The sequence below is a fragment of the Artemia sp. Qi Xiang Cuo genome, chromosome 7 (assembly GCF_049724085.1).
Source record: "Artemia sp. Qi Xiang Cuo chromosome 7, ASM4972408v1, whole genome shotgun sequence".
NCBI lineage: Eukaryota > Metazoa > Arthropoda > Branchiopoda > Anostraca > Artemiidae > Artemia > Artemia sp. Qi Xiang Cuo.
The window spans coordinates 34,648,608-34,792,786 of NC_142800.1; the positions used below are offsets into that span (position 1 = coordinate 34,648,608).

Consider the following 144,179-nt stretch of genomic DNA (forward strand, 5'->3'; position numbering starts at 1 on the left):
GACTTAGCTTCTCTAACTATTAAAGAAAACAATTTAACATTTAAAGTTTTTTACTAGCATTGACAAAAATCCATCACAATTGCTAACGGTCACTTCCTTGACAAATCCGTCATTTCATCAACAAAAACCGTCATTTTATCGACTAAAAGTGTCATTCCATTGAAAAAATCCGTCACAATTGCTAACCGCCACTTCATCAACAAAAAAGCGTCATCTCATCGACGAAATCAGTCATTTCATCGACACAAATTAGTCACAACGTCGACAGTCATAACATCGACACGTCAACTCATCGACAGTCACAATCAATACGCGTCATATTGTCAACAGCCACAACATCGACACGTCGTTTCATCTAAAAAAAAATGTCAATGAAATGACGTGTCAATATTATGGCTGTCGACGTTGAGACGGTTAGCGATTGTGACTGACGATAAATTGATGTGTCGATGTTAAGGCTGTCAAAGAGTTGACGTGTCAACGAAATGACGGATTTTTATTGTCGACGAAATGACGTTTAGTGATTGTGACTGTTATACGAAATGGTAACACCCCCCTTGGATTCAAGGAAAAAACCCTAGTAGTAAATTTCTTTGATAGGCTATGTCATTCTTGCTTAAAAAAGGGAGGTTTTCAGGTCTTATCGAACTAAAATTCAAACAAAATTCAACAAAAATTACGAAGTTGACATTATAATTAAACAAATTAGAATAAAAATTAAGCGAATTGAAATTCGAATTAAAACATTTCAGATAAACTTAAAATAAACGCAGCTAAATATGGTATTTTTAATTTTGAATCGATGCGACCCAAAATTACCCGTAAAAAATGGAATTAAAATTAATCCACAGTTAGGTTTCAAAAACCCAGGAAAAAGTTTCACCACCAAAAACTTTGACATGAAGACGAAGAATCAAACCATTATTAATATGGCCTCCAGTCATTTCTAAGGCCGCATTTTCCCACATGGTCTTCAAGGAAAATCCTATCCGTCGTAACTTAAGGTGCAATTACGCGATGTGGAAAACCGTGCGGAGGTGATCACACGTTTTTCCATGTGGATTGAACAATATTATTTTCAACTTTAAAACGATGTAGTTCAACGTAGGTCAAAATAGACATTTCGTTACTACAGACCTTCGGACCTTGTCGAACCAAAAGATCCTTAATAGCTACTTTACATCAACGACTCCCATCTTTTTCGCATAACTAATGCAATTGTCGAAGCAAAAATGACTCTCGATGATTGGTTCTTTACTTTTCGACTAAGATAGGTAGCGGTATCGATATAAAATTTCACTCTGTTGACCTTCTCGATAACGATATCTTTCTCCCATCTGTTTAAATTGAACAAGCAATACCTTTAATTTATCGGCAGCGTTAATGTCAAAGCTGGAAATACCTGCAGAAGTCATGCAGAGAACAGACCACTAGGTAGCATGCCTCTTGATTTTCCATGACGTGTATTCGGGACAGAGGAAGATCTTTCCAGGTTTAAATATCTTTGCTAGTAAGTTTCTAGCGTTGCTACTTCGGAGTGCCAAGAGTAAACTGCAGTATGAAGGCCAGAACACGCTCTGAAAATGGTCACAGGTTATTTGACAAATTTCACAGGTTTTTGGGCTCTTTTTTCACAGGTTTTGAAAATTCGAAGTGGCAGCACTGGTGGCAGCCCTTTAGAGCTGGGATGCCAAATGGACACTTTTAGTGCCTTTTGGACACTTTTTCACTCTGAAGGACACCGGGACATTATTGGATCAAAAAAGGCAGCTTTTTGAAATAAAGGACACTTTTTGGACATTTTTCCAAATCAAAAATCAAATGTCTTTATTTTCTTCTTTTTTTTTACTTTTTTTTAACTTGTACTTTACTTTTAAGCTTTGGTAACGGCTTGGGGATTTTTCTTAGATGTTTTTGTGCCCTGCGCAAGCACCATTTATCAAGCAAATAGGACCTAAAGTCTTAACCAATGTGGTATGCTAGAACTATCAAATCCATCTTTTTCTTCTATCCTACGGTTGACGTTTGTCATCAAGTCGATCAACTTCAAGGACCTACCTACTGCTGGTGGCAAAGTCACCAAGGCCACTGAGAAGGCATGAAAGAGGAAGTGAATGGCCATTCCCTGCAGGCACGTTCCGCGTAAATCTCTTTGGCCTGTAGCCGTTTGCATATGGCTGACATTATAAGCCTTCTGAAGCCTATTACTGATTCTAAGTGGGAGCAAAGGGGTAGTTAAGCCTGGAAATTTCCACGGCGGTGGTGAGCATCCAGACAATAAGACTTTACTCTCCATTCAAAACCTGAATAGGATGTCCACTAGTGCACCTCAAGGTGACGAAGAGGTGTCAATATTACCGAGCTCCACGCCGAGCAAGGTGATCGCCAACGCGATTTGGGTAACTACAGGACAGGGGACTTTGTGATGTACCTTATCCCTAAGAAACGCTCAATAATGATGACAAATATGATGATTAAAAGTTTGGCTACGGCATCCCCGGTATTATGCAATGCGACGAGAATGGCGTTCTCGTCAAAAAGTATGCTAGCTACCGTCCTATCAAGAAGACGAGGCCTGAATATCGGCTGCTGTAACCTGTGCTCGATTAAATGTGTATTGACACAATCTTTTGTAGCTGATGAATATTATCTTTATAACTTTGATAATCTGTGTGTTTCTGACACAAGACTAAATGGACATAACATCTTGACCCTTGAATTCTCGGCTGGTATGGCGGTCTCTTTTTTAACTCGGGACCATTAGATGGATCTGGCCGGGCAGGAGTAGGTATCCTGTTGTCCCCCAAAGCAGTCACTGGGCTCATCAAATATGAGCCTGTGCCTGAGAGAATCGTACGGGCAAGAATTAAGGGCTGTACGAACAATCTGACTATCCTTAGCATTTATGCTCCAATAAGAGATGCAACTGAACAGCGAAAAAATAAGTTTTACGGTGACCTGCAGAAAGTTCTTGATAAGAGTTCCTGGAAAGATATCCTCCTAATTGGAGGCAACCTCAATGCCAGAATCGGCAGAAAGCTGAATAACTTGGAACAGGCGATCGGCAAGCACGGCCTCGAAGACCGGTGCAGAAATGGAAACGGGCTTTTGCTGTTTGCAATGCAGAACAATCTCGTTGTGGCTAACACCTGGTTTAGCCACAAGTCGTGTCTTACGTATGCACGGAAATTTCGTGATGGAAGAGTAAAGGCCCAAATAGATTATCTCCTTGTATCCTGATGATAGAAATCCATGGTGTTGGACTCGAGAGGGCGCAGAGGTGCTGACACGGAATCACAAAATGGATCTGACCGCTTCTTGCTGAAGACAAGGCTAAAGTACAGACTTAGCTCAAGGAAGACTACTATGCCGAACCAGAAAATAGACGTGTTGAGGGTGAAAGTAGATGAGTACCGAGTAGTGTTTGTCCTTGAACTCTCAAACCGATTCGTTGTCCTTCAAGATGACACCGAGGAGGCAACCCCGACTTATCAGTGCCCCAACTGCCCCAAGATAAAGACTGAGAAAAAATAGAGCAAACTCAAGGACCACATCAATGAAGCTGCCTCAAACATACTTGGGTTTGTCAAGCGTAAAACCAAGGAATGGATCTCAGAAAAGACACTCAAACTCTTCCAAGAAAAAAGAAATGACCAACAAGAAATCTCCCACATACAAAGTGCTACGACAAGAATGTCACAAATCGGGAAAAGCTGACAAAAAAGCCTACTGGTCTAATGCTCCCAGTGATATGGAAAGAGCCGCATAACGGAACGATGCACGAAAACTCTATCAGATACTTGGAGAATGCACCAGGAAGAAGAAGCAAAGTACCATCCTCTCGCTTAAGGTGAAAGATGGTAAAATACTCACAAGCAGCGAGGAGCATATTGAAAGATGGCGTACTCACTTCCAAGAGCTATCGAGACCAGAGCACAATTGTAATCGAAAGCAACCACTTACTGCACTGCAGAACCTCCCACACAACCAGGCTTATGAAATGTATGTACGGACCCACCCTCCAGGGATGAAGTAATTAAGGCGATCCAAGTTTTGAGAAACCATAAAAGCTCAGGAATAGTTGGAATTCCTGCCGAGCTACTGAAAGCTCTGTCGGTGGTGATGGATAATCTTCATAGCGTGATAACTGAAGGCTTGGACAATGAATAAAAGGAGACCTAATGGACTGCAAAAACTACCAAGGTATATCCCCTATCCCCATTGCTGCCAAGCTGTTCGCAATCATACCTTTAAATAGATTCAGAGACACCCGAAACAAACGAGCGGGACTTAACCAAGCAGGATTCAGGCCGGGCATGGGTTGCTGTGACCAGATTTTTAGCCTGTGACAACTCCTTGAACACCGGTTTAAACACCAGCAGGAAACAATCCACATCTTCATAGACTTCATTACTGCGTTTGATTCGCTCCATCGTGATGCAATATGGGAAGCAATGAGAGAGGACGGTGTGCCTGAGAAGATAATCAATCTGCTCAAGGCATACTTTGCTGGAACAAAGGCCCGGTTAAGAGTCGATGGCGATCTTTCAGATCTGATCCTGATCAAGGAAGGTGTACGTCAAGGCTGTGTCCTTTCACCATCTTTGTTCAACTTCGTCATCGATTGGATCCTCAGGGTCATGGACAAGTATAAAGGCGTTGCAGTGAGCCCGTGCTTCTCCGTCACAGATCTTGACTATGCCAACGATATGGAAATGCTTGCTGAATCTGTTGCAGAAGCCCAAGCTATGATAAATGACATGGCAGTCAAGGAACTCTCGACTGGTCTCCAAATAAGCCTACCAAAAACAAAATACATGCAAACAGATGGGATGGATGAAACCCCTGTTGCCCTAAATGGTAATCAGATAGAGGACGTCCAGTCGTTCAAATACCTCGGATTGATAGTAAACCTTGCCGGCAAATCTTCAGAAGAAATCCAGAGCCGCATATCGTCAGACTGGAGTGTCTTCCTTCCACTACGGAAGCATGGAAGCAGACCGAAATATCGCCACGCACAAAGCTCCGAGTGTATGAAGCTATAGTTCTCTCTGTCCTCCTCTATGGATGTGAAACATGGTCACTTAAAGTAGCCGAAGCGTTGAGCTTGAATATATTCAACCACAAATGCCTGCGCTATGTCCTGGGTATCCGCCTCTCAGATAGAATGTCGAAAGAAGAAGTAAGGAGAAGATGTGGGGATTGCCCACTTGTCTCTGACATTGTTAAGCACAGGAGACTACTAAGGTTTGGCTACACAATGGGCAGACTGGATGACCATATAAGCAAAAAATGTCTCAAATGTCTACCACTTCCGGAAGGGAAGAAGAGGGTAAGAGGCTTAAAGAAGACCTGGCTAGCAACAGTTAAGTCGGATGTGGAGCCAATCGGAGGATTCCGAAAATACGGCCGTCGCTGGGATCGCCAGTGGCTTGAAATGGTGGAGCATGCCACTCTCGAGCAAAACCTATGGAAGGAGACAAGTCGTCATCTGCTGGGCGCCACGATGAGTCTGGTTACGGCTTGAACGTGCAACAAGTACAAGTAAGCACAGCAACCTTATAAGAAAATCGAAATATATTTTCTTGTGATTATTATCGCTTCTAATCAGCAGTTGTACCAAACCTATCCTGCTCAAGTTATCCTCAGGGCTATACTGTGGTGTTTATCCTCCCCATAGTATAGTGCAGATGTTTTGATATCATCTATTTTCCCTTCTTGTTTTAGTTTTATATTTGTGTTTAAAGCTTTTTCCAATAGGCAATGTTAAGAAGTCCTCCAAAAAAAAAACGTCCCCCCAAATTCCAAATCAAATTCCATAGTGAATGATACCCATCCTGGCTGATCAAGCACATTATCTGAAAGTTCTATTGATAGCTCTAATTCGGAGAATAGGACAATGATAACTGTAGGTCCTAATGGAACCATAAATGATGATAATGGGTTTCAAGAGGTCCTCTCTAGAAGCTCTAAAAAAAGGAAAAAAATCTCCTCAATTAAAAGTATTTCCCCTCTCCCTGCCCAAGATCCTCCCTCCAAAAACTTAAGAATTTAACTTAAAATTACTCCCACTACCCCCTTTGAAATAAAAATGATAAATGCAATAAGAGTTTCAATTTTTAAACTTCTAAAATCAATGTTCTCTCTTAACATTAACCGTGATGGATCTCTGCTAAGAGCTGTAGAAGATCAGAAATCAGTGGATAAAATAATTAACCTTAAATCCCTTCTAATTATTCCCATTAGGGCATCTAATTGAAACCCAAAAAAATGACACACAAAAATTGAAGTTTATAATGTTCCCCCAAAAATCTCGACTCAGGAGTTAAAAGAAGACTTATCCGATTGGTCTAGAAAAAAAATCCCAGTCGAGGGTGTTACCCAACTTCGAAAACCTAACTCTACTCGCCTAAAAACTAGTAGATCCTTCTTATTCACACTAAAGGATAAAATTGATATCCCAGAAAAATTATTCCTATTTGGGCAAATCAAACCACACAAGGAATACAAACCTAAGCCTATTCAGTGTCAGAAGTGTTTCAAACTGGGACACACGACAAACAAATGCAATGAAATTCTCCAAGAGTGTAGTAATTGTAAATCTTTCCATCCTAAAGAGCTGACAACCTGCAAAAACACCCAGCCTACATGCATCAATTGCAAAGGCCCACATGAATCTACAAATAAATCATTATGCCCTGCATACAAGAAAAGAGCTCTAACACTCCAAATATCAACAGAAAAGGCCATCCCATACCTCTTCGCAGCGATGGAAGCAAATGCTATCAAGAACCAGAAGAAAAACCCTGTAACAACACGACTTAACACCTATATGTTAACTATTGCACATGCAACTAGCGCGCCTTACGAAATAAGCTATTCAAGGCTCCTCTGCTTAAAACATACACAGACAGACCCACTCCTTCAGCCAATCTTGTTTTCTCGGGAGATGAGGCCAGCCTGGCCCTCCCTCCCAAGAAGAAACAAAGCAGAAACACTACCAGGAATCAATCCCTTACCAACAAACAGGATGCACTACCTAAAATACAATCCCCAAATATATGCTTATTCATTCTAAACTGTAATGCAGTTCAGGCCATGAACATACATCAACTACAGAAAACAAAAATTATTGCAGAATTGGCAAAAATCTACATCCCAGATGATATGCTCATTCAAGCAAAAAGATCTTGCTTTACTGTTAACAAAGCTGAACATTGATACACAGTCATATGAAGAATAAATCAACAACACAACATTTATCAATACTCCAATGGAATGTAAGATCACTCACAGAAAATAAGCTAAATGAACTAATATCATTTATGAATAATAATTCCATTAATATTGCTTGCCTCCAGGAAACTCATTTAACCCAAAAATCAACAAATTAAGTCTCTGGGATATACTATCCTGAGAAAGGATAGATCTTCAGAGAGAAAAGGAGGTGGTGTAGCTTTATTAGTTAATAATAATATAAAATTTTGTGGCATCAATTTTCCAGATTTTGAAAATGATGTTGATGTAATTGGTATAAGCGTTTGGCTAAATAATTTAAAAACCTACATAATAAGCTTTTATAACCCTAATGGCCAAACTACAGATGCCAAGGATTTCTTTAATTATATAAATATTTCTAATATGTTAAAAAATATCATTATTTGTGGTGATTTCAATGCCCACAGCCTTTTGTGGGGGAATAAACCAGCAAATAAAGCTGGTAAATTTATTGAGGATATGACTTCAAATAATAATGAATTAGCTGTTGCTACCCCTCCAAACCTGAATACATATTTTAACCCCAAAAGTGGCAAATTCTCCACAATTGACATACAAATTGTGTCTTTATATTTTTTGAACAAAATTTACATAAATAAAATAGATAGTCTATGTACAGACCACTTTGCTATAGTTTGCTCCCTAAATGAACCTGCTGAAGCTTCATCTCATACCACCAAATATATCAACGCTAAAGCAAATTGGTCTATGTTCCAAAATAAGATAAATGATGAAATTACAAGTTTCACCCAAAGTTCATGCATTTCTAACACAACAGTTGACACACATGCTGAAGCCTTGACATCTTTACTAATAAATACAGTTAATCATGTTATCCCCAGGACAACACCTAAGAAAACATTCCCTAAACAAATTCCTAAAGCATGGTGGACAAATGAGTGCCTAAATAAATGGAGGATAAAAAAGGCAGCTAGGACAGAATTCATAAAAAAACCAACACCCACTACATATTTAAAAAAATTACAAGCAGAATCTAATCTAAAAAGGACTATAATAGATGCTAAATATAAATACTGGAATAATTTTGCAAATAATCTCCAGAGAAACGCATGATCCAATTATACATAAAGTCATAAGCCACATATGTGGGAAAAAGACTTCTCCCAACCCACTCCTGTATGAGCTTATACATAATAATACCCATTATGATAATGATATTGAAAAGGCTAACCTATTTGCAACTCTTTTTGTTAATAAGCTAACATCAAATAATCAAAGCAAACTGTCCACAATTCCTATGAACCCTAGTTACCAACCACGCCCAGGATCCGAGTACATAACTAATCCATTTTCAATCCAGGAATTGAATAATGCAATACATCATATTAAGTCCAAAACTAGCAGTAGCTATGACAATATACACCCTACATGGATAAAGAATCTCACACCTTCATACAAACAAGAACTGCTAAATTGTTATAATCACGCTTGGGCATCTTCTAGGTTCCCCAATATATGGAAATGTTCGTCCCTCCTACCAATCCTAAAGAAAAATAAACCAAAAGATAACCCTGTGTCTTATAGGCCCATAATGATTACACCTGTGATGGGGAAAATAATGGAGAAAATGATTTATCACAGACTCCTCTGGTTTGTTGAGAAAAATAACATGATCCCACACACTCAAACTGGATTCAGGAAATACCACTCCTCAACAGATGCTTTCATTTTGCTAACAAATGCAATAAATGAATCTTTCTCAAAAAATAATATCCTAGTGGCAGCTTTCCTAGATTTTGAAGGAGCTTATGACAATATGAACCACCAAATCCTTTTAAATAAACTTGCGAACCTTGGAGTACCTCCTAAGCTAGTATCCTTTATTCAATCCTTCATAGAAGTGCGAAGTTTCATTGTTTGTGTTGGTTCAGCCTCTTCACCCCAAAAGACAATTTCCAAAGGCCTACCTCAGGGAGCAGTCCTCAGTTGCCTCCTTTTTGGCCTATATCTGTGGGACATGAACCTACCCCACACGAATCTACAATATGCTGATGATCTGGTGCTATGGTCATCTGTCAACACCTTTCAGATAGCACAGTCAAATCTGCAAAAGTCACTTTTCCAGTTTGAAAAATTCTCTCAATATTCAGATTTACCCATTACACCCACCAAGTCAAAAATAATCCAATTTCACCGGAAGCGAAACCATGTTAATGCAAAACTAACTCTAAATAAAACAACTATTCCAGAAGATAATAATATTAATTACCTAGGTCTCATGCTTGACCAAAAACTTAATTTCCACCTCCACATTTCAAACACAATAAAAAAATGTTATAGAAAAGCAAATATACTAAACAGACTTCTTTCCACGCCCTGGGGTTGTAAGGAGAAAACCTTACTCCAGTTTTATAAATCACATATAAGACCCCATATTGACTATGGGCTAATTGTCTATGGTGAATGTGCAAAGACCCAGATGCAAAAAATTGAAACAACACAAAATGATATAATACGTCTCATATTTGGTCTTAGGAAACCCACAAGCACCAAGTTTCTGCTTATGGAGAGTGGATTAACAACAATAAGGGAGAGACGTAGCTTACTCTTGACAAAACATCTTACAAAAATTGAATCAAATAGCTCACTCACATTACATAATTGGTTAAGAAATCCAGCCATGTATAGAGGTATTGCAAATGAGTATGCCAATATTCAAAAGAAGTTCCCTGTACCAGCAAAGTCTATTGCACCTACTTTCCCCTAATCCCCTCCATGGAATTGGTCATTTCCCATAATAAATACTGAATTTTCAAAATGGAATAAAGATTTAACCCCCATTGCTTTTGTCCAGAAAAAATTTGCAGAACTTAATACAATTACCTATAAAAATCACTTCCAAATATTTGTTGATGGGTCAAAAATGGATGAGAAGGTTGCAAGTGGTGTTTACCTTCCTCACCTGAAAATTGCAATGGGAGAGAGATTATTTAATAATTTATCTATAATGTCTGCTGAGTTAAATGCCATAATCATGGCATTAGAACACCTTAAGCAAAACCAACCTTTGATTGAAAATTCGAATAATATTATCATCTATTCCGACTCTTTATCAAGCTTTGAGTTGCTGGCCTCAGTTCCTCAATATAAGTTGGACATTGACACTTATCATTGTCTCAGTATTATTGATAATCTTGCTTCAAGTGGCATAAAAACTTACTTTCAGTACATTCCTAGCCACTCTGGCATAAGTGGTAATCATCAGGTTGATGAAATAGCAAAAAATGCTATAAATATTGACCAGCCAAGTGGGAGACCAATCCCAATTAGAGATATTTACCGATGGAGGCTATCAGATATTAATTTTAATAAGATTAATCCTATCCTTTCCCCCTTTCCCAATAAGTATCTTTCTAAAATTTATCATAGAATTCGTTCTGGAACAAATGGACTAAATTTCCTTGCATTCTCATATAAGCTTTCTAATTCAAGTGGTTCAATTCCCCTGTCCCCTCTTTGCAGGCATTGTAATATGAATAATGAAACAATTGACCATTGCCTATTTGAATGTAATATGCTGACGTCTGCACAACATACCTTGCTTTGTAAACTGTTAAAATACTTCAAACACCACAAAATCCCACTATCAGCCAAGAGCCTAGCCAACTGTACCTGCACACAGAGCATAGAAATCGACATCTATCATCTTATATTTGAACTCCTAGAGTCGAAAGATCTGCTGAAAGATATCTGAATATATCTAATAAATATGAGGCAATCAAGCCAGTAGCTCTGTAGCCCACAGAGTGAAGCAAAAGGAAAAGGGCTAAATAGTTATACTGAAAAGCCCGCCTGCTGTTAAATAGAAGAAGAAGAAGTCAAAGAAAGAAAGGAGTTTTGCAGAAAAGCTGTGTTGTGGCTCAATTTTAGTTATAGCCGCTAGCAAATGTTTCTGTTTTATATTCTATACTTTTAGCTGTGATTTTTTGTCTAACGCTTGTCGCCAGTTTCTACCGAGTATAACTCAAGCGAATTTATTTCAATCGGCCTTGTCTTCTCACTTTTTTTGTTCTCGAAAACGTCATTTTTTCTCCGGGCTAATTCTAAATGTTCAGAAAACGACAAGATAGAGAAGTTGTTAAATGATTTTAACCCCTTGACCAACCAGTTGACTGAGTGTTTAAGGAGATTGACGTCTTTTGTTTAACTTTAAAACCACTATAGGTCAAAATAGACATTTCGTTGCTACAGCCGTTCTGACTTTGTTGCACCCAAAGATCCTTAATTGCTAACAAAGATAAACGACTCGCATCTTTTTAGCATAACTTATGAAAATGCCGAAGTGAAAATGAATCTCTATGATTGGTTCTTTACTTTTCGAATAAGATAGGTAGCGGTATTGATAATCGATATAAAATTTCGCTCTGTTGACATTCTAATGACGATTTTTTTATGCTATATCTTAAAATTGAACTAGTACTAAATTTAATTTATTGGTAGCGTTAATTACAAATATGGAAATACTTGCAGAACTCATGCAGGTAACAGACCGCGAGGTAGCAGAACAAAGAAGGACGAATTTCACAGATTTCTTGGCACTTTTTTCACAGGCTTTGAAAATTCATAGCGGCAACCCTGTATATTGGCTAGTTTTCAAGAGGGACACTAATGGTCTGTTTACACATTGCGGAAATCCATGCGGAAATCCGTCCGTATCTGTTCGAACTGTGGCTAAAATAACGCTGCGTTTTAAGGCAAAGATTTCAAATTATTGCAACAGCACGACCTTTGTTCTTACCCTCTTCTGAAAGTTGTTGAACAATAGAGAGCCAAATGATACCGTTTTTCTTAGTTTTCTTATAGCCTGGGTACACAGGATAGTAGAAGCTGGGTGTAGCCTTGAATCAAGGTTATAAGATCGTGTAGTTTTTGATAATCCATACTCATGATTTTATTCATTTAAAAATCTTGCCAAGATTCCGTCCTGATTTGACCAAAACGTTGCGGAAAGCTAAAGATTTTTTCTAGCACAAAAACGGACGGAATTTCCGCACGGATTGCTAAATCCGCATGAATTTCCGCAATGTGTAAACGAACCATAAAAGTTTCCATTTTTGACTGATTTGGACACTTTTGTCCTTAAAAGTTTTGGTAACCCTGCTTTAGAGGAAACAGAAACAGAAGAAAAGCACCTGAGAAAGGGACCAAAAAATTTACTAAACAAAACAATGTGGGCTGAAGCTCGTAAGCATGAGAAAAAAATTAGAGGAATGATGGTAGATCACAGAAAAAGAGCAGAAAGAAGAAGAGAGTATTATGAAAAAATTGTAAGTAGGCCCTTGTGAAGCATGGACCAAGCCTTGGCCAATTTAGTAGCCTACTTGTCTCTTCCCTTAAACTAAGCTTAACATATCCTAGTAGGCCTGGTAAATATTTACCAAATCATATTATTGAGTTAAAAATAAATTGAATATACCACTCAATGCCTTTTTTATGCTCTTTATGAATATAGGCTAATAGGCCTAATTATTTTTGTTGGAAATGAATTTTAGCCCCCATCCCTAAAGGCCTATATACCAACTCAGGGTATATATTTGCACATTAGGGGTGGGGGAAAGTTTAAACTGGTCAATATCTACCAAATCATTATTGAGTTAGGAATAAAGTGAATACACCATTTGATGCCTTTTTTATGCTGATTACAAATATAATAAGCATTTCTGGTAAAATTCTACTTTAGCTACTTTTGACTATCTTGGAAAGGGGTTAGGTTAAGAAAATGAAACTTTCAGGGATAGGTCTACAGGCTAAAGTATGTCCTGGGAAGATATTTTGAAGTACCCACCTGCACTCCTTCTCCCTCTAGACGGTCCTGACCTTTGATGACCTTTAAAAATATGTGAGTTATATAAGTGAAACCTTGCAAAATAGATCTTCTGCTTAAATGAAGTACAACAAAATTATTTTCAGCTTCACAACTTTGCTAATCCCAGTTTATAAGGTTTTAAAGATATGCAAATAAATTTCCTTAATTTTGAAAATAAACTATTTATATATCTTAAAATTATTATCAAATATTTGAAATTGCATTTTCAGAGCTAAAGCCAGAGAAAAAGAAACTGATAACTGAAAATTAAGGTAAAATGTTGTTCTGTCAAAATTTCAATGGGCATAGACCTGTCATGTAGGCAAATTTCAGGACCCTTGAGAGAGAGAAGGAGTGGAGGTAGGTACTTCAAAATACCTTCCCGGGACATACTTTAGCCTGTAGACCCATCCCTGAAAGTCTCATTTTCTTAACCTAACCCCTTCCCAAGATAGCCAAAAGTAGCTAAAGTAGAATTTTACCGCATTTCTATCAGAAATGAATTTCAGCCCCCCCCCTATATAGGCTATAACCTAACCCTGACTGGACATCTATCGGGGGGGGGGCAGAAATCCATTTTCAATAGAAATGCTTAATATATTTGAAATCAGCATAAAAAAAGGCATCAAATGGTGTATTCACTTTAGTCCTAACTCAATAATATGATTTGGTAGATATTGACCTTTAAACTTACCTCTCTTTTACATCAGAAATAAAATTACCCCCACTCCACTAATGTGCAAATAGGGTAAGACACCCAGTAGTCGGCCACCTGCCTATTCTCGGACAGAATCTTTTATACTATTTTAATAACCAATTTACAATGAGCCGTTTGTATGTCCGCGTTTAGGCAGAATTGTCACTTGTTAGTAAATTCAAAAATAGGAGGCACTGTACAAGTGAAACTATTTGAATTAGTAACCTACTTGTTCAGAAATTCTTCAGAAATTTTTTGATACAAAAATTAAGTTTCTAGGTGGTATAATACAGTAATTAGAGTAGTTTAAATGTCAAAAAGTTTTCAAAGTGATTAAAGTGTCCAACTACTGGGTGTCTTACCCTATATACCCTGAATTGGTATATATAGCCTAGGGGTGGGGGTTAAAATTTGTTTCCAACAAAAATGATTATTATATTTGCAAAGAGCATAAAAAAGGGCATTGAGTGGTGTATTCACTTTAGGCTTAGTTGTAACTCAATAGGCCTAATATGATTTGATAAATATTTACAGTAGGCCTAAGCATAGTTAAATCTAATTAAGAGTGGCTGCCTTATAATTGATAAAACTCTAGTTCAGGGCCTTGTGATAGCTTAGCAGCCTGAGTAGCTGAATGGGTAGGCCTAGGCTAGTAAAAGGCTGCATAGAGCTTTTTGATACCTCTAGGGTGGCAACTCATCACTGAAAACTTGATTAGACTGAATAACTTATTTGCTTTAGTAGCTTACTTCCAACAGTGATTCTGAAATTTGAGCTTGTCATCAATGATTGTGCCAAAATCACCCAACAATATCATAGCTGTTGTGGGGTTTATTTTGACCATGATGTAGAGCTTTGAATTTGTTCAGGCTAAATTCAAATTCTATATTGATGCTCATACAAAGAGGCTTATAAGCTCTTCTTTTAGAGAAGAGCAATTTTTGTTAGAAGTTGCTAATCCTAAGAGTTTATCTTTAGGACCCCATAAAGGGCTCAAAACAGAATTTATCCCAGAAAATATTACTGAATTTGGAAAGCTTATAGCCTAAAAAAAAAATCATTAAATGATTGTCTCACCTTAATTTGCAATGCTAAGGATGGTGAAGTTTTGGGTGAATTTGTAGTTGGCTATATAATTTAGCTAGAATAAAAGGGAAAATGTCATTTGATGCCTTTTTAATGCTCATTCATAATTTAGTAATCACTTCTGGGGCTAATTGCATCTTGAGCCCTTAAAGGAACCCAAAGGTATTTCAGTAATCACTTCTGTGGCTAATTGCATCTTGATCCCTTAAAGGGACCCAAAGGTATTTCATTTTTGTAACCACACAAAGAAGTTATCACCATTAGTAAAGGTATTGAAAAATGGTTAAAAACATACCACTAGTTTATAAATAAGTTGTTCAAGAGTATTATATTCCAAAAATACTTGGTTATAACAATTCAAACCTCATTGATTAGGCAACTCAAATATAAGCTGTTTTCCTACTGTTTCAATTTAACTGTGTGATTCTCAAATGCCATTGACAAAAATAACACTGAATTTTGTGATTCAAAACTTTGCTGTCAACAATTCAGGGTATATTCCAATTCAGGGTATATATGTACACATTAGGGGGGGACTGGGAGTGGGGGTAACATCATTTGGTAATTTTTTTATGTGCTTTTGTAATTTATATAAAATACCTTCAGGGCTCAAGATGCAGTTAGCCCCAGAAGTGATTACTGAATTATGAATGAGCATAACAAAGGCATCAAATGAAGTATTTTCACTTTTATCCTAGTTAAATTATATAACCAACTATAAATTTACCAAATTTTGTCATTATATTAGGGCCCAGTGACATGCTGTAAGAGAAGTCTGCTGGAGAGATGCAATTTAAGCCCACAAGGTAACAATGACCATAAGATATGTATGACTTGTAATGAGCCTATATGGAAGGTATAAAATACCTTTAAGGGCTAAAGATGCAGTTAGTCCCAGAAGCTATTATTGAATTATGAAAGAGCCTAAAAAAGGCATCAAATGGCATTTTCACTTTTATCCTAGCTAAATTATATAGGCAACTACAAATTTATCAAAAATTTCACCATCCTTAGCATTGCAAATTAAGGTGAGATAATCATTTAATATTTTTTTTTTGCTATAATCTGAAAGTGAAAGTTGTTTTCACTTTCATCCTAGCTAAATTATATAACCAACTACAAATTTACCAAATTTTGTCATTTTATTAGTGCCCAGTGACATGCTGTAAGAGAAGTCTGCTGGAGAGATGCAATTTAAGCACACCAGGTAGCAATGCCCCATAAGATATGTATGGCTTGTAATGAGCATATATGGAAGGTATAAATGCCTTTAAGGGCTCAAGATGCAGTTTGCCCCAGAAGCAATTATTGAATTGTGAAAGAGCATAAAAAAGGCATCAAATGGTGTTTTCACTTTCATCCTAGCTAAATTATATAACCAACTACAAATTTACCAAATTTTGTCATTGTATTAGGGCCCAGTGACATGCTGTAAGAGAAGTTTGCTGGAGAGATGCAATTTAAGCCCACCAGGTAACAATGACCATAAGATAGGTATGGCATGTTATGAGCATTAATCAGTGGATTAAAGCTGACACCACTGCACAACAGCAACTTCAGATAGAGTATTTGAGATGGTTGAATATGACAAGTAGCACCAGCCTCCCAGCAAAACACTCTTACAATGAAGTGGGCATCAATGGTTAATTAAATGGGATAGGTAGTCTCACTCATATTTCCATTACTTGCAATCCTATTCCCAGCCAAGTTTCAACTTAAAAGATAGCTCAATTTTCAGATTGAAAACTATTCTAGTCATTGACAGCATACTCAGAGAACAAATGTGCCACATTTGTGTATTAACCATATGTTTTGATCAGCTTAATGTGAGTGGCCTCTTGTATGTGTAGCATCCTGCTGAGCTTGCTTGCTTAATAATTGCTTGGGTGTTTTAGTGTTGCTTTGCATTTCTTGTGTGCTTATATTGTTTTGTTTATAGGTGCTTGGGTCTTATTAAAGAATTAAATGGGCTTGAGTGCTACAAATTCTGCATTGTGTTGGAAGTTGGCAATTGAACAAATCCCCCCAGCGATCAATTGGGAATCAGAAAATCTTGATGAAGAATGATTGAAGTTTATGGAACACACAAGACTTATTTTTTTTTGGCCCCATCTCTGGTAAATCAGAAAAGATTCAATGTGCCTATTTACTCATATGGATAGGTGAAAAAGGAAGAGACATTTTCAAAACCTTCAAAATCAAAGTGGAGAATAAAAATAAAATCTGGCCTTGCCTTTTGAAATTTTGTGAATATGCTGCTCCAAAGAAGAACAAAGTGTTTGCTAGATATATCTTTTAGAAATGTAACTAACATGAAGGAAAGTCACTTGAAAAATGCATCACAGAACTGAAGTTGTTAGTCAAGCCATGCAAATACCATGATCCAAAAGAGATGACCAGAGATAAAATTGTCTGTGGCATCAGAAACCCAAGAATACAAGAGAGACTTTTAGCTGAAGGCAACAGCTTAACACTGGAGAGAGCAGTGGAAGTTTGTAGGATCTATGAAATTGTAATATTCTTACCTTTCTGTTCTAGGTTACCTGGGTTTCTCTTTAAAATAAATAAACATAGAGACTTTCTACATGGTGTCAGATCCTCTAAAAAAACAACATGGAAACAAACGTCCCCTACCCTGCAATGGATTGGACAAGTGATAACCTTAAACAGGCGTGGACAAGATTTAACAACCATGCAAAGCTGATGTTCCAAGGACCCCTTAGCGGAAAGACAGAAAAAGTGCAATGCGCCTTCCTGCTGATCTGGCTTGGAAATAAAGGGCGAGACATTTTTAATACCTTTACAATTGCAGCTGATGAACAGGACAAAATTCTACCGTACATGGACAAGTTCAGTGAAAATTTCCTCCCTCAGTGCAATCCAGTGTTTCAAAGATATCTCTTTCATAAACGTGATCAACGAGATGGTGAACCAGTGGATACTGATCTGAATCTTTTGGCTCGTGAATGTGCATATTCCACAACAGCCATGAGAGATGAAATGGTAAGAGACCGACTTGTATGAGGCATCTCTTCAGCAAAAGTCAGAGAGAAACTCCTCCAAGCAGGTTCCAATCTAACTCTGTCACAAGCAATTACTATAGTGCGAACACATATAGAAACCCAGGTGCAGCTCAGGACAATGTCACAGCCTGATATTTGTGGCAGCCAAGCTTATCAAGAAACATGCATAAAGCATGAAGTGGATTTTTTCAGGAGGGCAAAGAAATCAAACCATGCCCCATCTGTAAGACAATGCTATTTCTGTAGAGGGGATTATTCACCTTCCCACAAATGCCCTGCGAAAGGAAAAATATGCAGTAACTGTGAAAAACCAAACCATTTTGCAAGGATTTGCAAAAGCAGCAAAAAGGTGGTGAACGTAATAAATCAACGACATCAAACAAACAAGAATCAACCAGACAGCAATGATGAGCTCTTCATTGACACCATAAACATGAACAAAGGGGATGATCAACCATATGTGAAGCTCATAATCAACGAACACATCAGTATTACTTTCAAAATTGACACGGGTGCACAGGCCAACATCATACCTGAAACATTTTTTAATACCCTTAAACCAAGGCCCAAAGTCAATAAGACACTACAAATTCTTACTAATTTCGGAGGACAGAACATCCCAACGCTTGGAGTTTGCAGCCTTAACTGCGCAGGAGATGCCCTAACCCTTGAAACAACTATAGAGAAATGTTGCATGTTTGAAACAACCCAGGCAAAGCTAACAACGTTTGATGAAGGTAGCATAAAAAAAGATGTTGATTCCATTCATAAAATCAATTGCCGCCCAAGCAGAAAAAACGACAAGTTCAAGACCACTAGCCCAAGATCTAGAGAATGCTACGTCTGTGGTGGCAGCTACAGCCCAAATCATGCATGTCCTGCAAAAGGAAAAACATGTACAAAGTGCCGCGAGCCTAACCATTTTGCATGCGTCTGCAGAAGCAACAAGGTCGTAAATGTAGTTTCAGGCACCAACAACACACTTGAAAACTCTGATGATGAGGACGAGATATTTCTGCATGAATTCTTGGAAACAAATAACAAGGAGGAAGTCATAGTTTCCCTCAAAATTAACGCCCAGTTGCCAGTGAGCTTCAAAGTTGACACAGGAGCGCAAGCAAATATCCTTCCTATCAAGTATTTTGACATGCTCTTGCCAAAGCCAGAAATAACTAAGGCTAAGCAGAAGCTCACCAGTTACTGTGGTGGCAGGATTCCAGTTCAAGGAACATGTACTTTGAGCTGAACCTATGAACAATCAAGGCCTTCCAACCAGCAGTTCTACATTGTAGGAGCAGACTCTGTTCCCATAATCGGTTTCAGATCAAGCTTGGATCTGAATCTTATTAAACTGATCATGAATGTCAACTCTGCTGCAAGCACTGAAGTACCAATCTGCAACTTTGTTTCAGAGGTTATTAAAGAATTTAATGATGTCTTTGAAGGGCTAGGAAATCTGGATGGCAAGTGCCATATTTATTTGAAGGATGGAGCCATCCCTAAGGTTCATGCTGTAAGGAAAATTCCATCAGCTCTTTGCAACAAGCTTAAAGCAGAGCTTGATAAAATGGAGAAAGACGGTATCATTGAGAAGGTGACTCTCCCTACTGAATGGGTCAACTCCATGGTGGCCATTCAAAAGAAAGATAGCACTCTCCATCTCTGTATTGACCCTGTGGATCTCAACAAATCTATCAGAAGACCCCACTACCCTATTCCAATACTAGAAGACTCTACATCCAACTTGCATGGAGCAAAGTAGTTCACAAAGCTAGACGCACGTTCAGGATACTGGTCATTGTCACTAGATAAGGAATCCTCAGACCTAACTACATTCAACACTATCTTTGGAAGATACTGTTTCAAACGTATGCTGTTTGGCATTACATCAGCGCAGGACAAATTCCAGAGGCGCATTGAGCAAGTGTTTGAAGGTCTCACTGGCTTTATAGTCATCATAGACGATCTGCTAGTTTTCGGTTCAACCCTGGAAGAGCATAATCAGCATCTTGTTGCTGTCTTAAAGAGGGCTCGAGCAAAAGGGGTACGGTTCAACCACAGTAAATGTAAATTTGGGGTACAAGAGGTAGCATACTTTGGCCAAATGATTGGCGAAAAAGGAATGCGCCCTGATCCAGAGAAGCTACATGCAATTAATGCAATGCTGAAGCCAGCAAACAAAGAAGAGCTGACCACCCTCTTAGGAATGCTAAATTAATTTGACAGATACATCCCTAATCTATCAACAAAATGCAAGGACCTTCGTGAAATCTGCAAAGAAAAAGACTTTGTTTGGGAAACAAAGCACGATTTTGCCTTAAAGGAAATAAAGGGCTCAATTGTGTTGCACCTTCACTTCTTTGATCACTGAAGTACCTCAATCGACCTGACAGTCGATGCCTCACCACATGGACTAGGAGCATACATCTCAACAAATGGACAGGCAATAGCATATGCTTCACAAGCCCTTACGTCTACCGAGCAAAGATACTCACAGCTAGAAAAAGAACTATGCAATTGTATTTGGCTGCCAATACTTCCATAGCATATGCTTCACAAGCCCTTACGTCTACCGAGCAAAGATACTCACAGCTAGAAAAAGAACTATGCAATTGTATTTGGCTGCCAATACTTCCATCATTACATTTATGGAAGGCAAGTCAATGTTTTCACTGATCATTGCCCTCTTGAAACCATCTTACAACAGCCTTTGCACAAGGCTCTAGCAAGACTACAAAGGATGATGCTCCAGATTCAGCCATACAACTTGAGTTTCACTTACCAACCTGGCGCTGAAATACCAGTTGCTGATGCTTTATCAAGGCTCCACCTGTCAGAAATTGACAAGGCAAGCCAGAGAGAACTCGAAGCGTATCTACACCAAGTTGTCAAGTTACTTCCGGTGAGTGATTCAAAACTGCAAAAAAACCGCAAACAGTCTAAAGAAGACCCCCAGCTAGCTGCACTCAGAGAAATTATAGAAACTGGCTGGCCAGTTTGCCGCAAGCTATGTCCTAGTCACGTACTGCCATTTTGGGGAGTCCGACACGAAATAAGCATCAATGACGAAATCATATTCAAGAGACAGGATAGTGATACCAGCATGTCTGAGAATCAACATGTTATAACAGCTACATGCATCACATCTAGGAGTGGAGAAAAATAAACAGAGAGCTAGGATGCTCATCTACTGGCCTCGACTGAACACAGACATAGAAAATATGATTGTCAGCTGCTACACATGCCAAAAAAACAGCAGGAGTCTGCAAAAAGAGCCACTTATCTGCTCACCAGTTTCAGTTCTCCCCTGGTAACAAGTTGCCTGTGACATATTCACCTGGCATGGAGCCAGCTACATCCTAGTGGTGGACTACCATGGCCGCTTCTTTGAAACTGATCTGTTGTGTGAATTAACATCTGCAGAAGTCATTTTGAAACTGAAGTCGCATTTTGCCCGTCATGGTATACCCCAGGTCATGATGTCCGATAATGGTAGACAATTTGTGTCCCAAGAATTCAAGAGGTTTGCCAGAGACTGGGGATTTGAGTTAAAAAACTTCAAGTCCAATATACCCCCAGTCAAATGGATTAGTGGAAAAGACTATCCAGACTTGCAAGAGCATCATGACCAAGGCAAGTGAAAATGGATCGGACCCATACCTCGGAATTCTGGAATACCGTAACACCCCAATAGACGGTTTAGCTGCCCCCTCACAAATGCTCATGAGCCGCCAGCTCTACTCAAAACTGCCATGCACAGAAAAGCACTTAGAAAAGAGAGTGATACAGACTTCTGAATTCTTGGCAAGCAGAGAGATGGCTCAACACAGACAGAAATCCTACTATGACCGGCAATCCTAGCGCCTCCATGCCTAGAGGTAGAAGGAGCTCATCCCTTGGAAACAGCTGAAGGGGGATGTAGCATTATGTGATACCTTGCTTATGCTTGCTTGCTTTGCTTATAGTGTTCTTTATTATAGGTGCCTGGGTTTTAAATAAAGATTTATCTACCAAACACTACAGGTCTTATTAAGGAATTAAATTGGCTTGAGTGCTATAAATTCTACAGTATGCTGCTGTCTTTAATGTCTTGTAAAGAATGGGTTATTTTGTGGAGTATTATGCTTAAAGGCCAGCATGACATCAATATGGTGGCCTCTGAAAACAAGTATAGGTAGCTGTAGGTACTCCATCCAGTCTCTTGTAAAGAAGATCATGCATGCAAGCTATGCACTTTGTGGCTTGTCTCTGAACTCCCTCAATTAGGCTAGTATTGTTCCTATAGGAAGGGGAGACAAGACATGCACTGAAATTTAATACAGGCCTGACTATAGCCTTAGGAAGACTTTTCAGAAGTGGCTAGTTATAGTCTGTTTAAGTAAACCAGGGCTTGAATTTGCTCTTGAGACTGCTTGTTGCCAGAGGCCTTGGAACTTTAGTAGTTCATCTATTAGCACTCCTAGATCTCTTTGATTAGGACTTGCCTTGATTAGGAGTTTGACATTGAATTGGTATAAGACATTTTGTACTGGCAACAAGGGCTGTGACTACCAAAGTGAAGTATACTACACTTGAGTATGTTGAACTCAAGGTGCCAATCTTGTGCCCATGTTTGGATTTCAAGAAGGGCACACTGCAGGCTTTGTTGATTAGCAGCTCCAAACAGCTTGGAGCCATCATCATAGGAATTGATACTCTACATTGACATATATTAAGTAGAAAAAAAAAACTTTCCACAAAATAAGTTTTTCAAGGAAAAGTAAAGACCTCCATTAAATAAAAAATGAGCGAAAATAGAATCAAATAATCTACCAAGCATAAAACTACCACACATCAGCATCAATAACTAAATGAAACCCAAAACAAACATAAATTACAATAAATAACTGAGTCAAACTAAAAAAAAGCAGAAATTAACATGATTAGGGCTCACAACCTCTTTGTCTTCTCAAAGCCAAAACATAATTTGTACTTTGCTGGAAAAAAAAAACAAATGCATGTGCCTTGTCAGTTTAATATGCATATGCTCATATCTATTCTTTAAAATCTTAATAATTTTGATTTATTAAAGTTATAAAAGTGAAAACATTTAATCTCTTTTTAGTAAAGTGCAAATTATGTTTGACCTTGAGAAGACATAGGGGTTGTGAGCCCTAACCATGTTAATTAATGCTCATTTTGAGAATTTTTGATCGTTTCCTTTTCTTATAATAAGAAAACGTTTTTATATATAGCCTACAATGGTATTGGATCCTATTTAAGGGTGACTAGGATGTAGTGGCAAAAACAGCCACTATTATATTGGAAGGAGTATTGAATGGGGAATTTATTTATTTATTTATTAATACCAAAATACAGTAAGCTTTAACAAGCTTGTTGCACTAAACTTTTTCTATATAAATTTGCTCTATAAGTAGCCTTTGCCATTAAGACTTTGTGATTGATAGGCCTCCTTCTTCTCTGCAAAGTGAGCAACTGCATTTTAACCCTTTGGCAAAGTGATCCCTTTTGGCTCCTGGAATACTAAGTAAAATAAAAACTATTTTTTGCCAGTATTTTTTTTTCAGCTACTACAATTGGATATAAACACAATTTAAGGTGGGACTGCATTGTCCCCTGTCTGCCTGTAATTCACTTAAAGGTGATAAGATGGCTGATTAGCAACAGGCATAATTATACTGAGCCCACTAATTTATTAGCCCCAATAGAATAGATAAAATAAAAGAACAATCATACAATCAAAAAAAATATCACAAACACTAGAAAAGCCAAAACTAATGTATTTCTTCCTTCTAGTCAAACTCTGGCAGGGCTCATACACACTAAAAAATCACAAATACTATTTTATTAGCATTTTATCCAGGAAGTCAATTATCTCCCCAGCAATGGACCTTCTGTTATTTGTGGAAAGACCTGATTAAAGTACCTTTAAGTTTTGAGTGCTTTCTTTAATACCTTTTGGATGTGGAAATCCAGTCTTATGAATTTGAAGACAATATGTTGTTCATGATTGCAGACTACGATTTGCAGTATTTGATTTCCTCCAAGCAAATTTATTTTTCAGGATGAAGATCTACATTTTAACTGGTAACACATAACTATATCAGCATAACTATAACTAACTATATGCATATAGTTATGCATAAGCATAACTATATGCTTTTTTAAAGGGTATTTCAAATAATGGTTTCTTTAATTCCACTCTACAAGTTGTTTTTTGGTTCCAAAGAGATGCTAGACCTTTTGCTGCTGATTGTTGTAATTCTATTGACTGAGATGCCAGCATATTGATAATCTCGTTTTTTTTTATCCTTATATGGATTGGAATGTGTTAAAACTTGATTTCTGTGCTTGTGTTTGTATTTCTAAAATTAGCTACCTTATTATCCAAAAAACATTTAACAGAATCAATAACAATGTAAATATGTTTTGTTATTTCAGTCCTTGAAAATTCCTTGTGAGGAGGCCAAAGCAAAAGCTTTGCAAAGCATAAAATAAACCAGGAGTGTCTTTTGAAGCATCAGCCTCAAGCATCTTAATGCTTGAACTATCTTAAATATGCTACTGAAATACAGCAGTAGTATATTTTATTATCCAAAGTTATTGTGGGCAGCTTTCTTGTGTTTTTTTCTATTACTATTATTATATTTTTTTTACAATCTCGAAAGTTGATTTGGAGTCACTGAAGAGAATCACCTATTTTTTTTTGTTTTTTTTTTCAAGGCCATTAAAATTACTCCTTTCAGCTTACTTTCAAAATGTATTCTTAGACTTATTTTGTAAGGCTGAAATCAGAGGGAAATAGAGAAGCAGCAATGAATTTTCATTCAATGTTCTTTCCATATATAATAATTGCTACTATCAAATCCTCCCCTCATCTCTCCTAGTTTGGCCAGATATAGCTCCAAGCTATATGCAAAATTTTGCTAGTTTTGCGGGTTTGCTTTTCTTAGTGGTAATTTCTCATCAATGCTTGGCTCATAATTAAATAATAAAAAAAACAACAAGTCATTTCAACTGAAAGTAAGGAGCAACATTAAAACTTAAAATAAACAGAATTATCCTGTATATGAGGGTGGCTGCCCCTTCCTCAACCCTTGTTCTTTTTCCTAAAGTCTTAAACAAATAAATTTCATTCAAACTCGATGGCCCTTGTGTTTGAGCAGTCTTTATTAAAGAATTGTGGCAAAAAGTCAAACTTTAGCTTAAAGAGGGTTGAGGAAGGGGTAGTCTCCCTTACATACTGAATAATTTCTGTTTGTTTTAAGTTTTAATGTTGCGTCTTACTTTCAGTTGAAAAAAAAACTATTTTATTTAATGTCTTGCCATTTTTCATATTGTGCCAAGAAATCCCCTTCCCTCCTCCCCTGTGTAAAATTTATCCTGGAAAATTTTCCCCCTTGAAAATTATCCTCCCCATGGAAAATATCCCCCCCTAAAAAAAATATTATGTGTATTTCCTGATAACAAATTTTATTTGTGAACAATGAGTAAATTGCACAACTTACAGCCCTTTCCCCAGGGACTAGGGGGTTATGTCATCCCCAAAGGCATAGTTATTGGACCTTTCAAATATGCGGAATCAAATGGCCATCTCAGAATTTTGATCAGCTGACTTTGGGGGGAAAGGGGGTGCAAGAGAGGGGCTTGTTGCCCTTCAATCTTTTTAGCCACTACCAGTTCCACTTAAAAACGCCACTAGAACTTTTGATTTCTGATCAAATGAGTATTCTTTCGATCTTTTAGGATCACTCGTTCAATGCAGCCACCCCTGAAAAAACATTTGGGATCTATCTTTTGGCCAAAAAAGTGCAAAATTCCATATTTTAGTAGATAGGAGCTTGAAACCTCTGCAGTAGGATTCTCTGATATGCTGAATCTGATTGTTTTATTTTGACTCTTTAAGATCGCTTGACTTTTTGTGGGTGTTTCCCCCTCTTTTTGAAAGTCAGTCAAACTTTAACAGGCAAATTTTATAACTTTGAATGAGTCACATAAAACTTAATAAACTTATAGATCAGCATAAAAAGCCAATTCTTTTGATGTACCAATGGTCATCAAAATTCGGTTTTTCAGAGTTTTGGTCACTATTGAGCCGAGTTGTTCCTTACTTACAGTTTATTACCATGAACTGTTTGATGTTACGTAAAGCCAGTTTGAAAAACAATCCAACACGTTTTTAGCTCCTCTAAATCAACAATGTTTGACATCAACATGGTTCCATGGATTCTTTTATTTTCTTAAGATAATTGACATTAAAGGGCTGGGCGCACGTAGCTGATTTCGGGAACCGATTTCGGAAGCTCAGTGGACAAACGATAGCGGTAAGAAAAATTTGTTGAAAGAAAAATTTATTGCAAGAGATTTTCAAAACAAAAAATCATGGACACAAATAGTCAACTGGAGTTAATTAACAGTTGCATGATTGATCTCAGCTTAGTTCTAAGTTTAGTTCTCAGCTCAGTAGCGAGGTCTTTCACCATAGACATCTCGTGGTTGACTATTTATTTGTATCCCTATTTTTTTGTGATGATCATGATGAAAATCGGCGCTGATTTTGTAAATCGGCGCCGAAAACTAGAAAATTTTTCAAACTCAAATCGATGCTGATTTCTTTTAAAATCGGCGGTGATTTGGAAATCAGTTCCCGAAATTAGCTACTTGTGCCCAGCCCTTAAGTCTGGAATCAAATTTGTATTTTATTTTGCCTATAAGTTTCTGCTAATGAAGACAGCCACTTGCATTGATTTCAGTGCTGGAAGTACAAACTTATTTTTGTCTCCTGATGGGATTGTTGCATTATATATAATGAAGTTTCTAGCATAGGATATTGTAAAGCTCAATTATTTGTTATTCAGTTCAAGTCCTGCATCTAAATGCTCTTAGAGAACTTGTGTCTCAGAGCTGTATCTCTGATGCCATTGATTAAGAGTATAGATTAATAAGTTGTTTAAAATTTTCTAGAAGATATTTTGTTTTCTCAGTAAAAGAGAAAGAAGACTTATTCATATTTTTTATCTTTCCAATTCTAATTTTAGAAAGCAGATCCAACACAATTTCTCCAAGTCCACGGAAGAAAATGTAAAATACATATTGATCCCACAATAGCAGCTGCTGCTGATAGTCCTGCAACTATGTAAGTATTGGAATTAAAATCTAATCTTCACAATTTCTAAAATTTTAATTTTATCAAAGATATCTAAAAGATTCATTGATTGACAGATTAAGATGTTTTGTTAGGTAGGGGTTTTATGTAAGTTTAATTTAAGAAGAGCTAGTAAACCATGAGTTTGTGCAAGTTTAAACATCAAAATGAGTATCTAAAATAATATGCCCCAGGTTGAAATTAAAGTAATGAAATAGATAAAGAGTGTTAGCAATTCAAAAATAGCTATAGGCGTTATCCTTGTTGTTGTGGGCTTTTTTTTATCTGCAGTACAAATATTTACTTGTGAATTAGACAAACAAATGTGTTTAGTGTTTTTACATACATGTTCAACCTTTTAAAGCTAGACTCATTGGACAAATCAGCATGTAATTGAAAATTTTTTGGCCAAATTGGCAGCACAAAGTGAAAAATAAATAGTTTGAAAGGCTATTCTAGACCCTTTTGGGGTTCACCAATTTTCTTTTCACAATTTAAACATGTCAGAAAAATCATTTAACTTCTATGTTTTTTTTTGCCAAAGATAGGGATATTCAATTTTAATGAAACTTGTATCATTAGAAATTGTGAATTTTGTTTTTTCAGTTAAACGTAAATCATTTCTTAAACCACACTGCTTTCCCATTGATAAATTAAACAAATGACAATATAGAAAAAATGGTTATGATATTTTGAATAAGACAGTGAAAAAAAAAGCAACAGACAAAACTTTTAATAATAAGAAAGGTCAGAATATTTCGACTTCGGAAAATAAAATTTTATATAAAAAACCTAGCTTAATCAAACAGAACATGTAAATAACAGGAAAAAAAAACAACACACACACACAAAAACCAAAAACAAAAAACTCGTATATGAATAATATCCAACGTGCTAATTGTTCCTCAGCGTATTGCAATGATTAACAACATTAAAACTAGCATATTTTGCATGTTTAAAATCAGCATGAGTTATAGATTTTGTTGTTGCATCAATTGTCTATTGACAAGGATTGCTCTTTACTTCAGTTAGTTACAAAAACCTAGGCCCTGTTAAATATGGAGGAGACTACTACTCCTTCATTCATTCCTTTTTTACATTTAAGTTTAATATTCGTATAACAATGCTTTGAGTTCAGATTTCAGAGTTTTTATTCCACAATACATACACAATCACAACACTCCTAATCCCCCTCGAAAGGCTCCATGGCCAGGGATACAAGGGGGAATGAGAAAAAAAAAATACAATATATCTAAACAACCATAAAAAAGAAATCAATCGCCAAACAACATATAAAATTAAAAAGAGACCATAACTGAGGTCTGTGAGTCATAGCTCAGAGAAGACCACCATATAAAAAAACTAAACATTCAGGGGACATCAACTCAAAAAAAAAAAAAAAAAAAAAAAAAAAAAAAAAAAAAAACTATTCTGTTTGATTCTTAACTAAATGTTCCTTAAGAATCCTCTTGAAAGTGCCAAACGAGTGGCATTTCTGTACTGAAGAAGGCAGGGAGTTCCAAACCTGATGACAAGCGATGAGGGGATTGAAATCTGACCGCACAGTGGGAGTAGGAGGAATGCAGATATTATGTGACGAACGAAGGTTATATGGAGCTGAATCAGAAATAAACTGAGGAGTTTTTTGAAGAGATTTTGGAAGATTGCCATGAAGCTGAGGAAAAACAGAAGACTCACAAGAAAGAATGTAGATAGACTGTATATATAAAAGGGGTGTTGGGTAAGAAGTGTTGTTATCAATACCCTGACGCCATGTTTTTTTATAAATGGCATAAAACTACCGCAGTGTACACGGAAAAGTAGAAATCCATACTATGGGACAATAAGAGAAATATGACTGGACAAGGCAGAAAAAAAGAAGCTTCAGAATAGATCCAGGAAATGTGTGTTTGAGTTTTCGAATGATACCCAAACTCCGTGAGATCTTAACCCTAATCATGGCTTTATGGTGTCTAAACGAAAGGTTCTCCATCAAGCAGGATACCAAGAAACCGGACCAACCGATTCTTTGGTCTACACAAGGAGCCTTGTAACGCCTGAAGCTGTGTTAGTTGAGGGAAAGCTATACCAATTCGAGAAAAAATAAGAAAATGTGACTTGGCAACATTCAAGGCCAAGTAATTTGCATCAAACCATGAAACTACTCTCTCGATTATTGCCACCAGGTTAGACCTGATATCACATTCCATCATCCCTAAAGTCCTAAAAATACTTTCGTTAGCAAAAACAATGAGGCAATCTTCATTAGAAGTAGCATTGGGACACGAAGGAACATCCGGATGGCACAGATTGCAGCATACCAGAGGAATGGTATTCTTGACTGCTGAAATCAGATCATTGACGTAAATCAGAAATAAAACGGGGCCAAGAACAGATCCCTGGGGGACGCCATAATCTACTTCAGAAGGGCTCTGGAAAAGCTGATCAATTGAAATAAGTCTACCAGAAAGATATGATTCAAACCAAGAGAAAACATTTGATCTTATACCAATATGCGATAATTTCCAAAGAAGAATCTGATGAGTCAAAGAATCAAAAGCTTTACGAACATCCACAAATAAAGCTGCCGGGATAAGACCAAAATCTATTGCCGAATGAATGAAATTCAAGAGAGATGCGCAAGCATGCTCTGTAGAGTGATTCGCTCGGAATCTGAACTGGAAATCATGGAAAAATTTTTTGACATCCAGAAAACTAAGAAGCCTGGATAGCATAGCCTTCTCAAAAATTTTGCTGAAAACAGATAGAAGAAAAATTGGCTCATAATTAACACAACCACTCTGGGAGCAAGCATTATACAGCACTATTACCTTGGCTTGCATGAGCGATTCAACGAATATTCCTTTCTTGAAAGACAGATTGACAAGCTCAGTCAAAGGTGACAGAATAGGAGGCACAACGGCAAGGATAACCCTTATAGTAATTCCATCTGGCCCTGAAGACGATGAACCTTTAAGTGCATTTACGATCCGAGCCACCTCAAACTCAGAAACAGGGTTCAAGACCATTGACTTTAAACATGGGGGTCCAAGATGGGCTCTGAAATCGCAACGAGGGGTTGTAGAGTTCACAGAGGAAGCAGTCGTCTTTCCTATATTATGGTAGCAAAATAAGACGTAAGCTCTAGCTGAACATTTTCTTCTCCTTGGACAATTTTACCATCGACTATCAGCGTTGTTGGAACTGAGGCTGGAGGTGGATTAGGTCTAAGTAAAGGATGAATAACTTTCCATGTCTTCCCAACATCCTTTCCACTCTCAGAAAATTTCCATTGATAATACTTAGACTTGGCTTTCTAACAGAGAGGATGAAATATACTCCTTTAAGCATTGAACTGCTAATGATAAGAAGCAGATGACGAATCCTTGTATAGCTTCCACAGATAATTTTTCCTTTTCCAGCTTTTATGGAGACCTGGAGTCATCCACGGATTCAGCAGTACTATCTTTTTCGAGGTAAGAGGCGCTGGATTGTGGTGGCAAACTTGTAGTATACCTTCTTTTACTAAATCATAAGAGAAATCAAAAGAGCGGTTAAAATCCGATTCCGAATCCAAACTATCCAATGGCTGATCACTCACATGAGATTTAAGTAGACTGATTTCACTGACACCAAAACGGTAAAATGGGAGATTAGATGGCGAAGCTTTACGCTGCGATTGATCAGTAGTCCTATATCGTGAAATAGCAGGGAAATGATCAGAAATATCACTAACCATCACCAAATTATCTAAGACATCTAGTGACGAAAAAATATTATCATTAAGTGATGCATGCATCTCAGTAACTCGGGTTGGTATAAAACTGAAGGTAGAGTTCCCGCAGAAAGCATCATTGACAAAAAATCTGCAGCCGAAGCAGAATTTTGATCCAGCAGGTTAAGGTTGAAATCCCCCATAAGGATTAGTTCGCAAGGATGCTTTTGGACTAAGTCCAAAACCTCTTCCAGAATTTTCATAAACGAAGGAGTAGATCCACTAGGGGATCTGTAAACCAAACCGACAACTAAATCCTTACAACCTGACTTAATCTCAATAAAAAGGGATTCAAAGATTCCTTCCTCATTTCTACTCAAATCACTTCGGAAATTATATAAAAGATGATCGGCAATATGCAGGACAAGGTCACCTTTCGCTATCTGCTTCTGGTTCATCCTATCCATCCTACGTCATTGGGTGTCTAGATGCATATCCTTTTTTAAATCCAGGAAAGTTTTACATAATCCAACAACATCCGGAGTTCCACCACTGACGATTTGTTTCAACTCATCAAAAGAGGAGCAAAGTCCCTGAATGTTTAGGTGAAGTACAGAGAAAATACCATCTTTTTTAGAAGAGGCAGAACCATTTAACAGCGAAACATAATTACTTTCAATAACCGATTTAGGATCATTATAATTCCTATTTCTACTTCCAACTGAATTATTATTTATACTTTCTATATCTAAAGGATTATTTTGTAACTCAACAAAACGTTCCCCCAAAGAGTTGACATCACCCTGGTCACCAAAAGAATTAATCATTTTACTTACGGTGGATGGTAGATCCGCTCCGCGACCAAAATCACCATACCAAAGGTTAACGACATCACAGCAGAGCTATGGCATCTATGCAGAAGTAACACTGAACTCATTTTTGTGCACACATGAAACTGAAAAACAAAAGTAAAGCCAAAACAACTGAATCCAAAGTAATGAGCAATGGAGAGACAAAAAAAAGAAATAAAAGAAGAACACAAAAAGATTAAAAGGAATAATATATGATATCATCAGTTATATCAACACAAACACAGGAAAAAAAAAATTTTATAAAATATATTACAATTAGAATATAATTATATATAAAAAAAAAAAAAAAAAAAAACAACGGAATGAAGCACCCTTATTAAATAAAAAAATGAAATATAGTAGCGAAAATCATTCCTTATTCACACGTGAAGGGATGACCGCGTTAGACGCAATAACAAAGATCATAAACGGATCAAAACAAGTATCCTCTACACGCGTCCAGTTCTTAACTTTCGAATTTTTCTTAGCTTTAAGCCAAATGTTAGTCCCTTTTGACATAAATCTGGTTTCGGCCACCTTCACTGACGGAATAGCAGAAGTGCGTAGACTATATCTGTACACTAAAAATTCTTTACGGTGACGTGCTAGGTCTCGAGGTAAATCGCAACTGATACTCTTACGAGATCCTTTGAGCTTTCCACAGTTCTGCATAATATCATCCTTGTCAATAATGCTAGTCAGCGTGCCTATAATAGGCTCAATCTTATTCCTAGCGGAATACCTAATTGAAGCCTCTTTCTGTCTATTATTATTCAAGCGATAGCACTTCACAAATGGAATAGCGTCAGCATTTGCTAACCCAATATCATTCAAAAGCTCGCGGACAGCAGTTTCTTCACTTTGCCCGGACACAACGGGAATACCGTGAATAAGAAGATTCTGTCTCTTAGATGCAAGCTCTGATTGCAGGCACGACATTCTTTTTTTGATTAACTGATATCAAAAGGCAATTTTCTTTTTATAGTCGGGAATTTTTCTGGTGGAGAGCATCAATTCATTGTTCCAGATTAGCCATCAACTGCATAAGGTCTTGATGTTTCTGATCGAAATAATCCTTTGTAAGAGACATCATATTCAAATTCTTTATTACTAACAATAAATTCAGGCATATGTGTTTAATCTCCTCTAAAAATCCATAGAACGAAAAACTTACTCGCAAGGGCCCCTTTCTTCAGAGAATAAAAAACCAGAGGGGCCTACTTTTAAACAATACCAAGATAAACAATATCCAGCCAGCGCCTTGAAATGATACAGCAATCACCTCTTCCGCACACAAAGCTCCGCACCGAATGAATGCTGGCGAGCGACTGAATGATAATAATCCTTCTTAATGATAATAATGATAGCGACATAATAATGAAGCGACTTAATGATAATAATCCATGAGAATGATAATAATCCTTCAGAATAATATATCAGAAAGGGAATCTGAAGTATCAAATTAATTATAGAGTTATCATTTCCACGGTTTGCATGGCGAGTTATTTCTACAAATCTTTTTATAGGGATGTTCCCCATTGACTCTGGCAGGAGTGCCAGGGTGCAACACCCCACAGGAAACAATAAGACATAAAACAATTTATATCAACAGGAAACTCGAATCTCCTCGGAAAATTTCTTGGCAGTGCTCGTGATGCCTCTTTCCCTCCTCCTTCCTTTTTTTGTGTGTGATTGTCTGTGATAAAAAGGTTGCTGTATCTCTGCAGCAGGGCTGTATCCAGGATTTTTGTTCAGGGGGGTTTTACTAATTTTTGACTTTTTTGGGGGGGGTTTTACTAATTTTTGACTCAGTTTTCGACTAATTTTACTGATTTTTACCTAGGTTTTACTAATTTTCGACTTATTTTCGAGTCGGTCAAAAATTTAGGGGGGGGGGGGGGTCAAACCGGGAAACCCCCCCCCCCCCCTGGATACGGCCTTGTCTGCAGCACCCATGTTAAAGGTGTAGCAAAAAAAATATTCCCAGGAGTGAAGACGGATTAGTGATTAATTTTTAACCCCCTACCCACCCACACAAAAAACTCCATGTATATCTGAAGGATCGTGGAGACTTAGGTAATTTGGGCATAATATTTTTGAGTCTTCCAGCACACTCCTCCCATCTACACAAATTTCCACCAGCCTTACTCCATAATGGCTGATGCACAATCATACACCACTGTAAGTATTTGAACAAACCTCAAATCAATCAATTTGGTTAAATAAAATTTTAAAATAAATGTCTATATTAACCGTTTATTTTGTGGGGAAAATGTGAATATTCAGGAACAAATGCACAGCCGTGGGTCATTACTGCACCGGAAACTCAGTGCATAATTTTTCGGTAATTTGAAATTGATTGGCCATCTTGGAGTTTTCACTCGATGGCTTTTGGCACCTTTTGGGCAAAAATTGTTCTTTTGCACCCCAAAATGGCAGACAGCCCTACTCTACTGTGGCACAATGTTGGTTGGTACTTATAAAGAAAACTAGAACTTCCTGTTTCCTTTCTAAGCACCTTTCTCCGAGTATTCTAGGGCCATTGGCTCGCTACATCAACCCTTTGCAAAAATAACAAAAAAAAAAGCGAAAAAAGAACACAGAGGCCATGATCCTCCTCATAAAAAACACAACATTTTAATTTTTTAGACATGAAGCTTGAAACCTCTACAATAGGCTTCTCTGAATGGTTAATTTGATGTTATAATTTCTATTAAGATTGCTAGCCCTTTTGGGGGCTTCTTTCCCCTTTTTCTAAAATTATGAAAACAAAAATTCAGGCTCGTAAATTTTGTTGGGTAACTTCAAACTTAATGAATTTTATATATTGGGAATCATAGGCAGCGCCATTGCGCTGCCTAAGTAAAGAACGATGTTGGCACAATGTATGATTTTTTTTGGTTTCTTTTAGACCAAGGCACTTCGTATCAAAAGAGGTGTCGTAGAAACTTCAAAAAGGGTTCATTGGATTGGAAATTGAAAGGGCTTGTGCTCTTTTCAATAGTTGAAAGTGATTGGAGGGCAACTAACCATAACCCCCTCTCACGCCCACCATTTCCCCAAACACATCCTATCAAAATTTAAAGATATTCATTTTGTTCAACACAGTTGAAAGTTCTGGAAATTAGGTCTTTAAGGTTGACAACCCCCCCCCCACAGCCCTCAGGGCAAGGGTTGTAAGTTATGCCCTGTGGGCATATAAGGTTTTTATAGAAAGTGTTGTCCTAAAAACTTCAAAAAGGGCTCATTCGATTGAAAATTGAAAAGGCTAGTGCCCTTTTTAACAGTTGAAAGTGATTGGAGGGCAACTACCCCCCCCTCTTTTGCCCACCATTTCCCCAAACACATGCAATCAAAATTTTGGGATATCCGGTTTGTTCAACGTAGTTGAAAGTTCTGGAAATTCGGTTTTGAGGATGATACCCCCCTCACAGCCCTCAGGGTAAGGGTTGTAAGTTATACTCTGGGGGCATATAAGGTTTTTATCGAAAGTGTTGTCGTAGAAACTTCAAAAATGTTCATTTGATTGGAAATTGAAAGGGCTAGTGCCCTTTTTAATAGTTGAAAGTGACTGGAGAGTAACTAACCTCCCTCTCACGCCCACCATTTCCCCAAATACATCCAATCAACATTTTAAGGTATCTAGTTTGTTCAACGTAGTTGAAAGTTCTGAAAATTAGGTCTTTGAGGATGATAACCCCCTCACAGCCCTCAGGGCAATTGATTGTAAGTTATAGCCTGGGGGTATATAAGGTTTTGTAGATAGCTTTGCCGTAGAAACTTCAAAAAGGACTCATTCAATTGGAAATTGAAAGTGCTAGTGCCCTTTTTAATAGTTGAAAGTGATTGGAGGGCAACTAACCCCCCTCTCACGCCCACCATTTCCCCAAACACATCCAATAAAAATTTTTAGATTGCCATTTTTTTCAACGTTGTTGAAAGTTCTGGAAATTATGTCTTTGAGGATGACAACCCCCCCCCACGTCCCTCAGGACAAGGGTTGTAAGCTATGCCCTAGGGGCATCTAAGGTTTTTTATAGAAAGTGTTGTCGTAGAAACTTCAAAAAGTGCTCTTGTACTTTACTGAAAAAATTATTTTAAATGTCTTCTTTTTTATAACTTTAAGAAGTCGAAAATTGATTAAGATTTTAAGGAATGTATATTAAACTGAGAATGCACATTTTTTTCAGTAAATTCATTTGATTTTTTTCAGTAAAGTAAAAACTATATTCTGGCTTTTAGAAAGCATAGGGGTTTAAAACCCTACTCATATTAATTTCTGCTCGTTTTGAGTTTGACTCTGTTATTTATTTTAATTTCTGTTTGTTTTGGGTTTAATTTATTTATTGATACTGATTTGTGACGGTTGTATCCTTGGTAGATTATTTCATCTTCAGATAGCCATTTTGTTCAACGTAGTTGAAAGGTACGGAAATTATTTCTTTGAGGATGACAACCCTCCCCCCATAGCCCTCAGGACAAGGGTTGTAAGTTATGCCTTTGGGGCATTTAACGTTTTAATAGAAATTTTTGTCGTAGAAGCTTCAAAGAGGGCTCATTTGATTGGAAATTGAGAGAGCTAGTGCCTTTTTTATTAGTCGAAAGTGACCAGATGGCAAATGTCTCCCTCCACGCCAATCATTTCCTCAAACACATCCAATCAAAATTTCGATATAGCCATTTTGTTAAGCCCATCAGAAAGATCTGGAAATTATGTCGTTGAGGATAAAAAATCCCCCCCCGCCCTCAGGGCAAGGGTTTTAAGTTTTACCCTGGGGACATATAGGGTTTTTATAGAAAATGTGGTCATATAAACTTCAAAGGGGGCTCATTTGATTGGTAATCAGACGCTCTAGTGCCCTTTTTAGGAGTCAAAGGGATCAGAGGGCAGTTACCTTCTCCCCCCCCCCACACACACGTCATATTGTCCCGAAATTCGTCTAATACAAATTGTGAGGTAGCCATTCTATTCAAAATAGTCTAAATATCATATAACAAGGCTTTTGGGGTTGAAACAAACCCCAGAGACTAGGGGCAAGGGTTGTAAGTTATGCCCAGGGGTTATTAAAGGTTTTTATGGAAGGGATGGTTGTATAACTTCAGAAGAGGCTCACTCTTTCTCCCTGAAAAAGACTAAGGCAATATAAAACGAACAGAAATTAATAAAAAAAATTTTTTGCACAAAATAAGTTTTTTTTTTTAAAGTAAAGAACTCCATTAAACCAAAAACGAACAAAAATAGAATCAAATAATCTACCAAGCATACAACTACCACAAATCCGTATTAATAAATAAATGAAACCAAAAACAAACAGAAATTAAAATAAGTCAAACTCAAAACGAGCAGAAATTAATCTGAGTAGGGTTTTAAACCCTATGATTTCTAAGACCCGGAATATAATTTGTACTTCACTGAAAAAAAAATTCTTTTAAATGTTTTCACTTTTATAACTTTAAGAAATCAAAAATTAATTCAGATTTTAAGGAATAAATATCAGCATATGTATATTAAACTGAGAATGCACATTTTTTTCAGTAAATTCATTTGAATTTTTTTCAAGATGTACTAACACTAAAGAGGAACTTTTTTGCTAACACAACTGCATCAGAGAGTAAAAATCCATTGCATAGGTAGCTATGGGAAACTTCCGAAAAGTTACCAGCGTATATATTAAATGTCACTATTGAAGCTTGTGCTATCCAAAAATGGTAGGAGAAATATACTGATTTAATGCTCTTTTGTTTTCGAATGAAAGATCTTTCGAATTTTACTTTTCCTTTTTTTTAGGATGCCATGGCAAGGGAGGACTGATTGTATGATTGATCGCTTTGATAGTCGTGCGCACCTTGATATGATAAAAGAGTATAAACCCCCTCAGAAGGAAGTAGAAGCCGAAAGTCTCTCTTGGCAGGAAAGACAAACTAACTATGAAAGATACAGAATTGTTATACAGAATGACTTTCTTGGAAGTATGTTAGGTTATTCATTATTTGGAGGGGGGGTAAATAATCCAAAAAAGCTGATATATCATATTTATAGGTCAAATACATGCTTTAAGCACTCTAGTCAGAGTCAGGTATGCTGTCGCGGGACTTTCGATTAGGTGACTCATAGTTCCTTTGTCTTGGATCTGCGAAAATGGACCATCTGGGCAACAGACCACTTTTTACCTTTATGAGACCCGCTTATAGAGAAGGGAATCCTGGAACCGGCTTTTTTGGTTATGTACTGCTGCATTGACCGTGGTATTGGTAGCAAAATGGTGCAGAGAATTCATGAGAATTTTCGCTATATCGCTAATTTTATATGTAACAGGGAAAGTGCGAGTCCCAGGATGCTACACTGAGGAAACCCAAATTTTACTGGATATTCATGGGAGGTAAACTGCTCATGAACGACATAGAGAGTGCGACTGCAAAGAAAACTTTATAACTCCGAGCAGACCACTTCTGATGCTGGGTATTTTGGTATTTTAGTGCCTCCTCTGGAACCCATTGTGCCTGTTGCTAATAAGGCTATTTGACTCTATACGTGTAAGTTGTTTTTTTGGTAGTACAGCTCTGGACCATAGCAATGAATTAGAGAAGCCTTATAGGTGTACATGATTTTCTATTGTTTTCAAAACATTAGGTAGTACGGAGAATAACATCCATAGATGTTTTCTATAAAAAAGAACATGACGAAGTGATGGAAATCACGATCCGATATGAACTCGTATGCGTTTGTAGAATGCAATATGTTAAGCAGGCGTAAAAGATACTCAATTTTTCATATTTGCTTCCTTTTTCCTTGCTAATTTTAACTCGGACTTCTTTCCTTTACCGAACTGTATGCTAGTTTGAGGCAAAATTAAATAAAAAAAAACTATTTTAAACATGCACATTACACGTAGGAAGTGAAACAGGTGTCTGTTTTTTGGTTACTAAAATACTAACGATATTGTTAAACGTAGACAGGGTCGTCGACAGTCAATACTGAGTCTCGCGTGCAAAATTCTCCATTTGTCTTCTTCCCTTTTTTTTCTTCAAATTTTTTCAACACAGCGCCAGGGTAAATAAATCTGACAGATGATAACAAAGGTTCTGGGTATTGAAAGCGAAGAATTACATTTAAAATTTCTTAGTCCTCGTGCAATTGCCGTTTTGGAATATGTACGGCAATTGCATTATTGATACTGGAATTGATACTAGAATTGATACTATAATTTTGAAATTCATATTAAGCGGTCAAAAGAATTCTAAAAGTTGCAAAATAAGTGTTCCAAATGACGATCAAATTTGTAGAATCTGCGCATAAAAGAAGGGAAAAAATGCACTACCCTCTTTTGAGTCTCAGGCCCTCTGTCCCCCTCTCAATGGCCCTTCACACAGATCTGCTCTTAAGTGGAGATCAGGTGATTCCAGCTGAGGTTAAAAATCGGCAAAAAAGTGCATTTTTGAGCTGTAATTGTTTATTTTGAAAAAAGGATCCTACAGAGCCATCCGACGGGAGACACCACACACATTTATGTGTATAGGTATGACTTACATGTTATTTATGAAAATCATATTAATAGCACACATAATTTTTACTTTTCTGTTGAACAACAGGCACTCTAAGTGAAGACTTTAAAGGTTTTAGAGATGGCGGTCAGATAATTTTTCGAGGAAGGGAGTGTCTCAAATACACATGAAAGTGCATTTTTACGCCACTATAATATTTAAAGGAGAGTGGCCCTTCCGATTAATCCTGGGGAAAGGGCAGGGTCTGTATGCACCTATTGCTAAGAATGTTAAAGCAGTTTTTTGGTCTTTGCGCATTTACGTATAAGAACAAAGATATAAATAAAAAAAACGTTTATTTAATAGATACTAAACTGAATGGATTCAGTGAGAACAGTATGTTTTGTTTTCAACTAAGAATTGCCTCACTGGTTAAGATAATGCTTCTATAAACATTTTAGTGATCTGTATTGTGTTAACCTCTGTTGAGCTTTTTTGATACTTTGCTGTTATCCTGCTTCTAGTACATGAAGAAAAATTTTTGCATCAAATATTTTTGGAAGAACATTTCGGTGTGTCTTATAATAAGCCTGAAGAAGAAAAAAAGAAAGCTCTATCCTCAAAGCGCACAGCGATTGGCTATAATTATGATGAAGGTAGCACTAGTGGTAGTGCAGAGTTATATGCTCCTGTGAAAACGGAGGAAATTTGTACCCAAGAAGATAATGAGGAAGACATTGAAGATATTGATTTGGGTAAGTCTTTCTAGTTCCTTTTTGACCCTTTTCTTGACGTTAACATTTTACAAGATGAACTTGCTGGCCTAACTTATTTTCTTGCCTTGGTTATTGATGTCAATGCTGCTCTGTTTATTTCGTATCTTGTGTATCAGTTTTTGTCAGTAAAAAGTGTATGTTTTATTTTTGCCAAATCGCTATTAATAAAAAAGAATTGTCCATTGTCAGAAGCCTAATGAGCTTTTATGAGTCGGTTTGATCGTAACTACAACCCTAGCAGCACCTTCTTCAAATCTCAAATTTGTTAATTATTGATGCCATTTATTGATTGAAATGCCAGAGTGGAAGTTATTAGAACAAGCTACTAGGATTCTTTTTTTTTTTTTAGATTCCCGAGATTCAGCTCTGGTGAACAACAAGAAAAGTAAATGAAAGATAAAAGAAACTGAAAACCGATATGACTTATTGCTTTAATATTCCCGTGACCATTGCCAAGTTCTGCAATCAATGTACTATTCCACTCTTCTTAATTTTAAAGCTAATGAAAGATCTTAAGCCGAACAGGCCAGCCATGACAAAAAAAACAACAAAGAGAAAAATCTCAGTGAAAAAAAAAAAAAAAACGAGACTACGGCCAGTGGAGAAAAAAGAAACGAAAAATGTAAAACAACGCGGATATTTCGCCTGTATCCAAAACAAGGTGTCTTCAGCACTAAAGAAACACAAGAAGAACAATATAAAAAAAAACAAGCTAAAAAAAAAAACAAAAAACAATTAAACCACCACAAAAAACAAAAAAAAATATATATATATATACAATTGGCGCAAACTGATCCACGTAGGGAAAAGATGCTATTATAGAGTTACTTCAGTGAGGACACCAGAGTAACTGAGGGAAAATAAAAAAAACTGGAAATTATTTTAATTATGCTGTTGCGAAATAATCCTTTTATTGGCTATTATTGAAGCAAATCGTTTTGGTCTAGCAGGTAAAATAGTCCCCTGGTGATTATTTAAAATCTTAACTCTTTTATTGACTGTTGTGTCACTCTTTAGAAGATTATCATAAATATATTTTGTTTTGTAACAATCACCCAATTAAGTTCATTGACAAAATAATTGAAAATAGACGTGTTAAACATGATAGTAGGGTTATTGGGGTTTCTCAGTCTTCAGATTTAAATGTATCAAAAAGCTTCATTTCATTGCCATATGTACCTGGTTTGGGTGAGAAACTTTCACGGATTTTGCGTAAATTTCCAACATTGATACATGTTTCCAATCGTTGAGACCAATGGGTAGTTTTTTTAATTCTTGGAAAGATTTCACCCGGGGAAATTTAATAAGTTGGGTGAATAAAATTCCGTGTTCTTGTGGGAAGTTCTATATTGGTAGGATCACCAACAATTCGCTGAAAGATTTATTGAACATCGAAATTCGATAGAAAAAACCCTAAAATTAAGCAAGCCTCCGGAAACTTTCGTTTGAGCCTTAGCAGAACATATTTGATTTCAACCAGATCACTTTGCAAAATTTGATGAGGCCTTAGCTATTTCAAATGATAAGGGGTACACACAATGGGTGAGAGAAGCCATAGAAATAAAAAAACATATATTTGCTAACCTTTCGATAAATAGGGACACAGGTAGTTTAAATATTGATCCAATTTATGATAATCTTCTAAAGAGTGACACAACAGTCAATAAAAGAGTTAAGATTTTAAATAATCACCAGGGGACTATTTTACCTGCTAGACCAAAACGATTTGCTTCAATAATAGCCAATAAAAGGATTATTTCGCAACAACATAATTAAAATAATTTCCAGTTTTTTAATTTTTCCTCAGTTACTCTGGTGTCCTCACTGAAGTAACTCTATAATAGCATCTTTTCCCTACGTGGATCAGTTTGCGCCAATTGTATATATATATATTTTTTTTTGTTTTTTGTGGTGGTTTAATTGTTTTTTTTTTTTTTTAGCTTGTTTTTTTTTTTTTTATCTTGTGTTTCTTTCGTGCTGAAGACGCCTTGTTTTTGATACAGGCGAAATATACCCGTTGTTTTACATTTTCCGTTTCTTTTTTCTCCACTGGCCGCAGTCTCGTTTGTTTTTTTGTTTTTTTCACTGAGATTTTTCTCTTTGTTGTTTTTTTTGTAATTTTAAAGCTCAGTGTCACTGGCCATTTGAAATGCCTAAAATAATTTTTTTGTTTGGTGGAAACAACAAAAGGTCAACAGGAATTTGAAAAAAAAAATCAGGCACAAATATAATGGTATGAAGTGAAAATCCGAGGTAGCTAATTTGCTATCCGAGGTTGCTAATCGACAAGCTATAATTTATGCAACCTTCCATTTTTCAAGGATCCACATCCATAAGCTTGCGCCTTCGTTCCCAGACATATACGGTGTCAATAAAATTAATGTTCAGTATAGTCTATTTATACAATAATATCAACGGCTATGCAGTATTGCATATTTACACTGCAACTTTTAGAGATTTCAGTGCATCTCTTAGTGTGGTGGGAATTATTCTAAGAGATCCTTTAGATCAACATAGAAAGGGACTTGAATTACCCCCCCCCCCCGCTAACTACCCATCTTTTGGAGGAATATGTTTGGACTAAATATACAATATGGTGGGGGATGAAACTCCCCTCTTTTTGTAAATTGTTTATAAAGCTTTTTCCATGAAATAAGTTATTCAAAAAAAAGTAAAGAGCTCAATTAAACCAACTATGAGCAAAAATAAAGTCAACTACTGTTCCAAGCGTAAAACTACCACAAATACTCATCAATAAATAAATGAAACACAAAACGAACAGGAATTGATATGATTACGGCTCACAATCTCCAAGTCTTTTGAAGACCAGAACATTATTTGTACTTTACTGAAAACAAAATACATTTTAAATGTTTTCAATTTTTTAACATTAATAAATACAAAATTTCAACTTTCAAAATTTCAACTACAATTTCAACTTTCCTCTCAATGTTCCCCAGATGTTCATTTCAATATCCTCAGCGTTGGTAGTACTCGCTATAGAAGCACTATTTTTGGTGATAGTAGTGGTGGATGTAGTAGTGGTAGCAGCAGCAATAGGGGTAGTTTTAGCTGCAGTAGTAGTAGTAGTAGCGAGTAAATATTGCCTTTGGGTCAATTGATAATTTACCTTACCATTTACTAAAATTTCCAAATTAATATATTCAGTCATTCCTGAGTTATGCCCTTTTGGTAACCCATATGCACATAATGTGTTTTGATTTAGTTCAACACTCCTCTCAACATTCTTTGAAAGGCTCACCTGAATGCCCTTTGTCTTTTTTAAAGTTAAGGTCAAACATGCCCACATTTCTTCATATTATGCACTATATTTAAACAATGGACAAATTACCTAACTTACAGCCCTTGCCCTGGCTGTTAGAGGTTGACATCCCGAAAGAAATAATTGCTGGACATTTCAACTATGCTGAACAAAATAGCTGTCGCAAAAATTTGATTGGATGTGTTTTCGGAAACGATCAGCGTGTGGGGAAGACTGGGTGCCCTCCAATCACTTTTGACTCTTAAAAATGGATCTAGAACTTTCGATTTACAATCAAATGAGCCCCCTCCAAAGTTTATTTGACCATCTATTTCGTAAAAACTCATAACCCCCGGTGCATGACTTACAACCCTTGCCCATGGGCTCTAGGGGATTGTTTCAACCCTGAAGGCATTATCATATGATCTTTGGACTATTTTGAACAAAATGGCTATATCACAATTTCAATTAGATGCGTTTGAGGAAAAGAGGACGTCGGCGGGCGACGCCCTCTTTTCCTCAAACGACTACAAGTAGGATATTGCAATGAACAATTAGAAAAAAATAATAATAATAAGAAGTGCTTTCTTCCAAATGAAAGTAACGAGTGACGTTGATAAGTAAAACGAACAAGTTTCAACATATGCCGTAGATATTGAACGTATTCTCAGTAAAGCATAAATAAAGGATTCTCTTCATTCTTTGCTCACCCTTATTCTTTTTCTCTTTTTGCTTTCATTTGAAAAACAACTTGTTTCAATTTTCTTTCTAGACGTCTCGATACATTTTGTATGCTTCTCTAACCACATTCAACCTCAGGGTCAATAGACGAATCGCAAAGTCTACTAATTTGTCGAAGATTTTAACTTTAAAGAACCCTGCTCTACCGTCTTTATTGTATCCCTTGATCTTTCAGATATTGCTCTCTATTCGTCTGCAATGTTTTCACCTTAGGGCCTCTTACTCGCCATGCTTTGGATAAACATCATCTCGTCAAGTTAATTTTAGTTTTCAAATCATGTGTAATTATATGAAATATTTCTTTAGCGATGGACCCCAACGGGTTCTCGTATTTTCTTCTGAAGCTTAAATTACGTTCATGAAAACTATCCAATGATTATCCAAATCGCTTTGTAGTAATGCACTGCAACTTAAAGTTCCTTTGCAATAGGATTCCCTCTTTCCAAGTGAGGGGGGGGAGGGGGAGTAATCAATGGATTTAACAAGTTTAGTCTTATAAATGAATATCAATCAAGAATAAATGGTTGGTGGTTGAGGTATTAAAGTGTTGGATTGAAAATTACACATTGGAGAGTCAAATTTAATGTCGTTTGAACATATATACTCTCATCGCTGTCCAGTTGGAAGTTAAAATCACTAGCCATAACCGAATAGCCGTTATGTCCTATTGCAGTTACATGAATAGTCGGGATAGAGCGAGCTCAGACTTATATTAGCAAAATAAGGGGCTTCTGTATCCACCCATACATGACCTGGAGTAGTTTTGCTTATTATTAGGATAAAAACTTCATAGCAAACGCATTTTATAAGAATAAAATCAAAATTGAAATCACTGATACGTTACACCTCTTCTGCGATTTTTTTTAGCTTAAATTATTTGCAATCTTTCAGTTCTCTTATGAGATATATACTTTTGCTGCTATACGGCTTTTTTTGCATTCATATCAATTATGAAAAGCAAGTCCATAAGAGTAAGTCATGATTCCTTCCTTAATATCGCGCATTCGTCACAACTAGTCCCTTTTCTCGTGTTTTTGACCCCTCCCATCCTCTTGATAAATCCTTGTGTCTATGTGTCTTACTTGGTGTTCAGTATTTTGTAATAATTTCCTTCATATCAAGACATTTATATTTTAGACAATTTCCTACTAAATGTTGTTTAAAAAGACACCCTGTTTATTAGCCGCAGTTTTGAACCATTAAATTTTAAAGCCCATCTTGGAACCTTGGAAATAGTGAGCCTAAGGAGCCAAATACCATTTATAATTAGAGACAAACTAATTCTTCGTTTTATTTTGTTTAGCCGTCAAATGTACCCCACAATTTGAATAGAAAATTTTTAAGCCAGATGTTGAAGGGATAAAAAAAAACAAGTTTTTTCAACTGAAAGTAACGAGCAAAATTAAAACTTAAAACGAACATATATTATTCCGTATATGAGGGGGACTTCCCCCTCCTCAACTTCCAGCTCTTTAAGCTAAAGTTTGAACCTTTGTCCTAATTCTTTAAGAATGACTGCTCAAACACAAGGGTCATTTAATTGGAATAAGGAGTTTTTTAAAGCAGTAAAAAACGTTAGCATAAAGAGTGGCTGGTTGAGGAGGGAGTAGCCCCCCTGATATTTATAACAATTTATGTTCATTCTAACTTTCAATTTTGCTGGATACTTTCAGTTGTTAAAAAAAATCTTAGCGACGATTTTCGCACAACTTCAATATACATCCTCTCACCTCAAAGCAATGTTTTGCGACTAATTTAATTATGTTTTTTTTTCATGTTGCGCACTGAGGATGTTCAAGCTTCAGAGTTAGTTGGGGACCTTAAACACCCGTGCAATTGGTTAGAAACTGGAGTATTACAGATCAAAATTTCTATTGCCGCATGTTTGATGCCTAAAAAATATTTCTTTTACAAACAATTGTATTTTCGTAACCGGTGAAAGAAATGAATTATGATTTCCAGTTATTCAGTACAGTATCCAGTTTCCGATTACAGATTCATTTTTTTTTTTTTTTTTTTTTTTGTTAGAAACTAATTTTGATGTAAAAAACGCGTTGAATAGAGCACAATAATTGTGTTTTTTCAATAGTCAAGGAAATTAATTGTAGCTAACTACTATAAGCTGAATTGAACGCGGGATAAATCAGCCTGCATGTTATTTTTACAAATCTCGTGCTCAATATACTTATTGCAATTAATTTTTTTTATTTTTGGCGTTCACCAGAATTGCAAATATTGAATTGCATTCATTAGAACTTATTGAATTAATTATCTGCTTATTGTACGTTAGACCTCAATAAGCTGCAATTTATTTTGTTCTAGATAGGAAATTCTTGGTGTATTTATCTGTCACGATAAATTACAAGATGCTCTATTAGGAGACGTTCTTCCTGTTAGGAAACGCTCTTATATTGCCTTTTGTAAGGGGGGCCATAAGCTTTCAATGTATTATTTATTTGTTTGTATGACAGTTTTTTGTGGTTGGGGGGATGTATTTCCAAAATTTGGGGGAGGCAAATTTGCCTCCCCCAATGTGTTTTTCTTTTTCTTTTTTTCAATGAATGTACCAAAAGAGGCACTTTCCAATGAAAATACCCTCAAAACGGGTATCTTCAAAAAATATAGAGGTGGAAAGGCACATGCCGCTTTTGCCCCCACCCCAAATTGACGCTAATGTACCTCCTTACTCCCTCACATCCTCATCTATATTTATCTCAAAACCCGTGGAGAGTTAGAAAACTCGGGCATGCAAGTTTAATTTTTCAGACATCAGGCTCAGCTCCCCCTTCATCAACCAAATCAGTGAGTCATTCGCCCTCCTTAATGATAGCTGATGTGTCATTATACATCACTGTGTATTATTTTTTATCAAATACCAAATGAATTAACGTAGTTAAGTGGAGCTTTAAAATAAATGTCTGTATTAACCGTTTCTTCTGTATGTATTATGGGACTCTTTAGGAGCAAATGCGCCACAATGCGGCAATACTGCCCCTGAATCTGGTAAGCTCAAAATATATATATTTTTTTGGCAATTCTAAATCGATTGATTGTCTCAGAATTTCTTTGCCACTCAAAAGTTTCTTTGCCACTCAGTTTTGTGCCACAAAATGAAAACGCCAATTTCCTGTTGCACAATCCTTTTGCCTACTTAAAAAGGGCGCTATAACTTTTAAACTACGTTTGATACCTTGATTTTCTTGGACCATCGGTTTGATACGATCACCCCTAAATAAAAGAAATTAAACAAGCGCCTGTCAACTTTCTTCTAGTAAAAGTGCAAGATTCCACATTTTTGTCGATAGGAGCTTGTTATCTCTACTTCAGGGTTCTCTGGTATGGTAAATCTGATAGTGTGATTCTCATTAAGATTACTTGCCTTTTTAGGGGATGTTTTCTCCCTTTTTCAGGCAAATTTTCTTAGGCTCGCAGCTTTTCATGAGTTACTTTTTATTTAATGAATTTTGCATATTTCAAATCAGCATGAAAAGTCGATTCCTTTAATGTATTAATTGTCATCAAAGCTCTGCTTTTTAGAGTTCCGGTTACTATTAGCCCATGTCGCTCCTTACTTACAACGAACTTTTTAATAAGTGTGAGTAAACAATCTTTTTTGCTGTTTATTCCCCGGGCTTTTTAATGTCTTGCCTCCCCCATCGTACCTTGTATGTGTACTCGGATATACTACTGTCAATTGTTGTTGAAAAACAAGTATGGCCGAATAGATTCCCAAGTTTTCATAACACTGAAGGGGTATGACTATCAGGATCCCTCTCAGAACCTTATTTTTCAGGCTTAAATTTAATTTCTAAGGATGGCCAGATCCTGGAGAATAAAATTTAGAGCGTTGAACCGCATATAATTTTCTAAACTCCCACGGTTTATAAAATAGCACTTTTGAAATTCTATAACGAAGCTTTCTTTGTGTCATTTTAGTCATTTTGTCCTGTAAGGTTTAGATCGTCTACTTTTATATGTGTATTATTGCAGATTTGGCCATAGCAGTTGATGCTTTATCTACAGAGCAGATGCATACACTGAACCAAAGCGGACAAAAATATGGACTTGGACGTCAAGATTTTATGTCACTTCTTTCAAACGACCTGACGGAACAGGAGGAATTAAGACTGCAAAAAATCGAAGCTGAAGAAAAATTGGCCTTGCAAGGAAGGCGAACTCGCCGGGAAAGACGACTACTGAAAGATCTTCGATTGGCTGGAAGAAGTATCAGTCCACCAAGGTTAATACAATTCCATTTACCTGTTTGTCGTGATTTGCAAGGGTTCTTTTTGCTATAATTGGAAACAGATTTGAGAATAGCAAACAGTTTTGTTGATTGTAAGTGAAAATTGAATAGAGATAGCTGCCATGATTTCATGACTTCCGACTCATGTCAAGCATGAGAGGTTGGCTCGTGTGAAGGAAGAGGAAAAGGTCGGGCTAAGGAAAAGATGTTAGTACAATCACGAAGCCTTGCTTTGCTCGAGATGTAGAGGAGGTCTTTAGCCCTTTCACATGGGCCTTATTTGCGCTCAGGGGTTTGCTTGATCCCTCTATCCTTGTAAATAAGGCACGGGCTTTCTTTTTGGGTGTAATTGCGTGCTCTGATCTTGCAAATCAGAACCTTTCTTCGCAGAAGCATTTTCTGGCATGCAGCCTGGGAAGATTATTGTTAAAGCTAGCTGGTTTGAACTCGAGACCCGACCCTACCTCTATCCACTAGAATTGAACTTGGGGTTATAATGAAGCATATGAAACGAATCAGTTATAATTTCAACGTTGCTCCAGGTCTAGTTGTCTGGATTTTCTTCTTCTTTTTTTTTCACTGATCTTCAATTTTCAAGATCTTAATAGTCTACTGGCTTACTTACTTCCAAAAAGGACTTCAACTTCCAAAATTTTAAGTTTCTACCTTTATTTGTTTCGCAGATACAATTTACTTAATAAGTAGATGGATTCGAAGAGTCGCTGACATCAAAATTTACAATGGAAATTTGCCAAGTTTTCAGTAAACTATACCATTTTGTAGCTGTCTATAATAAGAAGTGCTTGTGATATTTGATTCGTCTCTACCATAAAAGGAAACATATTTAAATATTGTAAGTCAAGAACTAATCTCCGCTAATTTTATTACAATATACTGTTTTGTTACAATATACCACAATCAACCCATAACTCGTCTGTTATACGGTTATCTGGCGTAACTAAAATTTTTACAGAAAAATAAGAATTTAAATATAGGTCTATCTTCTAACGTTTTCCATTATCTTAGCCTTTATTGTCTGCTGCTCAATATATCATGTTTTTAGTTTTATTGTGTTCTTTTCTATACTTTTAGTTTTATTTCTAATGTCACTCCGCTCATGAGGGTTAACGTTTTTTGTCGTTTAAAAGTGGTAATATTATCTACACAAATTTCTTAATTGAAGATCTAAGGGCAAGAAGCCAGTAAGTACTTTCAACTTTTTAAAATCAATGTATGGATAAGTATCCATACGTTTAAGACGCCACTCTTTTCAAGGGTGGAAACTACTTTGTAGTTTAAGTAATACTTTTGTAGTGTAAAGTTTGGTTTAAATTTCAGATGAAGGCTAAATTAATAATAGCGTTGATGTTCAGATAAAGCCATTCGAAGTGCATTCGAAAATATGCATGGTTATTGTTTCTCGACTGGTCGTCCCATACTCAGCTCTTCAATTCAAGAGAAAATTGTATTGTTACCTTTTTGCTTTTAAAGCCTCTTTGTGCTTAAAAAAACATTCTTTATAAAGGCGTTCAGTCGAATGTTTTTTAGAAATGTGTTAAAAAGCAGGAAAGATTTCTGAAATTCTTTCGGAAAGATTTTGTGGGTTTTTATCAGCTGGTCACATTTTCCGAGGAGCATTCGCTTCACAAGAGGTAGGAAAACTGGTGTCAATGATTGAGTGTTCAGGAAATGCAAAAAGGGCTTCAGTTTATGCTTGTTTCGCGTTGCAACGCCTTGGCATTGTAGAGTTTGAGCGGTGGCTACTTGTTTATATTTAAGAGGTGTGTCCGCAGTTGATGGCTAGACGATCAACAAGCAGTTTCGATTCCAGTGTTTATCGTATTTCTTGGGGCCGCCAAACCGCAATAAGTCGGATTTGATGGTAGATAACCAGTTTTTTTTTTTTTTTTTTCTAACTAGCCTCCTCGAGAAGACACTTACGGGCTCGATTGCTGTCGCTTTTTATGGGCGCCCTGGTATGTAATCTTTGTACGTAGTATACTACATTTTTCATTATTTGATGACATTTGATATGGCTGGTTTCCAACTCTACTGTAAGTGGTGTCACTTTTAAGTCTTTCAGAATACCTGACCTTCAAAATATACCAAAGGCAAATTATAAACAAAGTTAAATGGCCTTTGGGATAATTTTTTACCGCAACCTATCAGCAACATAGGAAAATAAAAAAAACAGTCGATGCCAAAATTTCTTGGAGAAAGTTCTGGAATGGTTGAAAAGGAATAATCCAGTAGAGAGAAAGTGGAATTAATTTTATTGACCTATTTGCTCAGATGAGGAGGACAAAGAGAGCGCATTATTTTTTGGCCTTCTTGGGTGCTCACAGCCGAAACAATACTTGAGTATTATTAATCGTTGATGACTTGGTTGGTACTGGTAGCATTTTCAATTCTTTCTTCATAAATTTACCAGTGCTCCTTTCTAATCTACCTTCTGTTGCTAGGGGTCAAATATGAGTAGTCAGAGGCAACTATCCGAAGAAAAGAAAAAATCCTCGAATCACTGGAAAGAGATGAGGAACTCTCTGATCTAAGCGAAGATGATGAAGGAGCTGACGCAGACCCAGAATATCAACCATCTGATGAATCTGAAGATGTTGATGACACCATAAAAGCTGATCAATTGTCGATGGTGTAAATACTATGAGCTGTCGAACTAAGCGATGGCTTCTGGCAATCTTCTTTGCTATGCTAGATATTGCTGGAGGGACTGGTGGAGGAATACGTATCAACGCTACAAGACTATTTAGTGAAAACAAATTTGATTAGTTTAGGTCTATCCCCACCAAGCCGTATATGAGTGACCGCGCTACCGTTAATTCACCTCCCCGAAAACTTTGCCACCTAGCGCATAAAATGCTCGGAAATGCGTCTGTTTCTTCTGTCCTCGTGCAGCCGATCGCAAAGTTACAAGGGTCTACAGCGTCTCCAAGATGGGTCACTGCAAAGACCTTCTGGGGGAAGTATGCAAAAACAGCATTTAGATCTTTTATTTTTACCCCAGTATACGCTTGTTGGACCGTATTCCTTATAAATAAAACCTCATTTTAATATCTTGTCGTCTGCTTGCCTTAAAATTTTAGGGTGGAAATTTACTCAACCCAACCTATCGAAAAAACGCCCGACCATTTAAGGGTTAAACCTTTGAAAAAATAGTTTTGTCCATATAGTAAAAACTTTATTTTTGCTTTAAAGTTAGAAAAAGGGAGACTCGGTGTCTTTTTGTAGAATGGTACTTGCTTAGAAGTGTATGTTGCAAAGGAATATGGCATAAAAAGTTTGAGCATCGAGTTCAGCGAGTTCAGCTGCTATGAAGTGAAAGAAGTAAGCTTTCCAAGCAAATGCTGGCGTACTAAAGTTTTAACTTAAATTAGAGTACAAAAAAAAAAAAGAAATTTGTTAGTTAGCAACTTGAATTTTTTTTTAAAAGGGCATGAAAGCGTACAGTAAGAATCACTAAATGTCCTATATTGTGAATTTGAAGAATAATTGGATAATGCAATGTGTGCTACTAAAAAAAACTTAATTGTTGTTGCACTGAAACTGTATCTCCTTAAATCTTGCCATTTCGTCTTTGTTCTTTGGTGGTAAGTCTGAGCTGTGCTATTCTTCTAACTAGTAGCAGAAAGGAACTCTAATGTTAGGATTATAAGGGACAGAGTAGTTGAATAAGATGAACCAAGGGCTAAACATCAAGCAGGTTAATGGTAAGGGCTAAACATCAAGGAGGGTAGTGTAAAATGGTAATTGCACCATATCTTTTATTTAAGTTTTGCCCCTGTCTTCTATTGTAGACATTCGATTGAGAGGGGCCAGAGCTTTCAACTCGGGTACACCTCCAAGCTTGATTTTTCAACCCCTTTTCAAATTTCTTGCATTTTAAGCACGGTTCACTTCTATTTTTATGTTTTATTTTAGTTGTCCCTTCTTCTTCTCGAAGCAAATTCCGGCGTAAGGGCCTAATCCATTTGCTATTTTATTTTCCTATCTCTGATTGTAAATCCGAATGTTAATTCAACCACCCTAATGACAAAGAAGAATTAATAATCCATATTTGCCTGTGATTATTGTAGATAGCCACTTGTGTTTACTTTCAGACCTGCAAATTTTTGTACTCTAATTTTTATGTGCCTACACAACATGAAGATTTAACAAGAAAAGAGAGTAAAATTTGTAAAAGACTAAAATGTAAAATTTAACTAGGAAAGACTTGATTATTCGAGACTCGAATAAAATTCGAGTTGAACATATCTAAATCCTTCAAAAGTTTTGAACTTCACTGCTTTCCTTTTTCACAAAGAGCTGTTTTACTTATCTTGCTTTCATTTTATAGATTTGTTAGATTTTTTTTTTTACTTGTAGTTATGCAGCAAGAAGCAGTCCAAAATACGAATCGTATAAAGGAGGAAGTTCCATTTATCTGGATGCTGGCGTCGGGGAAGATCCTGATGCTGAAGAAAAAGCTGCGGGGGCTAGAGCCTTTATTGATGCTATTCCGGTGATGGTGAGGTGAACTTTTACCCTTTTTGTCCTGAAAATGATGAGAACTATGAGAGTTAAGACATACGTTTGTCTTTTTGTTGTTAATATTCTGACCATGTTAACAGTAGTATATTTTTGCAGTATATACAGTAGACCACTCTATTTTTTAAGTATATTTTGACCATAAAAAGACTAGTTTTCTGAAAAAATGATGCTTGATACCTATGACGATAAAGAAATATTTTAAAGGATAAGTTAAACAAAAATATAAGCATGGTATTTGTTGTAGTACAGAGCCTCTTAGGTAGTATATAGCTTTGGGCCATCACCAAAAAAAGTTGCCAACTTTCTGATTGTCGCTTAGTGTCGTTGTTGATACAAATGTTTTATTTTCATCACAAATAGAGTTATTACAAAAACAATGTTTTAGTTCGATGTATCACTCCCCAAACAGGTAAATTTTGACTTCTTGATTCCACAGAAATTAAAGAGATTATACGTGAACATTATTGGAAAGTGACTTGCTCCTAGACCAGTTCAGTAGAACTGAATTCAAACTGAATTCTGAATTTTTAATTTAGTAGCACTGAAGTCATCTAACTTCCGTTGTTAAATAGTATAACATATCGTCTTCCCCCGGACAGATATAAAGGAAACTGGATTTTCATCTCAAAGAAAAGTTTGTGTTTGGCTAAACTTCATTTAACCGTTATAATTACTTGTCACGGGCTATATTAGCGTGGCATCACTTGCCCTGCTATATGTACTACAAAGGGTAATCAGTTCTTAAGTGACTCGTTTTAACACTGCTACGATGAATTTGTCTGCATGGCTTTGAGCTTAGCTATGACGGGAAACCTGAAAGAATGTGTGCTCTTATGTCAGTTTCAGAGTTACCTGTCAAATGTGTGGTAGATCATGGGATCATAAACCACTCGCCTTAACTTTGATATGATGAGCGTCGGCGGGGCTTTGAGCCTAGCTATGATGGTATTTGAAAGAATGTAGTGCCATATCATAGCAGCAGAGTTACCTGTTAAGTGTGGAGGAGGCCATGGGCTGCAATCCGTCCGATGACATTAAACTTTATTACGAATATTCATCAACTTTTAAGTTACTCGTGTGAAATAAATACGAAAAACACAAAAATGAACGATAATCCAGGACAAAATTAAAGTACATAACTCACTTATACATTTGCTATAAAATAAAATACCCAAATGTTTAGGGTTTATTCTGGGTTTAAAAGCTTTACCGGCTTTATCGGCTCTGTGTTACTCACGCAAGGTAATCAAATCAGTTGAGTTTTAACTTGCGTAATTTTATAATTTTAATGTTTTAGATGCTTATATTATTTTTTAAAGTCCATTTTAGAATTAAACATTTCTCATGTAATACCTTTCCTTTTTGAAGTGTTTCTTTCATTACATCTTTTCAGTTTATGCCTTTCTTCTATTTAATGTCCAGGTTTAGAGCAGTGATTTCTGTCTTGTTTTTTTCTAAGCAATTTCCTTTCAAAAGTAAAGTCTTATACCAAATTATCGCGGTAAGATTTAATTATTTTGAGAATATTTTTCATAATCACATACACAGTTCTATTAAACTCATTCTTGCCATTTTTTGGCTATTTTTGCCATTTTTTTGGCTATAGTCTTATCAAGTTACCTCATAAGTGTAACTGGCTTAGTTTTCTTCATGTTAGAATTTAATTTTCGGCGTAACACCTATAAATTAGGTGTTGTTTTCTTAGACCGCACTGCCGTTCTAAGACGAAAAAATAAACTTTCAAATGGGGATAAATCCATTTATTTAGACAGTGAAAAAACAGGTACAAAAGTCCAGATATTTCGATCACATACAGCGACCGTCTTCAGTAAAAATACTAAAATAATAAAATAGATATGCTAGTTTCAATTTTATTATTTTAGTATTTCTACTGAAGACGGTCGCTGTATATGAGATCGAAATATCTGGACTTTTGTACCTATTTTTTTCACTGTCTAAATAAATGGATTTATCCCCATTTGAAAGTTTATTTGTTCGTGTAGAATTTAAGTCAATTATTTTTTGTTTATTCATATTTTTTTGGATAACCTGCCTAGATCTATAACTTATTCTTAATTTACTTTTTTTAAGTTAATAGTGATAGGCGAGTAAATTGTTTATACATTACAAAGTATGTGGTACTTTACATTTGTCCTTTACGTGCTAGTAGTAAAGTAACTTATAGTATATAGACCCAATCGAAAACTAATCAGTTATACACTAATAGCATTGCTTGTGAGTGTGGGTTGCTAAATACGTTAAAAAAAACTTAATAAGTGATTGAAAAAATTGAAACATGGACAGATTGGTGAGTGAAATAATTTGCTTAAAAAAACCAAAAAAAAAACAAAAAAAAAAAGATTTGCTGCACTCACATAAAATACAGAACTCGGTATCCCAAAGTGACATGAAAAATTACTTCATTTTATTGTTTAGTTGTATATGTAGAAAATAACTAAAAATGCATCAATCAAAATGATTTTTAGTCTCTTCTAGAAACAATATCAAACTTCAAGCTGTTAAAAGTAACGAGCAACTACAATGAAATATTAAGAATTTAGTTAATCTGGGTAATTAATCGAGAGTTATGTTTTATTTAAATAGGAGTCGCCTAAGCGTTGTAGATCGCGTTCTGCATCGCGCTCTCGGAGTCCATATGAAATCCGTCGTGTTACCCGGAGGGTATCAAAATCACCGTCTGTAGTATCGAAGCTAAGAAGGTCTAGTGAAAGATCAAAAAGAAGGTATTCTTCGAGTAGATCCAGGTCTAGAAGAAGAATAACAAGTCGTGAGAGAAGGAGATCGCGGTCTAGGTCCGTCGAACGAAGAAGATCACGATCTAGGTCAAGCAGGCAAAGCCCTGCGAGGCACAGACGAATGAAAAGTAGATCTACATCCAGAAGGAGAAGATCCTTTAGTAGAAGTCGGTAAGTACATATTTTTTCACCACATCTATGTGTATTTGGGGAAAGCAGTTATTATTTAAATTTAAGTGTTTAGTTGAGAGGGGGTCAATAATAAACAAAAGTTTCGGGGGCCAATAATTAAATGTAGGGTTCAGGGACCAATAATATAAAAGAATTACTTGATCATTTGAATATGAAGGAATTCGTTATGGGATGCGCACATCCCTATTTTGTGTGTTAGATTTTAACCAGTATATATAAATAGCGACGAAGACCACACTGCTTTTCCATCATAAACAATAAGTAGAACAATAGGGACATTTTTTTATATAAGACAGTGGAATGCAACTTTAAATGAATATTTCGAACCTGTATCCAAGGGCCGTCCTCAGCAAAACATATGAAGAAAAAAAAACAATATGAAAGAAACTCACATTAAAATTCAATTGTAAAAGCTAAAAAAAACAATTTTTCAAAACAAGCGTCAAAGTGTCATTACTTCAAGGAAGTTCAACCAGGACTCCTTGAACTTCCTTCAAGTAACGACGTTAGGGCTGTTTTGAATTTTTTTTTTTAGCTTTAACGATTGAATTTTAATGTGGTTTTCTTTTATATTGGTTTTTTCTTCGTTTGCTTTGCTGAGGACGGCCCCTGGATATAGGATTAAAATATTCTTTAAAGTCGTATTCCACTTGTATAAAAAATATCCCTATTGTTCTACTTATTGTTTATAAAACCAGTATATATAAGAAAAATCGGGTGAATAATCTAGATTTGGATAAATAAGTTAATTTTAAGAGGCATTAGTTTTAAATGGTTCATTATTAGTCTGGGTTCTTCAGTTTTAATGAACCCATGAAAAGTCATTGTTTGGTGTGCATTTAGGAAGATATAATTATTGGGGTATTTTTCTTTTCTAATGAGATTGACTGACTGTAATATAAATTGCATGTCATATGCATCAAAGTTTATTGACTTCATGGTCAGTATGTTTTCTTCTAGCAGAGTGGCTAAACACCGCATTTGATTCGAAGAAATTGTCATTACTTAGCATTATAAACTTGTTCGTCTGTCTGGTTTTTGCCCTATTTTTTTTCTTTTTTCAGTTGACAAATAGGCCAAATTATGCTGATTGGTTTGGCTTGGATCCGCGAAATAACATTGGCTGTATTTTTATTTTAAACATGTTTTTATCATGCTTTTGAAACGCAAGTCTGTTTGACAAGAAATAGAAAAAAAAGAGGCGTAAATATCACAATTCTGTGGCCAGACAACGGAAGATTTTAAAACGATGTCATTGAAGAAGATGAATACAAAAGTTGACTTTATAAATAAATTTAGATAAAAATGGGAGGGGAGAGGGCATACTCAGTGTGACAGAAGTCAATTTCACCCTTTAAAAGACGCCGATTTAATATTTGTGTAATCATTTATATTTTAGTACGCTGGTTGGAAAAACCGTAATGGCTCTGCTTTGGTTTATTTTAATCAGGTTATTACCTAACCACTGTCTTTTTATGCATACTGTACCCCCCCCTCTCTCTCTCTCACACACAATCTCTCTCTCTCTCTCTCTCTCTCTCTCTATCTCTCTCTCTCTCTCTCTCTCTCTCTCTCTCTCTCTCTCTCTCTCTCTCTCTCTCTCTCTCTCTCTCTCTCTCTCTCTCTCTCTCTCTCTCTCTCCTTCCTCGCTCTGTCGCAACAATTATTGACGCTCAAATTTTTACCCTGTATCTCAGTTCTATAACTTTGTTTGGTGTCTTAATCTATGCAATTTCTCATTCTTCACTTTAAGAATTCTAGTTTTTAGTTCTAGAAGTCGCGGGAAGGAAATATCTCATAGTAAACCTCTTCGCTCAAATTCACGAGCTAGATCTCCCATAACCAGCAAGGAAAAGAGATCACAAAGGTAAGTCCTTTTGTTAAGCTAGCTTAAAACTAATGTAGATTGGAGCACACGTGCCTGATTGCTGATAGAAGGGAGGAAGGGATTTATTTTAGCTTTTTTTTTGGGGGGGGGGGGTCCAAACTTCCTTAAGAAAGGAGGTTAGTCTTCCCTCCAGTGTATAAATACCTCGTGTATGTCCAAATACTTTGAAAATGGCATTTTCTGTAATTTTAACCCTAAATTTTGGTATAATCTATCCTAACCAGTAAAGCCAAGTAGTATTCGAACGGTCCATTTGATGAAGGATGGCATTCCATACAAATTGTAAAAGAATCTGGGAGAATTTGAGCTAAGCGTTTATTTTTTCAAGAGACCTATGTTTGGATGGATAAAAGCTAATATATCGTCAAGCCCTGCTAAACTAAAAATCATTTTTCAGCCTTTTTTGAGAGATCTAGGCTACCCGCTCTTCCAGAACACCCTCTCATCATCTGTAACTTTTTAGCAAAAGATTGGAATGTTGCACCTTGCTTGAATTGGAATCATTCAAAGGTTTTTAATCCTTAAGTTTAGAGAACGAAAATGGCGTTGTCCCTCCAACCCGCCTAACCCCACCCCCTACCGCTAGAGTTTTATCCACTGGTCTTATTTGCGTAAGTGTGTTTACTTCATGGAACGTAGGTGAGACCAGTCGGTAGAGAGACCAAAAACTAGTATTTTTTTCAATAAATATATAAAATTTAGAGTTAAATTAGATATTAGTTTTTTTTTTTAAATAAGCTTAAGGATTTGCTGATATAATTGGATGCTCATGTTCTGACTTGAAGCCTTATTGTTCGGGTGTAAATTGTAATTTGGATTTTCTAAATTTAGATCGCTGGAAAAAAAAATTCCTTAAAACCCTTATTTAATGTATTTCGCTCGCTTTTAAAGTTACGAGAATGTGAGACACGCTACTTGGTTCCAGGCATGACGGTATAAAGTTTTGTATTATTACTTGGAAGACAATAATGAAATAAATAGCGACGAAGACCACAGTGCCTTTCCATCATAAACAATAAGTAGAACAACAGGGAAATTTTTATATAAAAAATATATAGAAATATTCATTTAAAGTCGCGTTCCAATGTCTCACATAAAAAATTTCCCTATTGTTCTTCTTATTATTTAATAATGAATTATGGATAGATTATAAGTCGGATGTATATTATAAAATAATTTTTGTTGGTTTCGTTAATTTTTGGGTCTTCTCTCCTTTTTTCCTGCGCTGTTTTTAATTATTTAATCCTTTTCCATGGTGTAGCTCGATAAGCAAACAACAAATTAGCAAAAATGTTGAATTACATAAAGGGTTGACTTTTTTTGGTTTGGAACACAGTTACTAGGATTGGGCTGATATTATATGATTTTAAAATGTTCGTAATTGAATTATCAATAATAATTTTGCCTGAAATTTGAAAAAAAGATCTCAGCCACAAGAAATACGACAAATACTTATTAGAGTATATTTGTGTATATTGGATAATGTAAGAGTTTAAGGGTCTTGAAAAAGTTGGTGGTAAGGAACTATAGGAAAGAGCTACCCTAGGTAATAGTAGTTAAAGTTCTAAAAAACGCCTTTTGTTTAACACTATGCGGATCAAAAGAATCTACTTTTCAGGGTGATTCCAAATATATAAAATTTATTGAATTTGTAGATACCCTTAAAAACCCATTAGGGTAAGAATATGTGTATAATCTTACAAAAAAGTGGAAAACACCCCCAAAAGGGGAAGGATGTTGGTTGAAATATAATGCCGTCAAATTCAGCATTTCAGAGTACCCTCTGTAAGACGTTTTAGTTCCCTACCTACACAATGTGAAGTTTCGTAGTTTTCCAGAGAAGGATCGCTATGAATGCTTGTTTATTTGTTTTTTCCCTGGGGGGAGGGGGGTTTATTGGGAACCAGTCGTCGTTGAATATCATGTTTGGGCTCATTCGAATAGAAATTGAAATTTCAAGTTCCCTCTGGGTTTAAAGAAAAAAAAAATCATGTCTGCAAAGTAGTGTTTTTGCTATTTTGCTGTACGGGGCAACGATTTTGGCCCAAAGAGCCTAGACTGTTGATCGATTAAAAATTCCGAGATAGGCAATTGATTCAGAAATATGAAAAGTCTACGTAATCAATCTCCCAGTTTTAGAGGCCATATTTCCACACGGTGGCATATTCTTCCCTTGAGATTCATTTTAAGGTTCACTAACTTATGTACAGTAGTGTGTTAGTAGGGACGTTCTTCGGAAGGTGAAAATTTCTGTGTGCGGGTTGGGGGTTGACTGAAGCCTCAAAGGGCGAATCTTTAGGTACATTCTTTTGTAATTTTTTTTTCTTCTCTCGAATAAATATGAAGGGAAATGATGTGGAGATTTTACTCCATTACCTTCTCATTTTGCGGAGTATTTTTGGACTGAGGCTGCAACATGGGTGGTATGGGTTGACAACTCCCCTCTTATTTTATAAATATTTTAAATATGTCATGAAATCTTACACATATAAGTTTATGTATACCTGCACAGAAGGGAGAGTGGTGACAAGGGATATCCTAAAACAAAATCTCTTCTAAGAACCCATCTTTAAATTGCGAAATCAATGACCGTAACATTCATTTTTTGATGTTTAAATTTTTATTAATAACTTCATTCTTATTCATTACTATCTACAAAAATACAAAATTTGAGAGTTTTTACCGAGAAGGCGAGTTACGACTGCTTTTTTTTCTCAGGCTTGATCGTATCGAGAGAGTAGTCAACGATTACATCGGAACGCGGGTCGTTTGAATTTTAATATCTAGAGAAACCCCCAAACCCCGCCCCCCTCCCTCACACACACACACAGTTTTTTTATTTGCAAAAGATATCACGCTACAGCAGAGGAGTGATGTCTGACATTTTGACCTGTGAATAAAAAATTCTGCCCCAACGGAGCCAAAAATGCTGAGATAGTCAATCTTCTTAGAATTATCGAAAGGGTATTATAGCCTTCAGTTTTTGAGGCCGTACTAGTGGATTATTCATCCCTAAACCTACTGTCTATAAAATAAACTTTTACTATATAGAGTTTTAAACTTTTTTTTTTCGAGAAGTCGAAGGGCTATAGAGTACTGCGTAGCTGTGTATCTGCTATTTGGGAGAGGTCATTGGATTTTTACGTTGGGATGGGATGCCTATGGCCTGGAGCCAATGTTTTTAAACTTTCCTAATGTATGGAGGGACTTCATATGAATGTTTAGGGTGTAAAAGTTTCTTTTTTCATTACAACCCCTCGAGAGCATTTGCTTTTGAGCAATACAATTTTTAGTTTGACTATTTTGAAGAGCAATCAGTAAATAAAACACTTACAATACCGATTTGTTATATTTGTTGCGCTCTAAATGCTTTCAGTAAAGCAGTAGTCAAACTTTGTTGTAAAGAGCGGAGAGTCAAGGGGTTGGATCTCCCTCTACAGGATGATTCTTGTACGCTCTGAGTTTTAATTTCATTCTTTAGTTTCGTTTGATTTTTTTTTTTTTTCTGAAAGAAATTCAGCTCCAGCCTTTAGTTTGAGGGAAAACCAGAAAATGTATTTATGTGGAGGGAGGGGCTCGTTCCTAAAAAAATTTTTCCTTACACTCAGTTTTTCAAAACTGTTTTGGAGGATACTTGGGACTGATCCTAGGGGGAGTCGGTGAAAATTTAGTAAGCGTAGGGTTCTGGGAATGCTTGGGACTAATTTTTGGGGAAATGCGGCTATATCTCTTTTGCGCGGACACAAAAAAATTTGGAATCGGTGAGGATTTAGCAAACATAAATATATGTGTAATATTTTTTAGGACTCCAACGCCTAAAACTGTTCCCTCGAAAAGCTCGCCAAGGAAGAGTGCAACACCATCTAATGCGCCACTTAAAAGATACTATGGAAGGAAAAAAGAAGGTCAGTCGTCGTCAAGTGAAGAGACAAGCGATATTGAATCCTCAAGCCAAGTAACTCCTGCTCAAGCATCATCTGTTTACGCAAAGTAGGTTTCTCTTTCGAATGTTGTATTGCAATTACGCTGGTTGTAAAAGGACAAATTCATAAAAACAAATAGTAGCTTCCTCGGATTCCATAAAACCTAATACAAATATATTAATAGTGCTGAATTTACCAAAAAAAGAGTATATTTCGATTTGGTCTATTTTTTTCAAATGTAATTACGAAATGAAATTTATGTTACTCTTTTTTATGTTACAAATTAGTCAATATTCTTCCTTAGCTCTCTAAAGCCCCCGATATCATTTCTTCATATGGGCAAATTCGGCCTTTAGCCCCAAGGCAGCGGTTCCCAACCGATTTCGAGCCGTGCCCTACCAAGACATTTCTAAAATTCTGATGCCTCCCTCGTGGTATTTAAATTTTGTTATTCAAAATTTTACGTGTACACACCTGAAGGAAGCTTAAAACGCCATTAACGTGTTATCTATTTTTGGGTCGCCCTCTAGGCTTTTTTTATATTAATGGTAAATATTGTCTCAGCACAACACTTTTTTATAGGTTCCACTGCTACTGAACCCTCGTGTAACTGACTCCAGGTTTCAACTGAACCCCTGTGTTGCTGCATCTATGTGTAGCTGACCGCCCTTGCAACTTAACCCTCGTGCAGTTCAAATCCCGTTTAATTGAGCCCTCGTGCAACTGAACTCTGTAAAACTTAACCCTCATGCAAGTCAACCCTCACTTAACTCAATATCCGTGCAACCCAACCACATTCAGCTCAATCCTCATTCAACTCAACCTCCGTGTAATTCCATCCTTGTGCAACTCAACCCTCATTTGTTTCTAGCCCCATGCTACTCACCTTCTGCGCAATTCGACCCTGATTTAGCTCAGTCGTCATTCAACTCAATCAACGTTTAACCCAAACCGGTCTGACTCAACCTCCATTCATATCAACCACATTCAGCTCAACCCTCTGTAAACCAATATTATAACTACAAATGTAATTCAGTCCGTTTTATCGTAGGTGACAAAAGCTGACTCGAATAAAATTGTCATTATTTGTTGACTAATTCTTTTGTGTCTTTTCTTTTATGCCGCTTCGATGTAAAACTATTCCCCTCATAAAAAACGATAATTTATCCTTCTGTCCTTTATATTTGAAAATTAACAGAGCTTTTCATACACAGGGCCCGAACACACTTGAAGGTCATGGTTGCAGCAATAGCTGTACCCTAGTACGGGGAAAGCCCATAGTGGCAAAAATCTTACAAATACATTAAAAAAAACAAAAAAACTATCTAATAAGAAAAAGCTGATTCAGAAATGATAGCTATTATTTGAATTAATAGTAAAAGTTTATTTGGAAAAAAATTCTGTGAACTTTTAACAAGAGCCGGAAGTACTGATGTCTCCTCTTTTTGTGTTTTATTTCTCCAGTACTGATTGGGCTCTAGACTATCGTAGAAAGCTGTTTAATTTATTTGAAATCTGTACGGGGAAAGAAATCAAAATCTGGTCAAGGAAAACTGGATAAAGTCCTACTTGAATGGAGTAACTATTAACTTTGCCATGCACAAAAAGATGCACAAAGCAGCATCCTGACAGAGAAGCATGAGAAATTAGTTGCAATCGCGGCTTTGCCGGCTCTTTGTCTTTGGTCCAAGTTAGTTTAGATTGCCCAAATGAGTAATATAAGTTAGAAACTCCTAACGAAGCAAAAGATATATTTTGGGCTTCTAATCAGTACTAGTTCAAACTTATTCATTTGCCTTGAGTTGAGTTCAGTGAAACAAGGCTTAATTTAAATATGGGTGAGTTACATAAGGGTTAAGTCAAAAGAGGGTTGATTTAAACGGGGGTCCAGTTGAATGAAGGTTTAGTTAAACGGGATTGAGTTATACGGGGGCTCAGTCAAACGAGTGCTGAGTTAAATGGGTTTGAGTTGCACTGGATCAAGTTGAACGGGGGTTCAGTCGCACGACGGCCAGTCAAATGGGGTTGAGTTACACGTGGGTTGAGTTGCACGAGGGTTCAGTTAAATGGGTTGAGTTGGATATGGGTCCAGTTAAACGGGGTTCCGTTAAATGTTGTTGAGTTGTATGGAAGCTCAGTTACATGGGTTCAGTTATAAGCGCACCCTTTTAATACAATATATAATGTCATTGCAACACTATCAGGTTTTTTGTGCTCTTTAAATGCATTTGAATGTGACGTCATTTACATCAGAATTGTTTTTTTGAAATAAAGGCTCTAAAGTAAAGTCAGCCAAAGGGTGTGTGTAGTGCCCGTGACCCAACAAAATATTACCATGTCCCACCGGTGGGGCGTGTGCCCCACGTTGGGAATCTCAGCCCTAAAGTATCTAAGGTCATCCCAATCCTTAGCTATTGCTTTTGAGGATTTCTTTTTAATTAACCCACCATTAATGCTATTGAGATCAAAAACATCCTTTTGCTCTCAACTAAGTTATTTCGAGTGATGCTATCTACTCAAGATTTCAATTTGGTGGGATGTTGACCATCCGTTTTTGTGTTTTCTCTCCTCACACCATTTACGATATTTTTATCTCCTTGGTATGTGAACCGATTTGGTACAGCTCAAGCCTTAAGATAGGCACATAGATTCAACAATATATCGTCTGGACGTACTGGCCTTTTTTTTCTTTTTTTTTTTCATGCCTGAATTAGTTTTTTTTATAAAGAAGGGAGGAAGATGGACTGCAGATCGTCACCTGGGTGGACGACTCTGAGCTTTTGTGTGATAGGCTCGACTCCTATACCCCCCCCTCCAACGCCTTAACTATTGACCAGAGTTTTGGATGTTCCTTATACGAAGAATTTTACGCAATGGAAAAAAATTGAATTTGAATTACTACTACTACTGCTAACAACTCACTGCAGCACCAAGCGCCTGAGGCCAACACAGCTACGCGTGCTCCTCCTCCATCCCAATCTGTTCAAAGCCTGCCTATTTAACACTTCCCAAGAAGTTTCCATTTCTCTTAAATATTATCTTACGACATTCCCCCACATTCGGGGGCGACCAACTTTTTGTTTGGCCATAGATGGCTGACTGACAAGGTCGATCTTGGGCAATCTATCATCCGTCACTCGCAGAATGTGTCCTAGCGATTTCAATCTTTCTCTCATTATCCAACAGTTCGTGGTAACGAACTGTAAGTAAGGAGCAACCCGGCTCAATAGTAACCGAAAGTCTAAAAAACGAAATTTTGATACCAATAAATACATGAACAGAATCATATTTTTATGCTGATTTCAAAAATATAAGTTTCATTAAGTTTAGTTCTACCAGTCAAAAGTTAAGTGCCTGAAAAAATTTGCCTTATTTTCGAAAAAAATTGGGAAACAATCACTAAAAGTCATAGAACTTTAATGAAAATCACGCCATCAGATTCAGCATATCAGAGAACCCTGCTGTAGAAGTTGCAAGCTCCTATCTGCAAAAATGTGGAATTTTGTATTATTTTGCCAGAAGAAAGATCACGGATGCGTGTATTTTTTTTCTTTTTTTCAGGGGTGATCTTATCGATCCAGTAGTCCTAGAATATCTTCAGAGGGCTCATTCGAACGGAAATTAAAAGTTCTAGTACCCTCTTTGAGTGACCAAGAAAATTGGAGGGCAACTTGGCCCCCTGCCACGCTAATTCTTTTTCCCAATGTCATCCTATGAAAATTTAGATAGAGTCATTTTGTTCAGCATATTAGAAAATCTAATAAATGTGTCTTTGAAGATAAATGAGTCCCCCAAACTTCCCGGGGGAAGGGCTGCAAATTTTGAGCTTTGCCCGCTATTTTCATATTGTAGGCTATTGGTTAATGGGAAGTATACAGACGTTTCTAGGAGAGATTTTTTCTGGTCGGGGGGGGGGTCACGGGGGAGGATCTTTCCATGGAGGATGTTTCCTTTTGAGAAGGGACATTTAGATGAAGGGGGTGCCGGATTTCCCAGCATTATTTAAAAAACGATCAGAAATTAAATAAAAAATCAAGTTTTTTTCAACGGAAATAAGGAGCGAAATTGAAACTTAAAACGAACAGAAATTATTACGTATATGAAGGGGTTCCCCCCTAGTCAATACCTCGCTCTTTACCTTAATTTTTTTTATCACTTTCAAATTGAACTCTAGCGTAATGAGCGAGGTATTGACTAGGGGGCGAACTCCCTAATATACGTAATAAAAACATTCTCGTAATTCGTAAGTTACGCCAGAACAAAATTTCGTTTTAATTATTCATGTACGGTGAGCCAAAATCAAAGCTGCATTAATTAAAAAACATTCAGAAATTAAATAATAAAAAAACAAATTTTTTTTAACTGAAAGTATGGAGCGACATTAAAACTTAAAACGAACAGAAATTATTTCGTATATGAAAGGGGCTATCCCCTCCTCAACGCCTCGCTCTTTACGCTAAAGTTTGACTCTCTCTCACAACATTATTTTTAAAATAATGAAAAACTTTAGCGTAAAGAGCGACGCGTTGAGGAGGGGACAGCCCCTTTCATATACGGAATAATTTTTGTTCGTTCTAAGTTTTAAGGTCGCTCCTTACTTTCAGTTAAAAAAAAAACTTGTTTTTTTTTACTTAATAACCCTAGAAAGTGGGATTGACCCACATTTTTCGCACAGATTGCTGTTTCAGATACGGTCAGCCAGTCGGGTATCCAAAACATTCTTTATGCAATTTTTTTTGGAAAATGTTTTGCAAATACTCCTCTGTTTTTTGGAGCCTCTACGCTTCAGAACTATACCTGACCACAGTCATCACTGTAGCTTCCAATAATCTAATCTTGGTTCGCAGCTTTATCTTTCTATTCTTCCAAATGTTTTTCAAATGTGAAAAAAAAAAACCCAGGGCCTTGGCTATATGACATCTTCAGTGTTCCCGCCATCTTTACTAGTAATGCTACTTAGGTAAATGAAGCTATCCACTTGATCGATCTTCTCGTTACCCAACATCATCTCTTCACCTCCACTTACTTCTAGTCTTAGCGAATTAGTCTTCTCAACATTAATTTTCAAACCTGTTCTTGCACAGGTTTGAAAACCTCTAAACATTTATTCATTTTGCTAACATTTTCATCTAGGATAATCTAAGTCTAGGAGAGTTTTACTTCTCCAACGGATTCCGTGTTCTCCCATTGCCTTTCCTGTGCTCCTTAGGACGAAGTCCATCAAAATGGTCATTGGCAGCGCAATAGCGCTGCCTAAGTAAAGAACGATGTGGGCACAATGTTTTTTTTTTTTTCCTCCATACCCGGGCACTTCGTATCGAAGGAGTTATCGTAGAAGCTTCGAAAAGGGCTCATTCAATTGGAAATTGGAGTGGCTAGTGCCCCTTTTAATAGTCGAAATTAATTGGAGGGCAACTAACCCACCTTTCACGCCCAACTTTTCCCGAAACACATCCATTCAAAATTTTTAGATAGCCATTTTGGTGAATGCTGTGTTAAGTTGTGTAAATTCCGTCTTTGAGAATGACAAATCCCTGACAGCCGTCAGAGCAAGGATTGTAAGTTTAGCCCTTGGGGCATATAGAGTTTTTATAAAACATGTTGTCGTAGAAACTTAAAAAAGGGCTCGTTCGATTAGAAATTGAAATGGCTTGTGCCCTTTTTAATAGTCGAAAATAATTGGAAGGCAACTAACACCCCTTCCACGCCCACCATTTCCCGAAACACATCCTATCAAAATTTTGAGATAGCCATTCTGTTTCACGCAGTTAAAGTTCAGGAAATTATACATTTGAGTAGGACACTCCCCCCACAGACTTCAGGTCAAGGGTTATAAGTTATGCCCTGGGGGCTTATAAGTTTTTATTGAAATCTTTGTTGTAGAAATTTGAAAAAGGGCTCATTCGATTGGAAATTCAAAGGTCTAGTGTCCTTTTTATTAGTCGAAAGTGATTTGAGGGCAACTAGCCCCCCTCTCTCGCCCACCTTTTCCCCAAACACATCCAATCAAAATTTTTAGATAGCAATTTTGCTCAGTGTTGTGGATTTCCAGATAGAAATTATGTTTTTGAGGAGGACACTCCCCACCAGCCCTCAGGGCAAGGGTTGTAAGTTATGCCCTGGGGGCATATAAGGTTTTTATAGAACGCGTCGTCGTAGAAACTTGAAAAAGGGCTCATTCGATTGGAAATTGAAATGGCTAGTGCCCTTTTTAATAGTCGAAAGTGATTGGAAGGCAACTAAAACCCCTTCCTCGCCCACTATTTCCCCAAACATATCCAATAAAAATTTTTAAATAGCCATTTTGTTCCACGCAGTTTAAAGTTCAGGAAATTGTACCTTTGAGCAGGACACTCCCCCCACAGTCTTCAGGGCGAGGGCTATAAGTTATGCCCTGGGGGCACATAAGGTTTTTATTGAAATCTTTGTCGTAGAAACTTGAAAAAGGGCTCATTCGATTGGAAATTCAAAGGGCTAGTGCCCTTTTTAATAGTCGAAAGTGATTTAAGGGCAACGAACCCCCCTCTCACGCCCACCTTTTCCCCCAACACATCCAATCAAAATTTTTAGATAGCCATTTTATTCAACGTAGTTGAAAGTTTTCTAAATTAGGTCTTTAAGGATGACAACCCATCCCCTCCCCACAACCCTCAGGGAAAGGGTTGTAAGTTATGCCCTGGGAGCATGTAAGGTTTTTATAGAAAGCGATGATGTAAAAACATCAAAAAGAGCTCATTCAATTGAAAATTGAAAGGGCTCTTGCCCTTTTAATAGTTAAAAAGAATTGTAGGACATCTAACCCCCCCTTTTAGACACACCATTTCCCCTAAAACGCCCAACAAAAACTTTGACGGAGCCATTTTGGTAAAAATTCTGGACCCATTTAAACAATAGGTCACTGCTGATGGCATCACTCTAAGAGCACTCATTGTACGAGTTTTCAGCTAGCCCCTGCACGAATACAAGTTTTATGGAGAAAATTGTTGTACAAATTTCGAAAAGGGCTCATTTGATTGGAAATTAAAATTGCCCTTTTCAATTGTCGAATGTGAGTGGAGAGTAATTAACCCCCCTCTCACGCCCACCATTTCCCCAACACATTTAATCAAAGTTTAGAGATAGCCATTTTGTTCAACGTAGTTGAAAGTTCTGGAAATTAGGTATTTAAGGATGATAAACCTCTCAGAGTCCCCAGGGAAAAGGTTGTAAGTTATGCCCTGGGGGCATATAAGGTTTTTAATGATAGAATTGTGGTAAAAACTTTAAAAGGGGCTCATTAAATTGGAAATTGAGAGGCCTAGTACTCTTTTTAATAGTTGAGAGTGATTGGAGGGTAACTAACCCCCCTATCACGCCCACCATTCCCTCAAACACATCCAATCAAAATTTTCGGATAGCCATTTTGTACAACGTAGTAGAAAGTTCTGGAAATTAGGTCTTTGAAGATGACACCCCCCCAGCCCTCAGGGCGAGGGTTGGAAGTTATCCCCTGGGGGCATATAAGGATTTTATTGAAAGCGTTGTCGTAGAAACTTCAAAAGGGCTTATTTGATTGGAAATTGAAAGGGCTAGTGCCTTTTTTAATAGTTGAAAGTGACCGGAGAAAGACTAACACCCTTCTCACGCCCACCATTATCCCAGACACATCCAATCAAAATTTTGAGATAGCCATTTTGTTTAACGTAGTTGGAAGTTCTGGAAATTAGGTCTTAGAGGATGAAAATCACCCTCACACCCCTTAGGGTAAGGGTTGTAATTTATGTCCTGGGGGTATATTAGGTGTTTATAGGAAGTGTTGTCGTAGAAACTCAAAAAGGGCTCATTCGATTGGAAATCATAAGGTCTAGTGCCCTTTTTAATAGTCTAAAGTGATTGGAAGGCTTGACATTTTTATAGTAAAGATCGATGTGGGTATAATGTATTATTATTTTTTTTTTTTTTTTTTTTTTTTGTCAGGGCACTTTTTATCGAAGGAGTTTGTAGGAACTTCGGAAAGGGCTCAGTCGATTGAAAGTATAAAGGGCTGATGCCCTTTTTAATAGTCAAAAGTGATTGGAGGGAAACTAATCCCCCTCCCACGCCCACCCTCCCATTTGACTTCATGTTTCAAAACTAGATTAAATCAAAATGCACTGTGTTCATGCTAATTCCCAATAAGGCATCTCAGCAGTAACCCACGAACGACTGAGGTTATTATGTTCAAACTTTCGGGGCTGCTTCTGCTCTTAAAATTTCACCAAATAAAAATAGCGTAAATGTTTCCAAGCTATCAAAGAAAGTAAACAGATTTTTTTGCTAATGGTATCAAGTTTTCCATTTCAGGTCAACTAGAGGAGGTATGAAACTAAATTAAACACTACTATTTGTGTCCAGATTTTTAAGAGGGTTTATGCTGTTAAAAATTGCTGAAAATTTTTCTCCAGCATACAAATATTAGGCCAAACTATAAATTCTTAAAAAAACGAAAAGGTTTAAAGTATTATTTTCTTTTTCTCTGAAAAGACTATATCAATATAAAACGAACAGAAATTAATTTAAAAAAAAAATTCCACAAAATAAGTTTTTCAAAGAAAAGTAAAGAACTCCAACAAACACAAAATGAGCAAAAATAAAATCAAATAATCTACCAAGCGTGAAACTACCACAAACCAACACCGATAAATAAATGAAACCCAAAACGAACAGAAATTAACATAAGTTGGGCTCAAAACCCCTATGCCTTCCCAAGGCCAGAACATAATTTGTACTTTGCTGAAAAAAATACAAATAAGATAAGATAAGATAAGTATACTGATAATAAGATACATATACTGATAATTAGTAATCAAAATGTTAATATTATTTGATTTATTAAAGTTATAAAAGTAAAAACATTTATAATTTTTTCAGTAAAGTGCAAATTATGTTCTGGCCTTGGGAAGGCATAGGGGTTTTGAGCCCAACTTATGTTAATTTCTGCTCGTTTTGAGTTTGACTCGGTTATTTATTATAATTTCTGTTCGTTTAATTAATAAATATAAACGGGGATAGGTAGCAATGCTGCTTAAATACTGATTTAATACGAAACCAACTACTAACCACATTTCCTACCTTAACTGCAGCAATTTGACCACTGTCATCACTGTAGCTTCCAATATTCTAATCTTGGTTTGCAGTCTCATTTTCCTATTCTTCCAAACTTTTTTCAACTGTGAAAAAAGACCCTGAGCCTTGGCAATTCTATTTTTAGTATCTTCAACGCACCCACCGCCTTTATCAATAATACGACAAAAATAAGTGAAGCTATCCACTTCATCAAACTTTTCGTTACACAATGCTACCTTTTCATCGTCACTTATTCTTAGCCTTAGTGACTTAGTCTTCTTAACATTAATTTCCAAACCTATTCTAGCACTCTGAACTCGCAAAACATCTAAAACGTCATTCATTTTTTTACACTTTCATCTACATCAGCATAATCTCTTTCCAGGAAAATTTGTCTTCTCCGTGATTTGATTCCGTGTCTCCCATTGCCTTTCCTGTGTTCCTTAAGACAAAGTCCATCAAAATGATCCATATAAAGGGCGATAGAACACAACCCTGCTTAACTCCTCATTTAATACTAAACCAGCTACTAATTACATTTCCTACCTTATCTGCGATAATTTTATTCTCGTACATAGCACAAATCACTTCAATGTATTTATCTGGCATACCATACAAGGATAGGACCTTTGTTAAAGCTCTTCTATCAGCTGTATCAAACGCTTGCTCATTATCAATAAAACTGAAGACTGAAGGGGTTTGATGACTCAGGCCCTTCTCAATTATTTATCTAAGAAGGAAAATTTGGTCAAAGCAATCACTCCCCTTTCTAAAACCATACTAAAAACATACTAAGTAATTTGCTTCATACAGAAACCGAGTTAGTACCTCTATAATTACCACACTCATTCTTATCACTTTTATTTTAGAGGGGTTTAATTAGAGTTTTCCTAAAATTGCTAAGTACTTCCCCGTTTTTAAAAATCACATTCAAAATCTTCAGTAATTTATCTTTTACTTCATAACCGCTATGTTAAAAAAAAAAAAAACTCATTTACCACACTATCAGCACCTCTGATAGTGTGCACTCAGCACTCTATCAGAGCACACTTAGCAATCAGAACATTCAAAGTGTCCCAAACTTTTCATTCTTTTCTATACCTTTTCCTGTAATCACAAATTAACGCATTCTCAAAATGTACTGTTCCTATCTTTAAATGGGACAAGTCCAGGTTGAATATTCCCTCTCAATTTATTAACATGCTAGTACAACATTTTACTTCAAATTGGTACAATATTTCCAATTGTATTGGACTTTATCAACAATACACCATTTGAATATTTAACAAATAGCTGTCCAAGAAGAAACAAAGCCCTCAAGACACTCGAAACGAAGATATATTAGAAATGGAATTTTTAATAAGACAGTGAAAAATAAAATTAAAAACTTTTTAATGTAAAAATAAAAGTAAAAGTCCGAATATTTCGGCTTCACATCTGGAAGCCCTTATCAGCAGGAAGAAAAAACGAACAAAACACTTGCCTACAACAAAGGCTATACAAAAAAAGCAAAAAGAAAGACGAGAAGAATGCTCGCATTTAAACAAAGTCCAATAGGTTATAGAACCAAAGCGCAAATAATTAAGTATTAATGCAATATATCTGGTATATATATACCATTATACATATTATTGTACAAACGCACATAATTTTTATTCTTGTGCATTTTACTTTTGGTAGACTTTTTTTTATTCAAGCGTTGATGTTTTAGCATGTACCCGTCGTAGCCTGTAACGCATCGAATGTACGTTAGTAAAGTAATGTTAAGGTATTGCAAAGTAATGCTACCTACATTAATTTATTAATTTTTCCGAGCACCGAAATTAGCATCTGGGATACCGGTTTTTTTATACTTTTAAATTTTTTGGTCACCAGAATTAGCAAATTGCTGCCCTCCCCCGAGCACCGAAGCAACGACTTTAGTTTTACCGGCAACTCTAGACCAGTTTTTAATTCCTTTACTCTCTTACTTGATTATATATGGGGTTTACTAAAAACAAAAAGAATAATAATAAAAAAAAAGAACAACAAAAAACTCAACCCTTCTTAAGCTTTTGCCTGCTTGGAGTAACCCCTTAAACATAAGAATAAAATTTTAAAAGAGACGAAAAGGAAGAAAAGAAAAAAAAATCTGCACTTACCCGACTCCTGGTCGCAACAAGCCTTCCTAACAACAACTCATTCCACTTACCAACACAACCAAAAAACCCTGCTTCCATCCAACAAAATATTTAAACAATTTGTTTTCTTTCTTTTTGGTGTTTGGGGAACTTGAGAAAGATAAAATTCAATTTAACTATACTTCAAGAATCATGCAACATGATACAAACTGTTTTAAGATCTCTACGGAAATCACACACATTCACCGAATTTTTCAAAGATCGGGGCAAATTATTCCAAACATTTGGTCCAATAGGACATTGAAAATAAATATCTATTTCTAACAACTTGAGATGTCCTTACATTATAAGCCCATCGTGTTTGATAATTGTTTATTTCTTTACCAGAAATAAATAAATTTAGGAAACTCTTAGGAACTAGTTTGGAATAATGCTTATGCATGAATAACGTATGATAAACTTTTCCTAAACCTGACCGAGGAATAATATTTAAATGTACATTTTGAGATCTAACTGATGTTTCTTTACTATCTCCAGTCAACATTTGCAGTGCCATGTTGTGCATCACACCTAAATGATCCAAATGAACTGAAAACGTACTAGACCATATACTCACCCAATATACCAAAAACAGGTGGACTGAAGAGAAATAAATTAATATCATCACATAATTCGGGAATATATTCTTTAACTTTGTCATCATTCCAACATTTCTTGCAATGTTACTAATAATAAAAGACTTTTTAAAGCTAAGGTATACATCAGCAATAATACCAAGATATCTAATATTATTGGAACGCGTGACTGCGTAATCATCTATTGTATAGTTAGAAGACCTACCATATATAAGAAAATCTGATTTCTTATGATTTAACAACAGTCTATTTACTCTCATCTACTTATCTATACATAGCATACCTGATTTTTCATTGTTTCTGTTGAATCATCTGAAGTCTTCGCTGCCACAGTAAAATGGGTATCATCAGTAAAACTGGGAAGGATAATCTTAGATTAGAATATAAATCCTGGGTATTATTTATCAAACTCATAACAAAAATGCTGAAATCATTAATGTATACTAGGAATGAAAGCGGACCTAATATAGAACCCTGGGGCACATCAAATTCAGCTACTCTTTCACTAGACTTAGCATTAGACACTTCTACATACGGGGCCATACCTCTCAAAAAGGATTGAAAAGGCTTTAATGTCTTTCCTCTAATTCCACAATTTTCTAGCTTCCACATTACAATGACATGGTCAACAGTGTCAAATGCTTTTAACATATCTAAGAAAATAGACGTTACTTTAAAACCCTGGTCTAGAATATCATTTACAAACTTAGTCAACATTAAAACTGTCTGTTCCGAAGACATCCCTTTACGAAAACCAAATTGATTAGGATGAAAAAACTATCTATTCTTGAAAAACTCAGATACTCTAATGTTTTTAAGTGTTTCTAACATTCTAGATATAAGAGAAAGGAGGGATATCACCCTATAATCATATTTTTATCTCCTCCTTTAAATAAGGGATTACCCGAGCACCTTTAAGGCATTCAGGCACCATAACTTTAATAAATCAAATAATATTAACATTTTGATTACTAAATATCAGTATATATATATTAAACTGACAATGCGCATTCATTTGTTTTTTTGTTTTTTCAGTAAAGTGCAAATTATGTTCTGGCCTTGGGAAGGCGTAGGGGTTTTGAGCCCAACTTATGTTAATTTCTGCTCGTTTTGAATTTGACTCGGTTATTTATTGTATGTTCTGTTCGTTTTGGGTTTCATTTATTTATCGATGCTGATTTGTGGTAGTTTCACGCTAGTTAGATTATTTTATTTTTGCTCATTTTTGGTTTAAGGGAGCTCTTTACTTTTCTTTGAAAAAATTATTTTGTGGAAAAAGTTTTTTTAATTAATTTCTGTTTTGTTTATGCTCGTATTGACATAGTCTTTTTAGGGAAAAAAAAAATAATACTTTAAATCTTTTCGTTTTTTAAGAATTTATAGTTTGGCTTGCTATTTGAAGTCCGGAAGAAACTTTTCAGCATATTTTAAAAACATACACCCTTCTGAAAATCTGAACAGAAATATTACTTTTTAGTTTCGTTTCAAATCTCCTCTAGTTGACTTGAAATAGGAAACTTGATACCATTCGCAAAAAATCTTTATACCTTCTTTGATAGCTTGGATACACTTACGCTACTTTGATTTGGTTGAATTTTAAGAGCAGAAGTAGCCCCGAAAGTTTGATCATAATACCCTCAGTCGTTCTTGGGATACTGCTGAGATACCTTATTGGGAATTAACATTAACACAGTGCATTTTGATTTAATCTTAAGACAACGTTTAGTTTTTAAACATAAAGGCAAATGGGAGGGGGGGCGTGGTAGGGGAATTAATTTCCCTCCAATCACTTTCGACTATTAAAAAGGGCATTGGCCTTTCGATTTCCAATCGAATGAGCCCATTTTGAGTTTCTACGACAACGCTTTCTATAAACACCTTGTATGCCCCCAGGGCATAAATTACAACCCTTTCTCTAAGGGCTGTGAGGGTGGTTGTCATCCTCTAAGACCGAATTTCCAGAACTTTCAACTACGTTAAACAAAATGGCTATCTCAAAATTTTGATTGAATGTGTCTGGGAAAATGGTGGGCGTGAGAGGGGCGTTTTCGCTCTCCAATCACTTTCAACTATTAAAAAAGGTACTAGCACTTTCAATTTACAATCAAATGAGCCGTTTTGAAGTTTCTACGACAACGCTTTCAATAAAACCTTATATGCCCCCAGGGCATAACTTGCAGCCCTTGCCCTGAGAGATGGGGGGGTTTTCATCCTCAAAAACCTAATTTCCAGAACTTTCTGCTACGTTTAACAAAATGGCTATCTGACAATTTTGATTGGATCTGTTTGGGGGATTGGCGGGCGTGAGAGGGGGGTTACTTACCCTCTAATTACTTTCAACTATTAAAGATGGCACAAGTCCTCTCAATTTCCAATTGAATGAGCCCCTTTTGAAGTTTTTACGACAACTCTCTATAAAAACCTTATATGCCCCAAAGGCATAACTTACAATCTTTGCCCTGGGGGCTCTAGGGGGTTTGTCATCCTTAAATACATAACTTCCAGAACTTTCAACTACGTTGAACAAAACGGCTATCTCTAAACTTTGATTGAATGTGTTTGGGGAAATCGCGAGCGTGAGAGGGGGGTTAATTACTCTCCACTTACTTTCGACTATTAAAAAGGGTAATTTCAATTTCCAGTCAAGTGAGCACTTTTTGAAATTTCTACATCAACTTTCTATATAAACCTTATATGCCCCCATGGCATAACTTACAACCCTTGCACTGAGGGCTCTGATGGGGTTATCATCCTAAAAGACCTAATTTCCAGAACTTTCGACTACGTTGAAAAAAATGGATATCTAAAAATTTTGTTTGGATGTTTTTGGGGAAATGGTGGGCGTGAGAGGGGGGTTAGTTGCCCTTCAATCCCTTTCGACTATTAAAAGAGCACTAGCCCCTTTAATTTTCAATCGAATCAGCCCTTTTTGAGGTTTATACAACATCACTTTTAATAAAAACCCAATACTGGAATATACCACCTCTCAGCTATTTACGAAGCTTTGCCCGAGGGCTGTGGGGGTGGAGGGGTTTTCGCCTTTAAAGACCTAATTTTCAAAATTTTCAAATGCGTTGCATGAAATTGTTATCTTAAAATTTTCATTGGATGTGTTTGGGGAAAAGGTTGGCATGAGAGGGGGGTTAGTTGCCCTCAAATTACTTTCTAGACTATTAAAAAGGGCATTAGCCCTTTGAATTTCCAATTGAATAAGCCCTTTTTCAAGTTTCTACGACAAGGATTTCAATAAAAACTTATATGCCCCCAGGGCATAACTTATAACCCTTGCCCTGAAGACTGTGGGGGGAGTGTTCTAATCAAAGGTATCTCAAAATTTTGATTGGATTTTTTTTGGGAATTTGTGGGCGTAGAAGGGGTGTTAGTTGCCTTCCAATCACTTGACAATTAAAAAGGGCACTAGCCATTCCAATTTCCAATCGAATGAGCCCTTTTTGAAATTTCTACGACAAAACTTTCTATAAAAACCATATATACCCCCAGGGCATAACTTACAACCCTTGCCCTGAGGGCTGTGGGGGAGTGTCATCCTCAAAAACATAATTTATATCTGGAAATCAACTACGCTGAACAAAACGGCTATCTAAAATTTTTGATTGGATGTGTTTGGGGAAAAGGGGGGCGTGAGAGGGAGGGTAGTTGCCCCCAAATCACTTTTGACTATTATAAAGGGCACTAGACCTTTGAATTCCCCATCGAATGAGCCCTTTTTCAAGTTTCTACGACAAAGATTTCAATAAAAACTCATATGCCCCCAGGGCATAACTTTTATCCCTTTCCCTGAAGACTCTGGGGGGAGTTTCCTGCTCAAAGGTATAATTTCCTGAATTTTAAACTGTATGGAACAAAACGGCTATCTCAAAATTTTGATTGGATGAGTTTGGGGAAATGGTGGGTTTCGAAGGGGTGTTAGTTGCCTTCCAATCAATTTCGACTATTAAGAAGGGTACTAGGGGGGGGGGTTGTCATCCTCAAAGACCTAATTTCCAGAACTTTCGACTACGTTGAACAAAATAGCTATCTTAAAATTTTGATTTTATGTGTTTGGGGAGAAGGTGGGCGTCAGAGGGGGGTTAGTTGCCCTCCAATCAATTCTGACTATTAAAAAGGGCACTAGCCCTTTGAATTTCCAATCAGATGAAGCTTTTTTGAAGTTTCTACGACAATGCTTTCTATAAAAATCTTATGTGCCCCAAGGTCATAACTTGTAACCCTTGCCATGAGGGCTGTGGGGCAACTTCCTCCTCAAAATATAATTTTTATCTGGAAATCGACTGTGCTGAACAAAATGACTCTTTCAAAACTTTGATTTGATGTGTTTGGGGAAACGATGGGCGTGGAAGGGGTGTTAGATGCCTTCCAATCACTTTCTACTATTAAAAAGGGCACAAACCACTCCAATTTCCAATTGAATGAGCCCTTTTCGAAGTTTCTACGACAACTTCTTCGATACGAAGTGCCCTGGTCTAAAGGAAAAAAATAATTAATAATACATTGTGCCAACATCGTTCTTATATGCCCCCAGGGCATAACTTAAAACCCTTGCCCTGAGGGTTGTTGGGGAGTGACCTCCTCAAAAACGTATTTTCTATCTGGAAATCAACTACGGTGAACAAAATGGCTATCTAGAAATTTTGATTGGATGTGTTTCGGGAAATGGTGGGCGTGGAAGGGGTGTTAGTTGCCTTCTAATCACTTTTGACTATTAAAAAGGGCACAAATCACTCCAATTTCCAATTGAATGAGCCCTTTTCGAAGTTTCTACGACAACTTCCTCGATACGAAGTACCCTGGTCTAAAGGAAAAAAAAATTAATAAATAATACATTGTGCCAACATCGTTCTTATATGCCCCCAGGGCGTAACTTAAAACCCTTGCCCTGAGGGTTGTGGGTGAGTGACCTCAAAAACGTATTTTCTGTCTGGAAATCAATTACGCTGAACAAAATGGCTATCTCAAAATTTTGATTGGATGTGTTTGGGGGAATTATGGCCGTGGAGAGGGGGGCTAGTTGCCCTCCAATCACTTTCAACTATTAAAAAGGGCACTACCCACTCCAATTTCCAATCGAATGAGCCCTTTTCGAAGTTTCTACGACAACTCCTTCGATACGAAGTGTCCTGGTTTAAAAAAGAAAAGAAAAATAATACATTGTGCCAACATCGTTCTTTACTTAGGCAGCGCTATTGCGCTGCCTATGATCAGACCCCGCAGCACTATTTCGTATACTTTTACCACATCATTTAATCCTTTTTTAGTAACCCGTCGCAAATACATTGATACATCACTACTTTCGGGCAAAAATTGGGTGAAATAACCATCACTAGCATGTCCTGCAACCGACGACGCTAACCTCTCTCCTATGCGAGATAAATGATCACACATTCGTTCAGCTACTTGATGAATATTTTTATCTTCAGCGAAAATGAAAATATAAATCATAATTATTAGGATTAATCACATATTTTATAACTTTCCTAGTCTTACCCGGGTTACCTTAGCTTTAAGGAGTAAACTATTCAACTTATTAACATATCCTTTATAATATTATATCACCAACATCATTATTTAGCACAGACATTTTATATAATTCACGTCTCTTTGCTAGCGAAGCCAGAATGCTCTTCGCAAACCAGAGCTTCTTTGGTGTATCATAATAGTCCTTTTACTTCTTAGTTCGACTACATGCAACTATCATCTCCTTCATCTTCAACTATCAACTATCATTTAACCATTGAATATCAACTTGCAAACTTGTCATTTACATTCATAGCATTATCGTCTAAAAAATTTTATTTTTATCTCCAACTTCTTTTTTCAACTTCAATACATTAATGAGACTGAAACCCTTTTTCAAAACTTCAGAATGCTCTAATGTTGTTGTTATTTTTTTTTTTTAATAAGAGAATAATTGATATTCGGACCAAAATGGTCCGAAATATCATTAACAATAACATTAACAGCATTGTATCTAGTATTTTAAAAATATTAACAATCGAAGTTGTTGAATCATGGGTCGCATATATACTATTACCCGGCTTGGGCCCATAACCTAGCATAGTTTTTAAATGCTCACGAAATTTACTAATACTATTTATTGTTCTCGGATCCAAATTAAGATGACCCAAAATAAAACAAGGTTTAGTAGAAATTGTTAACTTGTCCAATTGCTCATCTAAAAGTTGGCCAAAGTTATCGACAATATTTATTGGACAATAAAGGGTTTAAAATAAATAGATTGTAATCCTAACCCTACCCTACTTTCAAATACCATTTCACAATTTACTCTCATATCATCCCTTATCTTAACTTGAAAATCAGTAGGCCTACTTGCATGAATAGCTAAACATACCTGTTGACGCTTTTCTCTATTATATTTTAACATATAGCTTAGAATTACCAATTTTGAACAACGAACAAGTCTCTGTTAAAGCTATTACATGAGGTGCTGTTTACAGACACAATTCGTTTAAAAACTGATAAGAACTTCCAAGCCCCCGGCAGTTTAAATGAAAAATAGACAAATCACTTTGACATCTATTAGAAATCATATCCCACAAAACTTTATCCTTTGAGTCAGCGTAATCTTAATGCAACTCGCCAACATCAAGATCTCTATGCAATACTCCACCCCCAATATAATGTAGTATCATAGAATCACTCTAAAAAAAAGTAATAAAAATAACCTTATCATACAGCGGGCGAAGCCACAAAGAAATGAGAAAAAAAAGTCCCAAAAGAAAATAAAGGAGGAGAAAATAGAAAAAGATACGACATTACAAACGAAAAATATTAACTCAATATAGTTCGTCAAAGTGGACATATAATATAAGAAATTCTCAATGAATGCTTACTGACACAAAACAAGACCATTCAACAAGATAATAGCCTGCTACCTCCCACGCAATGAATTTTCTCATTAACAAATGTGTAAATTCCTTACTCACGAATAGGAAACAACAATAACCAGCACTTTTCAAATTTATCTTCTTCAACTTCACAGTTCCTATTTGTCTAAAACAAACGAAAATAAAGAAGGAAATTAATCATAAATAAACTAAACCGCTTCACATTTAACAAATCACTCATTTCTGAGCACCTCTAGAAGCTATGGAAGGTGTGGTTAATTCACCAGTTCCTTGATCCATTCATCATAAGTAAACTTCGCTTTCGTACCCCCTGGATGTTCAGAATAGATGTCACTATAGATGACACAGTGACATCAAAATAGATGTCACTTTGTTTGATACCCATCGAGTTAAGACACAATTTTTTTTCATTAAATTTTTATTTGCCTCTCACGGAAAATTGGGCATGGTCACTCGCACAAATATTTTCCTGATTTGCTTTAATGTTCCTTTTAAGCTTCTTCCCATTATTAAGCATTTCAATTTTGTTCCCACAGCTTCTTAGATTAACCTTGAAATATTTGTTATCCTTTTTTGTCACAACAATTGAAAACTGAGGTAAATCCAGTCCATCCGCACATATCTCGGTAAACATACGTTGAGCTTGATCTTCATCCTGACAGACTGCATTCCGTACAACCACATAATTTTCGTTCGGCTGATATTCTGCAGCCATAAGCATACCAGACATACATAGAGTCTTTTCTTTGAAATGCGTCACCTCTTTCTGCAGATTAAAAATATTATTTTCCAACATTGAAAATTCATTTCCTGCAGCAGCCGTACGAGAATTCGACCCAGAGAATTCAGACCGTAAGGCTATTTGCTCCGATTCTATTGTTTGTATTCTATTTTCTAATACAGTTAATCGCTGATCAATTGATTTGATTGAGCCACGACTTCTACGCAAAATGTTCATCATCTTCGCATTTTCCTATGACAACGTTACTGATGAAACTTGAGTTGTCGCTGGCTTCCGAATATCCGGTTTTACTGGGGTGTTTGGGGTGCTTGTAGCCATATCCTCGCTTGATTCAGTATCTGGCCAACTCCTCTTATTTGTTTTCCCATCTAAACTTAGGAATAACTAAAACTGTCTTGCTAGGTTTAAAGTACCAGACCTTTATCCACGGTGGTGTGAGTGTGCCTTAAATTTAGCTATTAGGCACTGCAAACACCTTATTACAACTTTGGTAGAATTCAAATCTCCTTTTTCCGCAGCAATTAATTTCAGCAAATATTCCTTCAAGTAGTAATAATTATATTCGTTATCCTCATTCCACCAGAAATGCTTGTATCCTCACTAAACCATCAAACCTTCATCAGCTTATATAAATTTTCGTTAGATCGTGGCATACAGAGAGTTTAGCAATAATCGGACTTCACTTGTTTCATGACATCACTCATAGAGTAGATAATAGCAATCATTGAGGTCCTAACTGGTTGATCGATGAATCATGACTGAAATGAATTTTCTGTTGGTATTTTCACGTCGATTCAATAGCAGGAATAGAAATAAAAGGTGCCCTTGATGAAAGCCAACAGTTAACACTCCGCAATGCTATTCATTTGCCTTTTATTAATTTTACGTTCTGTATCACTATTTAATATTTTACTGAAGTTATACTTTTAATTGCCGGCATATTTTCTTACAGACTTGCTAATATTGTTCGAACTTTTGACAAACCTACTCAATTTAAGTAACATTTGCTATCATTAATCACCAAAATGTCTATTAAAGACTATACAAAAATTCTCACTTATTCATTTATAAACATCCACTTAACTAAATCAAAAGCCGCTTGAACGTAACAGGTCAAACTGAACTTTTTTAATGGCAAATATAAATACTATATGCGCTGCATTACGTCAGTGATGAAAAATACACGCAATATCGATAACAATAGGAGTATGCGGAATCATAATGCAACAGCAAATAAATGTCATTGTGAAGACTAAAAATTGAAATTAAAAAGACAATGGAATAATGGACACCATAGACGGTCAATCATTTTGATCAAAAGCTTCCGTCAATCAATTGACTAAAATATGATTGACCGTCTAGAAACCGATTGAGTCATTCAAACTTTCTATCAATTACCGTCAACGTTCCTAGCTTCAAACTCAAGCGTCAAACAGGTTCTTAGATGGTCAATCCTGCTTTAGTCAATTGATTGACGGAAGATTTTGATCAAAATGATTGACCGTCTAAGGTGTCCTTAACACGGAACGATAAGACATCTATAAATAAACTTTAAAATGTGTACATTTTATATTAACGAGAGGACTTGTAGGTAAAGAGGGAGGCTTTGAATAGATTGTGATAGAGTAGCAGCGTGCGTAGCTGTTTTGGCTTCAGGCGGCTTGACGCTGCAGTGAGTTGTTAGTAGTAGTAGTAGAATATACATAAGTGGACACATTCTGTAAACAAAGGTTCATAAGCCATATAGATGTAATGTGTATATATAGCCATTGTAAAGGCTACATTGACTATAAGATTTATTCTGCTCGCAAAAAAAGAGGCTGCTTAATTTAGATTACTCAAATTTGTGTTATTTAGCGTGGATGGAATTCCAAGATCTTTGATTGTAATGAGCTGCATGGAAAGACGAACAACGGAAGTAAACTTTTACTAATAGTTGTTTTTCTTTTAGAGCCAAGTTGCCTGGTTTGGACTACAACTTTGGGAGTAAAAAAGGAATTGCTGCCTCCAAAGTCAGTAAGCAATTTTTATTTTTGTTTATAGATGAGTTATTGACGCTAAAAAGTTTCTCTCGACAATGAAAATGCAATAAGTCTATATCTTTAAAAATATTCCTAAACACGGGACATTACTTTTTTTTTTTCTTCTTTTTTTTGGCTTTTCAGCTTTTAATTTCTTTTGTTTGCTTTGGCTTTCTTTCAGGTGGGCCTAAGGATGGAAAAGGAAAAATAGAAGTTTCTGAAAGAAAAGTTCTTAGTTTCTTTTATAGATGATAAAACATAAAAACCTATATTCAACAGAATTTTAAAATAGATAAAATTCCTCTTGATTGATTCCTCTTATTGCTGCTAATATCACTATTTGGATAGTTACTATTATCTCGTATGTTGTGCATTAAATGTTATTTGTCTTATTTATTAGCGCTATTGTATTTACTTTTTTTGAAAGAAAATGTTTGCTGAAATAAAATCTTCATAGTAAAGTCAAGTGTCTTTTCGTATTTTCTGAAACGCAGATGTGAACAAGTCCTAACAGTTGGGGTAAATGGGGACAGTGGTTTTCTAACGGGGGAGGGGGGTAAAAAAAGGAGCACGTCTTACCATTCTTTCAAAAAAATTAATTAAAAAAGAAACTTCCCGAAAAAGAAGTTTTTCAAAGAAAAGTAAAGGCCATATTAAACTTAAGATCAGCAGAAATAAAAATCTATAATAATTAAAACTCAAAACGACAAGAAATTACTATTAAAAAACAAATGAAACCCAAAACGAACAGAAATAAAATAAACAGTCATAGCAAACCAACTTACAACAGGTACTAATATAACTGAATAGATAAATCTAAAAAGGAGTGAAAATTAAATTTAATATGCAAATCAAGCGTAAAATGAACAAAAATCACTACAAAGAAGAGTTTGGCTATTGCTCCCTTCCCTAGCTGTAAAAGTTACTGCGTCATCAAAGCCTACTGCGACGTTGGTGCTTCACTGAAAACGAATTATTTAATTGTTTATTTAATTTATGTTCGTTTTGCGTTTCATTTATACTTCAATAGCAAAAGATTATTGTTTGCTTTAAGCTTGATTTGCCTATTCAGTTTAAGCTTTACTCGTTTTAAGATTTGTTTATACTAGTACCTGTTGCTTCTTTCTTTTTTTTTTTTTACTATGACTGTTTATTTAATATATGTTCGTTGTGGGTTTCATTTAATTCTTTAATAATAATTTCTGGTAGTTTTGAGTTTGAATTATTGTAGGTTTTTATTTCTTCTGATCTTAAGTTTAATAAATTTTTGTTCGTTTTTGATTGCTAAAGTTTAAAGTTTTTATAAATTCCCTATTCCAAAACATTTTTTATATATATATATTCATATATTGAAATATTTAGAAATACATGATAGTATTCCAGTGAGTAAGTTAGTTTTGGATTAAAATATCTTTATTTATTTTCATTTTTTTTTGGGGGGGGGAGGAGGGGGCATGGAGGGTGAAGGGTCAGCTTCTGTAAGTTTGTGAATAAAATACTGTTAATAATTTTTTTTTGGGGGGGGGTCGGGCAATCGAGGACCAGGGATCAGTTCCCGCAAGTTTTGGAACGAAATATTGTTAATATTTTCCTTGAGGGAGGATCAGGCCTTGGAGGGAGGGCCAGGGGTCAGCTCCCATAATTTTCGGAATAAGATATCGATAATAAGCTTTTTTTTGGGGGGGGGGGGGGTCAGTCCAAGGGTCAGCTCCCAGGATTTTTGGATTAAAATATCGTTAATAAGTTGTTTTTTTTTGGGTGGTAGGTCGCGCCATAGAGGGAGGGCTATGGGTCAGCTCCCATGATTTTTTTTAATAAATTATTGTTAATTATTTTGGAAGGAAGGGGTCGGGCCATAGAGCAATGGCCAGAGGCAGCTTCCATGATTTTTGGAAAAAATATTGTTAATAAGTTGTTTGTTTGTTGTTGTTTCTTTTTTTTGGGGGGGAGGGAGGTGGGGAATGGAGGGAGGACCCAGGAGTCATCTGACTTGATTTTTGTAATAAATTATCATTAGTGAGTTTTTTTGTTCTGTTTTTTGGGGGGGGGGGGCGGGCAATGGAGGGATGGCCCAGGGTAAGCTCTTACGATTTTTGAATAAAGTATTGTTAATTAGTTGTTTTTTAGGGGAGGTTGGGCCATTGAGGAAGGACCCGCGGTCAGCTCCCATGATTTTTGGATTAAAATATCGTTAATAAGTTAGTTTTTTGGGTTTTGGTTTGGGCCATGGAGGGAGAGTCAGGGGCTAGCTCCCATTATTTTTTAAATATTTTTTTTGGAGGGGGGGGGGGTGGTCTATCCAAGGAGGGAGGGACAGAGTCAGCTCTCTTGACTTTTAAAATAAAATATATTTTTTTGGGGGGGGGGTCATAGAGGGAGGCCCAAGGGCCAGCTCCTAGGATTTATCACTGTTTAGTTTTTTTCGAGTGGCGGGGGATTGGGTCATAGTAGGTCAGGGGTCAGCTCCCAAATGTTTTGGAATTAAATGTCGCTAATAAGTTGTATTTTTTGGCGGGGACACGGAGGGAGGGCCAGGGGGTCAGCTCCTTTAAGTTTTGGAATAAAATGTCGTTAATAAGTTTTTTTTAGTGAGGGTGGGGGCGGGTTTATCTGATATTTGACCTATTTTAAAAACCCTCCCATAGAAACCTTATATGCCCTTGGGTCATATCTTACAACACTTGCCCCCCGGGGGTTGTGTCAATCCTGGAGTTTTGCTATATGATATTCGGTCTTATTTTGAACAAAATGGCTATCAAAAATTCGACCGAATGCATTTGGGGAAAAGAGGAAAGGGGGGGGGTAGTTGTCATCCGGTCCCTTTTGACTCTTAAAATGGAACTTGAACTTTCAATTTTCTATCGAATGAGCCCCCTCTGAAGTTTATACGACCAGTCCTTCCATGAAAAACCTTATATGTCCCTGGGGCATAACTTAAAACACGTGCCTCCGGGTTCTGGGGAGTTTTGTTGACCCCCGAAGTTTTTGTTATCTGATCGTTGGACTATTTCGAACAAAATTGCTATCTCAAAATTTTGATCGGATGCATTTATAGAAAAGAGGCTGTGGAGGGGGGGGGGTAGATGCCCTCTGATCACTTTTAAGTCTTAAAAAGATAACTAGAACGTTCAAATTCCAATCAAATGAGCCCTCTCTGAAGTTTGTACGATCGCCTCTTACATAAAAACCGTATATGCTTCTGGGTCATTACTTACAACACTTGCCCCCAGGCTCTGGGGGTTGTGTCGACCCCGTAGTTTTTGTTATTTTATCTTTGAACTATTTTGAATTAACTAGTATCCGATCAAAATTTTGATCCTCCAATCACTCTTGACTTTTAAAAAGGGCACTAGAACTTCCGATTCCAAGCGAATGAGCCCCCTCTGAAGTTTATACGATGATCCGTTCCATAAAATAATATATGCCCCCAGGGCATGACTTGGCATGACACTTGCCCCTGGGGGGTTGTGTCGACCCCGGACCTTTAATTATCCGATCTTTAAACTATTTTTAGCAAAATGGCTATCTCAAAGTTTTTATCGCATGCATTTGGAAAAAAGGGCGTGGGGGGGGGGGGTGGTAGTTGTCCTCCGATCACTTTTTGGGTCTTAAAAAGGGCACTAGAACTTTCGATTTTCAATCAAATGAGCCTCTACGAATTTTATGCTAGCACTCCTTCCATATGAAGTGCCTCTGGAGAAAAAAAAAATATAATAAAACATTGGAGCCTTTTGGCCTTTACTAACTGATCCTTATTCGTCCTTCTTTTTTTAGGGGGGGGGGGGGGCTTCCCTATCCCAACCCCGCCTGTCTGTAACTGTATATGAAAAATTGTGTCATCTAAGTCGTTTGGTTTTTAGGGGGAGGGGGTATTCACTTTAATTAAAAGCCGGTCAAATGTTAAGGTAGACTCCTTAAATTTCACTTTGCTCTTGTCATTAAGGAATGTTTCGCTCGAGCTTGATTTTATAGTATGAACACTAATTTTTTCTATTTGGATTGCTGGTACAGCATGAGTTTTGCCTTTAATTAATTAATTGATTAAATAATGTGTTATTTTAGATGTGGAATCAATTATGGAGCTTTTTATAATTCAGTTTGATCTTTTGCTAAGCTTCAATGATGCAGTCTTTTTTCATGCCATTTCGACAGATTGCAATAACAAAAATTAAGGCAAAAAATTTATGTCTAATCCATCCTATAGCCTACAGATATAAGCAGGTCTAGTCTAAGTATTAAAAATTTTATCAACTACTATATCTTGTTAATAATAAGTTTCAAGACGAACTGGTAAAGAATAAAGTGATATATTCTCTCCTGCCTGTCCCTGGCATAGGAACTGCTAAAATGAGAATTTCCTCATTTTAACCGGAACTAAAAACGTGTATACAAACAAACTTTGTCGACGGTCATATTGTTATGAATACGTGGCCTTCAAGCCATTTTTTTGTGTGGCTTCATCAACGTGTTTGTTATTTTTATATGTTAGATAATACTACTACCAAGGGTACCCCCTTCAAGAAAGGGGTCAGGGATCTGATAAATATTTCCCTGGAAAGGCGGGGGATGTTGAGAACTCACGGGCCGCTTGTAATCACACAAATTAAAAATGCTTGTATGATGGGGGCCCAATTAATATACAATGTCCCTATCTTTCTGCTAGTAAGCTGATGAGGGGGGGGGCTGAGAGAGAGGTGCCATGGGCTCATCACTTCTTTCTCCAGTCATACAGATTACTTCAGGTCAAACAAGATGTAACTCGCCTACGTTGCTATTAAAAGTCGACTAGGGGTGGGGATTAAGGGAGCTACAAGCCTACTGTCACCTGTTATCATCGGAAATCAACGCGTTTTCAAAATGTCAGCCCAATCAGACCACGGAAAGTGGAGGAATTAGTGATTTTAAGATTTGCCCTTTGACTTTTCGTCTTTGACCTCGACGGACGTTGTTAAAAATTGGTTAAAAGGGCACTAGATATCAGAATGAACAATCATTCATGCAATTTCCTATTAACAAACGTTCCTTATGGTAAGACTGGGAAAAAGTAATGCATTGGAGACGTGTCTGCTCTTTACCTAGTCCTTGCTTGCATTTAAATTATGACTGTGATTTCAAAAATTCCTGAATACTAACTTAGATACAAATAAATCAAATACCGATTTCAGGATATTTACTTAAATCTTTTGATTTGGGACTTGTTACAGTGTTTTGATTTGGGACTACGTTACAGCAACAACCTCAGATTTTCATATGAAAGAGCTCAGAAATAATTTGCTAGACTAAAATTGTTCGAATTTATAATCTTCTGTTTTATAATTCTGAGACATTCAACTAGCATGCTACATGCTAGTATTGAATAATCAAATATTTATCTTCAAAGAAATCTAAAATCTTATAATACAAATTATTGTAGAAATTTGAAGACATTTGCGAAACATGTATGCTGAGTAGATGAGTGGATCTGCTGTCGTTTTTTTTTTTTTTTTTTTTTTTATATAACACTTTAAAACACTTTTCACTATATTAACATAAATAAAAGAAAAATTAAAAATATAACACTATTTTTTTTTTCAATATATCACATTTCAACACAGTCTACTTTCGCTGGGTCTTGGGTTGTTAGATAGCTACAATAATCTTCAAAAAATTTCCCAAAAATCAAATACATTACAATCCAGGTGAATCGTATCCCCCTTAACATATAGAATAAATACCACTAGCTTAAAATAAATTCCAAACAAACATTAAAAAAAAATGGCCAAATCTAAAATCTATTACCTAAAAATTCATAAAATCCTATACTATAATTATTCCATTCGATTTAAATTTTACCTTATAAACAAACTTAAAAATGCTGAACAAATCCTGAAGCTAACTATAATAATCTGAAAATTCTAAGTAAACTCTAAAATCAAACACTTCATTAAAAGATCGAAATATTTAACTTAAAATCTGCTCTTATTCCACATACCAAAATTAAAAACTCCATTTTCTAATCTTCTACCTAGATCCTTACCACAAAATGAAAAAAGAAAAAACATACAAATGTAAAACCTTAAATCCTTAAACCCTATAATTTTTTCTCAACTCTCCTTTTATTATTATTATTTCTCCCCTTTTTTTAACAACACATCCTGGCCCACCAAGACACAAAAATATTCCCTCTACTTTATACCAAACACGTTCTCAATTTCCTTACGCTTCATAATCCTTACCCTTTTCCATTCTGTTTCCACAAGATTTATCACATCATAGTCTTCCTTCTTCTTTTCTTTTCGCTTCCACGTGTAATAACAAAAAAGCGATACTATGTACACTATTGTCCTTGTATAGGCCTCATCATCTACTTTTACGTAAACAGCTTTCTCTAAATTAATTACTTCTTTTTTACCTGTAACACTTGCCAATAAATTCCTCAGTCCTGCTACATTTGTTTCTTGTTTTTCACATTCTAACATTACGTGATATTGCGTTTCTAGTATTTTCTCGCATAGCTAACAATTTCTATTACTACCGCTCATATTAATCTTTATTTTTGACTCCTCTGTGGGTAACAAATTATGCATAAAGATAAACATATGTTCTTTAACTTTGGCGGCAACAGGCAACTTTCTAGTAGTATGAAACTTTTGTCCACCTCTTCTTCACTATAACTACCATTTTCAATTATTTTAGTGGAAGAACCTGCTTATTTTTCATACCATTCCTTAAGTTTCTCTTTGTAAATTTTCCCATTTATCTCAAGCGAGATTCCTAATTATTCTATTCTGTAAATCCTTCAAAATGATTGATTGTATTTTGGACGATATTTCTTTTCTTTTCTTTTCCATGTTTCATACCAAGCACTTGTCGGTGATTCTTTTTCCCTCATCACTTGTTCCAACATTGTCCTCATGAAAAGTTCTTTCACCTTACATTCCACATTTATGACCTGAGGGCCTTCATGATTTCTATTTATGGAATATATTGTCTGTTTTCAATTTAGGTGGAAATTTTTCATTCCATATATACTGGTAATTTGAACTCACACTCTGCTTTCAATCCCTCTTTTACGATTGTGAATGAAATAAAAAGTACCATAAAGCTCGGCAGGCACAAGTATTCACATACTGGACTCTCTGGTAAACCGTCAAACCTCTTCCATATCCTTGTCTAAGGGCATTTTTGAATTTCGATATTGTATTTATCCAATTTTCATTTTCCGTTCGGCCCCAACTTCTTTGAAAAAACACACCCAATATATTAATTGTTTCCTTTCTCGGGATCCCCTCATACACTTCATCTCCCAGTGATAGCATTTCACACTTATTACTATTGAGCTGTAGCTTGAAGATGTCACAATATTCAATTAGGCACTAAACTGCCACTTTGAAATCATCTTTAGCTTCTTTGCACGTTGTCAGATCATATAAAAAACTGTTCAACGTCATTGCTACACTTTCTATTATAATGCCATTTATTTCCTTTGCTAAATATTTCAGTTACGGATCAAAATATATGTCAAACAGTAAAAGGCTTAGCGGGCCTACTTAGCGCACTTCAGTTTCTGCTTCAAATTCTCCTGTATTATCGCTATTCACACAAATTACCTGTTCTATTTTTTCAATTAACCTGTTTATCCATTTTATAAATGTCTAGTGGAAATCATAGTAATTCATGATCCACACTAGTATTTTTTTTCTTATTTTATCAAAGGCCTTTTTAATATCATAACTCGTTATCCTGTGCTTTATTTTCTTTTTTTCCTTTCGACTTTCTGCTTGTATTATTATGTCTCTTATATTAGCCAATACATCTGCTGTTTTACGGTTTTCTAGTCCTCCTCTTTGGTTTACACTTAGTATGGATGGTAGCGCCTTTTTTAGACGGTTTGCTAATACTTTCGACATAATTCTGTAATCGCAATCTGCGATATTAACTGGTCTCCGGTTGTTGAGGTCTTCAGGGCCACCTTTTTTTGGTATTAATTTCATCATCCCTAAACAATGTCATCGTTAATCACATATCATCGTTATTTAGTAATTCATTAAAAATATCTGCCAGATGTTCTGCAATTTCTTCAAGTCCTGGTGTTTTATTGTTTTCCGTCTCCATTATAGCTTTTTTTATTTCTTCTTTTGTTAATTTCACCGTTAGTATATTATTTTCTTCCTCTGTCACTTGATTATATTAAATCTTCCGAAAGAATTCGTCCACTCTCTCCTTTTCTTCTTCTTTCTCTTGTAAATACATTCTTGAACAAGGATTTCACTTCTTCCGGGATATCTTCCATTTTCTCAGTTGTTTCCCCATTTTTCTTTTTAACTCTTTTAAGAATAGTTTCTTTTGCATGATTTTTATCCTTGCAAATAAGTGTTGTTGTTAGTTGTTCATTCCTTATCTGGTCCTCGCATTTTGCTCTTATCTTATAGGCTTCTGCTTTTTTTTGTTCTATTTCTCTTATTTCAAGTAAAGTCTTGAATTATTCCTTATTGGAGTTTCTCCCTTCATTTATCTCTCTTTTTAGTTAACAAGCTATTCTATAAAGATATTTCCGATACTCATAACTAGTTTTTGATAATTCTACTGAAATTGCCTTTACCTCTTGCGTAATTCTGGACTTCATCGTCTGTTTCCAGTATTCGGGTAATAGCTTGGGATCTATTTTCTTCATCGTTTTCAATATCTTCCCTATCTTTGTCTTACATTCATCACTTCTTAAGACTGCAGTATTCATTTTCCATGTAGATTTCTTTATTCTTCCTTGCATTTTTTCCTTTTTGTTTGTCACTAACACTGCGTTATGATCTGAGAAAGATACTATCTTTTGTTCTATGTTTACCATATTTTGTAACATTACTTTTGATGCATAAAATCTGTCAAGTCTTGCTCCACCTCCATGATTTCCTACCTAGTTTATTATTGTAAATCTGTTTATCCTCTTAAGTTCCTCCCAGACATCTATAAGTTCCAGCCCATTTACTAGCTCAACCAATACTCTGAAAATAATCTGTTCTCAGGCTATGTCATCTTTCTTACTTGTTACACAGTTAAAATCTCTAAGTAACATTAATTCATCAGTATTTTTGGGGATAAATGCTGCAATACCTTGCCGGAAGACTTTCTCTCTATTTTTCCTATTTTGGGATCCAGATGGGGCATAAACATTGATATATGATCTTCTATTTATCACACAACGGATATTTCTTCCTTCTTTGTTGATTTTGACATTTTTTGGATCAAACTACCGTTTATGTACCACTGCTACACTACCTCCGCCACTACACGTGTTTGTTAAACATTTGTGTTCGGGTTTTACGCTTTTTAAATTATCAGCATCACTTTCTTGTACAAAAGCTAATTCTATACTTTCTGGCATGAGCCAGTCTCTTAAAAGCCGCTTTCCGTTTCTTTGCTTCATACCATTTATATTTTAACTTATAAGTGTTTTGGATTCAAGTCTAATCTCGTTTCATTCTCCTCTTCTTCGCCAGTTTTTACTTTCTTTTTCTCTTTTTCTGATCCACTCGATGATGTTGACGTATTCATTTCTACTTCTACCATGTTCACCAATGTATTATCCACGTAATCGTCCACCAACCCCAACTTTAATACGACAGATCTGCTGTCGTATTAACACTATACAAAGAAGAAACTGTACAAAAGTTAAAGTGTCTAAGGAGGGGGGACTGTACCCCCCCCCCCCCTTCGTCTTCGTCCATTCACCACTATTGTATTCTGTTTGGCATTTAATAAAGCTCAAATATGTAGTGGAAATCCAACACCATTTGTGAAATATGCCTTTTCTTACTCTTGACTTGTACAGTGCACTATTATCCTGAGATTCTTAATCAACTAGAACGGTATAAGTTTAGAATTGTGGCTCTTGATAAAGAGACATGTTAAGAAAACAATTGTTACTTTAAAATATGTGTAATGATCCTAGTTAACATATTATCCAAGGGGAGAACCTTTATCATCAAGTCTTTCCTCTAAAAATCTTTCTTTTTCAAGCTTAAAAGAAAAAAAATACAATATTCTCCATTTTAAAACAGAATGCGTATTTCTTTTGAAATTGCCACTATGAGTTGCCAAATAAGTTATTCTATAGATAGCGTTCTTATTGTGTTTTTTTTATTTAATGAGCAGTGGCGAAAATGCCGTTTTTTTTAATGAGCAGTGGCGAAAATACAAAATATGAGCCTGTAACGGCCGGGATAGCGCTATCTATAAAACAATTTGTTTGGGAATTTCTAGCGGCAATTTCAAAAGATTTATGCATTGGATCTCAGCATGCTGATTTATTGTAAACTTTTTCTTTTAAGCTGGAAAAGAAGGATTTCTAGTGGAAAGACTTGATGATAAAGGTTCTCCCCTTGGATAATATGTTAACTAGGATCATTATACATATTTTAAAGTAAGAATTGTTTTCTTAACATGTCTCCTTATCAAGAGCCACAATTCTAAATTTTTACCACTAGAACTAGCTGAGAATTCCTTTGATAGCGATTGAAATTGGAACGCATTTGTGAGGCAACGTATGCAACTTTTATTATGTTGTGTGATCACAAATAGTGACTTCAGCCTCGTATCTGAAATTAGTGATCTCGAATACTCTTTAAGTTACACATTTTGTTCAACAAGCTCAGAAGCCCTTAAATACAAAATTTTAAAAATTAAAAGCTATTTGTGAAAAAATATAGACAATTTTTTATGTTTACTAGCTCAAGAACTCTTAAACAACAAATGTAATGGGAATCAAACAAAGTTTATTGAATATATACAGAATCTGTTTTACTTTTGGACTTCTGTTATGTAATTTTAGCCTGAAATTTATAATAAAACGGGATCTGTAACATGAACGGGAGTGATGCAATCCACACTGCTTACTTAGCCTCAGTGTCTTACTGTTGTAAGACGCTGAAGCTGAAATTTCTATTTTGGCCTCCTTCTAATTAGGGACTAATTACAGAAAAATCTGTCAATACAAAGTATAGAACCTGGAAGCTGTTTTTGAAAAAAGCTCATATAGGGGCTTCAAGTACCCTCAAATACCCACTTGGATGGAAGTCAACGATCATTTATTAAAAATATACTCAGTGTAGTTTGATTTTAGGACTATTCCCTATGTATCGAGCTGACATGAGAGCAAGGGAGGATTTGTGGCCCAAAGATTTCTCGCCCCTTGATTATAAGATTAAATGTCTTTTGGATGATTCGTCAAGCTTCTGACTGAAATTTATCTTTGAAAGGGCATCTGTTTAGAAAGAGGCTAATTGTATAATGTTGTGCCTTTGATTTCCGGGCTGCGCCGATCCTGTGACTTGTGGTGATACATCTTTGATTTTTCTACCACTTTTATGTAAATAGCTATTTTGAAATCTTGATCCGGTGTCTTGTGGGGCTGCAGGAGCGCCCGAAAGCGAAAAGAGTGTTTTGATGCCTTCTGGTCAGTTTTGTCATTTAGAAAGGGTCTTTGATCGCAGAATTTGTGATTGAATAATCCCCAATTTATGATCTTCTGTTCTAAAGCGAAACCCGAAACGAACAGAAAGTACCACAAATGAAAGTGGGGCTGTCCCCCGAAAGTGAGGCTGAGTGAAAGCACCTGGGCGACAAATTGCACTTTTAAGACAGTGCAATGCAGGATTTCGGTTTAAGATGATATTCCTATCCAACCTAGTACCTTCAAGCTAAAATGGCGCGAAAGTCGTCTATGTATAATTTGTTTGAATCTTGAACATCTAAAATATAAATATCACTAAAATGTTTTTAAATATTTAGTTGCTATGTTTTGTTTCCATTTTTTGTAAATTTATCTCCTTTTTTCCTCGTGGGGTGTTTTCTGGGGTATTTCACTTATTTAATAAAGAAATTGTGTTGATGCTAGTTTATTGTATTACAGGATCAAGGGAAATCGAAGCTAACACCGGCTGAGAAGCTAAAAAGAAAAATGGCTGCTGCTCTAAATAAACAATGTAAGTTTTTTTCTTTCTTTTTGTCTTTCTTTCCTATTCACGCGTTCTTTTATTTGTTTTCTTTTTATTACGTGTAGGAAGAAAATGTTTTATTTCTGAGTGAAATAGTTAGTCAAGAAATTACGAAGTATTCTTCAGCTGTCTCTTCAGAGTCTGTGTTGACATTATTTTAAAGACGTTTTACACACAAAAGTTTTCAAAGAAGAATACTGAACAATATTAAAATCTAAAATGAGCAGAAATAAAGTTATATTAGAAGTCAGACTTAAAATGAACAAATGTTATTATTAACGAATAAGTGAAACCCAAAACGAACAGATTCAAATGAATAATCAAGTGAAACTTAAAAAAAAACCAGCAATTCCTGTGAGTGAATAAGCGAAACCTGACACGAACAGAAAGTACCACTAATAAAAGTGGGACTGTCCCCCGAAGTCTAGAGCGTTATACTGTCCCTAGCCCCATGCAGAAAAACCGTCAATCGTACAATAGAGATTCATTTATTAATCAAGGAAAGCCAAACATTTTGTGAAACAAAAATCTGTAGAAAACAGCTAGGATGATTCATTCATCCAATGAGTCTCCCATAGTACTTGGTGTCTAACTAATCTAATTAATTACGCAAACAGTAAACACTACATTAATAAAACCACTACATACTTTCCTCCGTTTGATAGAACCGGTTTTTTCCCGACGACAACACAAATTAATTTATTTATTTATTTATTTCATAACCCATCAAAAATACAAAGCATGACGGTGGAGTATAACAGAAAGAAAGAAAATGAAACCCAAAAAAAGCACATGAAAAATCAGGAGCAAATACATGCAAATTTAAACTCAATAAACTAAACAATTCGGAAAAGTAAGCCACTCCAAGGGTGGTAAACTTCTTTAATGTATAATACAAATAAATACAATATAAAAATAATAATAACTCAGCAAAAAAAAAAAAAACAAAAAAAACTAGCATTAAAACAAAAAATCCTTCCAAGGGTGGCTTGACGGATAACCTGTAAGCTCGGAAAAAAACTTATCTGCAGCTTCAAGAGGATCCGGCAAGCTGTATCTCTCCCGCAGTCCACCTTTCCTAGTCCAAGGAGGAACGCGGATAAGGAACTTCAAATATTTGACATAAGCCCTCCTGATTTCTATTTTATCTCCTGATTGGTTCTCTGATTTTATCTCCTGATTTTATCTCTTGATTGGTTCAAAATGTCCCAGAAGGGAACAAGGTATAGCACAAGAGGGAGAGAAACAGCATTATATACTTTCGCGAGGTGACGTTTACCAAGATTTAGCTTTGATCCAACTGCACCAGCACACGCATTACGGATCTTACGTACGGTTCGGTCAATAAGTAATTTCTGGGTTGACTTTAGGGATGTACCAACAAGCAATCCAAGATACACAAGTTCTTGCAGAGGTAAAAAATCAGATTCGCCCAGATTTACTCTATCAGGGGTTTCAGAATGGTGAACATTAAATAATAACAGTTGAGACTTAGTTGTATTTAAAGAAAGACCAATATTATAATTCTTAGCAATCTCCCTAAAACTTTTTTTTGAAACTAAATACATCCCTACTTAGATTAAGAACGTCATCTGCATAACATAAAACAGACGAATGAAGTTATGGAATTATCGCTTTCGCCTGAACCTGCTTTTTGACCTACCTACTCAATAGCTTATTTTTTTGTAAATGCGTCTCAGCTCCACTGGTTAGACATATCACTAGTTGAGTTAGCTCTGATTTCTGTATTTGACTAGACTCGGGTTTTACTGGTAAAACTACTTTTGATACTTTTTGTATATCACCGCGTGTGTCGATATTTTTTTGTGAAAACTGGTTTCTTTTTTAAAATATGTAACCGAATACAAATTTGTCTTCCTAAAAGCAATTTGTGTGGGCTTAGTTCACTTTTTATTAGTATAATACGATCAACGAGGGAAGTTCTGTCTAACGGTCACAAAAACACCTTTATTATCTAGGGCTCACGATTTACGCTTGAAAACCTCGACAGCCTTTTCTGCTCATCAATTCGATTTTGAGTGAAAAGATGAAGTGAATATAGGTTGAACCCGTTCGGTTTAGGAAAAAATTGCAAATTCTTTGTTCGCGATGGTTCATTATTCGTTACAATTTCTTGTGAGGTTCCAGAATACGCAAAAATATTTATCAAAACGTTGGCTGTTTTATCTGCTGTAATTGATTTCATTTATGTGTCAATTATAGTTTCAGAACGATTCAACTATAGTAAGATATTCAAGTCCCTTTACGGGTTTTACTAAACCTGAATTCGCTCTATGCCAAATGTTTAGTGGGCTAGGTCACGGTTTTAAAAAAAGAGGTTGGGCTAATGCCATTGCTGGCACAACTTTTACAATTTGCTATGAAAGCTTTGATGTTTGAATTGATGGATGGCCAATAAACACTAGGCTATGGTTTTACAAAAAGGTTGTGTTAATGGCATTATTGGTGCAACATTTGCGATTTGCTACGAAATCTTTGATGTTTGAATCGATGGACGGCCAATAAATGTACAAATGTGCTAAACTGATGATTTTCTCCAAATCTGAGTAATAACTGTGCAGTTCAGTCAACGATGAGATTCCGTGGGTAAATTAATACGCAGCAAGCAGCAGCAAATTAATATCTTAAGTTTTAAGGCTCTTGAGCCGATTTCTTATTACATTTTGGGCTTTTTGCTGTCATTTTGCTGTCATGTACATTTTTATGTAGCTTCTGCTATACAACAAAATTGAGAAGGAAGTAATTCAAAATGATTTTAAAATAAAATGTTCAACTGTTTTCGCTTCAAGGTGAATCAACTGGTAACCTTCAGAAGGTATCAGCGTTTCTATGTTTTCTGTTAGATCGAAACTTAATTTTGTATTCGAACCCGGCTGATTGAATTGCCCTTTATTGAAATGTCAAACTAGTTATAGTAGACAATCCTTTTTTTCATTACAAATATCCGCTAGTGGTTGGTTATTCCCGTACAATGTGAAATGACGACTTAATATATAAGCGTGAAACTTTTTCGTCGCAAATACTATACTCAAAGCTTCTCTTTCAGTTTGTGTTTCAAAATGTTGCATTACATTTATGAGACAGTGCAAATTTTTGGTCTTAAAAATGGGTATGTATTGAGCCGATCACTTCCTAAAAAATGGGCCCACAAGAAGATATGCTGTGGTGTAATAGTTTTACTTTATGTAATCCATTTTGTGTATTAGCTCTGGACGTCGTCCAAGATTCTTCATACAATTCCAGCTGGGTATATCTACAAACCATGTCTAATTTTGTATGTATTTTTTTTCTAACCCACAAATTGCTGCTAAAACAGGCTAGATGTGTGGAATTGGGCGCTGATTCTCTTCTATGACTTGATTTACAGTGAACCATAGTGTCTCACCGTTTGGCTTCCTAACAGGGACTGCAGGGGTTCCCCGAGGGTTTTAGTTCAATTTTGTAATGACCCTGGAGTTATTCAAATTTTCTAGCTCTTTGATTATTCTTTCAAGGACTGCAAAAGGCACAGCCTTTGGTCTGTAGAACCCTAATTTTCAAAATTCCAATAAATGTTGTAAAACACTATTTTTCAAAATTGCAATACATTTTGTTGAACACTAATTTTCAAAATTCCAATAAATTTTGTAAAACACTAATTTTCAAAATTCCCATAAATTTGTTTTCGCGAGAAACTCCCATTATTAAGATTAATCGAAACAATTGTTTCCATCCCTGAATCAGCTTCAAATGGAGATTCTTCCTCTATTTTCGGTTAATATGGACTAGGGTCCGTTCTTTGCTATATCGCCCCTAAGGGAGTGATCATGATTTGCTTATTCTCATTTGTCACCTTTAATGAGACTTTCAGAAATTTGTGTTGCCCAATGTCCTGTCCCAACCCCCAATGGTCCATCATTGAGCTATGTTCTCTAAGTAAGCTTTCCAGACTAAGGGTCTTCACTAATTTTGATAAATGCCAATTTATCTTTAGTAAGCGCAGCTAATCTCTGCCCAGTAGAGGTAAACCAGCTATAGTATTCTTTTTAGGATTATTATAGGTACTTCTAAAACTTGAGTTTCTTATCCAATAGCCAAGGAAATTTGTCCTTCAATATTTCCCTTCAGTAATAAGCTTATGTCCTAATAGGTTTATCCGATAAACTTGCGTTAGGAGCAAGTTTAATTAACGCTAACTTACGTTAATTAAGTAAATTACACTACTTTAGACTACGCTAGGGAGGGGGGCGCCCCTGGATCCGCCACTAAAGTAAGGATCAACACTAAAACTTTAAAAGACACAGAAATTATTACGTATATGAGGGGGGTTGTTCCTCCTCCACACCTCGCTTTTTAAGCTAAAGTTCTTAGGACTTTTAAAAATAGCTTCATGTTGTTCTAATTAAACGAACATAATGTTTCAGGAATTGTTCTTAAAGAATTGGGACAGAATTCAAACTTTAGCGTAAAGAGCGAGATGTTCAGGAGGAGCAACCCCCCCCCCATATATGTAATAATTTATGTTTCAAGTTTTACGGCCCTGACAGTAACTAAAAACTACTGTCGCAACTAACGATTTAGTGTGACAAATAATAATAAAAAAAATGTTTATTGAAATTTAAATTTTTGTCGTTTTATTCAATAATGAGCATATATATTTGAATATATCAATGCTAATCACATTCACTCCTGAAAGAAAAGCTTCTACAGGTCCCTGTAAAGCATTAGAATACAGCCTGGAAATTTCTAAGCGGGAGATTCTTTTATTTTCTTATTGATTTGTTTGAGCTATGCGGAAGTTTTTGTGAGAAATGTGTCAGTTGTATATGCTTCCTGTATTTGTCATGTGTCGTAAAAAGTAAACACAGTTCAAGTTTCAGTTTCAAAATTTACGCAGTTTCAAAATTTACGCAGTTTCAAAATTTACGCAGTTTACTAAAACTGGCAGTTCTATAAGGAACCAATCGTCCTTAGAAGAATTTATGTTGGAAACTGGGAAATCTTCATTCTTACTTGAAACAATTATTTCACCTCTATCATTTTTGCGAGTCAGGCTAGAACTATTTCCAAAATGAGGTTTCATTTTCTGAACTTTGCTAATCTGTGACGTATTTTTGTTAATGACAGGCTGAAATTATGCTCAAGTTCGTTAATTTTTGGGATATGTCCTACTTTATGGTAAATGCTGTTCTTTTCCCTTGTAATAAAGTAGTCTTGAGGTCTATGGTTAGGTTTTCCGCTTCCAAAATATTTGAAACATTTTTTCTATTCTTTATACTTTTTGTTCAATTTTTTGTACATCAAGTCAGATTATAACTCTGCAGACTCCTTCCTCGTTGCAATATTTATTGTTTTCTTTGAGTCTAAAACTATGAAATATGTTTTTCCAAAACTAAGGGTTTAAACGAATTTTCCAAGAGTCATGACCTATCTAGATCATCTTTTCAAGCCAAAATATGTTTGTGTTCCAATTAAAATATATATATATATATATATATATATTGAGGCGTTTTCTTTTGTTTTGCATCATTTTCGTTTGCGATTCTCGCTGTCGCTTGTCTTCTAACTGCATATTTTGTTGTGCATCATTTTCATTTGTGATTCGCAGTGATTCTCACTGTCGCCTGTATTCTAACTGCATATTTTGTTGTGCATCATTTTCATTTGTGATTCGTTGCGATGCTCGTTGTCGCAGGTCTTCTAACTGCAGATTTCGTTGTGCTTCATTATCGTTTTCTTAAATCATGATTTGACAAAGTCCCTGTTCTTTACATAGTGCTTTTTCCTTCACACATTCAAACACATTGATTCAAAACTGATTACAAAGGTTCCAATTTTTCTTTCTATTTCCTTTTGTTTTAGTTAATTGACGCTCTATAAGTTTAATTAAGAACGATCGACTGAAAAAAAAATCTTTTGCACGTTCTCCTAAGTTTTCTTGATTGATGTAAATCTATTTTTAATTTAAATTATTGTATAGTATCATGAATTCCTCTCTCGGTCTTACAGGCCATAGGTTCTATACGATCGCCCCTGGGAATAAAATGAATTGACCCCCGTTCCTACCCAGTAACACCAGGGCTCGAACCCCTCACCTCACGATTTCAATTCTGGAGCGGTAACCACTCGGCTAGGGCGGCTCAAAATAAATATATATAAATAAATCACACACTCACACACACACACACACACACATATATATATATATATATATATATATATATATATATATATATATATATATATATATATATATACATATACATATATATATATATATATATATATATATATATATATATATATATATATATATATATATATATATATATATATATATATATATATATATATATGCCACTCGCAAAACTAATTGAACCCAAGCAGAGAAAACGAAATTGCGGACGTTCACCGGTGAATTACGACATTAACCAGATTCATTACCGTGAATGTCGACATTCACCGGTGAATGTCCAAAATACCTTCTTTTTTCCTTGAATTTAGGCAGGGTTGCCAGTCCGTGATATATATATATATATATATATATATATATATATATATATATATATATATATATATATATATATATATATATATATATATATATATATATATATATATATATATATATATTGTTATTGTGTTGTTTGCGTTGGGAGTTGAAGGAGTCATTGATCCTCTTTATCTCTCCATTCATGCAGTGTAATCATATGGGGATCCAATCACAAGGATGTCCCTTTAGTTTCAAGCTGATTGAAGTACTTTTGCGCAAAGTTCGGAGAAAAGGTGTGCTCGTTAAATCATCGATATCATGTCCTAGTAGCCCACGGCATTTGTTTTGCAAGATTTGAGGTGATTGGGGGGGGGGATCTGCATCCTTTTGCTGAAAAGTTGACTCTAAAGGGCGTGTTGGAGGAGCCATATGCCCGCTATGTACCTCCAATTGTATAGGTTATAAATAATTGGTCCTCAGTTTTATAGATTATGAGCAAGCTTTCTATTTTGTTGATAGAAGAGCTCTAGCAAAGGTCTTATCCTTGTATGGTATATCAGACAAATACATTAAAGTGTTTAGTGCTATGTACGAGAATAACACTGCTGCTGTTAAGGTAGGAAATCAGGTTAGCAGCTGGTTTTGCATTAAATCAGGAGGGTTGTGTTCTATCCCCCTTTATATGGATCATTTTGATGGGCTTTGTCTTAAGGAGCACAGGAAAGGCAATGGGAGACCACAGAATCAAATGGGGAGGAAAAATTCTCCTGGACTTAAATTTGCGAGTTCAAGGTGCTAGAATAGGTTTGAAAATTGATGTTAAGAAGAATAAGTCACTAAGGCTGGGAAGATAAAAGGTAACGTTGGATAACGAAAAGATTGATCAGGTGGGCAGCTTCACTTACCTTGGTATTATTATTAGTAAAGGCGGGGGGAGCAGTGAAGATGTTAAAAGTAGAATAGCCAAGGCTGAGGGTGTTTTTTCACAGTAAAAAAAAAGTTTGGAAGAATAGGAAGATAGGTCTGCAAACCAAGATTAGAATATTAGAAGCTACAGTGATGACAGTGGTCAAATATGGCTCTGAAGCATGGGTGCTCCGAAAAGCGGATGAAGATTTTCTAGATGTTTTCCAGAGAAATTGCCTACGGATTGTTCTGGGTACCTGGCTGACTGACCGTATTTCAAACAGTAGGCTGTACGAAAAGTGTAGTTCAATCCCGTTTTCTAGGGCTATAATGAAAGAAAGGTTGGGACGGCTAGGGCACGTTCTGCGGATGAAGGATGACAGATTGCCGAGATTGTCCTTTTCGGCCAACTGTCTAAGGTTAAACGGAAAGCAGGTCGTCCTTGTCTGGGATGGGAGGATGTAATAAAGAAAGATTTAAAGGAAATGGAACTTACTGGGATGGTGTAAAGAGAGAGGCTTTGAATAGATTGGAATGGAGTAAGAGCGTGCGTAGCTGTGTTAGCCTCAGGCGGCTTGGTGCTGCGGTGAGTTGTTAGTAGTAGTAGAGTAAATCCTTGTATTATTTCGGCTACGATCACCGGTTCGGCATGGTACCCGTGCGAAAAACAAACAAATAAACACGCATTTGGGACTAACCGTCTCTGGGAAAATGTGATATTTTGTGTTTTGGGTTTTACATGAAGGAATTTCTAAACCGCTACACCACCATTATAAAAGATATTTTTTTATGTACACCTATATTGTTATCAAAATTCCGGTTTATAAATTTTCGCTTACTTCTGAAACTGGTCGCTCTTTACTGAGAGCTGTTTACTACAAATTATTTACAGTTCTCTACCAATAAATCAGTGATCACATCCAAAGTTCTTGAGATAGTTGTAATAAAGGATTGTCCCTTGGGATCAGAAGGTTAGGGGTTCAGATGGCAAAAAGATGGTCAAGTTTCGTAAGTCATACGGCTTTAGCGGGTTTACTCGAAAATCTCAAGGGTCCTTGGAGGTTTTGGATGAGGTAGTCCTTCTAGGTTTCCCTGACTCAGTGTAGGTGTGATATGACTGGGTATCTTCGCTTCATTCAAAAATGAGGTTCGAATAAAGGAAGAAACCTTATAGTAATATGTTTCTGAGTTGTGTTTATTGGTATATACATGGGAAACCCCTCGGTAAGGTGAATTCTTCCTAACAAAGTGTTGACGTCGTTTTGGGAGGGAAATAAGGGGAGTGTCCTTTGACCTGCAAGTCTTTAGCAAATTGTGAAGTGAAATTTTGTCAAAGTGTTAGAAAAAAAAATTACTTGCATGCAGATCTCTGTCAAAGGCCGTTTATGCTAATTACTTTATCTTTTACATATTTTTAGACAAAGCCGATAAAAAGGCAGAGATTGAAAGGAAGGTAAAGGCAGAAGAAGAAAGAATTTACAGAGAAGTTGAACTAAGGAATGCAGCTATTGAAATGAGAAGAAGGTTGGCAAAACGCTTTCCATTTCTTGGTCTCCCTTGGCCGTTTTTTTCTTCTTTTTTTCTATCATCAAAATTATGCCTGTTTTCTAAAAATATGATGTCATGAGTGCCAACTTTTTAAACAAGCAAGGGCGATTGATGATATTAGTTTGATTTGAATGAAAGGATAACAATTGGTAAGGAAAGGTTGGGTCATTGGAATTTTCGAGGAAAGAAGGTTTTGTTGTAAAAGATTGCGGTGGTTCACAGAAAAATATGTTATTAACAGTTGTAGCTAATAGTATCTCCGGAAATTTTCTAACCAGCATTATTATTGAATATACCTTTTTTCATTTGCGGACTCTGTAGTAGGATTTTCGTCCTTTTCATCCCGAGTTTGTTAAAAAAAAAGGGAATAAGAACAACACAAATTCTAAATAATTTTAAGCAGTATGCGAAATGAAATGCTGACTAGATAAAAAAACGAAAAATGAAATTTTATATCATGTGAGGCAAGTTCATTTGATACAAATTTGGTGGCTGAGTTTACTTAATACTAGTGTTTTCAAAAACTCGGAAAAAAGGAATTATTAGCTGTAAATTTTAGCAACGCTTTTTCAGTTTTCTTTAAAACAGGGAAATACTATCGGTTTATCACATTTGTTTACCCATGCCTTTTTAATTATCGGTTTTTCCAAAAGAGTGTTGGTGCTTAAAATGCACCTTACACCAGTATCCACATAAGCCAGAATGGTATCAAACCATTTTTTTACTACTTTTTTGGTGATGGCTTACCTAACGATTGTAAGTTGAAAATTTTTTTTGTATTTTACGTACTTTTCATATAGATCGGCTCTCATTTTAGCTAGTTGTATCTTCCCTCATTGGAAACATGTCGCAGCATTAAGCAGCCTGATACCAAAATACAAACAAACTCCATCTTCTCGGTATGTTCTACATTTTTGTCTTTGTGTTGAACAAAATTATTATTTTAAATAATTATTATTGAAAGTAATTGGAACGAATTTTTAGTTTTCCTCTGCGGTTACTGCTTATATCAGACAAGACAGTCATGAACTAAATCTAAATCAATTCAATGCTAGTATGGGAAAATTCTAACACTGGACTCAGATACGGTTAAAAATGATAATTCATATAAAGTCTCATTTGGTTTTTAGTCTATTAATATTTATCAAAAATCTTGGGATAACAATTTTTGAAAGGATAAGAAAGTGCATAAAATGGTAATTAATAGTTGATGTTTTTGAAGCACCGAAGTCTAATTCAAATAGAGAATTATAAAACGGAATTTATTTGCCAAAAAAAGTGTTATGAAGCTAAAGATATATTAAAGCTGCTTTAAAGAATAAACATTGTAACTGTGGGGTTTTCTTTTTATTATTTATTTACTAGTTTATATTTACAGGACCCGTGAAAAACATGGAAGAACTCCTTCGAGCTCATCACGCTCAAGATCAAAATCACGGAGTCGTTCACGTTCACGATCACCGTCTCGTAGCTTCTCGCCTGAATATGAAAGAGGTAGACATAGCTCATCCACAAGAAAAAGTGGGTTTAAAGAAAGAAGACCTTACTATTGAATTCATATTGTATTTACCATATCTGTTTTGATTGGGTATTAAATTTTTAGTAACTAACGTCTACTTCTCTGGTAAATTATATTTGTCAATAATTGAAGAGTATGCTCAGGTAGCCATTTTGCTGATTTCTTTTCAGCTCCATGTTGTAGATGGGTTTAACATTTTGCATCGTCGTTCTTAGCCCAAATAATAAAACTGATAATTTGGCATAAATGAGATGGAGAGAATACTTCAATGAAGTATTAAATCGGCTCCAGTGGAATGCTGACTTACCTGATAGTGAAATAAGACTGCAATTGAACCTATATTTTGCTGAAATATGCCACGCGTTAAAAATAGCTGAAAGCCCAGCTGTTCCGAGTGTTGGATTGCGCAATATATCTCGAGTAAAAAGATGGGCCCAAAACTCTGATTTGGTTAATATAACGGCTGCGACCATGTTTTGGCTGCAGATTTGACATGAGTATGACAGGCCTAAAAGTGGTGCTGTCAATCAAATTCGTATTTTCACTAAGCGGAAATTTGCAAAAGAACTGCGTAGACATCGTAGTGCTTTAAAACTTGAAACTGTGTCGAAAATCATGCCTAATCCTAATCTGATTTGGAATCTGCGTGCAAAGCCTGCTGAGTACAATAGTCCGACTTCCAGTGCCATTTGTGAGAAAGAATGGGCTGATTATTTTAGTGCAGAATTTGCAGCCCCAGATGAGTAAAAAAACCAAATGTTTTATGAGCAACTAAGTCCCCTCCTTACTAAAGAGTTAAATTATTTTGTTGTGAACAGTAGTCAAATCTGGGAAGTGTGCAAAAATTGAAGAAAAAATCGTCAAGTGGTGCCGATAAAATATGAGCACATCTTGCAATGGCTTACCAGATTATTATGACACATGGTGTTGTACCAGATTTATTTTGCTTAGGATCTATAACGCCTATACTGAAAAAAGGAAAACCCACAACAAAACCTTCTTCTTATAGACCGATAACTATTTCCTCTGTTTTTTGCAAGCTTTTTGAATTATTAATAATAGGTGGCATTAGGAAGTGTTGCAAGGTCCCTCCCCACCAGTTCGGTTTCCAGTCAGGAATGGGATGCGCTCACGCATTACATGTTGTAGCAAATGTTCTGTTAGATGCGCACATTTCTAATGAATTGCTGGCTATTGGTGAATACGCCGTGCATTTGACTCGGGCATACATGCACAGATAATGCTAGAATTACGGAAAAATGGTGTCGACCCAGCTATTGTTCGACCTCTTTATGATCTGTATCGCCAACAAAATGTGTGTCTATGTGTTCTTAATGCAGAACCCACTAGGAAAATCCCTGTAAAAAAAAGGTAGTAAACAGGGGACAATTTATTCGCAAGAGTTGTTTATTGATAGTATTTACGAGACGCAGTCCAAAGTCACTACAAGCTGTATTCTAAGAGGAATAGATGTGACCATAGTTGGAGTTGCGGATGACATCTTGAATTTTTCTCGGCAAATAACTTCCCTAGAAAGTAATTTTAATATCCTGTCATCTCAGTATGGTGATATTGGCCTTAGTTTTAATGTGTCAAAATTGGAAGTAATGTTGTTTAACTGGAATAAGTCTGCTCTACCTCATATTCGACTAGAATCCCAGTCTCTCGAACCTGTGGAGTCAGTAGTATACTTGGGTCTGCTCATCAGTGATAAACTGTCATCTACCCGTTTGCTAATCATCACATATATAGAGTGTAAAATTAAAATTGTATATGGGGCCACAATTTCTTCAAAGATAAATCTTAATAGGTTTTCAATGGCTAGATTTTATAATGCTGTCGCAGTAAGACATATATTATATATAACACCACTCTGGAAACTTCTACGTAAAGAAGAAATTTAAAATCCGCAGAATTTTCTTCAGATATTTGAAGGTTCTGATGCAAGTTCCAGTGAGAACGAGTAATTCGTTCTTGATCCGGAGATACGCAGTAACTGATCCATTTTCTGCAGTTAATCAGTTGCTTGATAAGTATTGTGCTAAGTTAGAGGGTAGCAGCCATCCTTGGCTACCTCTATTCTCGTCACTTTGATTGATGTGTATGTGTATTTGCTTTGTCTGTACCATTAAGTGTATGTTTTTTGTTTTTTCTTTTCTACTGTTTTTCCATCAATTTCTGTGTTTATGATGGGTGTACAAATAAATTAAATAGAGCCTCCGTCTGGATTTATCGCTCTTGAAGCTGGATATAAAGGCCGAACCCATTAAACTACTGGAGGCCAAAACCGTACTCCGAAAGCTGAATTCTGTACACAGGTTATGAAATCCAGCCTCCTGGTAAAAATTATTATAATTATTGTTGCTTTATATAATGACCAGCTGGGCGCTGTAAGAACCGTTGATGGAGACCCGATGACATGGTTCCAGATCCATTCCGGTGTACGACAAGGCTGTATCCTCTCTCTTGTGCTCTTCGCGATTCTCATTTATTATGTCCTACGGTCATGTCACTTTGTCGGAGGGATTCAGTTGAATGAAAGCCGTACTATCTTTGATAGGTATTTTGCATGAGAAGACTTATAGCAGAACATCACAGAAATCTCAAACACAGCCGGACGAGTGGGATCGTCAATCAGTACTCAGAAGACCAGACATCCGCAATGGTGTAAATACTGTGCCGGGCCGGACACTTCATATCGATTCTGATGAGCTAGAAGAGGATGCATAATTCAATTATCTTGGAAGTGTCATAATTTCTGATGGGCGCCTCGAGGCTGGAAATACTGCACGCATTGATTATGCAGGCAATGCTGTTACAAAACTAAGCAAAGCCCGGAAAAACTGCATACTCTCTAAAGCTCTAGCTCCGACTATTAAATAGCAATCTCCTCTTTGTACTAATGTACAGATGCGAAACATGGGCACTGACAAAACAGCTTGAGAAACGAATACAGGGCTTCGAAAATAATCGCCTTTGGTGCATCCTGGGGATACACTGGTCTGACAGAAATACGAACATCTCCATACGTGAAATAACAAAGCAACCATTGACACTCCAGAATATCCTATGTAGCAGATAGGTCGACAAACTTGCAATCACTTGATAGGTCATCGACTCTGTATTGTTGGTTTTGGACATAATCAGAAAGACAGATCAGTGTAGTCATTATGGTATTAGGTACATTTTTTATGTCCCAATGCACAAATAATGCGTATACTCTAGCCGCTATCCTGTTTTTTATCCTGGTATGGTGTAATCTCAAATTTTATCTCCCTCTCGAATATTTTTCATTTGCTTGACTTGTAATCGGATGTTTGAGGGACTTCATTGACGGTTCTAGATTTCAGTACGCTATTTTCAAGAACGGTGAAGGTTTCAACACCATTTTCTAAAACCTCATTAGTGATAGTTTTATTGTTTCCAACTCTCCTTATTGTATTTGACTTCCTGTATGTGATAATTTCCTCGTTACCATCTATAATCTTACTATGTGTTACAGTTGACTTTGAGGTAGAACATGAGTAAGGGAGAATTAACGTTTTCTTAAATGTATACCAACCTGCATATGCTGCAGATATGAGACTTACATAGTTCCCGTTTGTAATTACAGTGTTGCCGCTACCGCAGCAACACTGATTAACTATACTGATCCTTTATGTAAAACCTACGATTATGACGACATTCATTATCTAGTATATGAAAATGCTGTTTTTTTTTAAATATTAATTTAACTTCTTTTCTTTCAATTACAAAAGGCATTAGATGTGGCAATTTTCTTTAAAATGAACCAATAAACAGCTTTCTGCTATGTTCCAGCGCCCAACTATCTTGAGAGAAGGAAAATGAAAAGAAAAACAATACTGTCAATGCAAAATATCGTCGTTACAGCAACTTTCATTGTTTTTCAAGTCAACAGATTTTCTTTGCCGTTCAATCCAAAGGACTGTAATTTTCCTTTATAGGGGTTTCGGACAAGGCGGTTCTAATGGTGTGCTTGGTGTTTTGATCTGACACTGTTTTTAGGAATTATGGGCTATTGTATTTTTTACTATGGGACATGATCGTCTCTTAATATGTTGCCGCCGCCGCAGCAATCCTGATGACGGTATTGCGGCCATATGGTTCGCATGGGCAGTGATAAGCTCCCCCATTTTGTCCGGTGCTGCCACCTCTCCCGGCATTGGAAAGTGTGGACGGCAGGAAACGACGATTTTCTGACGCCCAGAGAAGGATTCTAAACTGGCGGGAACATAATTTGAAAACTTGTAGCCCAAGCTCCTGAGAGGTGATCGTGGAGAGGTACTGCTGTTGCCTTATGCGCCAATTGGCGTGGAGGGAACTAAGTAAGTTAGTAGTAAGGGAACTTGCATCCTATGCACTTGGGGTACCGTAGATCCATCGACTCGAAACTAGATCGGGCGTGTTAAAAAAAAAACTTATTAAAAGATCGGTCAGTGGACCAGTAGATGATAACCAGTGGCTCCAGCAGTCTTTGGAGCATCAGCTGACGAAAAAGCAATTTTAGGTTTTTAAAATTTGCTAGCATTAATAAAACAACAGATTAGTTTTTATTTCCAGAATTTTATATGCATTTTTCGATGCAAAATATACATATTTTTTTCTAGAGAGCTATAAACCGAGGGGTGGGATATTAAAGCTTGTGAGCTGCGTACGATTCACCTCGCTGAAATATATAGCAGTAAGAATCCTTGATTTTCCCAGCTAATAGGAAAGGTAAATAACAAAATCTAATGCTTACGGTATTTTCCTGGAATCCCATTTCTCGAAATCTCGTCTACACAAACGTCACTTCCCGAATGCTTGTTATCTTGCCCAATATATCAAATTCCGCCAAGTTAGAAACTAATACTGATGAGTTTTTGTATAAAATAATTGTTAAGATGGGCCTGGGAGTGAATTTATTGTTAAAGGGATTGGAGTCAAAAGTGGGGGGTAGGATTCACAGTTGAGATTGTTTGCCGTCGATAATTTACTTACAGAATATAATGGGGAATCTTCTGTCTCGTATGCCCTCTTCTGATGCTAGGAAGGTGCACGTTTGGGGCGTGGTTCTCGGAATTTTAAGACTTTTTACGACCCTCCTATCGTTCTCTGTATTTTTCAATGCATAGTTCGTCTGGTTTTTGCGCTTAATTTGAATCAACAACCTACCCCCCCCCCCCCCATAAAAAAGGGATCCCTCAAAAATGAGTTTTCTGTACTTTATTCTAAATCATTTTCTCTAAATATAAATGTAATTTCCTTCATTAGTCAACATAGTCCAGCGAATTAAAATTTTGACGAGATTGCTTGGGGGGCCAGGAGGGCTCAGACGCTTCTGTCATCTGCTTGCACATAGTATTCCTTGCTCGAATCAATACGAGGCTAGAATGAAATCCTTGAATATAATGGTCTTACCTTAAGTAGATATAGTTCAGATCTAGTGGATCTAGAGCAAAATCTTGGGGGAGGTCCGATGTGACAAGGGCGCCAATGACCAAAATCTTGGGGGGGGGGGGTATGACAAAGGTGCCAATAACTGACCAAATTGACAAAATTTATTATAAAAAAAAAAAAAAAAACAAGGAATGAGGGCACCAGAAAAATCCTGGGGGGCCTAGGGTCCCCCCTGTATCCACCACTGATATAGTTACAACATTTGTATTGTAATAAAAAGCTCTGTGGTGGGGTCCTTTTTCAAATTATTCATATCTTCAACCTTAAGAATATGCTGATCTCAAAAACATATTGTAGTGTAGGGTTTTTATAGATTTCCTCTGAGAAACATTGTCTCTAGGCTGGGCAAAACTCGGGTGGCTTTTTGACTTATTGCTTTTGAATTCTAATCACTCAAGATTGTTATGGAGGGAGGGTTTCTTTGATTAGTCCCCGAATCCGTGCTGAAATAAAATTTGGCGGTGGCAACGTAAGTATGCTCGCTGCGGCGCACCGTCGATAACCGATCGGCAGCGCGCCGTCAATTGATCGGCGTTTGATCTGTTTTTAGTTTTTTATCTGATTTTTTTGGTTTAAGTTTCGGAAGCTAAATTGCTATCAGTTTATTTTGAAATTCCTTCTTAGCAAGAGTTCTGGGGGTCCACAATTTTTTGAACAAAATAAGAACTTGAATTTTGAAATTTAACTCAAACATAAATTAAGATAAATTTACTTGCACCATATCTGACGTGTAGATCTTACTCCATGTCTGGATTTCCTTGTCTTGCAGTCTGCATTCCATTTTTTAGACTACCCTATAACAAATTGCAATTCCGTGGGGTCACTTTCGTTCATTACAATACTCAGAAAAAACAATATTTATGTCCACTTTACCATTGTTCTTCCTTCAATGGCATCGCAATGAAAACTAGAAGTAAAAGTAAAGAGTACGGCATTAGACTTTACAGTTCCTACGGGTGGTGCTGATCTCCGACTCATGACCCTTTAGCCGGGAAGTGCGATGGAGGGGGGGGGGGAGCAATCATCCTATGCTTTCGTACACCCTTTCTGTTTACCTCAGATTTCTCTAGGTACCCATGTAAAACTGGGCCGACTCTGGCTAAGCATACAGAATCACATCCAATCAAAACTTTGAGATACTCTTTTTTTCAACGTAATTAAAAGCTCTGGAAATTAAGTCTTTTAGGATGACAACCCCCTCAGAGCCCTCAGGGCAAGGGTTTTAAGTTATACCCTGGGGGCATATAAAGTTATTAGAGAAAGTGTTGTCGTAGAATCTTCAAAAGAGGCTCATTCAATTGGAAATTGAAAGGGCTAGTGCCCTTTTTAATTGTAGAAAGTGAATTGAGAGTAAATAACCCCTCTCTCACGCCACCATTTCCCCAAACACATTCAATTAAAATTTTGAGATAGCCATTTTGTTCAACGTAGTTGAAAGTTCTGGAAATTATGATTTGAAGGATGACAAACCTCTCAGGGCTCAGGGTTTTAAGTTATGTCCTGGGGGTATATAAGGTTTTTATAGAAAGCGTTTCTGTAGAGAATTCAAAAGGGGCTCATTCGATTGGAAATTGAAATGGCTAGTACCCTTTTTAATAGTCGAAAGTGACTGGAGGGCAGTTAGCCCCCCTCTCAAGCTCACCATTTCCCCAAACACATCCAATCAAAATTTTGGGATAGCCATTTTGTTCAACGTAGTTGAAAGTTCTGGAAATAAGGTCTTTGAGGATGACACTCACCCCAGAGCCCTCAGGGCTAAGTATGTAAGTAATGCCCTGGGGGCATATGTTTTCTTATAGAAAATGTTGTCGTAGAAAATTCAAAAAAGGCTCATTCAATTGGAAATTAAAAAGACTAGTACCCTTTTTAATAGGCTAGTCGAAACTGATTGGAGGGCAACTAACCTCGCTCTCACGCCGACAATTTCCCCAGACACATCCAATCAAAACTTTGAGATAGCCCTTTTTTCAACGTTTTGAAAGTCCTGGATATTATGTTTTTGAAGATTATATACCCCCCCCCCAACACACACACCCCTCAGGGCCATAGTTATAAGCTTTGTCATGGGGGCATAAAAGATTATTATAGAGCGTTTTAATAGAAACTTCGAAAACTTTGAAGGGCTAGTGCCCTTTATGATATTCAAAAGTGATTTGAAGGAAAATTAACACCCCTCCCACGCCCATTATTTCCCCAAAAACATCCAATAAAAATTTTGAGATAGCCAGTTTGTTCCACTTAGTTGAAAAGGCCGCAAATTATGTCTTTAAGGATGACACTCCCCCCCACAGCCCTCATTGCAAGGGTTGTAAGTTATGTCTTGGGGGCATATGAGGTTTTATGGAACACGTTGTCGTAGAAACTTCAAAAAGGGCTCATTTGATTGGAAATTGAAAGCGTTAGTGCCCTATTTAATAGTCAAAAGTAATTTGAGGGCAACTAACGCCCCTCTCAAGCCTATAATTTCCTCAAAGACATTGAATCAAAATTTTGAGATAGATATTTTGTTCAACGTAGTTGAGAATCCTGGAAATTTGGTCTTTGCCAGCGTTGTCGTAGAAACTTAAAAAACGACTCATTCAATTGGGAATTGAGAGGGCTAGTGCCCTTTTTAATAGTCAAAAGTGATCGGAGGACGAATGCACCCCCCCATACCCATCATTTCCCCACACACTTGCGATCAACATTTTTATATAGTAATTTTTTGAACGTAGTTGAAGGGTCTGGAAATTTTATTTTTGAGTATGACAACCCCCAACAGCCCTCAGGGCTAAGGTTGTAAGTTATGTGAATACATTCTGAGACCACACTGGCTATACATGACAAATGAAACTCAAAGAGGAAAGAAAATAACAAAAAGAAAAAGAAAATCAAAAAAGGTGAAAAAACGAGGATTTTATCAGCCAGTGGCGAACTATGAAGAAGAAGAAATAAGTAAATATTTCAATATTTCGACAAGGACCTCCGCCGAGTCGTCCTCAGTGCTAAACAAAAAAGAAAGAAAAGAAAAAGAAAATAATAAAAATTGAACCTTTTGAAGTTTACTTGCCAACGACAGAAAAGAAACTAAATAAGAACCAGGTTGGAATCAATGAAAAAGAATTCTACCAAGATGATTGGGCAATAATCCTTTGTCTTGCCATAGCTTTGGCTGGCCTACAAATTTGTTCATGATTTGATGTGCAAATAGTTTCTCTCAAGTTATACCGGGTGAAAATATTGATTGAGTCCTTCAAAATTAAACTGTCGTAAATTGGGCTTAATGAAATATCTTCAGTATCTCTATTTATTGCTAAATTTTGGTTTTTGTATTTTTTTTTATCTCAATTACCTCTTTAAAAGTTTTTGGTAGGCCATTTACAGTATATATTAAGGTTGCCTCGTCAAAAAGAACCAGATGGGTCGGATTTACGAAAATATGTGAAGCCAATGCCGAATCAAAGTTGTCATTGTTATTTTTAATCTCAGGGACTTATCTATTTAAATTTTTTGTTCATGCAAACGTTCACCTAGTTGTTGATGCGTCCTACCAATGTAAAATTTCCCATATGAACATGGAATTCTGTAGACACCACTACCCAGTAAAGGGTCAGTTTTATCCTTTCCTGAGTTGAAATTATGTTCAACTTTTTATTCAGTTTTGAAAGAAACAGAGAGATTATGTTTTTTAAAAAAATTTCCAAGTTTATCGCCAAGTTTCGGGATGTATGGTAAAGTGATGAAAGTTTTTTTCTGAATTGCCGGAGTAACTGAATCAAGGGGAACGGGCTCCCTATTTTGTTGTAGATAAGTCCCTGAGATTAAAAAATAACAATGACAACTTTGATTCGGCAATGGCTTCGCATATTTTCGTAAATCCGACCCATCTGGTTCTTTTTGACGAGGCAACCTTAATATCTACTGTAAATGGCCTACCACAAACTTTTAAAGAGGTAATTAAGATAAAAAATATATGAACCGAAATTTAGCAATAAATAGAGTTACTGGAGATATTTCATTAAGCCGAATTTATGACAGTTTATTTTGAAGGACTTATATTGAATCAATATTTTCACCCGGTATAACTTGAGTGAAACTATTTGCACATCAAATGATGAACGAATTTTTAGGCCAGCCAAAGCTATGGCAAGACAAAGGATTATTGCCCAATCATCTTGGTAGATGTTTTCAGGTTGTAATCAATTAAAAGAAATCTACAAATATGATTGGGCAATAATCCTTTGTCTTGCCATAGCTTTGGCTATGGTATTTTTTGGCTTTTGAATTTTTTGTAGAAGATCCCCCATATTGTCCGGTTTCATATTCTCCCGGCATTGGAAAGTTTGGACGGCAGGAAACGACGATTTTCTGACGCCCAGAGATAGATACTAAACTGGCGGGAACATAATTTGAAAACTTGTAGCCCAAGCTCCTGAGAGGTGATCGTGGAGAGGTACTGCTGTTGCCTTATGCGCCAATTGGCTTGGAGGGTACTAAGTAAATTAGTTGTAAGGGAACTTGCATCCTATGCACTTGGGGTACCGTAGATCCATCGACTCGAAACTAGATCGGGCGTGTTAAAAAAAAACTTATTAAAAGATCGGTCAGTGGACCAGTAGATGATAACCAGTGGCTCCAGCAGTCTTTGGAGCATCAGCTGACGAAAAAGCAATTTTAGGTTTTTAAAATTTGCTAGCATTAATAAAACAACAGATTAGTTTTTATTTCCAGAATTTTATATGCATTTTTCGATGCAAAATATACATATTTTTTTCTAGAGAGCTATAAACCGAGGGGTGGGATATTAAAGCTTGTGAGCTGCGTACGATTCACCTCGCTGAAATATATAGCAGTAAGAATCCTTGATTTTCCCAGCTAATAGGAAAGGTAAATAACAAAATCTAATGCTTACGGTATTTTCCTGGAATCCCATTTCTCGAAATCTCGTCTACACAAACGTCACTTCCCGAATGCTTGTTGTCTTGCCCAATATATCAAATTCTGCCAAGTTAGAAACTAATACTGATGAGTTTTTGTATAAAATAATTGTTAAGATGGGCCTGGGAGTGAATTTATTGTTAAAGGGATTGGAGTCAAAAGTGGGGGGTAGGATTCACAGTTGAGATTGTTTGCCGTCGATAATTTACTTACAGAATATAATGGGGAATCTTCTGTCTCGTATGCCCTCTTCTGATGCTAGGAAGGTGCACGTTTGGGGCGTGGTTCTCGGAATTTTAAGACTTTTTACGACCCTCCTATCGTTCTCCGTATTTTTCAATGCATAGTTCGTCTGGTTTTTGCGCTTAATTTGAATCAAAAACCTACCCCCCCCCCATAAAAAAGGGATCCCTCAAAAATGAGTTTTCTGTACTTTATTCTAAATCATTTTCTCTAAATATAAATGTAATTTCCTTCATTAGTCAACATAGTCCAGCGAATTAAAATTTTGACGAGATTGCTTGGGGGGCCAGGAGGGCTCAGACGCTTCTGTCATCTGCTTGCACATAGTATTCCTTGCTCGAATCAATACGAGGCTAGAATGAAATCCTTGAATATAATGGTCTTACCTTAAGTAGATATAGTTCAGATCTAGTGGATCTAGAGCAAAATCTTGGGGGAGGTCCGATGTGACAAGGGCGCCAATGACCAAAATCTTGGGGGGGGGGGATGACAAAGGTGCCAATAACTGACCAAATTGACAAAATTTATTATAAAAAAAAGAAAAAAAACAAGGAATGAGGGCACCAGAAAAATCCCGGGGGGGCTAGGGTCCCCCCTGTATCCACCACTGATATAGTTACAACATTTGTATTGTAATAAAAAGCTCTGTGGTGGGATTCTTTTTCAAATTATTCATATCTTCAACCTTAAGAATATGCTGATCTCAAAAACATATTGTAGTGTAGGATTTTTTATAGATTTCCTCTGAGAAACATTGTCCCTAGGCTGGGCAAAACTCGGGTGGCTTTTTGACTTATTGCTTTTGAATTCTAATCACTCAAGATTGTTATGGAGGGAGGGTTTCTTTGATTAGTCCCCGAATCCGTGCTGAAATAAAATTTGGCGGTGGCAACGTAAGTGTGCTCGCTGCGGCGCACCGTCGATAACCGATCGGCAGCGCGCCGTCAATTGATCGGCGTTTGATCTGTTTTTAGTTTTTTATCTGATTTTTTTGGTTTAAGTTTCGGAAGCTAAATTGCTATCAGTTTATTTTGAAATTCCTTCTTAGCAAGAGTTCTGGGGGTCCACAATTTTTTGAACAAAATAAGAACTTGAATTTTGAAATTTAACTCAAACATAAATTAAGATAAATTTACTTGCACCATATCTGACGTGTAGATCTTACTCCATGTCTGGATTTCCTTGTCTTGCAGTCTGCATTCCATTTTTTAGACTACCCTATAACAAATTGCAATTCCGTGGGGTCACTTTCGTTCATTACAATACTCAGAAAAAACAATATTTATGTCCACTTTACCATTGTTCTTCCTTCAATGGCATCGCAAAGAAAACTAGAAGTAAAAGTAAAGAGTACGGCATTAGACTTTACAGTTCCTACTGGCGGTGCTGATCTCCGTCTCATGACCCTTTAGCCGGGAAGTGCGATGAAGGGGGGGGGAGCAATCATCCTTTGCTTTCGTACACCCTTTCTGTTTACCTCAGATTTCTCTAGGTACCCATGTAAAACTGGGCCGACTCTGGCTAAGCATACAGAATCACATCCAATCAAAACTTTGAGATACTCTTTTTTTTCAACGTAATTAAAATCTCTGGAAATTAAGTCTTTTAGGATGACAACCCCCTCAGAGCCCTCATGGCAAGGGTTTTGAGTTATACCCTGGGGGCATATAAAGTTATTACAGAAAGTGTTGTCGTAGAATCTTCAAAAGAGGCTCATTCAATTGGAAATTGAAAGGGCTAGTGCCCTTTTTAATTGTAGAAAGTGAATTGAGAGTAAATAACCCCTCTCTCACGCCACCATTTCCCCACACACATTCAATTAAAATTTTGAGATAGCCATTTTGTTCAACGTAGTTGAAAGTTCTGGAAATTATGATTTGGAGGATGACAAACCTCTCAGGGCTCAGGGTTTTAAGTTATGTCCTGGGGGTATATAAGGTTTTTATAGAAAGCGTTTCTGTAGAGAATTCAAAAGGGGCTCATTCGATTGGAAATTGAAATGGCTAGTGCCCTTTTTAATAGTCGAAAGTGACTGGAGGGCAGTTAGCCCCCCTCTCAAGCTCACCATTTCCCCAAACAAATCCAATAAAAATTTTGAGATAGCCATTTTGTTCAACGTAGATGAAAGTTCTGGAAATTAGGTCTTTGAGGATGACACACACCCCAGAGCCCTCAGGGCTAAGGTTGTAAGTTATGCCCTGGGGGCATATGTTTTCTTATAGAAAATGTTGTCGTAGAAAATTCAAAAAAGGCTCATTCAATCGGAAATTGAAAAGACTAGTGCCCTTTTTAATAGGCAAGTCGAAACTGATTGGAGGGCAACTAACCTCGCTCTCACGCCGACAATTTCCCCAGACACATCCAATCAAAAATTTGAGATAGCCCTTTTTTCAACGTTTTGAAAGTTCTGGATATTATTTCTTTGAGGATGATATACCCCCCCCCCAAGACACACACCCCTCAGGGCAAGGGTTGTAAGTTATGACATGGGGGCATATAAGGTTTTTATAGAGCGTTTTAATAGAAACTTCGAAAAGTTTGAAGGGCTAGAGCCCTTTTTAACATTCAAAAGTGATTGGAAGAAAACTAACACCCCTCCCACGCCCATTATTTCCCCAAAAACATCCAATAAAAATTTTGAGATAGCCAGTTTGTTCCACTTAGTTGAAAAGGCCGCAAATTATGTCTTTAAGGATGACACTCCCCCCCACAGCCCTCATCGCAAGGGTTGTAAGTTATGTCTTGGGGGCATATGAGGTTTTATGGAACACGTTGTCGTAGAAACTTCAAAAAGGGCTCATTTGATTGGAAATTGAAAGCGTTAGTGCCCTATTTAATAGTCAAAAGTAATTTGAGGGCAACTAACGCCCCTCTCAAGCCTATAATTTCCTCAAAGACATTGAATCAAAATTTTGAGATAGATATTTTGTTCAACGTAGTTGAGAATCCTGGAAATTAGGTCTTTGCCAGCGTTGTCGTAGAAAATTCAAAAAGGACTCATTCAATTGGGAATTTAGAGGGCTAGTGCCTTTATTAATAGTCAAAAGTGATCGGAGGACGAATGCCCCCCCCCCCATACCCATCATTTCCCCACACACTTCCGATCAACATTTTGATATAGTAATTTGTTGAACGTAGTTGAAGGGTCTGGAAATTTTATTTTTGAGTATGACAACCCCCAACAGCCCTCAGGGCTAAGGTTGTAAGTTATATGAATACACTCTGAGACCACACTGGCTATACATGACAAATGAAACTCAAAAAGGAAAGAAAATAACAAAAAGAAAAAGAAAATCAAAAAAGGTGAAAAAACGAGGATTTTATCAGCCAGTGGCGAACTATGAAGAAGAAGAAATAAGTAAATATTTCAATATTTCGACAAGGACCTCCGCCGAGTCGTCCTCAGTGCTAAACAAAAAAGAAAGAAAATAAAAAGAAAACAATAAAAATTGTACCTATTGAAATTTACTTGCCAACGACAGAAAAGAAACTAAATAAGAACCAGATTGGAATCAATGAAAAAGAATTCTGCGAAGATGATCGGGCAATAATCCTTTGTCTTGCCATAGCTTTGGCTGGCCTACAAATTCGTTCATGATTTGATGTGCAAATAGTTTCTCTCAAGTTATACCGGGTGAAAATATTGATTGAGTCCTTCAAAATTAAACTGTCGTAAATTGGGCTTAATGAAATATCTCCAGTATCTCTATTTATTGCTAAATTTCGGTTTGTGTATTTTTTTTTATCTCAATTACCTCTTTAAAAGTTTTTGGTAGGCCATTTACAGTATATATTAAGGTTGCCTCGTCAACAAGAACCAGATGGGTCGGATTTACGAAAATGTGTGAAGCCAATGCCGAATCAAAGTTGTCATTGTTATTTTTAATCACAGGGACTTATCTATTGAAATTTTGTGTTCATGCAAACGTTCACCTAGTTGTTGATGGGTCCTAGCAATGTAAAATTTCCCATATGAACACGGGATTCTGTAGACACCACTACCCAGTACAGGGTCAGTTTTATCCTTTCCTGAGTTGAAATTATGTTCAACTTTTTATTCAGTTTTGAAAGAAACAGAGAGATTATGTTTTTTAAAAAAATTTCCAAGTTTATCGCCAAGTTTCGGGATGTATGGTAAAGTGATGAAAGTTTTTTTCTGAATTGCCGGAGTAACTGAATCAAGGGGAACGGGCTCCCTATTTTGTTGTAGATAAGTCCCTGAGATTAAAAAATAACAATGACAACTTTGATTCGGCAATGGCTTCGCATATTTTCGTAAATCCGACCCATCTGGTTCTTTTTGACGAGGCAACCTTAATATCTACTGTAAATGGCCTACCACAAACTTTTAAAGAGGTAATTAAGATAAAAAATATATAAACCGAAATTTAGCAATAAATAGAGATACTGGAGATATTTTATTAAGCCAAATTTATGACAGTTTATTTTGAAGGACTCAATCAATATTTTCACCCGGTATAACTTGAGTGAAACTATTTGCACATCAAATGATGAACGAATTTGTAGGCCAGCCAAAGCTATTGCAAGACAAAGGATTATTGCCCAATCATCTTGCTAGATTTTTTCAGGTTGGAATCAATTAAAAGAAATCTACCAAGATGATTGGGCAATAATCCTTTGTCTTGCCATAGCTTTGGCTATGGCATTTTTTGGCTTTTGAATTTTTTGTAGAAGATCCCCCATATTGTCCGGTTTCATATTCTCCCGGCATTGGAAAGTGTGGACGGCAGGAAACGACGATTTTTTGACGCCCAGAGATGGATACTAAACTGGCGGGAACATAATTTGAAAACTTGTAGCCCAAGCTCCTGAGAGGTGATCGTGGAGAGGTACTGCTGTTGCCTTATGCGCCAATTGGCTTGGAGGGTACTAAGTAAGTTAGTAGTAAGGGAACTTGCATCCTATGCACTTGGGGACCGTAGATCCATCGACTCGAAACTAGATCGGGCGTGCTAAAAAAAAACTTATTAAAAGATCGGTCAGTGGACCAGTAGATGATAACCAGTGGCTCCAGCAGTCTTTGGAGCATCAGCTGACGAAAAAGCAATTTTAGGTTTTTAAAATTTGCTAGCATTAATAAAACAACAGATTAGTTTTTATTTTCAGAATTTTATATGCATTTTTCGATACAAAATATATATATTTTTTTTCTAGAGAGCTATAAACCGAGGGGTGGGATATTAAAGCTTGTGAGCTGCGTACGATTCACCTCGCTGAAATATATAGCAGTAAGAATCCTTGATTTTCCCAGCTAATAGGAAAGGTAAATAACAAAATCTAATGCTTACGGTATTTTCCTGGAATCCCATTTCTCGAAATCTCGTCTACACAAACCTCACTTCCCGAATGCTTGTTATCTTGCCCAATATATCAAATTCCGCCAAGTTAGAAACTAATACTGATGAGTTTTTGTATAAAATAATTGTTAAGATGGGCCTGGGAATGAATTTATTGTTAAAGGGATTGGAGTCAAAAGGGGGGGGGGGGGGGTAGGATTCATATTTGAGATTGTTTGCCGTCGATAATTTACTTACAGAATATAATGGGGAATCTTCTGTCTCGTATGCCCTCTTCTGATGCTAGGAAGGTGCACCTTTGGGGCGTGGTTCTCGGAATTTTAAGAATTTTTACGACCCTCCTATCGTTCTCTGTATTTTTCAATGCATAGTTCGTCTGGTTTTTGCGCTTAATTTGAATCAACAACCTACCCCCCCCCCCATAAAAAAGGGATCCCTCAAAAATGAGTTTTCTGGACTTTATTCTAAATCATTTTCTCTAAATATAAATGTAATTTCCTTCATTAGTCAACATAGTCCAGCGAATTAAAATTTTGACGAGATTGCTTGGGGGCCAGGAGGGCTCAGACGCTTCTGTCATCTGCTTGCACATAGTATTCCTTGCTCGAATCAATACGAGGCTAGAATGAAATCCTTGAATATAATGGTCTTACCTTAAGTAGATATAGTTCAGATCTAGTGGATCTAGAGCAAAATCTTGGAGGAGGTCCGATGTGACAAGATCGCCAATGACCAAAATCTTGGGGGGGGGGGTATGACAAAGGTGCCAATAACTGACCAAATTGACAAAATTTATTATAAAAAAAAGAAAAAAAAAACAAGGAATGAGGGCACCAGAAAAATCCCGGGGGGCCTAGGGTCCCCCCTGTATCCACCACTGATATAGTTATAACATTTGTATTGTAATAAAAAGCTCTGTGGTGGGGTCCTTTTTCAAATTATTCATATCTTCAACCTTAAGAATATGCTGATCTCAAAAACATATTGTAGTGTAGGATTTTTTATAGATTTCCTCTGAGAAACATTGTCTCTAGGCTGGGCAAAACTCGGGTGGCTTTTTGACTTATTGCTTTTGAATTCTAATCACTCAAGATTGTTATGGAGGGAGAGTTTCTTTGATTAGTCCCCGAATCCGTGCTGAAATAAAATTTGGCGGTGGCAACGTAAGTATGCTCGCTGCGGCGCACCGTCGATAACCGATCGGCAGCGCGCCGTCAATTGATCGGCGTTTGATCTGTTTTTAGTTTTTTATCTGATTTATTTTGTTTAAGTTTCGGAAGCTAAATTGCTATCAGTTTATTTTGAAATTCCTTCTTAGCAAGGGTTCTGGGGGTCCACAATTTTTTGAACAAAATAAGAACTTGAATTTTGAAATTTAACTCAAACATAAATTAAGATAAATTTACTTGCACCATATCTGACGTGTAGATCTTACTCCATGTCTGGATTTCCTTGTCTTGCAGTCTGCATTCCATTTTTTAGACTACCCTATAACTATTTTGCAATTCCGTGGGGTCACTTTCGTTCATTACAATACTCAGAAAAAACAATATTTATGTCCACTTTACCATTGTTCTTCCTTCAATGGCATCGCAAAGAAAACTAGAAGTAAAAGTAAAGAGTACGGCATTAGACTTTACAGTTCCTACTGGTGGTGCTGATCTCCGTCTCATGACCCTTTAGCCGGGAAGTGCGATGGAGGGGGGGGAGCAATCATCCTTTGCTGACGTACACCCTTTCTGTTTACCTCAGATTTCTCTAGGTACCCATGTAAAACTGGGCCGACTCTGGCTAAGCATACAGAATCACGCCACCCACTCCCGTTATAAACCAAATACCCAGCGACACCAGGGTTTGAACCCCTGTCCTAGAAGACAAAGAATTTCGACTCAGCGTGCTAGCCACTCGGGTAGGATGGCTCAAAATTGTGCTAAACCACTTCTTTGTATTTCAGAGCTCCAATTAAAAGAAGTAAGAATCACCAATATCTCAATTCCAGAGCTCTCCAAAAATTGTTCAAGACAAATACAATTTAGATTTCTTCCACCAACGGAAACTAGCTGTCACATTTTATAATCAGAACTTATAAAAGTTAAAGAGTCAATAAACTAATCTTTTTAATGGAACAAATGCAGAAATTCAAAATTAAAACTTAGAGAAATTACCCAAGGCAAATAGCAGGATGTAATCTCTCAAAATTCTCTAGTATATTATAATAAATTCTCTACTCTACAGAGAATATATAAAATCTGAATTCAGACCTTCAGGCTTTATGGTTAATACGAAGATTATATCCACTGTAGTGGTAATAAAAAAAACTACACCGGTGAAATTAAGAAAAAGAAACCTAACCAACAAGCAAAAACTGCCGCAAGATTCTAAATATAATGATTTCAACAGAATGTAATTACTAAACCTACGGCCATGGCCTAATAGCTCTGATTGCCTTATCAACCAAGGATTTTGTACTAATTAACTCAGTCAAGCAAACTTCATTTTTCCAAGTTTTTTTTTTACAATGGCACCAGTCCCCTCCTGGCTGAATGATGCTGCCTTATTTTTTATATTTTTGTCTTGATATTTCTATTATATAACATTAAAAGTGCCAATTAGACCAGGTAAGCCCCCCTCCCCCCTTGATTTCAGCTTATGGGCGCTCATGCTCTGAGAATAGCAACACGATAAGCACTAGGACAAGGCTCAAGTGAGCAGAGCGTGAATAAGTTAACTGTTTTTTAAGTAGTACTCCAATGGGTTTAATATCCCCCTCCCAAAACAGATGTCTTTCTTCACAATTTTAAGTAAATTTAACACATTCAACATTTAGAAATTCTGGCAACAAAGAGAAAATACAAACACATGACTTCAAATAGTAATTGAAGCTATAAATGATGAAATTCTGACGACAATAATTATATCAGAAGAATCTCCTAATTACGGTAATTACAAATAAATAAATATTAATTTTGACCCGACTTTTGAAGAAAATTAGGAGATAGCTAATTGGTTTGGGACTTCTTAAAAGATATAAGGGATTGTAGGATCACGAGTTAAAATGACATTGAAAAATTTATCCTAGTATCTCTATGAAAGCCTGATGCACCGTTAAAGATTTATCTATTTAGAAATGTTTTGTTCAAGATCCATATATAAGTACATTTTTCTTTTCCATTTATTTGTGTCTTTGTTAGTTTTGTAAAATCTATGTTCTGTTTTTTTTCCTATGGCCCGATGGCTTTTTTTTGGAATTACATACAATACATATTGTCCTAGTTTTGCCACAGTGCCATATGGTGTCACATTTGCCTCTAAACGTTAAGTTACACAGTCCACACAAAATGGAGGGACGGTCATCCACTATTGCAACATTGCACGGAAATGTTAGGGAAAGTTGGGAAAATCAGTCGATCTCCTTTTTTTTGGAAGGGGTTCCGGAAACTCTCAAAGATGTAATTCTTAGGGCCAAATTCTTGTAAGGGTTTTTCCATCAACATGGAGAGAACTATGGAGATTTAACTTCTAATATCTCTTTAGCTGGAGGACTAAAAGTGTGATAGGGCTGTAAAATTGAATTTCCCAATTATTGTAGTGTTTTTATAGGGAATAAAAAAACTATATGTACATTATACTATTCGGTGGCTTTTACGTAAGTATGTTTCTTTTGATAAGATCCTATTTAGCTACTATTTTTTTTTAATTAGTTTTTTTTTACCCTGGACCAGTGGGCCCCGGCACTATATAATACGAGGAATTTGCCGGGAATAATAATTTCCCAGGGAATCCTCCTCTAAAAATATTAACGTAACAAGCTGATGCTGAAGAAAAGGCTGTAATCTTGGGCGCTGTTAGTCTTCTCAAAAGAGCAGCAACTCTAAATTTCTTCATGATTCATGATCATACATCAAAGAAAAGGAAGCTGCTTGGTTAGATGATGTCAAGGCAGTGAGGATGCAGAACGGGACGAAAATGATGATGATGGCATTTAAGGTCTACTTTAAGAGAACAATTTTTTCAGTTTTTTTTTCAATTTCGAAGCATTGTAAATACAAAATTTAAACTTTGGCGTAAAAGCAAAGGGTGAAAATAAATGGAAATCAAATTAAAAAATAGAAATTGTGTGAAAGTAGAGAAACAACCATTAGAACTTAAATAATCATTAATTAATCTGCATAATAAGGGGGTTGATGCTTCCCCACATCTCACTCTCTACGGTACAGTGACTGTTGTTTCTCGCTGCTTTACGAAAGAATTCTCTCACTTCGGACTAATGTAACAAAGTTTTGAAATAAAGTAGCCTATGTCTTAGCCTGTTAGCTAGTGTCTGGGCCGGCTGGTTGAATGCAATTAACCTTAGGAGTTCGGTGAATATTTTACATATAAAGGTTCAAGCAAAACAAGGAAACATTTATTAAGAAAGAATTCGAGGAATATCAGAGCTAGTCGAAACTCGTCTTAATTATAAATTATTACGTCGTAGTGAATAGGAAAAAAACAAATGAAAGATAATCTAAAGTCAATAGTAGACGAGTAAAATCAAAACATGTTTGAGGGGAATCCAAATTTTTTGCAAGTGCCCTTGGATAGTGGATTTTTATTTATATTTGCCTCTCGGCAATCTCAGAAAATAATTCGGCGTTAAAAATTGTGGAGAAGAAAAATAAATAGTAGGTGAAAAGCTAATGCGACTGCCTATAATAATAAGAACGGCCTATAAGTATGGGTATGGAAAGGAACTAGATTTTTCACCCTTCGGTGCGTGCAATAATCCTACATCTTCAAAACCCCACTTATAAATTACCTATAGACTAGTTTCGTATATCTTTAAGTACAGGCCAAAATACACCATTTCTATTCTTTTACAATGACTATCTTTCTCGCATAATATCCTTTCAAAAATAAAGTCCAGCCTCTTATCCCAATCTTAACTACACCCTCACCCTCCATCATATCCCTCATCTCTTCAAAACCAAATTATCTAAGTACGAGAAGCGCCCATGCTGTGATCAATAACCCTGGTAAAAATTCCTGTTCTGTGTGTCCATTGGCGACTTTAAGACATTATCGACCGATATACAAGCATTTGACAGCATTTTTCACAAGGATTATTCCATTTCCCGGAAAGGACATTAAGTATGGGCGAAGGGACATTTTGGGAAACAGTAGGAAAATAAGCAGTTGTTCCAGTGAAGTAGGAAAGGAATCTAGGAATTTCAGGCAATTTGAATTTTTGTTTTATGACAAAACATTTAATTGGAAAGAAAAAAAAACAAATAAAAATAAGAGATTGAGGGCATAAAAGGAGAACTGAAAGTACACTGGTTCTAGACTTGATAATCCTGCCATAGCTATAACGCTCATATCTATATTTTGAATTGAGTTAAAGTGCAGAGTTGAAACTTAAGTTTTGTAGAAAACACTCTCTAAAGTCCATTTTTCTCTATCGAACAATTCGTAGTAATGAATTGTATCGATCTACAAAAATGTGGAATTACGCATTTTTTTACATTTTCATTTTTCTCAAATTTCATCACCATTCCTTCATAGACATTAGACCAAATTAAATAATTAGAAGCAATCAAATGGGATTAAGATTAGATTATTTCTCATTCACAAAAAACAAAAACAAATAAGACTTTCGCGCTAGCGAAAACATAGGAGGGTTTGCGGTCGCACGAAAGTCCACGTAATTATTTAGCTATTAACACAACATTAAAAAAAAAAATTGTTTAAATAATTCTATTATAAATACAAAAAAACTAAATAAACTCTTACCTGTATATTAAAAAAAAAACTGAAATAAAAATAATATTAGATAAACAAAAACAATGATAACAAATCCTGGCTCCATCACTCTTCAATACCCAACTCCCCATAATAAAAATCAACAAATATACCCCCAAAAATAGTTTTTTAAATTCTTTTTAAGCTGAGGTACGTGTTCCGCCGTCGCAATGCTCAATGGTAACTCATTCCAAACAGATGGATCTAGGTATTTCATTAAGAATGAAGACCTGGCACCGGGACGCAAATCAATAACTATATTATCACTTTACCATGTTATCAATGGTAACTCATTCCATACAGATGAACCGAGGTGTTTCATTGAAAATGAAGACCTAGCAGCACGACGCAAATCATTGACTATATTATCACTTTGCCTAGTTTCATAATTATGCAGGTCACTATTAATTTGGTAAACATTCTTAAAAACCTGAGGGGTTAAACCATTCAGACACTGAAACACAAATACTGCAGCTTGGTAATCTCTTATCTTACCTATGTTAAGGAGCTTCAGGGACCTAAAACAAGCGCAGGTGTCATGTACATCTTGGGCAGACCTACCGATTGTCCTAACAGCTTTATTTTGTAAAACTTGCACTCTTCTATAGTTGCATAAGAAGCTACCGTTCCATAGGAGGCAACCGTAGTAAATGTATGGATAAACCAACGAGTAACATCTAGTTAGAAGTGTCCTTTGTGGGAGAATGTGCCGCAGACGTCGAAGTATGCCAACCCCACGAACGATTTTTGATGAAATTGCGTCACTGTGACATTTCCATGCCAGGTGGCAATCAAGATAAAAACAAAGGTAGTGGAGATGATCAACTTGTTGAACTGGATTACCACATACAGTTACCTGACCAGATACATTCAGCGGTGTACCAACTCTACAGACGTCATTAAAAATGTCTTGCGAACATTTACAAACAATAGACTTAATGAAGTGAAAATCTCCAGCCTATCCAATGCAAGATTCACTTTTTTTTACCAGCTCCTTCATAGACGAGGCAAACACGATTAAAACGGTATCAGCAAACGAGGTAAGACACACATCTTTCAAACAAAGACGCATGAGGTCAACATAGATTAGTTAAAGGAGCAGACCTAACACCGACCCTTATGGTACTTCAAACCTCACTGGAAATGCTGCTGAGCTCACATTTTTTTATTACAGGCTTCACGGCTCCATCACAAATGATGATTTGGCGCTAGTCCTGGTAGTTACCTCATTTTCTAACACTGAGATACTTTTTATACCTTCTCTTGAACGCGTCAAGGGAAGGATTTTTCGGGACTACCTCTGCCGGCAATCTATTCCATATGGCAACCGATCGTCAGGCGAAACTCGTTTTCAGATATTCTGGGCGGCAAGTACCTTGCTCAAGGTAGTCCTGACGAGCTGTACTTCGGCGAGTTGATCGCAAGGCCTTTACTTTATCAGGAACGAGCTTCCATAGCTCCTCCGATGGAGGGCTATACAAGTACTTACAGAAAATTGACATGGACGCCACATCGAGACGTTCCTGGATCAGCTGTGGGGTTTTAGCTTTCGTGTTGCCAGAGGTTGCTGCACGCACTGCTCTATTTTGAATATGTTGGAGGGGAGCGATGTGGCTTTTTGGTGCACCAGCGAAGAGAGGACCTGCATATTCCATGACAGGTCTGATGCACGAATTGAAAAGTGGCAGAATAGAATCATCAGGGAGAAGACTTTTGCTTCTTAGGATAACTCCTAATTTCTTGTTGCAAGAGGATCTAATTTTACTGAGATGCTCTGTCCATGAGAGATCCGAAGAGAAATTAACTCCAAGTAGGCGCAGTGTATCAACTCGCATTAAACTCTACTTTGAGGGAACTTCCTGTGAGATACCTTTCAAACCACTTTAAGCCCTTTCTGTGGACACCTATCAACCCCATCCGATTTAGCAGCGTTTGAAAATCAACTGTATCAAATGCTTTGCGAATAATAGGCAGCGCAATCGCGCTGTCTGAGTAAAGAACGATGTTGGCACAATGTATCATTTATTTTTGGTTCCAGACTAGGGCACTTCGTATCGAAGAAGTTGTCGTAGAAACTGCGAAAAGGGCTCATTCTGGCTAGTGCCCTTTTTAATAGTCGAAAGTGATTGGAAGGCAACTAACATCCCTTCCACACCCACCATTTTCCCAAACACATCCAATCAAAATTTTGAGATAGCCATTTTGTTCAGCGTAGTTGATTTCCAGATAGAAATTATGCTTTTGAGGAAGACACTCCCCCAGAGCCACCAGGGCAAGGGTTGTAAGGTATGCCTTGGGGGCATATAAGATTTTTTATAGAAAGTGTTGTCGTAAAAACTTCAAAAAAGGCTCATTCGATTGGAAATTCAAAGTTAGTCACATTACCTATGCTGATGATGTTCTACTAGTTAGTCATACTAGGTCATGCCTCACAAAAAACTAAATGTTCTGATTAATACTTTAAGTATGATTGGGCTTTCTGTAAATGCTTCAAAATGCGGGTTTCTGTGTTTTAATATTTCTAAACCAGTTTCTCCTTGACATGTGGGTACAATGCTACTCAAGTATGTCTCAAAGTTGAAATGGCTTGGGATTACTTTTTCTGTTACACTTTCGACTACATGCTCGTCTCTGGTTGCTAGTGCTCTGCAGTGTATTCACTTCTCATATGGTAAAATCTCGCCTAATAGAGGGAGGTACAGCCGCCGAGGCTTATGTAAACTTTACCATAGTTTTTGTTCTCCTACAATTCATTTTCTTTCCGGTTTGCAGCCTTAAATGCGCAAAAAAGACCGTCTTCAGCTAAGGAGAGGCTATTTTAAATATTGTAAATTCCTGCTATATTTACCAAGGTTGTACAGAAATCACAAGATTATTTCTTATTTTGGACTTATCGACCCTCTAGTGCTTCTTGACAACATCGCTAAGGACCTGAGGACCTATACTCCAAGGAATATATGTGTCAGTGACCCCCTCGCTTATTTTTTTCAAGAGTAGAGATTTATAAATATTGTTATGTTATTTGTGTTGTGTTTTTCTTATAATTGCTTGTGGATAATATTATTTTGTTTTTTCTTTTTTACTCCGCATTTATTTTATATTGCGGGTTATAAATAAACTTACTTACTAATTTACTAAAGGGTTAGTGCCCTTTTGAATAGTCGAAAGTGATTGGAGGGCAATTAACCCACCTCTCATGCTCACCTTTTCCCCAAACATATCCAACCAAAATTTTGAGAAAACCATTTTGTTACAAGTAGTTGAAAGTTCTGAAAATTAGGTTTTTGAGGATGACAACTTCCCCCACAGCCCTCAGGGCAAGTGTTATAAGTTATGCCCTGGGGGCATATCAGGTTTTCATAGAAAGTGTTGTCGTAAAAACTTGAAAAAGGGCTCATTTAATTGGAAATTGAAATGGCTAGTGCCCTTTTTAATAGTTGAAAGTGATTGGAGGGCAACTAACCCCCCTCTCACGCCCACCATTTACCCAAACACATACAATCAAAAATTTGAGATAGTCATTTTTGTCAACGTAGTTGAAATTTCTGAAAATTATGTCTTTGAGGATGACAACCCCTCAGAGCCCTCAGGGCAAGGGTTGTAAGTTATGCCTTGTGGGCATATGAGGTTTCTATTGAAGTGTTGTCGTAAAATTTCAAAAAGGGCTCATTCGATTGAAAATTGAAAGGGCTAGTGCCCTTTTTAATAGTTGAAAGTAATTGGGGGGCAACTAACCTCCCTCTCACGCCCACCATTTCCCCAAACACATCCAATCAAAACTTTGAGATACTCTTTTTTTTTCAACGTAATTAAAAGCTCTGGAAATTAAGTCTTTTAGGATGACAACCCCCTCAGAGCCCTCATGGCAAGGGTTTTAAGTTATACCCTGGGGGCATATAAAGTAATTACAGAAAGTGTTGTCGTAGAATCTTCAAAAGAGGCTCATTCAATTGGAAATTGAAAGGGCTAGTGCCCTTTTTAATTGTTGAAAGTTAATTGAGAGTAAATAACCCCCCTCTCACGCCACCATTTCCCGAAACACATTCAATTAAAATTTTGAGATAGCCATTTTGTTCAACGTAGTTGAAAGTTCTGGAAATTATGATTTGAAGGATGACAAACCTCTCAGGGCTCAGGGTTTTAAGTTATGCCCTGGGGGTATATAAGGTTTTTATAGAAAGCGTTTCTGTAGAGAATTCAAAAGGGGCTCATTCGATTGGAAATTGAAATGGCTAGTACCCTTTTTAATAGTCGAAAGTGACTGGAGGGCAGTTAGCCCCCCTCGCAAGCTCACCATTTCCCCAAACAAATCCAATCAAAAGTTTGAGATAGCCATTTTATTCAACGTAGATGAAATTTATGGAAATTAGGTCTTTGAGGATCACACTCCCCCCAGAGCCCTCAAGGCTAAGGAGGTAAGTTATGCCCTGGGGGCATATGTTTTCTTATAGAAAATGTTGTCGTAGAAAATTCAAAAAAGGCTCATTCAATTGGAAATTGAAAAGACTAGTGCCCTTTTTAATAGGCTAGTCGAAACTGATTGGAGGGCAACTAACCTCGCTCTCACGCCGACAATTTCCCCAGACACATCCAATCAAAACTTTGAGATAGCCCTTTTTTCAACGTTTTGAAAGTTCTGGATATTATTTCTTTGAGGATGATATAACCCCCCCCCAACACACACACCCCTTAGAACTATGGCGGTAAGTTATACCATGGAGGCATATAAGGTTTTTATAGAGTGTTTTAATAGAAACATCAAAAATTGTGAAGGGCTATACCCCCTTTTAATATACGAAAGTGATTTGAGGAAAACTAACACCCCTCTCACGTCCACTATTTCCCCAAAAACATCCAATAAAAGTTTTGAGATAGCCAGTTTGTTCCACGTAGTTGAAAAGGCCGAAAATTATGTCTTTAAGGATGACACTCCCCCCACAGCCCTCATCGCAAGGGTTGTAAGCTATGTCTTGGGGGCATATGAGGTTTTATGGAACACGTTGTCGTAGAAACTTCAAAAAGGGCTCATTTGATTGGAAATTGAAAGCGTTAGTGCATTATTTAATAGTAAAAAGTAATTTGAGGGCAACTAACGCCCCTCTCAAGCCTATAATTTCCTCAAAGACATTGAATAAAAATTTTGAGATAGATATTTTGTTCAACGTAGTTGATAATCCTGTACATTTGGTCTTTGCCCGCGTTGTCGTATAAAATTCAAACACGACTCATTCAATTGGGAATTGAGAGGGCTAGTGCCCTTATTAATAGTCAAAAGCGATCGGAGGGAGAATGCCCCTACCCCCCCCCCATACCCATCATTTCCCCAAACACTTCCGATCAACATTTTTATATAGCAATTTGTTGAACGTAGTTGAAAGGTCTGGAAATTTTATTTTTGAGTATGACAACCCCCAACAGCCCTCAGGGCTAAGGTTGTAAGTTATGTGAATACACTCTGAGACCACACTGGCTATACATGACAAATGAAACTCAGAAAGGAAAAAAAATAACAAAAAGAAAAATAGAATCAAAAAAGGTGAAAGAACGAGGATTTTGTCAGCCAGTGGTGAACTATGAAGAAGAAGAAATAAGCAAATATTTCAATATTTCGACAAGGACCTCCGCCCAGTCGTCCTCAGTGCTAAACAAAAAAGAAAGGAAATAAAAAGAAACCAACGAAAATCGTACCTTTCGAAGTTTACTTGCTAACGACAGAACAGAAACTAAATAAGAACCATGTTGGAATCAATGAAAAAGAAATCTACCAAAATGATTGGGCAATAATCATTTGTCTTGCTATAGCTTAGGCTGGCCTACAAATTTGTCCATGACTTGATGTGCAAATAGTTTCTTTCAATTGATTCCCGTTGAAAATATTGATTGAATCCCTTAAAATTACACTGTCGTAAATTGGGCTTAATGAAATGTCTCCAGTATCTCTATTTATTGCTAAATTTCGGTTTGTGTTTTTTTTATCTCAATTACCTCTTTAAAAGTTTTTGGTAGGCCATTTACAGTATATATTAAGGTTGCATCGTCAAAAAGAACCAGATGGGTCGGATTTACGAAAATATGTGAAGCCAATGCCGAATCAAAGTTGTCATTGTTATTTTTAATCACAGGGACATATCTATTGAAATTTTTTGTTCATGCAAACGTTCACCTAGTTGTTGATGCGTCCTAGCAATGTAAAATTTCCCATATGAACATGGAATTCTGTAGACACCACTACCCAGTAAAGGGACAGTTTTATGCTTTCCTGAGTTGAAAATATATTCAAATTTTTGTTCAGTTTTGAAAGAAACAGAGAGATTATGTTTTTTAAAAAAATTTCCAAGTTTATCGCCAAGTTTCGGGATGTATGGTAAAGTGATGAAAGTTTTTTTCTGAATTGCCGGGGTAACTGAATCAAGCGGAACGGGCTCCCTCTTTTGTTGTAGATAAGTCCCTGAGATTAAATAATAACAATAACAACTTTGATTCGGCATTGGCTTCGCATATTTTCGTAAATCCGACCCATCTGGTTCTTTTTGACGAGGCAACCTTAATATCTACTGTAAATGGCCTACCACAAACTTTTAAAGAGGTAATTAAGATAAAAAATATATGAACCAAAATTTAGCAATAAATAGAGTTACTGGAGATATTTCATTAAGCCAAATTTATGACAGTTTATTTTGAAGGACTCAATCAATATTTTCACCCGGTATAACTTGAGTGAAACTATTTGCACATCAAATGATGAACGAATTTTTAGGCCAGCCAAAGCTATGGCAAGACAAGGTATTATTGCCCAATCATCTTGGTAGATGTTTTCAGGTTGGAATCAATTAAAAGAAATCTACCAAGATGATTGGGCAATAATCCTTTGTCTTGCCATAGCTTTGGCTATGGCATTTTTTGGCTTTTGAATTTTTTGTAGAAGATCCGGAAGGAGCTGACTCGAAATGGAATTGAAAGTTCTAGTGGCCTTGTTCAGTAATCAAAAAGATTCTTCCATGGAAAGTGGTCTTTTTGCCATTTTGTGAAACCAAGCAGCAATTTTGTCTCACTGAGGTAGAAAGTTGCCATTGATTGACAATTTTGAAACAGCCAATCGACATTTTTGAAATATCAAAAAACTATATATTGGGCTTATCAACTGCAGGGAAAATAATACTGCAAGGTGGCGCATTCGTTCCTGAAAAGTCACGTAGTCTCTAGTCCATAGAAAACAATGGATAAATATAGACATGTATTATCTTAATACTTTATTGAATTAAGCTGATTCACTTCATTTTTCATAGAATCACGTTTAATGATATATAATTGTACATCAGGTATTATGAGGGACGGACGTTGGTCCACTGTGTAGAGGGATATCATACGTCTAAAACAGCACTTTGGCGTCACCATTACCTCATACGTTGGTACATCTATTAAGAAATGCTTCTCCGGTTTTGCAATACAAAGATGGGGTTAAGACACCACAAATCCTCACGAAAAACAAACGTTTCCACAACAATCCAATTCTTCTCACATGGCTGAATCAGACCAGTTTCTGTTTTGTGGTACATGGGGTTAAACGGATAGACACTATCCAAGGTAGTTCTTTGGTTTTAATTCAACATATAAAACATTTTTTATTTAGTAGAAAAGAAAATGAGTTTATAGTTTTGTTTATGTATGAGCCTGGTGTTTAGTAGACCAGATAATTATTTGTATTTTAATGGTTTAGCTGCGGTATGGATAATTTGGGTATGGATAATACCTTTCATAAGTTTATATTTTACAAATTACATAAGGTCATAACAGCTTGGCCGTATAGACCGTCATTACATAAGGTCATAACACCTAGGGCGTTCAGGCCGTCATTACATAAGGTCATAATGCCTAGGGCGTACAGGCCGTCATTACATAAGGTCATAACGCCTAGGGCGTACAGACCACCATTACACAAGGTTACAACGCCTACGGCGTATAGGCTTTCTGGCAAGGGATAAGTTGGTCTGGAGATTGCAGCTCAGATTAGTCCCAGCGTCTAATTATAAAGATTTTATAGTTGGATAAAATTATATATTTATAATATTGTAATTGTTTAAATATGTTTAAAAAAATAATAAAAAAATAAAATTAAAATAAATTCAATTTTTTTTATAGATGAATAATCAAGATGCAGTTTTGGAAATGTTGAAATCACTACAGGATGAAATGAAAAATATGAAGTCACAGATTTTTTGTTTACAGAATGGTGGAAGATCCTTTTCCGAGCGTGACCACACCTCCAACACTAACAGGGGTGAGGGCCCTTCAACAACGGTTTCGAGAGATCGAGAAGATACAGGTGATGGCAATTCTGAAAATGAGGACAATGATTTTTTGCATTTCGATGACGAGCAGTCGATGGTAGACACCGATCCCGGAACAGATGACAAGGTCTCTTTGGCACAGTCGCTGGACTTTGTATACGAAGTACTGGGTGACACCATTTGCCCCAGGCCTACCATTACCGTCCAACAGCCTCGCTCGGTGGCAGATCTGGTTTTGGCAAGTGAGCCATTCAAGAGAAAACAGCTTATCACGTTACCTTTCTCCCCAATGCTGAAAAACTTCATCAAGCAGCGCTCAGAAGAACTACAGTCAACAACAAAGAATAAGTCATTCTCAGAACGTGGAACTTTCTTTGATCCTCTCGATATACCGGGCCGAGCGAAAGCTGACAAATATCACGACACACATTTGGCTTCACAGGGGCCACGCGTCAACCCAGAGTTCAGTTTGTTGTCACCAACTGGACAAGTAGAGGACAGAAATTTCATATCGGTCGACAGAAAGTCATTCTTGGCCTTAAAGTCTTCCACCCGAGCAGCTATGAGCATGATGTCATAAAAATGTTAAAGGCAGAGAATGTCTCTCCTGACACTATTCCAAAACTGATGAAGCTCTTGGAATCTATCAATAGATGTCAGCAACACCTTTCAAATATTCTTTCTATAATATGCTCAAATTTGATGCTCATGAGAAGGGGTAACGTCTTGAAATCAATCCCTGACTTGGCTCAAGAGATTAGGAATGAATTGATGTCATCATCTCTGGAAAGTGAGTTCCTGTTTTCTGCCGACTTTAAGGACCTCGCTCATAGAATGAGGCGATATAGGGTTGAAAGTAGACAGTTTTCCAACCCTCCTTCAACAGCTCAGTCTAAGCGGCCAGTAAGAGCGAATGTGAGCTGCAACGGGACCGACGAGACTTTCGTGGCCCAATCCAAAAGAAGCCAAGATATGAAGAAAAGCAGCCATTTCGTTCCCAGCAAGGAAGCTTTACGAACAAAAAAGGTCGTACCTTCACTTCAGCCCCAAAAACGGGAGAAAGAAAAGAGTCAAATACTCAATGACTTGATCCTGGCACCAACTCAAGATCGTCTTTCCGTAGGAAATCGTTTGTCTCACTTTGTAGAAAACTGGGAAAACATAACAGACGACAAGTTCGTTCTGAACGTCATCAAAGAGGGCTACCGTCTGGACTTCAAAAAATACCCTCCTCTAGTACGCAACCCGATCGACGATTCAAATATGTCAAGCAATCAGTTGCTAATTTTGAAATCAGAGATTGCCGTAATGCTCGAGAAAGGCGTAATAGAGGAAGTCCAAACTCAGTCGTCTCCAGGTTTTTACAGTCGGATTTTTCTGGTTCCGAAAAAGGAAAACAAGGGTTGGCGCCCAGTAATAGACTTATCTTGCCTAAACCAATTCTTGGACGTGACAACTTTCAAAATGGAGAACCATTCCACAATACTAACTGCGATGCAGGAATAAAATTGGGCAGCGTCTATAGATCTAAAAGACCTCTACTGGCATATCGGCATTCACAAGAGCCATTAGAATTATTTAAGGTCACCTTCCGAAACCGAATCCATCAGTTCAAGCTGCTCCTCTTCGGATTAGCACCAAGTTCAGCTCTTTTCTGCTATGTGATTGGCCTCATCGTGAGTTACTATCACATTCAAGCCATCCAACTGCATCCTTACACGGACGACTGGCTTCTGCACGACTGCCGAAATTCGGTAGTACAGAGCAATGTAAGGACCAGGATGATTCTCCTGCACATACTTGGATTCATGTTAAGCGAGAAATCAGAATTGCAACCTATGCGACGGATCATTTCTCGGGTTTCTGGTAGACCTGGAGGTAAAGAGGGTGTACCTAACCTCAGAAAATATTCAGAACTTGATACATGCAATCAAGGGAGGTCTGGAAAAATTGCATACCTCAATAAGGCAACTGATGAGGCTGATTGGACTCATCAATGCGGGCTCAAGAGCAATTTCTTTCTACAGATTACATCTCAGGAAATGTCAGTTACTAATGCTCAGATTATGGGACAGGTCTTGAAACAACATAGATTTAAACATCCTAATTACGACAGAGATGAAAGAGGCATTTTCACCGTGGCTGAACAAAGATTGGCTGAGTCAAGTCCTTCCTCTCAAGACCCCTATTGTTTCCAAAACAGTATTCACCGACAGATCAACCTACGGGTGGGGTGGCTATCTAGACGACCCAAATCAAGACACTTCGGGGACTTGGTCTCCAGAAGAGAAATTCTTCATATAAATTACATCGAGATGAGAGCCATAGGAAACAAAATCAAAGCCTTTGCGGAGGAGCTAAGAAACAAGGTAGTCATGGTAGCGACGGACAACTCGACTGTAGACAATTACATAAACAAAGAGGGCGGAACCTTTTCTTTCTCCCTAGAGGAGGAATCCATAAAGCTCTTCGAGATTACGATGGCCCTGAACGTTCACTTGAGGGCAAGACACATCGCCGGGTCACTCAATCTAGTAGCCGACACACTGTCACGAGAAGGAAAAGGTCTGCCAACGGAATGGAGTCTCAACGAGTGTGTCTTAAGAGCCCTATCAAAAGAGTACGGATTGCCAGAATTCGATCTATTCGCGACTCGATTGAACAGGAAGATCGACGTATATTTCTCACCAGTTCCAGATTCTCTTGCGATCGGCACAGATGCACTTGTCCACGATTGTTCAGACAAACACAACTATGCCTTTCCTCCATTATCACGGATCCCAAAGGTTTGAGAGACATCTCAGAAGTCCGTAAACTGCCAAATAACGCTAATGCTCTGAGATGGCCTCGCCAAGCTTGGTACAGGTATCTACTCAACCTGCTAATATACTCTATATCCCTCAGATATCAGGCAGATCTCCTCCAGCAGGATCAACTGCGCCATTCAACACTAAGAAATCTAAAATTACATGGCTGGAAGATATCGAGCGTGGGCTCGAACAGTGAGGATTTTCTAAGGAATCAGCCCGTGTAATTGCCCGGCCCCAGAGATGATCTACCATTGAATTGTACAATGGAAAATGGCACGTGTTCGTGTGTTGGTGTAGTGAAAGGAAGATTAATCCTCTCGAAGCTAGTACTCAGAAAGTTGCAGAATCCACAATATACCTAAAGACAGGTAAAAACCTCGCACCATCTACGATAGAAGGTTATAAAGCAGCAATATGCGGAACGCTAGCTCTAGCTACAGGAACAGATATCAGTAAAGATACTTGTTTGACGAAAATGATACAGAATTTTTGGGACGAGTCACGGCGGACACTACATGATATTCCTGCCTGGGATCTTGGCCTCGTTCTAGGGTATTTTAGAACTTCACGATTTCTTGACTTGGGGAATATTGATATGAAGGATCTTACTCTTAAGACGGTATTCATTACTGCCATCGCATCAGGTCGTCGAAGGAGTGAAATTCATGCCTTGTCCTTCAGTACAGCCCAAAACCGTGAAGCCCCATGAGATACCTTCTCCTATCCTTCTTCCCGCGCTAGATGTGGATCCAGCTTTGTGTCCAGTGAGAATACTATCGGCCTACGCACAGCGAACGGCTAACGTGGCGGTCAGAAAAGGGAGAAAAGGGTTCTTCATTCCTTTTTCTAAAACAGCACCGCAAGAGGTGGCAGCTGGAGCCATTTCTTCTTGGATCAAGCAGGCCACAATGAGCACATGAGGCAGCAAAAGAAGAGTGTAGAAAAGGGAAAGCACACGACACAAGATCCATGGCGGCGTCATGGGCGCTATCAAAATCAGTACCACTTGCTAATATAATGAGTGCTGCTGGCTGGTCTTCGGAGTCTACTCCCAAACAACACTACCTTCATGAAATAGAAGATCGAACCGATGCTTTACATTTCGTTGCGGTTCAGACAGTTTTATAATTTATACATTTGAATATTTTAGTTTGAAAATAAAATTTTATATTAGTTGATTTATGAACCCACCGCCAAATCGGTTGGAATCTAAGCTTTTGTTAATAGATGTACCAGCGTATCAGGTAATGGCGACGCCAAAACCGAACTTTCGAATGAAAGTTCAGTTGGCTAGCCGATACTTACCTCATACGTTGGTACATAGAGTCCCTCCCTCCTCCCCGCTCATAGAGAGTTAAGGAAATATAAGGGATTTAGTTCAAAACAGAAACTGATCTGATTCGGCCATGTGAGAAGAATTGGACCGTTGTGAAAACGTTTGTTTTTTGTGAGGATTTGTGGCGTTTTAACCCCGTCTTTGTATTGCAAAATCGGAGAAGATTTTGTTAATAGATATCCCAACATATGAGGCATGTATCGGCTAGCCAAACTGAACTTTCATTCGAAAGTTCGATATTTCAATGCCCAAACTGTCTAATTCTCATGAGCCTTCACATAAATACAGAAAAGGGTGTGTGTGTGGGTAAGCAGGGGAAGGGGTTCGATGTAGGTATGTCGAGTTCAGAACTATAACCTAAAGATCGGATATCTAAACACTAACATCTGAGCCAGTTGCACTTGATCTTGAACCTTTGGTCCTATAATACATTAAATGAAAAAAAAAAAGTTTGTTTCAACTGAAAGTAAGGAGTAATATTAGAACTTAAAACGAATAGGAACCACTCCATATATGAGGGGGGTCACCCGCTCCTCAACACTTCACTGTTCACGCTGAAGTGTTTTTTTAAAACCTTTAAAAAAGCTTCTCAATCTAATTAAATGGCCTTTGTGTTTCACGAGTCGTTCTCAAAGAATTGGCACAACAAGTCAAACTTTAGCGTAAAGAGGAGGTATTGAGGAGGGGGCAGCCCCTCTCATATACGGAATGATCTTTGTTTGTTTTAAGCTTAAACGTTGACCTTACTTTCAGTCGAGAAAAACTTGTTCTTTTTTCTACTTAATATCTGATCGTTTTTCATATAATACCGGGAAATCCCGCCTTCGCTTTCATGGTACGTTCCCTCCCACGTCCTCATAAAATACATCCTCACATGAAAATGCCCCCCCCCCACCGCCGGGAACATTTATTGTGGACGATTCCACATAAAACTTCACATGCTTTCATTTAAGAAAAGCTTGTTTTTTTATTTAATTCTTGATCATTTTCCAAATCATACCAGAAATTTCCCCTCTGTGGAAATTTTTCTTGGAAGTCCTCACCACCAAATTGAAAGTTTCTCTCGCCGAAAATTCCCCCATGGAGAATTTCTCTCGCGAAAAATCTTCCCTATAGGAAATTCTCCCCATGGAAAATCCCCCACCCCGAAAAATGTCTGTATACTTCCAGATAACAAATCTTATATACAGACAATGGACAAATGTCATAGCTCACAGCGCTTTCCTCGGTGGGTATGGGGGGTCCTTTTATTTCCAAAGGCATAATTATTGGACCTTTCCACTATGTTGAGCAAAAGAGTTATCTCAAAATTTTTATCGGACGACTTTGGGGGAAAAAGGGCGTGGAAGGTGGGCTAGTTGCCCTCCTATCTTGGTGGTCACTTAAATAGGGCAATACAATTTTAATTCCCGTTTGAATGAGCCCTTTACCGATTTTCTAGGACCAGTGGTTCGTTACGATTATTCCTGGGAAAAAAAATTAAATAAATTCGCATTCGTGATCTTTCTTCTGGCCAAAAAAAAAACAATATTAAATATTTTTGCGGATCCTTCAGATCAATATCGATGGGAGGGGGAGGAAGTTTAAGGACAAAATTTGTCTTGTGGTAGTCACTTGAAAAATTAAAAATTTTTAAACCCAGAATTTTTTTTTGCGATTTGGAACAGCCTTCAAGAAACCTTTAAGGAAATACAATTTTGCCACAGGTAATTATCATTTTTGAAGCAGTGTTTTTCAGAAGTTGAACATTAGCTTTAAGAAGGTCCAATGGGGCTCCACTTTGGCGGGTTGTGGAGCTAGGTAGGGTTGCAAGCCCTTTATAGTTGGGATCAGGGGCGTCCCATGGGGGGACGGGGAGGGGTGCCCCCCCCCCAACTTTTTTGACATTCGGTAAAATTTTCACCGAAGGCAAAAATGTCGGCAGAAATTTTGCAAAATCTACCGAAATTTAGCAAAATTCTTGATTTCTGCAGAAAATTCGGCATACATCAGGTCCCCGAATAAAACGAGCCTCGGGACGCCCCTGCTTGGAATTACCCTGAATATAATATCGAAAATAGAGAGACATCAAATAAATTGTATTACTTAAAAAAAAGCGATGTTAAAACTAAAAAGAGACACGAATATATCTTATGGGAGGGGGGATGACACCCTGTTCAGCTTATGGTACTTAACACTGAACTATATCAATATGACAGGTTTTGATTTTACTCTCATTAAAGGGCAAGGGGAACTTCTTTCGTTCTCAATAATATATATATATATATATATATATATATATATATATATATATATATATATATATATATATATATATATATATATATATATATATATATATATATATATATATATATATATATATATATATATATGTATATTTATATATATATATATATATATATATATATATATATATATATATATATATATATATATATATATATATATATATATATATATATATATATATATATATATATATATATATATATATATATATATATATATATATATATTTATATAATTATACGCGTGTGTGCGTGTTTGTTTTGCATACGTACCTAAGAACTTCCCCTAACTGCTGGCAGGCTAATTGGGTTTTCCCCAAAATACTAAAGTCTAATGTTTTTTGAAGTCGCATAGTCGATATGCTAATGATCATAATTAGACATACTTATTTTCATAATATACCGAAATCCATTTCAAATAATTGGAAAAATCATGTTTTGTTTTGAAACTATGGAAGCAGTTTCAACTTTTGAAATGCAAACCTAAAAAAGCAAAAGGTAGTTCATTAGTAACTCTTGTTATCAACGAATGTGATTATAGTCAAAAGTCACCATCTTCGTTTTTGATGAAAATTAATTAAAAAAAAAATTTCCGAAAAATAATTTTTTCAAAGAAAAGTAAAGGCCATTTTAAACTTAAGCTTAGCAGATACAAATACCTTTTAAAATTCAAACTCAAAACGACCAGAAATTACTATTGAAGAATAAATGAAACCCAAAACAAACAGAAATTAAATAAACAATCATAGCAAAAACATACAATAAGTAATAATATAAATGAATAAATAGATCTTAAAGCGAGTAATGCTTACATTGAATATGGAAATCAAGCTTAAAACGAAAAAAAATATTTTCCTATTGAAGTATAACTGACACTTAAACGAAAAGAGCTTAAAAAAACGGTCAATGCAAACAAATATACAATACATACTACTATAAATGTACAAATAAATCTTAAAACGAGTGAAACTTAAATTGAATATGCGCATCAAGCTTGAAACGAACAAAAATCACTACAAACAAGAGTTTGGGTATGACTTCGTTCTCTCACTGTAAAAGTCTAAAACCCACTGCGTCAACGGCGCTTTACTGAAAACCAATTTTATGGCAAATATTTTCTTTTGTACTTAATATTGAAAATAAGCATTAAGATTATAGTAACATTTGGACTAAAGAGCTTTCAGCAATTAATATCATTATACATCAAATATTCATTTTAATTTAATAGCTCTTTTTAAAGTTGTTCAAGACGAATATAGTTTCACTACAAACAAGTGTTTAGATACTGCCTCCTTTCTTATCTGCAAATAAAAACCAAAAGCCTACTGCGTCATTGGCGCTTAACTGAAAACGAATTACATTACAAATATTTTCTTTTACAGTTCTTACAGCATTAAAAATAAAAATAAAATTACAATGAAATAAATTCTTAAACTGATGGATCTTTCAACAATTAATATCATTATACATCAAATATTCAATTTGATGTTGTTTATACTTTCCAAGAGTGTTCAAGCCGCACATAGTTTTCAGTAAAGCGCCTTTACTATATGCAACGCTATAGCGTTGCCTCTGATATGTTAAGCATCGCTAACAAGGCCGTATATATAGGGGGAGGGTAGGGAGTTGTCACACCCTCCAAAACTTTTGTTTTACATGTAATAGTGTAACAAAAATGTCTATAGACAGATTTTTGCTTAATTTTTTTTTCCAATTATTTAAGAATAACTTCTGAAACACAAGGGTCCCTTAGTTAGAAGTATAAGCTCTTAAAGTTCTAAAAAAAAATTAGCATAAGGAGCGAGGTATTGAGGAGGGGGCAACCCCCCTCATATACGAAATAATTTCTGTTTCTTTAAAGTTTTAATGTTGATTTTTACTTTCAGTTGTAAAACTTGTTTTTTAAATTAATTTGTGACAGTTTTTCAAATAATGCCGGGAAATCCAGGTCCCCATGGACAATTTTTTCCCCCACGAAAAATTCCTCTAAGGGAATATCCTCATACGTACCCACTCCCACCTGCTAGAAAAATCCCCCTGAAAATATCGGTATGCTTCCCAATAGCCAATACTAGGCCTATATGTAAAACAATGGGCAAAGTTTATAGCTTGTAGCCCTTTTCTTGAGGGTTGTGGGGGATTAAGTCATCATCAAAGCCGTAGTTTTTAAATCTTTTGACTATGCTGAACAAAATGGCTATCTCAAAATTTTGATCGGACAACTTTGAGAAAAAAGGACATCGGAGGGGGTTCTAGCCACCCTAAAATATTTTTTTTGCTCAAAAAGGGCACTGGAACTTTTGATTCCTCTAGGATTACTAGTTTGATACTATCACCCCTGGTAAAAAAAAAAAAATAAAAAAAAAAAAAAAAAAAAC

General features: G+C 36.6%; 1 protein-coding gene across 2 annotated transcripts; it reads left to right on the plus strand.

Annotated features, from left to right (window-relative positions):
* Positions 1–12,432: 12,432 nt before the first annotated feature.
* Positions 12,433–105,442, plus strand: LOC148950199 (CLK4-associating serine/arginine rich protein-like). 2 transcript variants are annotated; one of them, XM_089092215.1, is made up of 13 exons: positions 12,433–12,566; positions 26,950–27,047; positions 37,411–37,592; positions 39,629–39,859; positions 47,874–48,123; positions 52,510–52,651; positions 55,279–55,601; positions 57,391–57,489; positions 61,315–61,500; positions 82,853–82,913; positions 94,807–94,879; positions 103,709–103,814; positions 105,217–105,442. In XM_089092215.1, exons 1-13 carry the CDS (start codon positions 12,468–12,470, stop codon positions 105,389–105,391), a joined length of 2,025 nt encoding a protein of 674 aa, XP_088948341.1. In that variant the 5' UTR covers positions 12,433–12,467; the 3' UTR covers positions 105,392–105,442. The 2 variants fall into 2 exon arrangements, with proteins under 2 accessions (XP_088948341.1, XP_088948342.1); XM_089092216.1 differs by lacking the exon at positions 105,217–105,442 and having other exon boundaries at positions 82,853–82,917.
* The last annotated feature ends 38,737 nt before the right edge of the window (positions 105,443–144,179 follow it).

What these genes read in the sequence shown, in the direction of transcription:
- LOC148950199 (XM_089092215.1), top strand. Translation starts at nt 12,468, where the DNA reads ATGTGGGCTGAAGCTCGTAAGCATGAGAAAAAAATTAGAGGAATGATG. An exon ending in TTGATGCTATTCCGGTGATG is followed by an intron (nt 52,652 to 55,278) that starts GTGAGGTGAACT and finishes TTATTTAAATAG; the next exon opens with GAGTCGCCTAAGCGTTGTAG. An exon ending in GCTATTGAAATGAGAAGAAG is followed by an intron (nt 103,815 to 105,216) that starts GTTGGCAAAACG and finishes TTATATTTACAG; the next exon opens with GACCCGTGAAAAACATGGAA.